The sequence below is a fragment of the Lathyrus oleraceus genome, chromosome 7 (assembly GCF_024323335.1).
Source record: "Lathyrus oleraceus cultivar Zhongwan6 chromosome 7, CAAS_Psat_ZW6_1.0, whole genome shotgun sequence".
Classification (NCBI taxonomy): Eukaryota; Viridiplantae; Streptophyta; class Magnoliopsida; order Fabales; family Fabaceae; genus Lathyrus; species Lathyrus oleraceus.
The window spans coordinates 92433211-92550292 of record NC_066585.1 but is presented as its reverse complement, the minus strand read 5'-3'; the positions used below and the strand labels follow the sequence as shown (position 1 = coordinate 92550292).

Below are 117082 nucleotides of genomic sequence, written 5' to 3'. Positions count from 1 at the left end.
TTGTCACAATAAATTAATGAACCGTCATACTAGGTTGCATTTTTAAGACATTTTGTGATAATGTATAAAATTATGCAAGATAAATAATTAACCACAATGTCTCTCTGATAAAACAAATTCTCCTTCCGTCTCATAAAAAATATCTTATTTGCATTTTTATCTAACTTAAAATAATTGTCTCTTTACAATTTTAATATAATACTTATTATTATTTTTCCACTACTTTATTCATATTTATTAACTTTCACTTTATTCAACTATTCTATTAACTATAATTAATAATTATATTCTAATAAATAATATTAATTTTATCATCAAAATCAAATCATCTAATCATTTTCTTAAAAACAACGCATTGATCAAATAAAATATTTTTTATGAGACAGAGAGAGTATGACACAATGCATTTAGTCGAAACATAGTTGAATAGAAAATTATATAAATGAAACATAGACAAAAGAGAAGAAGATTTTAGAATACGAAAATCTGGAGTGAAGATAATAAAATGAGAAAACCTCTATTTATAAGTGAAATTTTGACTCAATGAAATAAAAAGTGGGAAAGTTGAATGAATATGACTCATAAAAAATAGAGTTTAGGATTGAGTGGATATGACTTATAATACTTATAAAACTTGGAGAGCAAAACGCAAATATGAAAACGTAGAAGGCAAGACAAAATCAACACTTAAAGTTATGTAAGGAACAACACACTAATAATTAAATGAATTAATGCTATCTCGGTCCATAAATATAAGAGTCTCTAAACTAAATTTCAGAAATTAAAAAAAAGTTGGTTGAAGTATTAATTTTTTGTTGATTATTTATATAAATTTATCATTGAGAGAGGATTATTTAATGTTGGTTTAAAAGTATTTAATGTATATTGCAAAACAAATATTATATTTTTAAATAATTTTGGTCTCTCTTTACTATTTGATTAAACATGATGATGTGTAATATTTTTTATTACAATTGTGTTATTTAAAATAACATGTCATTAATACTTAATAAATTATAAAATATAAAATAAAAATTTAAAACAAAAAAAAATTAATTCACCTTCTACACTCATTTATCTTCTCAATTTCTTTCTTGTTCAAGATTCTTATTCTTTTTTATCAATCTTCTTCTATCTCTTTCTTCTTTAATCTAATCTTTCCTTTTCTATTATTATTATTATTATTTAATTTTTTCAAATCTATTTATTCCAAAAGTAAAATCAGTTTTTTTCCCAAATCCTTAATTTTCAAATTCAATTTACAAATCAAAAACATCAAATATGATTAAAAACATTTTCTTCTTGATCATATAACAAAGACATTGAGGCTTGAGTTTTGGGTGGATATTTCGGTTTTGAGTGATGGTACAAATTCCATGTGTTTGTTTTCATTACCGAATTTGGATTTCCATTACAGAATCATGGTTGGGATTTTGAGAAAATGAAAATTAATGATTTTTTTTCTTCAGAAAGAAGACTTGTATCTGAATTTGAGTTTCATAAATATTTACTTCATTAGCGTTAAAAAATTTGGCGGCGAGAATCAGAGAGAAAGTGGAAAGGAAGAGTCCGTAGAGGTTTCGCTGGAGATTATGGATCAACTCCTGCACTCTTGAGTTTAACACATACCAAAGGCCTTTTAAAATCAAAACTTTTGCCTTCTATGTGTCGACACATAAGTCCATTAGGTCGACACATAATATGTTAAGGTCAACTCATGCACTTTTGAGGTCGACACATACTAAACACTTTTTTAAAAATTAAAGTTGTTGCCTTCTATAAATCGACACACAAGACTTTTGGGGTCAACGCACACTGCTTTAATTTTTCCAAACTTGTAACTTTGCTGCAAAATGTGTTTTTCTGATCTCTCTCTCATACACACATACACACAACATAAACGCACACACATACACAAACACACACACACAACATAAAAATTAAGAATATGCAGATTTTCTCATCATTGTCAACCTTTTTCTATGCATACATACAACAATTACACATAATCATTTTTGTTGGCTGCCATCTAGAATTAAGTTTGATAAGGTCCAATTTAGGATTGGTGTAATCAAATTGGGTTGAGTACTCTTTGGGGGTTTCCATGATAAAACCAGCTAGGGTTTCTATTATAAGGGTGATTTGGGTTTTATTTTTGCACAAGTCTTTTCAATTTGGATTCAAAAGAGTGAAAGATTTGGAGAAAGAAGTTTTTGTCAAAGGAGTAGCGGTAACCGGAAGATCAATTGAAAGACTTGGGACAAGATTTTTCAATTTGGATTCAACCGAGTGAAAGCTCTGAAGAAAGGAGTTTATGTCAAAGGAGTAGCGGTATCAGAGGATCAATTGGAAATATTAGGTTATTTGACCTTGCTTAAGGTAAAGGGAAGAGAAGAAGATAAAATCAACATCAAACTTAGGGTTTTGGGACTTGGATTTATATTTCCCTCTTGTATACCATATTTACGAAGGTTAATTCAATATCTCAATTCTATTTGGAGCCGGGGGACAGACATATCATAGTGAGGACAATTGGGGAACTACCTAAACAAATTCTCTCTATATATATATATCTCCCCCCCCCCCCTACACACACGCACCACACTCACACACACACACACTCTTTAAAATTTGATAATACATTTAGTGTGCAATTTCATATATAAGTTATTATGTTTGTGTTGAAGTATTTCAAACTGTTTTGTAAGATAATTGCAATCTAAACAATTGCAATTGGTTTTTCATATCATAAACACAAAGGAAAATTAATTTGGTGTTTATTGTACACCAAGTGTTTGATAAATTATCTTAGTCAATTTTGTTTCCTATTTAATTGAAAATTGATTACAAAGTGTTAATTTTTCAAACGTTATTTTGGAAAATATATTGATTTGTTTTATCATCATTGTTATACGTTTTGTTACTGTTTATACGCATATCTGATTTTTTTCGATAATGATTCGAGATATAAGAGTGTCGATCCGGAATTGCTTTTGCATGTCATAGTAAATAATTTTTAAAATAAATTTTTAATTTAAGAAAAATTTATTTGCGATATATTCAACCCCCTCTAGATCGTTGTCCTCGTCTAACAAGTCGTATCACAAGCACCCGTTTATATTGTGCTTTAAAATTGCTTATTATATTATGGTTTTCGAACCTAAAATGACGTATAATAAAGGGCCTGCTTTCAATGATGGAAACTATGGTTATTAGAAGGATTGTATACGCGTCCATATCAATTTTATGGAAAGAAATGTATGGAACGCCATCCAAAATGGTTCTTTTGAAATTACTATGACCAATTGTTGATTGCGGTAAAGCAGCAAACAAAAGTAAGTATTTTGATTTTTATCGTCTCCACGGGGATTAGTTTGATATCAATGTCATTCAACGGTGTCTATGATTTTAAGCTTATGTTTGTAAAATTTGAATTTAAAACTATGCTATGTAAAACGAATGAATAAATAAATAAAGCTTAGGAGATATCTAAGAGCTTTACAAGATTGAATTTTATCTACCATACGAACATGTAATTTACCAAACAGTTATGCACAATCTAAATATTCATTAATATTATCATATCGCTCACAATAAAGTTCATGTCTGAAGCTTTCGTCGAGAGTTCTACCGTATTATTTAATCGACGATCTCTCAGCCTATCAAACAATACAAAACATTAAGACTATATACTCATGTGAATGTTAAACCTAAATCTATGTCTAGAGTTTATCATCTAACAAATGATTATCTTAGATCTAAATTCTAAGAGTGTTTCTCAATAACGGTTCAAATCAATAGATAAATGAGTAAACAAGGATAACATCGATATAGATTCGTGAATAGATTATACATAATGCCATGATTAATAAAAATACATACTATAAAAGTGAACTTACATACAATCCCAACAAGAAAGAGATTATAAGGAGAAGAATGAAGATGAACAAACATCCACTGTGATCTCCCAACGATTGATGTGAACACAACTCCCGATCTTCAAGAAGCAATCCTTAATGTTGTTTATAAGTTACTTTAACTCTCTTAACTACATAAATTGGTGTTGATGGAATTAGGACTAAAATTTACCAAAACCAGCACCTAAAAATCTGATTTGGTCCTATTTGTACAGTTAATCATTGAAATCGCAAAATAGTCCAAAAAATGCCAAGTTTTTATATATCAATTATAGCTCAATTTAGTACTTATGACCAATCTAGATGTTGTTGTTATACCTGAATCAGAAGCACAATAGAACATTGATAATGAGAAAAAATGGTAATGAGATTGGAAAGCAAGAAATATTCTAATATCTGCTTTAGGGGTTTGTTGTAAAATATTTTACTGATATATTAAAAAGTGATTCTTACATGTTACATCTACATGCTTTAAATAAGAGAGAATAGAAAACCTAATGGGCTTTGACTAATGGGCCTCATTACTAATAGAAATAATTACTATTTACAATCTAATATTTACAACACTCCCCTTCAAGCTGGTGAATGGATATCTATCATTCCCAGCTTGCAAGTAAGTTGCCTGAATCTTTCTGTTGGTAAGCCTTTTTTTAACACATCTGCCAGCTGATGCCCGGAAGGAACGTAAGATGTAGTTATCAGTCCACTATCCAACTTCTCTTTGATAAAATGTCGGTCAATCTCAATGTGTTTAGTCCTGTCATGCTGAACAGGATTATGAGCAATACTAATAGCCGATTTATTGTCACAAAACAATGTCATAGGACCTTCACATTGTATCTTCAAGTCTTATAGAATTTGTTTCATCCACAATAGCTCACAAATTCCTAGTGCCATAGCTCTAAATTCTGCCTCGGCGCTTGATCGAGCAACTACACTTTGCTTCTTACTCTTCCAAGCTACAAGGTTACCACACAGAAAAGTACAATAGCCTGACGTAGATCTTATGTCACTCACTGATCCGGCATAATCCGCATCAGTGTAAGTCTCCATAGTTAGATTTCCACCTCTTTTAAACAAAAGTCCTCTCCCTGGAGTTGCTTTAAGATATTGTAGAATGCGGTCTACAGCCTGCAAATGTCTCACCCTCGGATCATGCATGAATTGGCTCACCACACTGACTGCATATGCCAAATCTGGTCTAGTGTGTGCCAAGTAAATCAATTTTCCCACTAATCTCTGATATTGACCCTTGTCAACTTTGTCACTTTCCTCCTCAAAGCTTATCCTGTGATTTTGTTCAATGGGAACACTTGCAGGTTTGCATCCAAGTTTGCCAGTTTCCTGCAAAAGATCAAGCACATACTTCCTTTGAGAAATAAAGATGCCTTGCTTTGAGTAGGCTACCTCAATTCCCAAGAAATACTTGAGTTGCCCAAGGTCTTTCATCTCAAACTCTGCTGATAATTTCTCTTTGAGGAAATGTCTCTCAATCAAATCATCTCCTGTAACAATAATATCATCAACATAAACAAGAAGTACAGTCAGTTTTCCTCCTTGTGAATGTTTAAAAAATAAAGTATGGTCTCCTTGACTTTGCTTATAGCCCAAACACATCATTGCCTTTGTGAATCTTCCAAACCATGCCCGAGGGGACTGCTTTAGTCCATATAAGGCTTTCTTCAATTTACACACCTTGTTAGCTCCATTTGTTATGCCAACACCTGGTGGAATCTCCATATACACTTCTTCCTCTAAGTCTCCATGCAAGAACGCATTTTTAACATCAAACTGTTGCAATTCCCATCCACATGAAGCAGCAAGAGATAGTAAAATTCGAACAATATTCATCTTTTCCACTGGGGAAAATGTCTCCTCATAATCAATACCATACGTCTGAGTATAACCTTTTGCCACTAGTCTTGCTTTGTACCGATCAAGTGTACCATCAGATTTGTACTTTACAGTATAGATCCATCTGCATCCAACTGGACTTTTGTCTCTTTTCCTTTCAATAATCTCCCAAGTACCATTTTTTCAAGTGCTCTCATTTCCTCATCCATGGCTTGAACCCAATTTCTATTTTGCAATACTTCTTCAACAAATGATGGGATTTTCACAGAATCAACAGCTGCAATAAAACTTTGATATTGTGTGGAAAGATGTTTAGTGGAGACATATTGAGAGATAGGGTGTCGATATAGGGAGGGACAAGATCTTTTATCCTTCCTTAAAGCAATGGGTAAATCAACTGGATTAGTGTCACAAGTATCAGAAATGGCACAATCATCACTAGAGGAATCATTTTCAGCAATTACCTCCGGTTCAGGCGATTGAATTTGTTTCTGGAGAAGGTCAGGTTTACTTCTTCTATGATACACTAGAGTTGGTGCTGGAGGTGCTGATTCCTGTAAAACAGAAGGCCTTGAAGGACCAGGAATACTTACTGGCTCAGATTCAGGTGTTGAACTAGGACTCAAACTCAAACTACGTGACAACTCGGGTTCAAGAGAGGGAACACTGATAGGTGTTCTAGGGAGGCTAGGACCAAGGATCAGAAACTCGGACTCAGACTTAGACTTTGACTCTAAGTCACTTATGTTCTCCCCCTGAGACTGAGAACGAGTGAAATATGACACATTTTCATGAAAGGTGACATCTTTGGAGACAAAGAATTTTCGACTCGGAGGATGATAACATTTGTACCCTCTTTTGTTGGGTGCATAACCCAGAAAGATACATCTGACAGCACGGGGATCCAATTTGTTGCGATATTGTTTGTGAACACGAACAAAAGCAACACAACCAAAAATGCGAGACTCAAGAGTGTGTAAGATAGGAACAAATGGAAAACGTGAAAGCATAAATTGGGCAGGACTTTTATTACCTAACACTCGAGATGGGACCCGGTTAATCAGATAGGCAGCAGTAAGAATTGCCTCACCCCAATAAGAGGTAGGAACAGACATTTGAAAAAGGAGAGATCTAGCAACTTCAAGTAAATGACGATTTTTTCTTTCTGCGACACCGTTTTGTTGTGGGGTGTCAACACATGTGAATTCATGGAGAATGCCATGTTTACTAGTGAAGTTGGAAAAGGTATGATTGACATATTCTTTACCATTGTCAGAACGAATTCTTTTTATGCCTTTCCCAAATTGCGTTTGTACCATATTATAAAATTGGATAAATATTTGTGGTACTTCGGATTTAGTATTCATCAAGAAAATCCAAGTTACCCGAGTACAATCATCAATAAATGAGACAAACCATTTTGCACCAAAAATATTATAGGTAGGGGTAGGTCCCCAAACATCAGAATGAATCAAATCAAAAGGTTCATCACTTTTATTAAAACTGGAAGGAAAAGATACACGATTGTGTTTTGCTAACTGACAAACATCACACTTAAAAGACTCAACAGAATGGTGTAAGAACAACGACGGAAACATAAACTTAATTATATAAAATGGAGGATGACCGAGACGCTTGTGCTGAAGCCAAATTTGTGAGGCTGAAGAGGAAGACTGAGACTGGAAACAGGAGGACAACACCTTTGGATGGTCATCAGAGAAGTAGTATAACCCTTCCTTTTCCTTAGCAATTCCAATCGTCTGCCCCGTGGTAAGGTCCTGAAAAACACAATGGGACATAGAAAAAATTACTTTACAATTCAGATCACGGGTAAGCTTATGGATGGAAATTAAATTATGGGAAAGTGTGGGAACATGAAGCACAAATTGCAACTGGAATGGAGGTTGCAAGTCAATATTTCCAGTGCCAACAACACAAGCATGAGAGCCATCAACAACAGTGATATAAGGAGAACTCGAAGGTGTGGTATAAGAGCATAATAATGTGGAATCAAATGTCATATGATTAGTAACACCAGAGTCAAGAATCCACGCATTCTTAGGAATATTACCACAAACAGTAAGAGATCGGGAACACAAACTCTTACCAGTAATCGCAGCCATTGAAAGGACAATTGAGAGAAAACAAACCAAGAAACAGGATGGGTTAGGGTTTCAAAGACGAGTGAACAAAAAACAAGAAGCACGATGTGCTACAACACAAAACAACAATGACCCAAACACCCAAAAACAACAACAAACTGCAAACTGCAGTAAAAAAAAACTCCGCTACAAGGCGGCTAGGGTTTAGGCGGAAGCGAATCCCCCAAAATCGGGAGCTCTTGATACCATGTTGTAAAATATTTTACTGATATATTAAAAAGTGATTCTTACATGTTACATCTACATGCTTTAAATAAGAGAGAATAGAAAACCTAATGGGCTTTGACTAATGGGCCTCATTACTAATAGAAATAATTACTATTTACAATCTAATATTTACAACAAGGTTGATGAATATTATCGTGTTTCTCATTGTACAAGCACTAAAGTTATGTGGGACTCGTTGTAAGTGGCCCATGAGGGCACAAATGAAGTCAACCAAATTATAATCAATACTTCGAACCAAGAGTTTGAATTATTTCATATGAATCATGGTGAAACCATTGTTGACATGCAAAAGAGGTTCACTCATCTTGTAAACCGTTTGAATGAACTTGGTAAACTCGTGTCGAATGAAATTTCTACTACAAAATTTTAAGATGTCTTAATAGGGAATGACAACCTAATTGGTCACTGTGATCAAGGAAGGTAACAACCTATTGACATTAGATACTACTACTTTGTTTATTAAGCTTAAAGAACATTATCAAGAGCTCATTTCCTTTGATAAGCATGAGAAGAAAATTAAGAAGGATAAGAACAAAGAAAATGAGGTAGACAAGAAGTCAATTGCTCTAGTGGCTTCTCGTTCTAAGTCCTATATTATAGAGCAAGATGATAATGGAACTAGTGATGAAGAGTTTTCAAATGATGAAGAAATTGAGCTATTTGTTAGAAGGTACCATAAGTATATTAAGAAGAGTGGAATAAAGCATTCCGACAAGTATATCACCAACTATAGAAGGTAATCCAATACCTCAAAGCAAGATGAGAGTAAGAAGGAAAAATCTAAAGGTTCATGCTATAATTATGAAGAGAGGATCATTACAAGTTGAATTGTCCATTGCTTAAGAAGGATAAAGGAAAGGGTCAACAAGAGAAGTCTAACAAGCCTATAAGAGCATACATCGCATGGGACAGTTATAGTGAATTCTCTAAGGCATGTAGCTCAAGTGAAAATGATGAAATGGAAAACCTTTGCTTCATGACCAAGCACAAGAAGAAGAATATAAGTAATTCTGAATATGAACCTACTGATAAAATGTCTTATTTTGAGTTACAAATTACTTTTGAAAATCTACATAGTGAAGCCATAGATGCTTTTAAAAGGTTGGGTTCAAATAAAATAATATTTTCATACTTAAAAGTCAAAGTTTTAGAAACTGAAAAATAAATGGAAGCTCTTAAGAAAACTACGTTAGATGTTCCAAAAGTTAATGTTAAGGATGAGAAGTCTTCTTGGTTTGGTTGTGAAACTTATCACATTTAGAAAAAGAAGCTATTACTCTAAAAGCCAAACTGACTAAGGATTTATAACCAAAAGTTACCTTCTCTATCAATCCAACAAAATTTACAAGATCTTTAAACGTACCATACAAAAAGTACAAATTTCTTGAAAGGGAATCTAATAGCGAAAGTCACTCTCATCATCACTTGACTTGTAATTATTGTTACAAGAAAGGTCACACCATTGCTAAATGCAAATTTACGAGATACTTGGTTCTTAAAGGTGTATTTAAATGGTTTCCTAAGTGTAACAATGTTTCTACTCAATCTCAAGGATACAATGAAAATTGAGTATCTAGCACTCTTGTTTAATATTGTAGGTTAAATGTCTTGGCTCCATGGAGAAAATGTGGTTTCTCGACACTGAATGCTCAAGGCATATGATGGGTGACACTTCCCTATTCATTGACTTCACGGAGATAAATAGTAAGGGTGTTATACTTGGTAAAGATAGTGTATAAATTACTTACTGTTGAAGAGTGTGTGCATGTCACTTTTGACGAATCCTATTCGAGAAATATTGGGAAAGGTATTTCTTTTCATGATACACGTGTATCTTCAGAAGACATACTCAAAGACACCAAAGAAGAAATTGATCAACCTGAAATGGTGAAACTTGAGAAGGAGGAAGATGATAATCCTGAAAAAGAGAAGGAAGAGAGTGAAGGAAAATTGCGATCCAAAATGCAATAGAAATTTAAAAAATTCCTTTAATGATCCTTACGAATAAGCATGATCAGCGATAAAAATTGTTACCTCTTGTGGTGATTGAAACCTTTGATGCAGATCTAAGGAGTGATCACGAGTGTTGAATGGTGACAACGCCTTTACTCAGTCCATACAAACGGATTCCTTCAGTCTCAGTGTTATCTGCTACGAATGAAGGCTTTGAGTGATAGAGAGATACAGAGAGAAACGAAATTTTTCATCAAGAAAAATGCTTTTGCACAAGGGTTCTATTTATAGAACCACTTGTGTAGGTGATCGGTCACCATTTGCACTTAGTTTTCATCATCCATCCAGCATGAATCTTCAAGAATCGGTAACACTTTGTTCTTTCTTTTAGTTGATTTCTTAAGTTTTATCTCATTTCATAATTTCCTTCTTATTTTATGTTTTATTAGTGGTTCATCTCTTTTTATCGCATTTTATGCGTTTCCGTGGTAGTTCTATTTGGTTTCCAGGTCCAGCAATAAGCCTGAAAGTTACGTAAGGGAAGAACGGGAGTAAAAAATGGTTTGCAAAGAGAAATATGCGCAAAACAGGTGCCTGACACGGGTGTTTGTGTCAGATGACACGGTCCGTGTCAGCTTATGCAGAAGGTGGAAAACTTGAAGTTAAAAATAGGGTGTTGACACGGGTGCCCGTGTCAGCCTGTGTAGAAGTTGAAAGCAAGAAAGCAGAAAATAGGGGGCTGACACGGGTGCCCGTATCAACTGACACGTCCCGTGTCAGCAAAGTCTGAATGAAAAAAGTTAATAGGGAGCCAACACGGGCGCCCGTGTCAGCTGACACGACCCGTGTTGGCCAATTCGCTCATTTTGCTGATTTTTATCTTTCAAGTCTCGTTGTAATTATGGAGAGCAGTCTTGGTATTTCACGATGTTTTTGGATGATTTGGAACTATATAGTCTACTATTGGTGAAGAGAAAAGGGACTTTTGGGGAAGGGTATGAAGAATAGACAGAAAAGAGAAGAGAGTTTTCAAGGGGTTGGGAGAAGAAGAGATTTTCAAGATCGGAAGAGATTGAAGATCAACCTTCATCACCAAAGAATTGTAATGTCTCTATTTTGTAGTTTGCTTTCTTTGAATACTATGAGAAGCTAAACCCCCTAATGCTAGGGGTGTGTCCCTGAGTTGCTAATGTATGAACAATATTTCTATGCTTTTATGATCATCAACGTTGTTCTTTATTCAAATTATTATACAAAGTTCTTAATGCCTTTTTTATCTGACAAATAGAATTTTGATCTATGGTTAGGGTTAGGTCGGACAAACCACCTTATCGCTTTTTGTATAATAATACTTCAGTATAATCGCTTAGGAATAAGGATCAAACCGTAGTAGCCGTAAGTTCTTGTTACAATTGCGTATTTCTTAACGTCATTTTGAATAGTTAAGGAATTAGGATGGAAAATGACTGTTAATGATTTTCGGCTAAGGAATTAGAGAAAACAATTCTTGAGAATCAGCGTTGAATGTTGCAATGTAGATATTATATAATATGGAAATAGTGTAGTACAAAGTAATTCATACATCTTGCCCTATCATGCTTTCTTATATCGATTAAAAGATTTTTATACGCTTTGTGTAATTTTTTCTCGTAATTATCATTTCGAAAACAATCAACAAACCCCCTTTGATCTTTTGTTCAATGGAATTATTGTAAAGGTTTGTACTTAATACGCAGTCCTCGAGGTCGATACTCGGGATAACTCCCATTTTATTACTACGTCGGTGCAAATAGTACACTTGCTATTTTACCGATCAAGTTTTTGGCGCCGTTGTTGGGGACTGCCAAAGTATAAGTTGAATAATAATTCAATTGAATTTTTTTTGCTCTGCAACCAAAATTTTATTTCTCTGTACTATTGTTTCGTTTTATAAATTCTAATAATTGTCTAATCTTTGTATGCGAGGTAAGGCCTCAGTTGAATTTCTTTTTGACGCAGGACCAGAAAGATTATTGTGTGCAAGACGCTGAAAAGCTAGACTGGAACTATCAGAAGCGACCCTCATTATTTCTGAGTCTGAACAAGAAGAAGTTGTTTCAGTTCATTCGGAAGACTCCGACATCGTATCTGAAACGATGGCTGAAGCTCCACCTCCCGTGGAAAGACTTCTGGGTGATTATGGAGGTGCAAATGCTCTGACTGGAAGATTAACAATAGTAAACCAACCAGTGAATGTTGATCATTTTCAGCTACACCCTTCAACGATTCGTCAACTCGAAAGGAGACCATTCTCTGGAAAAATCAATGAAGATGCCAACAAGCATTTACAAAGATTTCTGACCATGACGACTTCGTTAAAAATTGAGGGACACTCAGAAGAAGCTAAAAAGTTGGTGATGTTTCCGTTTACATTATCGGAAGATGCCGAAGAGTGGTTTTACTCTTTACCCGTGGGAAGCATTACAGCTTGGCAACAAATGGAGACAACATTGTTGAATGAGTACTTCCCTACTTCTATTTATATCCGTAAGAGATATGACATAGTTAATTTCAAACAGAAATAAGGAGAGTCAATAGGAGACGCTTACAAGAGGTTCAAGCGATTGTTGGTTGCATGTCCTACTCATAACATGGATGCAACTCAACAGATGCAAAATTTTGTGAATGGCCTTAGAATGAAAACTAAGCAACTCATATACATAGCTGCCGGTGGCTCAATAAATTTTACAACAGCCACTGGAATAAAGAAAATCATCGAAGGCGTTGCAGCAAATGAGCATCTAGAGCTCTATGACCGCAGTGTAAGTCAACTTGAAGGTATCATTGATCTCAAGCTAGCAACTCAAGTTGTGAAAATGGAAGATCAAATAACAGCTGAAGTAGAGCGAAGACTCAAGAAAATGGCTCTTGACACTCAAACGGTGGCACAAGTTCAACCGGATCAACCAATTCAAACGCTTAGTTGTGAAATTTGTGAGGGACCTCACTTCGCCATGCATTGTGTGGCAACTGCACAACAGGTAGAAGAGATTAATTTTCTGAAGCAGGACAACCCTTACTCAAATACATATAATCCTGGATGGAAAATTAATCCAAATTTCTCCTGGAAGGACTAGCAAGGAAATGTTCAGAAGCAAGCGCCCAATCAATATCAAAGCCAACCACAACAACAGTATCGACCACAACAACAACAACCATACCAGCAGCAGTTTCAACAACCCCAACAACAATTTCAACAACAGGTACCAAGAAAAGCGGGTTGGGAAATTGCCATTGAAAAAATGGCGGCTCAAAGTTCCCAATTTCAAGAGGAGACTAGAAGTAATCTAAGAAACACGGGTGCTTCGGTAAAGAATCTGGAAATGCAAATGAGTCAGATTGCTCAACAACTCGCGGGTTCTCAAGCACCGGGTGCATTACCGAGTGCTACAATTACAAATCCAAGAGAGCATAATAATGTGAGTGTTGTAACCACAAGGAGTGGTAAATCGAAAGAAGTCCCTGAGAAAGATGACAAAGAAGAAGACCAATTGCTTGAAGTTGAGTTGGAAATAAAAGAAAATGAGGTTGTGAGTGAAGAGGTGGTGGTGCCTAAACTGGTGGTTAAAGAGAAAGTTAGTGAACCAAAGTTGGTTGTCAAACTCCCTTTCCCCACAAGAAATAAGAAGAAAGTGTAACATGAGAAGAACTTCGAGAAATTCTTAGAGATGTTCAAAAAGCTTGAGATCAACATTCCGTTCTTGGAGGCACTTGAACAAATGCCCTCTTATGCCAAATTTATGAAGGATATTATTTCAAAGAAGAGGAGCATCGATACCGACCCTATTGTACTAACCGAAACTTGTAGTGCAATTTTGCAAGGTATGAAGATTCCGGTGAAGAAGAAAGATCGAGGCTCGGTAACTATCCCTTGCACTATTGGGGATAAATCTTACATAAATGCCCTTATAGACTTGGGGGCAAGTGTGAGTCTCATGTCGTTATCCATTTACAAGAGGTTGGGGATCGGAAAAATGCAAGATACCAGAATGACACTTCAATTTGTTGACACCTCTCTTTCCGTTTATTGATGATTTGACATTTTTTTCTTTTGAACTTATGGAATTTCTTTTTTTTTTATTATTATTATTCCCTGTTTCTTTCATTTTTAACTAGTTCTTTTTGAAAAATAGATAGAAAAACGAAAAATATTTCAAAATCCAGGACAAGTAAGGAAAAGAAAAAAGATTTTCCTATTCTTCACGTCCAGGATTACGTCCCGGATCATTAGATACTCTATGAAGAGACCCTATGGAGTAGTGGAAGATGTTCTTGTGAAGATTGATAAGTTTGTGTTTCTGGTGGACTTTGTCATCTTAGAAATGTCGGAAGATGAAGAGATACCGCTCATTCTTTATAGACCATTTTTGGAGACAAGAAGATGTTTGATAGATATAGAAGAAGGCACCATGACTCTAAAAGTTTACGATGAAAAGTTAAAAATTGATGTGCAAAACACCATGACATACAAAGATGATGTGGCCACCAGTCAACACATAGAGGTGATTGATCAAGTGGTTCTGCAAGAAAATCCTTTAGGTGAACCAAAATCGCCCTTGGAGAGAGTTCTAAGTCTATCAATTTCTAAAGACACTCAAGAAGTTGATGAAAAGGAGAGGGAAGTGTTAGCTATGATGGAAACACAACCACCCTTTAAAGGATCCCAATCACTCCGGTGGGAAAACTTGAGGGAACCTCAGTTGGAGGAAAAGAAAGATAAGACCAAGAAAGTAGCTGAACTGAAACAACTATCTAAAAATCTCAAGTATGTTTTTCTAGATTCTGAAAGGAGATGCCCGACTATTATAAGCTCTAGTTTAGAAGGTTCCTAAGAAGACAAGCTCGTCAAGGTTCTAAAGAAGCATAAAAGTGCAATGGGATGGGCAATAGAAGACTTGAAGGGGATTAGTCCGACGGTATGTATGCATAAAATTCTCATGGAGGATGGTCACAAACCAGTGGTGCAACCCCAAAGAAGACTAAATCTCGCAATGAAGGAAGTGGTTAGGAAAGAGGTTGTTAAACTATTAGACGCAGGGTTAATTTATCCCATATCCGATAGCTCTTGGGTAAGTCCTGCTCATGTGTGTCGCTCCCCGGATTTCCCGAATCCAAGTACAAACGCGAAAAAGAGTGGCGCGGAAGAAAGAATAGAGTCGCCAGCTGTGTACTTTTATCCCAAGAGGAGGGAAAGGTAGTACTGCATAACCAAGAGGGAACGGATAAAACAAAGTCTTGAACCAAAGAAAACTGAGTAAGGGGGCCAGTTACGTGAAGGGAAGGTTATCGCACCCCTTCACGTCTGTGGTACTCCACAGGATCCACACTTGCTATTTATGTCTAAAGTGTGTGTATAAAAAGTCCTATATGCGATGTGAAAGAGAGAAAATCAAAGTAGGGAAAAGAAAGAGTTATTGCTTGCACAGGCCTTACCCTTCTGCATACGTATCTCAAGAAGGATTGAGAATCAGAGCACCGTAGCTCGGCTAAACTATTTTTGTTTGTTTTGTGTTTTTTAGATGAACGACGTTACTACGCAATCTACCGGATGCTCGACCTTTGGAGACTTACTCACCTGTAGTAGAAGGAGTTAACGTGTTCTTAAGAAAATAAAATCAAAGAGTTTGTTTATGTTTTAGGAATGCTCATGCTAAAAAGGAAGTCCTAGACGAAGGAACCGTGCTACCTTAATTGACATGCAAACGAGAGACTATATGAAGCCTAGCAATCCTATGAGGAGACGATCACACCACACAAAAACATATAGCATAAAGTAAACACTCCAACAAGGGGGCTCAAACATACATGGGTAGGGCTTTAGTCAAGAGGGGTCATATCAACCTCGACAAACAAGCCATGGAAAGGTAATCAATTGGACGCTTAACCACTGACATTGAACGTCAGGGTGAGCAGATCAAAAGGGTAATAAGGATAAAACCTCATAGCTCTTAACTCTGGACAGGGTGAGCTCATGACAGAGCGTGGGGATTCTGAAAGATGGAACCCTCTCCACCGACTGATCGGACAAAAGATCTTGGGCTTTTGTTCTGAAGCATCGACACGTAGTGTGAGCATAAAGAACGACACACTGAATAATGGGGGATTGACTACTAATCCCTTTTATCCGTCAATTGCCACTTCATGGAGGTCTTTAGCACTGGTGCCTCTTCTTGGAGGTCTTTGGGCACAAAAGTAAACACACAAAAACATTGCCTCCTATCGAGGTCTTCCAGCTAAGAAAGCGGTAAAATGCGGGAAAGATGTAAAAGGGATCAAGATATCTACCACACGGATAAAGATCTGAAGTAACAACAACTAAAGAAATAAGAAACCCGGAGATCTCTCAGGCTAGCACCATCAAAGAAAGCAAGTCAACAAAGCAATCAGAATAAATATCCAAATGGTATCCCACAAATAAAGTGGAATACCAAGCAAGCTATCTCTTCAAGAGTCATGTGAGCCCTCACAAAAACTCAACAAACAAGTTAGAATAACAAGATGGGGCGTAATCAAGAGTTGCACCAAACAAAAGAATCATAACAACAACAGTGTCAGGTGAACAGCGCACGGATGCAATAGAAAACATGTCACAACAAACACAAAACAGATTAGAGAGCAAACAGAAAAACCGACTACTGTCATGATCGCTACTGCTTCGCTTAGCGAAGACTTAGCGAAGCTTCGCTACAGATTCGCCTAGCGAGGTGCTAGCGAATGCCTACGGGTTCTGGGTTCTTTCTTGATAATAGTCCGATTTCAGAAAACCCTAAATCCTATGGTACCCATTTCGGAAATTAAGTGATTAAACATGCTAAGAATCGTTCTAAACATACATGCAAACCTAAAAACCCAATCTCCCAAATTCACCCATAATGTCTCATACTTCAGAAATTTCAAATTAAAAGCATAAAGTAATGGAAATAGGGCAAACCTGATTGGAGAGATCGATTGATATTGAAATGTAACGGTTGGGTTTGCAAAACAATGTTAGGGTTTGTGTGAGATGGAAGTGAAAAGTGTGAGAGTCAGAGTGAAAAGTGTGTGAGTCAGAGTGAAAGTGTTTTTCAGTGTGTATGGAGGCTGCTCGAATTAGGGTTTTGTTCCAATGAATTTTTAGAATTTATACTCTGATATTTGTGGCTTGGTGGGCTCAAATGAAGGAAATCCAAGTCCATGATTTTTTGGTATATCAGTAAGCTCGCTAGGCGAGTGGAGTAGCGAAAGGTTCGCTAGGCGAGCACTCAGCGAGGTTTCAGCGAACACTCCCAGACTTGGGTAAAAACATAGCTAGCACTTACTCGCTAGGCGAGCGTCCGGCGAACAGGTAGCGACCGATTCCAGTAGAAACATCATCAAGGTTCGCTGGAGCGAAAGAGGAAGTGTGGGCTTCGCCTAGCGAAGGATTGCTCGCCTAGCGAGCATGACAGTTCAGGAAGTTTCTTCTGGATGAACATTTTGAATGATGAATAGACCCCATTTGAACATGTTGGAAGTATCTCAAGTCATCCCCTAGCCATTTGACCCTTAGTTGACCAACAATTGACTTTTGACTTCACAGTTGAATTTTGAACTGTACTGAGCCCATTAAGCTTGATCCTTTAAAGAAAACCTCTAGTTGATGCACAATCTCCCTTGTGTGGACTGGTCATTCAGATAGAACCCACAAAGTGACTTGGATGATATCTAAGCTTCTTCGAAGATAAACTCTTGGAGCTAATTCTGATTGGCATGATGAAATGCAATATGAAATGTTAAATGACCTAAACTGAATGCATGAGTGAGGATGGAAAATTTGATGTGCTACAGCTGCCCCTATTCAATCAACTGTGAACCTGAACGGATGAAAGCAGCGGCTATCAGACTTTCAAGGTAAACAGGGATTGAATACCAAAAGAACCGGAGAATTTTCACTCTGTAGGTGACAAATCAAAGAAAGCGAGGCCATTTACCGATGGCGACTTCAAAACAAATTTGATATTTACCAATATCAAAGAAAGCGCGGCCATTTACCGATGGCGGCTTCAAAACAAATTTGATATTTACCGATATCAAGGAAAGCGAGGCCATTTACCGATGGCGGCTTCAAAACAAAATTTGATATTTACCGATATCAAAGAAAGCGTGGCCATTTACCGATGGCGGCTTCAAAACAGATTTGATATTTACCGATATCAAGGAAAGCGCTACACGACCAGACATTTACCGATGATTGGGAGGGAACTCGATGTTTACCGACATCGAACAATGATGTTTACAAGCAAGACCAGACATTTACCGATGACTGGGAATGAACTCGATGTTTACCGACATCGAACAAAGATGTTTATGAACGAAACAAGACCAGACATTTACCGATGACTGGGAAGGAACTCGATGTTTACCGACATCGAACAAAGATGTTTACAGGTGAAACAAGACCATACATTTACCGATGACTGGGAAGGAACTCGATGTTTACCGACACCAAGGAAAGAATACATTTATGAAACGAGACCATTTACTGATGGCGAAAATGAAATACTCGGTATTTACGGATAGCGAAAACATACAGTTGTTTAAACGACAAAACCATGCACCGATGGTTAACAAGCGGCTAATGTTTACCGACATCGAACAATGATGTTTACAAGCGCTACATGACCAGACATTTACCGATGACTGGGAAGGAACTCGACGTTTATCGACATCGAACAAAGATATTCACAAGTGAAACAAGACCAGACATTTACCGATGACTGGGAAGGAACTCGATGTTTACCGACATCGAACAAAGATGTTTATAAGTGAAACAAGACCAGACATTTACCGATGACTAGGAAGGAACTCGATGTTTACCGATATCGAACAAAGATGTTTACAGGTGAAACAAGACCAGACATTTATCGATGACTGGGAAGGAACTCGATGTTTACCGACATCGAACAAAGATGTTTATAAGTGAAACACGACCATACATTTACCGATGACTGGGAAGGAACTCGATGTTTACCGACATCGAACAAAGATGTTTATAAGTGAAACAAGACCAGACATTTACCGATGACTGGGAAGGAACTCAATATTTACCGACATCGAACAAAGATGTTTGTAAGTGAAACAAGACCATACATTTACCGATGACTGGGAAGGAACTCGATGTTTACCGACATCGAACAAAGATGTTTGTAAGTGAAACAAGACCAGACATTTACCGATGACTGGGAAGGAACTCGATGTTTACCGACATCGAACAAAGATGTTTATAAGTGAAACAAGACCAGACATTTACCGATGACTGGGAAGGAACTCGACGTTTACCGACATCGAACAAAGACGTTTACAGACACCAAGGAGAGAAAACATTTATGAAACGAGACCATTTACTGATGGCGAAAATGAAATACTCGGTATTTATGGATAACGAAAACACACAGTTGTTTTAAACGACAAAACCATTTACCGATGGCTAACAAGCGGCTGATGTTTACCGACATCGAACAATGATGTTTACCAACACCAAAAAAGGAAAGGACACACACGGGTGTTGACAGAACGATTTTTTTTGTAGACATCATGAGAGACATGCCATTTACTGATGGCCAACGATTGGAATTCGACATTTACCGACATCGAAAGATGATGTTCGCCGACATCAAAGAAAAGCACAGACATTTACGGGGATCAACACGACACTTACCGGTATCGCAAGGATGATATTTACGTATATGTAAAAATAAGGCAGACACTTACTGGTGACAAACTCGGAAGAGAATCAAGCTTTCCTTTCACGGGCTGGTGAGAAAATAAATCTCACTGGGATTATCGATTCTGAATGTTGCCAAGAGCAATTGCTGCAAATGTGCTACACTGATGTTGAAAAATGATCCATCTCTTCCGGAGATATGATCCAATCTGGTTTAATACATGTATGCATATGTTTGAGTTTTCTATGGCGTAATGCTCCATACTGAATGGAAATGCTACGCGATTTGAGAATGCGAATGCAAATGATGATTACTACATGCAAGATGCAAAGGGAGGAAAACTCCTGATGAGAAAGCAAATGATCATTTTACTGAGCACACAATTTCTGATTCGATCCTCCAACTTTGTGGGGACACACAACAATTCTATTGAGGATACTTACTGATCTGACATTCTCAGAACGGTAGAGAAACCAACTCAACTGGGGAGTCACTTGTTAGGAAAACACCAACCTCTCGACCATGATGGGGAAACAAATTCTGAACTTGACTCAGACGACCCAACTTCTTACACAACTGGACAGTGTTGAAACAACAGGGTCTTCCTTCGAACAAACTTTGGCTCATCTGCTTTAGCCATCAATCAAAGATAGTAACCTGCAAAACGGCAAGACATACATGCCCCAGGGGATCGTATGGACAAAATATACTCAAGTGTGCTCAACATTCAAAATGATTTTCAGGTGTTTTATCTTTCCACATGTCATTGTCTAGCCTTCATGTTTTTAGATGCAATGTTTATCAAAAATTCGGACGTTTTTTTGCAAACAAAACAGTAGAAATAAAAAAAGAGAGCAAATCGACTGAATAACGACTTTTATTGATTGAAAATGGCCTATAAAGGCAAATACATCAGGAAGCAATTCCTAGGAAGAGGTAATTGCGCCAAAAGAGAAAATAAACTATCCTATTGGCAATGTGAACACGACATTCCACTATTTTCCAATTCTGTTATGACTCATAGATCTTCACTTTCCCCCAAATTCTTTGCTTTCTGAGAAGAGTGATTGGACCGATCATATCCTTCAAGATGGTAGACACTGAAACGCGATGAAGTACAGATGACTCAGACTGTAGTCTTCGCTTTAATCCCTCTTTTGCCTGGACCGTCTTTTCAGGTTTTCAATCCACCGGGATACCCGTATTTGCCTAAGCCGCCTTTGCAGGTTCTCAACTTACCGGATGTACATATTATTTTTCTTCTTTATCCCTAACTTTTGCCTGAACCTTTTTTTTTTCTTGGTTCGCCGGGATGCCCTTTTTTGCCTGGACTTTCTTTTTTTTGTCCAGCGGGTCAGTTTATGCGAAGTATTTTTTGACTACATCTGAATTCACGGGAGACGGAAAATCTTCACCATCCATAGTTGTAAGCATCAAGACTCCACCAGAAAAGACCTTTTTAACAACATATGGACCTTCATAATTCGGAGTCCACTTGCCCCTGTTATCTGTACCGGGAGGAAGGATCCTCTTCAAAACTGAGTCACCTATCTGATAGCTTCGAGGACGCACTTTCTGATCAAAGGCCTTTTTCGTCCTTCTCTGATATAGTTGTCCATGGTGTAGCGGTGTATTCGTCACTTTATGATTTATTGATTAAATCAAAAGCAAAGCATACAAAGAATCGAGTCGCCACCGCACTTTTATTTATCCAAAGGAATGGCTAAAAAGCGAACAAAAGCCTAAGAAATTTTACACATAGAAAACTAATGAAAAGATCAGAGATCTGGGTAAGGGGTTAATTACGCAATGGGAAGGTGTTAGGCACCCAAAACGTCCTAGGTACTCCTAGGGAACCTCTTTTCACAACTTGTTGTAGGAAATGTTATTTGTTTATGAAATATTTATTGTGCAAACATGATTGAAGGGATGGGAAAAGAATATACAAGTTATTATTTTTGTGTTTGAACGGATGAGCCCGTTGCCTACGTACCTTTCCATGGAAGGTAAGGATTAAAACGCCGTAGTTCGGCTAAAAGATTTCCAAAAGTAAATGAATTGATTTTAAAACAAAAGCCCTAAGGTTTTTCGTTATCCACAGGAGAAAACTCAACCTTATACAAACAACAAGTCCACCATGTGAGAAAAGCTTCAACTTGCTAGTGAGGGGTTAACCCTATAATAAGCAAGGAAGTCTTACAATTCAATCACTAAGGACAAAAGGTGAGATTAACATCAACCAACTAGGATAAATCAAACCTATGGCTAATGTATGAAAACTTATCAAGAATGGACAAAGCCACAAAACAATTGAGTGAGTGAAATTAACCAATTAGAATTATTCACAAAAGTGGTCAAGATATGATTAGAATTCAATTCAAAAGAAGTATTATGAAAATGAAGTTTGAAAAATCAAAGGCTTGAGGCCTAGGTTTCTAATTTGAAATCATGTCAAAATGTTTGCACAATAGTTTTCAAGTTTGGGTTAACATGCAAATGGAGGTTTAAAGAAACACAAAGGTGGGAGGGTGAGGAAGTAAAACTTCTTAGATGTTCACCTCTTGAGATCATATGTAGATGATTCAAGTGATTCCTTTGGAATAGGCAAAAATGCAAATAACAGATGGACAAAGTAAATGGATACCGGATGCCAATCAATGGACTTATTCCAATCTCACAAAACAAAACAAGGATACCAGATGCCAATCAATGGACTTATACCAATCTCCTAAAACAAAAATGGATACCAGATGCCAATCAATGGACTTACACCAATCTCCTAAAACAAAGAGAAACATGGATACCAAATGCCAATCAATGGACTTATACCAATCTCACAAAACAAAATGAAACATGGATACCAGATGCCAATCAATGGACTTATACTAGTCTCACAAAGAATGATCATAGGAAACAAATGCCAATAGTTGGACTTACAATTGACTCCTCACAATAAACAAATAACAAATGCAATAAGCAAGAGGAAACAAGTTGCCAATAAATGGTCTTACACTCGACTCCAAGGAAAGGAATGCCAATGAATGGTCTTAGTTCCAAATCCCACCAGATCATAGGAAACAAATGCCAATAGCTGGACTTACAATTGACTCCTCAATGGACAAACAAAGATGTCACAAAGAAATGAACAATGATCATGGAATGATATACAAGTAATGATGATAAATGCACAAAGGCACACATAAGCAAATATGCACAGAGGAATCAAGTAAGCAAACAAACAAGTCAATTAGCACACACTATATACAATCAATTAGGCTCAAGCAAGGTTAGGCTTTACAGCCAACTGGAATGGGGTATTTTGTGCTCTTAACCCTAACATTGAGAGTTAGGGTGAAGCAGATGAAATGGAGATGAGGGGTATGCCTCATAGCTCTTATCCCTGGTCAGGGAGAGCTTTAAACAATGGAAAGTGTGGGAGTTCAGAAAGTTGGAACTCTTCTCCACAAATGATTGACTCTATAAGATTTTGGGTTATTATTCACCATGCATCAACACATGGTGTGAGCAAGGTGAATGATACACTGAATAGCAGGAGATAGATTACACATCTCTTTTATCTGCCAATTGCCTCATAAGAGGACTTTTCCTGCTTGGCACAAAATTAAACAATCACAAGCATTGTCTCTTAAGGAGGGCTTCAGACAGGTGCCTACCAATAACAGTAGGTCTTTCAGACTACATGAATATTAGAGATTAACCTAAGTGGTTAAGCAACCAAGCAAAAGCAAAGTTCAAATGAACTTAAAGCAACTTAGGTACCTGTGGAAACAATCTAAACAAATCAGTACAATACTCAGACAATCAGATAACAGTCAATAAGCAACAAACAATCCCAATGTACAAAATGTGTAAGCCAAAAGGCAAACTCAAATGAGTTAGCATCAACCTACAAAACATACAAGTGTTAGTAATCAAAAGCAAATATCAATATTCACATGATGAAGCATCATCAACTATGGAATTTGGATGCTTAAACCTGAAATCAAAGCTCAAATGTAAGCAACAAACCACTAGGTCAAAGCCTAGGGTCAAAGATAGAGAAAAAATTTAAAACAGAAGCTGAAATTTAACACAAAGCAACTTCAACCACATATTGACACATTCCAAAAGGTCTCACATCAAAATCATTCACCAAAAGCATTTCATGATCAAATGAAGTTCAAGGCAAATTCAAAGCTCATATGTGATCAACATGAATGAAAAATTCAAATCAAAACAGAAATGATTCAAATAAATTTGGAAAAATTCAAGCATATTCAAGACATCTAAAACATCCATCACACAAAAAATCAGAAGCATTGGACATCATTTAGCATGGAAATCACATTGTACAAGTTGAACAAGCAAAGGTGTGACACAAATTGTCACACCAAGTTAGCACAAGCATAAAACAGCAATGGAGCATAGGAAAAATACCAAACGAAAACCAAAATGTCAAGAAATGTGTCTAGTTTCATCATGCAAAATTTCAAAGCCATTGGATAAGAAACAAGCATTTCACAAAGAGATAAGCAAGGCAAGGTCAAAATAAGACATATGATCAATCATTCTAGCACCAAATAAAATCCAGCCAAGCACAACTTTGGAAATTATGATAAAAAAAAGTAGACAAACCAAGGAGAATTGTGCAAAAAAATGGAGATCAAATGATGCATTTTTCTATTTTATATAATTTTTGGAAGTTGAAGAAAAAATTAAAAATCAAAATGGACATAGCATTGGAAAATAGGAGGGAAAATGTAAAAATGAGATAACATTTGAAAAAAGCTCGCTCGGCAGGAATCGATCCATTGCCATATTCAAATATGCACGCTCCAATCAAAACGACACCGTTTTGATTTAAACCCTAGCGCGCCCAAAAAATCGTAGCTAATCTGAAGTTTCGTAGCAAAATCAAGGCAAATTCGCAGCAAACCTGGAAACGCAAGAACTTCAAAGGTTGAAGATGAAGATCATGATGATCTTCATCTGGATTTTCCAGATTTTTCAAAATATGTCCAGAAATCACAAACAAGCACAGCATTCGAATCATCATCATATGTACATTCAAGATCAACAACCAAAACACGCAAAATCATCAAAACAAACTCGGATCGAAGAAAAATATTTCAACATGTCAAATGTTCAAGCATCCATATCTAACTCAAAACAGCACCAAATCACACGATTCAAAGCTCAGATTCATCAGGACAACAAGATCTATAACAACATAGCAATGGATTTTGAAAATAAGAGATTCGAATTGTGACCTCTTGAAGAGCAGAAGTTGGAATCGCGCGCTACAAGCTCATCCAATGCTCCAAATCTCCTTCACAATGCTTATGGAGTTGATTGATGATGAATTTGAAGCTCCAGCATACACGAATCCAGCTCAATTTGCAAAATCCATGGAACCTTCAAGCTTTGAGTATGAGCAAATATGGCACGGTTTTATCCAATTCCACGTCCAAACCTTCTCAACAATGCTTCAGGAGTATGAATCAACCAACAGGAAAGGTTCTTGTGTGAAGAAGTTGGAAAAAATTTGAGAGAAAAGTTTTGAAAATTTTCTGAATCTAGATCTGAAATTGTAGTTAATGATGAAAACAGTTGGGATTAACCTTATATAGGTCTTGCTAATGATGCTCAAATCATGTTTAGGCCAAATGCAAATGAGATTAGCATGTTATGGAGTGTATGTGCAAAATGGATTTTCACCCCCATGCATGGAATGCATGTGTGAACAGTACACGAATCTAATCCATTTTCCCTTAAAATCAATTTTTGAAACCAATGGTAATGGCAAAAAGTTCAAATAATGGTTCATTTTTGAATTTTGTAATTTCCCTCCAAAAAAACCATGGATTAACAAATGATCATGTGATGACAATTCATGTAATATGATGCATGATTTGGAAATTAGAGGTCAAGAGGAGAATATTGCAAAAAGAACCACTCATTTTGGAGCTTTGGTTGAAAAGTTATGCTCATTTGAAGTCCCATGCATACTTTGCCATGATTGGATCATATCTCCTTAACCACACCTCATATGCTCATGATCTTGGACATTTTGGAAATGGGAGAGAAAGATCTACAACTTTCATGTTCAACAAAAGTTCATTTGAATCCTTCTTGATGATGTAATATTGAGTTGAAGTTGGTCCAAAATCTTTCTATTTTTGGAAAGTTCAAATTACAGGTCACTTGCTATTTTTGGAAATTTTTGACTGGACCTCAAATTCTTCAATGTGAGTGTTTGAAATGTCAAATGAGACTTGTTTGAACATGAATGAAGTATTTCTAATCACTTCCCACCTCCAAATTCACAGTTGACTTTGCAGTTGACTTTCTAGGTCTTCAGATGACTTGAGAATGTTCTGATGAGATTCAAGCCTCTACCACTTGGGATTTTGCTTTAAAATGACATCATAGCTCATATGAACTCTTGTGAATGATTGTGGGGTCCAAATCTCAAGCATGACCACCATCTATTGCTCAATGAATTCCTTTGATTGCCTTGACCTGTTAATGCTTCATATGCAAGACAAAGGTTAGATGACATATTTTTGTATTTTTTGGTTAGTGATAAAAGGAAACACAATGATATACAAATGCAAGGATGCTTAGTGATCAAGAATCACTCTCAAAAAGATAACCCACCCACAGGGAAGGAAGCAAGGTGCCCAATGATCCTTGAGGCAATGCAATGATATGATATGATGCCATGAGGGATCTTAGGGACAAAATTGGGGTCTTACACATGGCACACAGCTGCTAATCGCTTTTCCTCAATTAAATTTAACTCATCAAACCTGGCTTGAACCCACTCAGCCTCGTCAAGTTTTACATCCATCATCACCCTCAAAGAAGGGATTTCAACTTCTACTAGCAAGACTGCCTCCATGCCATACACAAGTGAAAACGGAGTTGCCCCGGTTGACGTACGCACTGAGGTACGATACCCATGCAAAGCGAAAGGCAACATCTCATGCCAATCCATGTACGTCACAACCATCTTTTGCACAATCTTCTTAATGTTCTTGTTTGCCGCCTCTACAGCACCATTCATCTTTGGTCTGTAAGGAGAAGAATTGTGGTGTTCGATCTTAAAGTCTTTGCAAAGCTCTTTCATCATCTTGTTATTGAGATTCGAACCATTATCAGTGATGATTCTCTCAGGAACCCCATAACGACAGATGATTTCTTTCTTAATGAATCGAGCAACCACTTATCTGGTAACATTGGCATAGGAAGCTGCTTCCACCCACTTGGTAAAGTAATCAATCGCGACTAGGATGAAGCGATGTCCATTAGAAGCAGTAGGTTCGATCTTTCCAATCATATTGATGCCCCACATAGCGAATGGCCAAGGAGAATTCATAATATTCAGAGAGTTTGGTGGTACATGCACTTTATCTGCATAGATCTGACATTTGTGGCACTTCCGAGCGTATTTGAAACAATTAGATTCCATGGTTATCCAGTAATAACCGGCTCTTAACAACTTCTTGGCCATTGCATGACCACCAACATGGGTACCGAAAGATCCCTCGTGTACTTCCTGCATTAACATGTCTGCTTCGTGTCTAACCACGCATCTGAGCAGAACCATGTCAAAGTTCCTCTTGTACAACACATCATCCTTGTTCAAGTAAAAACTTCCAACTAGCCTTCTCAGTGTCTTCTTGTCATTCTTTGACGCTCCTTTAAGATACTCTTGGCTTTTGAGGAAATTCTTAATATCATAAAACCACGGCTTCTCATCAATAACAGACTCGGCTGCAAACACATATGCAGGCCTCTCGAGTCGATTCACAACGACGTGTGGCACATGATTCTGCCAATGAACTTTAATCATGGAAGACAATGCGGCTAAGGCATCAACCATTTGATTTTCATCTCGGGGTACATGATACAACTTTACTGTCTTGAAGAAAGTCAGGATCCTTCTGGTGTAATCTCTATAAGGAATCAAATGCGGCTGATGAGTATTCCAGTCTTCATTGTTGGTTACTTCAAAAGTCAATCTGGCGGAAAAAGGTATGTGTGCACCTTTAGGATTAATGAGTACTGCCCCAACACCATTTCCATTCACATTTACCGCCCTATCAAACATCAGTGTCCACTTGTCATCGGGATCCGGTCCTTCCTCGACAAGAGGCTCTTCACAGTCTTTCATCTTTAAGTACATGATATCTTCATCGGGGAATTCAAACATCATCGGCTGATAGTCATCAATTGGTTGCTCGGCAAGGTAATCAGACAGAATACTACCCTTGATGGCCTTTTGCAACGTGTACTGGATATCATACTCTGTCAAAATCATCTGCCAACGAGCCACTCGTCCGGTAAGAGCCGGCTTTTCAAGGATATACTTTACTGGGTCCATCTTAGAAATCAACAAGGTAGTATGGTTCAACATATACTGTCTCAGTCGGCGAGCAGCCCATGCCAAAGCGCAACAAGTTTTCTCGAGCAGCGAATATCTTGTTTCACAGTGGTAAACTTTTTGCTAAGGTAGTATATTGCATGCTCTTTTCGACCAGACTCGTCATGCTGTCCCAATACACACCCCATCGAATTCTCTGTTACTGAAAGGTACATTATCAGAGGCCTCCCAGGAACTGGAGGTATAAGAATTGGAGGTTTCTACAAATATTCTTTTATCTTATCAAAAGCTTTTTGACAATTATTATTCCACCTGATTGCTTGATCTTTTCTTAGCAATTTAAATATCGGTTCGCACGTAGCTGTTAGGTGAGATATGAACCGTGCAATGTAGTTCAGCCTCCCTTAAAAACCACGAACCTGCTTTTCCGTTCTTGGTTCAGGCATTTCTTGAATAGCTTTTACTTTCGCTGGATCAACCTCAATCCCTTTCTTACTGACAATGAAACCTAACAACTTTCCAGATCTCACTCCAAATGTACACTTGTTTGGATTCAGCCTCAGTTTGAACTTTCTCAATCTTTCAAACAACTTTTGCAAGTTTACCAAGTGCTCCTCTTCTGTCTGAGACTTCACAATCATGTCATCCACGTACACTTCGATTTCTTTGTGCATCATGTCATGAAAGAGAGTCGTCATAGCTCTTTGGTAGGTAGCACCGGCGTTCTTCAACCCAAATGGCATTACCTTATAACAGAACATGCCCCAAGGTGTAATGAATGTCGTCTTCTCCATGTCTTCTGGCGCCATCTTGATCTGATTATAGCCAGAAAATCCATCCATGAAAGAGAAAACCGAGGACTGAGCAGTGTTATTGACCAATACATCAATGTGAGGTAATGGGAAGTCATCTTTCGGACTGGCTCTGTTTAAATCTCGGTAATCGACACACATCCTGACTTTACCATCCTTCTTCGGCACGGGTACGATGTTGGCCACCCAAGGGGGATAATTGGTAACTGCTAGAAAGCCTGCATCCAACTGTTTCTGAACCTCCTCTTTGATCTTAACAGCCATATCAGGACTAGTTCTGCGAAGCTTCTGCTTTACTGAAGGACAGTCTTCTCTGAGAGGTAGCATGTGCACCACAATATCTGTATCCAAACCAGGCATATCTTGATACGACCATGCGAATACATCCACATATTCTTGCAGCATTTCAATCAGCCCTCTCTTGACTTTTTCCTCTAAAGCAACCCCTATCTTGATCTCTTTCTTTGCGTCCTTAGTACCAAGGTTAATGACTTCCAACTCTTCCTGATGAGGTTGAATGACCCTTTCCTCTTGTTTCAATAGTCTGGCCAATTCTTTGGGGAGTTCACAATCTTCTTCACTCTCCTCTTCAGCTTGGTAAATGGGATTATCAAAGTCATACTGAGCCATAACAGAACTGTTTTTAATGGAATCCGCAAGATCAATTCTACACGAACGATGTTTCATGCTTTATTTTAGAAAAGAGTTCAAGAAAGTCACAAAAAAAACATTGCCATTTTTATTGTTTTGAAAATGAAAGTAATAAAAACAGAAAGACAGTGAACACAAATTTGATTGCAAAACGTCCTTTATTGATGATAATCATTGAAAATTCAAAACATGATGTGGCCCTACAATGAACCACTACGCCTTGGGCAGAGCGTAGGGCTTTCATGCAAAATGAAAAACAGAAGAAAATTACTATGTTTGAAGAGTAACTTGGACTATTTCTTCAGCAATCCAGTTGTTGATCTTCTCCCCTGGAGCACACGGGCGCACCCAATTATCCATATCACAATCATTGTCACCATCTTCATTGTCTGTTGCAAAGATGTCCCCGTTATTCATCAATCCAGCACTAGTGAAAGTACACGGCCCTTTCTGATTCTGGACACCCTGCTCTGATGATTGAAAAGGCTGATAACCAATGCCAAACATGTCTTCTTTTACGGGCACATCAATCACCTTGCCCCAGCCTTCCGCGTTACCTAAATGAATGACCTCCAGAGCTTGTTTATAGGACACAATCAAGGTACCTGGTTTCTTCTGTTCAACAAAAGCCACCTTCTCGATACTGACAGTCTCAAAAGCTTGACATAGAGTTTCATGAATTTCGCCATCCATCTCCACATATTTGAAGGAGGATAAATGTCTCACAAAGATGTCCTCTTCGCCACACACGGTCACAACCTGATCGTCCCACACATATTTTAGCTTTTGGTGGAGAGTCGAAGAAACTGCTCCGGCTCCATGTATCCAGGGACGCCCCAACAGACAACTATATGCTGGTTGAATATCCATCACATAGAAGACAATATTAAACACTTCCGGCCCGATCTTCACAGGCAACGTGACTTCACCAAAAACTGATCGCTTGGATCCATCAAAAGCACGGACAACAAGATCACTTAGTGTGAGAACAACCCCTTCGGTATCAAGCTTACTCAGAGCCTTTTTGGGCAACACATTCAAAGAAGAACCGGTATCAACCAAAACATGCGACAAAACCGCGCCTTTGCACTCCATCGTGATATTCAGAGCTCTATTGTGATTGCGACCCTCAGGTGTCAAGTCTAGATTCGTGAATCCCAAACCATGTCTCGTGTTAACATTTGCAATAACACCTTCAAGCTGGTTAACAAAAATCTCTTGAGGCACATAAGCCATATTCAACATTTTCAACAGGGCGTTACGATGTGCCTCGGAACACATCAACAGAGAGAGAATAGAGATTTTTGACGGTGTCTGGTTCAACTGATCCACGATCTTGTAATCACTCTTCTTGATAATTCTCATAAATTCCTCCACATCCTCCTCAAAAGAACTCTCGGGCACTTCCTTTCGCACTGGTTCTTCTTCAACTGCAACTTGTTTTCCTTTTGTTTTAGCAAGAGCCTCAGCATTGTTATCCTTCGGAACCTGTGGTGCAAACAAACGACCACTTCTCGTAAATCCTCCGGGTCCTCCCACATTACCTGCAGCCGAACCAACTGTTACTGGAGTCTTATTTGACGAACCAATCGTCACTGGAGTATGATTTACTGATCTGGTCTGATTCTCTGGTCTTCTATTTTTGCAAAAAGCATTATCATATTGCCACGGAATTGCTCTACTATTCTCAACAAGTCTTCCACTAGAAGCAGCAATGGTGGTAGGAGTACCGATAGTTACTGGAGCATTAATAATCACGGGAACACCAACAGTCACCAGAGCAGATATGGTCACGGGCGCAGCTACGGTCACAGGAGTACCAATAGTCACAGGCGCACTAATAGTTCTTGGAGCACGTACAGGACCTTCTGACGGTGTAAAGTAAATGGTAACAGTCGATACCTCTTCACGGTCTTTCACTACTCGATCAAACTGTAAACAACCTTCATCCATCAATTCCTGAATACCTTCTTTCAATTTCACACAGCCGTTTTTATGATTACCACAATCTGAACAATTCTCGTCACATCCCGGGAATACTCCCCCTCTAAGCAGACGTTCCTTCACTACAAACAACAAAGTCTGAACATCATTAACATCGACTACCAAGTTCAAATTTTCCCCATCTTCCACACTATTTACTCTGGGGCCTCCATGCTGAGGCATAGGATTATTCACCACATTTGGAGTAGGAGCAAAGTTAATCGTCTTGGCATCAATCAAGTCTTGAACTTTATGGTGAAAAGCCCGACAATTCTCGATGTGGTGCCCTGGCGCACCAGAATGAAAATCACAACGGACATTGGCATCATAACCAGCGGGAATCCTTGTTAATGGAGCCATAGTGCGAAGTTCAACAAACTTTAACCTGAGCAGTTCAGGGAGTAATTCAGCATAAGTCACTGGCAACGGATCAAAATGACGATCTGACATTCTTTGTCTTGGTTGGAATTGGCGTTGCTGTTGTTGTTGTGGTTGTCCTCTTTGTTGTTGTTGAGGTTGGGTTGCTGGAATAGTCACGGCAACAACTTGACGGTATTGTTGTCCTCTGTTTCCATTTCTCTGATTATGTATAGCATTTGTCTCACCCTCTCTCCTTCTGGGTGCCCCTGAAAATGGTTTCTTAGCACTTGAAGAACTTGAAGAACCAGGGTCTTGGATTTTTCCCGCTTTGATAAGACTTTTAGTTCTTTCTCCACAAATCACAACATCCGAAAAACTACCAAATTGGCAACTTCCCATACGATCCATGAATACACCTTGCAGGGTTCCAATGAACATATCAGTCAATTCTCTCTCCAACATTGGAGGTTGTACTCTCGCAGCTAGTTCACGCCACCTTTAGGCGTATTCCTTGAAACTCTCACCAGTCTTTTGAAACAAACTCTGCAACTGGGTTCTGCTCGGAGCCATGTCCATGTTATGCTTGTACTGCCTCAGAAAGGCTTCACCTAACTCTCTCCAGCTTCAGACAGATTCTTTTTTCAAGTCCATGTACCAATCCAAAGAGGCTCCAGACAAGCTGTCTTGGAAAAAGTACATCCACATTTTTTCATCATCAGTATAAGCGGATATCTTCCGGTAGTAAGCTTGCACATGAGTTCGGGGACAAGAAGTGCCATTGTACTTGTCGAAATATGGAGCTTTGAACTTGTACGGGATCCTCAAACCATCAACTAAACCCATATTAGAAACATCAAAACCCAAAGAATTCTGGCACTCCATGGCGTGAATTTTTTCAGCAAGGGCATCGACCTTTCTATCTCTCTCTTCCGCCTTTCCAAATTCACCATCATCACTGGGAATAGTGAACATATCTTCTTACTTGTCAACCAAATGAGAAGGATGGTGAACTGGAGCACGTGCCGCTCAAGCATTAGCAGCCTCTATAATGATGGGCTGTCCATTGATTCTAATACCATGCAATTCGTCACCATTAGCATAGTGGTTGACAGGGTTGGTAGCAGCAGTGTCATCGACAGGGGTCCCTTCTGGTGGATTCTGACCGACAGGGGGAATCACAGTTTCTTGTCTATGGACCAAGGCTCGGAGTTCCTCTTTCCCTTGCATTACCCCTTGCATCATACTCATGAATTGGGTCATGTTGGTCCTCATCTTTGCTAGCTCTGCTTGAAATTGGTCCATGGTCTTCTGTTGATTCTGCCTTGTTGCGTAACGGTGCGGGCGATACTCAGCAATTCTGCCTGAAACAAGGACAAGAATGAGAAGTCCTCTTCAAGAACACCTGTAATGATGCAAGAATGATATGTGTATGATGCGTATGCTATGTTTTATCATGGATAAACCTGAAAAATGATATGCATATGCGGGTTAACTTTTTTTTTATGCATTTTTTTTGAAAATAAACATGTTATGATGCAAAATGATGAAACAATGGCTGGTTGGTTGTGTATCACGAGGCACAGGATCAGAACTTCAGCATGAATTCAGAACCGGGAACCATAGAATACAGTCATCAACTTAGAACCCATACTTCAGAACCAAAGGTCACCGACAAGAACCAAACAAAAGTCACTAACAGAACAAGTCACCAACAGAACAAGTCACCATCAGTACCTGTAAATGATTCATTCCCGCCCCACTCACGGGTGTAATCTAGGCCAGGGTAAGGTCAAGAGAAACACAGGATAAATAATCCTTTCAAGAATATCATCATATGCACACCAGGTGTATGCAACGATAATACCCCATCAGAATCTAAACTGCTCGTGATACCATGTTCCGCTAAGTGGCGCCATACCACTCGCTTCCCATGAATCACTCTATTCCTAGGTGTCCTAAAGTTCATTCATAGCCTGTGTACTAGGCCTTTTACCTCTTGTGACTCCCACCCAACAGCGAAACAGATACACAGCCAACACAGTATGCATGAAACAGTAAAGCGCACATAGGATGCAATGCAAGCAGATAAGTATGCAAAGCAATAAATAAATAACACACAATAGACAATAAACAAACAAATGCTAGGAAAGGCCCACTAGGGAAAATAAATCCCCAGCAGAGTCGCCAGCTGTCGCTCCCCGGATTTCCCGAATCCAAGTACAAACGCGAAAAAGAGTGGCGCGGAAGAAAGAATAGAGTCGCCAGTTGTGTACTTTTATCCCAAGAGGAGGGAAAGGTAGTACTGCATAATCAAGAGGGAACGGATAAAACAAAGTCTCGAACCAAAGAAAACTGAGTAAGGGGCCGGTTACGTGAAGGGAAGGTTATCGCACCCCTTCACGTATGTGGTACTCCACAGGATCCACGCTTGCTATTTATGTCTAAAGTATGTGTATAAAAAGTCCTATATGCGATGCGAAAGAGAGAAAATCAAAGTAGGGAAAAGAAAGAGTTATTGCTCGCACAGGCCCTATCCTGCTGCATACGTATCTCAAGAAGGATTGAGAATCAGAGCACCGTAGCTCGGCTAAACTATTTTTGTTTGTTTTGTGTTTTTTAGATGAACGACGTTACTACGCAATCTAACGGATGCTCGACCTTTGGATACTTACTCACCTGTAGTAGAAGGAGTTAACGTGTTCTTAAGAAAAGAAAATCAAAGAGTTTGTTTGTGTTTTAGGAATGCTCATGCAAAAAAGGAAGTCCTAGACGAAGGAACCGTGCTACCTTAATTGACATGCAAACGAGAGACTATACGAAGCCTAACAATCCTATGGGGAGACGATCACACCACACAAAAACATATAGCATAAAGTAAACACTCCAACAAGGGGGCTCAAACATATGGGTAGAGCTTTAGTCAAGAGGGGTCATATCAACCTCGACAAACAAGCCATGGAAAGGTAATCAAATGGGCTCTTAACCACTGACATTGAACGTCAGGGTGAGCAGATCAAAAGGGTAATGAGGATAAAACCTCATAGCTCTTAACTCTGGATAGGGTGAGCTCATGATAGAGCGTGGGGATTCTGAAAGATGAAACCCTCTCCACCGACTGACCGGACAAAAGATCTTGGGATTTTGTTCTGAAGCATCGACACGTAGTGCGAGCATAAAGAACGACACACTGAATAACAGGGGATTGACTACTAATCCCTTTTATCCGTCAATTGCCTCTTCATGGAGGTCTTTAGCACTGGTGCCTCTTCTTGGAGGTCTTTGGGCACAAAAGTAAACACACAAAACATTGCCTCCTATCGAGGTCTTCCAGCTAAGAAAGCGGTAAAATGCGGGAAAGATGTAAAAGGGATCAAGAGATCTACCACACGGATAAAGATCCGAAGTAACAGCAACTAAAGAAATAAGAAACCCGGAGATCTCTCAGGCTAGCACCATCAAAGAAAGCAAGTCAGCAAAGCAATTAGAATAAATATCCAAATGGTATCCCACAAATAAAGTGGAATACCAAGCAAGCTATCTCTTCAAGAGTCATGTGAGCCCTCACAAAAACTCAACAAACAAGTTAGAATAACAAGATGGGGTGTAATCAAGAGTTGCACCAAACAGAAGAATCATAGCAACAACAATGTCAGGTGAACAGCGCACGGATGCAATAGAAAACATGTCACAACAAACACAAAACAGATTAGAGAGCAAACAGAAAAACCGACTACTGTCATGATCGCTACTGCTTCGCTTAGAGAAGACTTAGCGAAGCTTCGCTACAGATTCGCCTAGCGAGGTGCTAGTGAATGCCTACGGGTTCTGGGTTCTTCCTTGATAACAGTCCGATTTCAGAAAACCCTAAATCCTATGGTACCCATTTCAGAAATTAAGTGATTAAACATGCTAAGAATCGTTCTAAACATACATGCAAACCTAAAAACCCAATCTCCCAAATTCACCCATAATGTCTCATACTTCAGAAATTTCAAATTAAAAGCATAAAGTAATGGAAATAGGGCAAACCTGATTGGAGAGATTGATTGATATTGAAATGTAACGGTTGGGTTTGCAAAACAATGTTAGGGTTTGTGTGAGATGGAAGTGAAAAGTGTGAGAGTCAGAGTGAAAAGTGTGTGAGTCAGAGTGAAAGTGTTTTTCAGTGTGTATGGAGGTTGCTCGAATTAGGGTTTTATTCCAATGAATTTTTAGAATTTATACTCTGATATTTATGGCTTGGTGGGCTCAAATGAAGGAAATCCAAGTCCATGATTTTTTGGTATATCAGTAAGCTCGCTAGGCGAGTGGAGTAGCGAAGGGTTCGCTAGGCGAGCACTCAGCGAGGTTTCAGCGAACACTCCCAGACTTGGGTAAAAACATAGCTAGCACTTACTCGCTAGGCGAGCGTCCGGCGAACAGGTAGCGAGCCATTCCAGTAGCAACATCATCAAGGTTCGCTGGAGCGAATGAGGAAGCGTGGGCTTCGCCTAGTGAAGGATTGCTCGCCTAACGAGCATGACAGTTCAGGAAGTTTCTTCTGGATGAACGTTTTTAATGATGAATAGACCCCATTTGAACATGTTGGAAGTATCTCAAGTCATCCCCTAGACATTTGACCCTCAGTTGACCAACAGTTGACTTTTGACTTCATAGTTGAATTTTGAACTATACTGAGCCCATTAAGCTTGATCCTTTAAAGAAAACCTCTAGTTGATGCATAATCTCCCTTGTGTGGACTGGTCATTCAGATAGAACCCACAAAGTGACTTGGATGATATCCAAGCTTCTTGGAAGATAAACTCTTGGAGCTAATTCTGATTGGCATGATGAAATGCAATATGAAATGTTAAATAACCTAAAATGAATGCATGAATGAGGAGGGCAAATTTGAGGTGCTACAATGTGGTTCCAAAGAAAGGAGGGACTGCCGTGATAAAGAATGAGAAAAATGAGTTGCTCCCTACAAGGACAGTCACAGGGTGGCGTGTTTGCATCGATTACATAAGGTTGAACTTGGCGACAAGAAAGGATCACTTTCCTTTACCATTCATCGATCAGATGTTGAAAAGGTTGGTTGGTCATGACTACTATTGTTTCCTTGATGGCTACTATGGGTATAATCAGATAGCGGTTGCACCAGAAGATCAAGAGAAGATAGCTTTTACATGCCCCTATGGTATTTTTGCTTATAGAAGAATGCCATTTGGGTTATGTAATGCGTCGACTACATTTCAAAGATGCATGACTTCCATTTTTGCTGACATGCTTGAAAAGCATATGGAGGTCTTCATGGATGACTTCTCGGTATTTGGTTTCTCTTTTGATAATTGTTTGACTAACCTTTCCCTTGTCTTAGAAAGATGCCAACAGACCAATTTGATTCTCAACTGGGAGAAGTGCCACTTCATGGTGCGAGAAGGCATAGTCTTGGGTCACAAAATTTCCCACAAGGGAATAGAAGTGGACCAAGCCAAGATCGAGGTAATAGCAAAGTTGCCCCCTCCAATAAACGAAAAAGGTATAAGAAGTTTCTTAGGGCATGCGGGTTTCTACCACAGGTTTATAAGAGACTTTTCTAAGATAGCTAAACCTTCAACTACCCTTTTGGTTAAGGACAAGGCTTTTATTTTTGATAAAGAGTGTGTCGTTGCATTTGAAACTATAAAAAATAAATTTGTGACGACACCAATTGTCATTGCCCCAGATTGGTCTCTACCATTTGAGATCATGTGTGATGCGAGTGACATTGCAGTGAGAGCAGTTCTTGGGCAACATAGAGATAAATTGTTGCATGTCATATATTATTCTAGTCATGTTTTGAACCCTGCACAGATGAACTATGTGACTACCGAGAAAGAGTTGCTAGCGGTGGTCTATGCCTTTGATAAATTCAGGTAATATCTGTTGGGTTCTAGAGTAATTGTTTATATTGACCATGCTGCCTTGAAGTATTTATTTGCTAAGTAGGACTCTAAGCCAAGACTATTGAGATGGATCTTACTCCTCCAAGAGTTTGATGTGGAAATTCGTGACAATAGAGGGTGTGAAAATACTGTGGCCGATCACCTCTCTTAGATGTCCCCTATAGCCAAGAATGAGGAAAAGCGTCCAATAAAGGATGAGTTTGCTAACGAACATATCCTTGTTGTTACTAGAATGCCATGGTTCGGAGACTACGCGAACTATCTAGTAGGTGGGGTGATCCCTAGAGATTTTGACTCTAACAAAAAGAAAAGTTTGTGGATGATTATAGGTTTTACTTGTGGGATGACCCATTATTGTACAAGAAAGGAGTAGACGGGTTGGTTAGAAGATGTGTTCCCAAAGAAGAACAGAGAGATGTCTTGAAAGCATGCCATGACTCTGACTATGGTGGACACTTTAGTGGTGATAGAACCACAACCAAAGTCCTCCAGTCGGGCTTATACTGGCCCACACTCTTCAAAGACGCTCAGCAATTAATCAAAGAATGTGATAAGTGTCAAAGGATGGGTAACATCTCAAAAAGAAATCAGATGCCACAGAACCCCATGTTGGAAGTTGAACTCTTTGATGTTTGGGGTATCGACTTTATGGGACCATTTCCACCTTCATTTGGAAAGAACTATATTTTGGTGGCGGTGGATTATGTATCCAAGTGGGTAGAAGCAGTTGCTCTACCAACGAATGATGCAAAAGTGGTAGTCAAGTTTCTAAAGGAGAACATATTTGTCAGGTTTGGAGTGCCAAGAGCTCTAATAAGTGACGAGGGAACTCATTTCTTAAATCACCTAATGGAGAAGCTACTCTTGAAGTAAAATGTAAAACATCGTATAGCCACTCCGTACCATCCGCAAACAAGTGGTCAAGTTGAAGTGTCGAATAGGCAGCTGAAACAAATTCTTGAGAAGACGGTTAACTCATCTCGCAAAGGTTGGGCAAGTAAGCTTAATGATGCGCTTTGGGCATACTGAACTGCTTTCAAAACACCGATTGGTATGTCTCCTTATCAATTGGTATATGGTAAGGCCTGTCACTTACCCTTAGAACTTGAACACAAAGCTTTGTGGGCTTCAAAATTCCTTAATTTGGATCTTTCGAAAGCGGGAGAGTCCCGAATTCTTCAACTCCATGAGTTAGAAGAATTTAGGAATCGAGCATATGAAAATGCCAAAATTTACAAAAATCAAACAAAAAAATGGAATGATAGAAGGATCCAAAAGAAGGAATTTTTGGAAGGACAAATGGTGTTATTGTTTAATTCAAGGATGAAGTTGTTCTCGGGAAAGCTGAGATCAAAATGGTCGGGACCGTTTATGGTACACAAGGTATATCCCCATGGAGCAATTGAAATAAAAAATCAAGTCAATGGGGACATTTTTAAAGTGAATGGCCAAAGGTTAAAACCTTACAATGTGGAGCAAGAAGTTTGTCAAATTGATGTTGTTCATCTTGTCTGATAAGATGAACAACCGTCGAGCAAGGCAACGTTAAACGAAGCGCTACGTGGGAGGTAACCCACACTTTTGTGTCTAATTATTTTCTTTGTTTTGTTGTGTGTTATTGACTTGTAGGTTTGAACAATGTTTGCTAAAGGAGCCAAAAGTTCATGTGCAAAAAGTCTATGGAAAATCGGAAGAAGAAGCCCGGTGACGAAGCTTGAAACGAAAAATGAAAGAAAAAGAAAAACAGGGACCTGACACGGCCGCCCGTGTCAGCTGACACGGCCCGTGTCAGGTAGAGAGTGGAGAAGAAAAAAGGTTTCCAAGGGTCTGACACGGTCGCCCGTGTCAGCCCCTACTGAAGCAAAATTTTGAAAAAAAAAAGGGAAGAGCGCTGACACGATCGCCCGTGTCAGCAAGCGCGTTTTCAAATTTTTGATTTTTGTTTACCGTTTTGACATGGGGCCCACCTTCAATTACACCCACTAATTATCTTTTATCCTTCACTCACACCTCATACACCCTTTTTCTTACCTATTCTCTCACCTTCATCTCTCTTCCTCTCAAGAAAACCTAAGAGCCTCCATTAAAGCTTCACAAAAAGCTTCAATCTTTTCCCTCAAAACTCCATCAAATCTCCAACCACCTTCACAAAAGCTTCTCCATTTTCCATCCTCTACCTTCCTACGGTGGTATTTTTCCCTAATCTTTATTTTCAATTTCAAGTTTTAGGTAATAGCATGTCTCGCCGAGTAGACAGAAGCACGAACGTGGCGGAATCATCCCGGCCACGTCAAAGGGCAAGAAAGACTCTGAATGAGCACAATATTGTGTTTGAAGACTTAAAGCACCTAAAGATGAAATACCCACTGACAGGAACTTATACAAAGATGAAAATGGTAAGTATGTTGACTTCTAAAGGTATAAAGCTATCGTTAGAAAGTTCCATTTCATGTGAGTGAATCCTCTGTCTCTTATGAGGTATTATCGTTTTACTTATCTCTTTATGTGTAAATTTTTATTTCACGTGTTACTTATATGTATCTTATATGAAATTGAATATTTATGTTCCAAAATGTGTGATACATTTGATAATTGATACATTTCATGCATGTTCACTTCCAAAAATTCCATTGTTGCACCATGTGTTTTTCATTCTATATGTTTATAGTGACTTCATGTTATTATTTCATCATCATATGTGTTTCATGCTATTATTTATTCACTTTAGAAGTATTTTTTAAGCTATTGATGTTTGAGCATGTCATTTATAGACCTTTTCATGAAAAATGACATTTTTGTTTGAATTTCATGTTAATCTATGGTTCTACAGTATTCAATTTAACGTCATTCTAATGATATGTAAGTTCATGTTATCATTGATCAAATTATCTTTGTAATGCCTATGAGTATTATATATGTTTTTGTAAGTTTTACATGATACTTCTCATGTTTTCTGGATTTGTACTTTTTGATGTTGTCAAATAGGGAGAAGCTCATACAATATCAAAGTATATAAGGTTGCATATATTCAGGGGGACTATGATCAAGACTTCAAATACTTCGTACATTTTGCCATCATAAAAAAAGGGGAGTATGTGAGTGCACTGTCCTCTTAGAAATGTTTTGAATAATGTCAATACTAAGAGACTTAGTATTTGTGTACATTGGACCTCATCCTCTATGTTTATATGTGCATTTTCATATTAAGATACTTAAAATCATGTTAGAAATAAGTTTACAAGTCAAAAATCTGGTTTTATGTAAAAAAGGTTATGGGTCTACTTATGCACTCTTAAGGTTGACTCCCACACTCTTGAGATCGACTCCTGCACTCTTGAGGTCGACGCATATTAAAAGTTTTTTTAAAATAAAAAATGTTGACTTCTATGTGTCCATACATAAGGATCTTATGTAGATACATAACCTATGTGGATTGACACATGATCTCTTGGGGTTAACACATACAACTTTGATTTTTCAAACTTGTAATTTTGCTAAAAAACCAATTAGGTCTTTCCCTCCATGATTAAAGGTGATTTGGTTTTTTTTTGCACAAGTCTTTGAAGTTTGGATTCATTCGAGTGAAAGCTTTGAAGAAATAAGTTTATGTCAAAGGAGTAATGGTAACCGGAGGATCAATTGAAAGACTTGGGACAATATTTTGCAATTTGGATTCAGCCGAGTGAAAGCTTTTAAGCAAGAAGTTTTTGCCAATGGAGTAGCGGTAACTGGAGGATCAATTGGAAACCTTGAGTCACTTGAACTTACTTAAGATCAAGGAAAGAGAAGAAGATATAATCAACATAAAACTTAGGATTTAGGTGTTTGGATTGTTATTTCTCTCTTGTATACTACATTTGAAAAGTTTAATTTTATATCGCAATTCTATTTGAATTTGGTGGCAGACGTACCCTTAGTGAGGAAAATTGAGGAACTGCCTAAACAAATCCTTATGCTCTCTCTCTCTCTCTCTCTCTCTCTCTCTCTCTCTCTCTCTCTCTATATATATATATATATATATATATATATATATATATATATATATATATATATATATATATATATATATATAATTTGATAATACATTTAGTGTGCAATTTCATATTGTTTTTTATATCATTAACATAAATGCAAATCAGTTTGGTATTTATTGCACACCAAGTGTTTGATAAATTGTATTAGAAATTTTTTAATTCCTATTTGATTGGAAATTGACTATAAAGTGTTAATTGTTCCAACTTTATTTTGTAAAATATATTGATTTATTTTCTCATCATTGTTATACATTTTGTTACGGATTATACGCATATCCGGTTCTTCTGATAACAGTTCAGGATAGACGAGTGTCGATCCATAATTGTTTTCGCTTGCCATAGTAAATAATTTTCAAAAAAAAAAACTAAAGAAAAATTTAATTGCGATCTATTCACCTCCCTCTAAAACGTTACCCTTGTCTAACATTTTCATTCACCGCTAAAAAACAGAATTTCATACATATCACAGTGCGTGAATTTAACATCAATGACATCTAAACATCAATTCAATCATCATAAGATCAGAATTTTTCAAAAATAGATCTAGACCTCAATTTTTCTCCTAAATCATGTTAGATAAAAATCCAGAATTCAATTTACACGTAAGAGCAACATATTTTGCATCAAATAATATCAATCTAACATATATCACATCAAATATTAATTATTTCTTCATCAATTCATCATATAACATATGAACATTAACAGTCCAATTATTAGCACAAATTTACACGAGTTTCACATCAACAATAATGAAATCAACATCAACAATATACAATCAGAATCTATCATTACCATAATCATTGAGATTTTGCCCAAACCTCGCATGATTCAAGCAAAACATCAAAACAGAGTAAAAGGGCAAAGAGATCCCCATTATCCCTAAGCTTAAACACCCGATATGAAATAATCTCCCTATCTTACCTTGATTAAACTGAAACCTTCAAGTTTTTAGTATTAGAAGTTCACATTCTTGAGAATTTCTCTTCTTAGGATTGCATGAACTCTTCTCTTTTTTCTCTACTGACATGCTCTCTAAACTCCCCCATCCTTAAATAGAAAAATATGTATTATTTTTATTTTACTAATTCTTAATAATTTCCTTTATTTTGATAAATCTCATTATTTATACTATAATTTCTAAATAATTACAATTCTCTTTTTTCTCTACTGACATGCTCTCTAAACTTCCCCCATCCTTAAATAGAAAAATATGTATTGTTTTTGTTTTACTAATTCTTAATAATTTCCTTTATTTTAATAAATCTCATTACTTATACTATAATTTCTAAATAATTACAATCCTTCCTATTTTCTATTATTATTATATTAAAACTCTAAATAATAACACAAAAAATCACAAAGCATACAAAAAATTCCAAATAAAAATTAATGAAATTTTTATAGTGTTACAACTCTCTCCCACTTAAAAAAAATTCATCCTCAAAACTTTACCTGAAAAAACAACTCTGGATAAGACTCATTCATCTTACTCTCTAGCTCCCAAGTCACACTATCATTTACGGATCCTTCCTACATAACTTTCACCAAAGGGATTTATTTACCCCTTAAGTGTTTTACCTTTCGATCCTCAATCCGCATAGGCGATATCTCATAAGTCAGGTTATCTCTTATTTGCACGTCATCCGACTGAATCACATGAGACTGGTCGAGGACATACTTACAAAGTCAAGATACATGAAAAACACTATGAAGGTTTGAGAGATATGGTGGTAATGCAACTTAATAGGCAACTTCACAAACTCTTTCAAGAACCAATAAAACGAGAAGTAAGCTTTTGAGACTTAAATGCCCAACCAATCCCATTCACTGGAGTGACTCTCAAGAATACACAGTCTCCTTCCTTAAATTCAAGGGCTTTTTTCATTTATCACGATAACTCTTTTGCCTCCTTTGTGATGTCTTCATTTTTTCTTGAATCATCTTAATTTTCTCGGGAGTCTGTTGGACTATTTCAGGTCCGAGTACAACTCCCTTATCAAATTCGAACCAACACGAGGGTGTTCAACACCTTCTTCCATACAAGGCTTCAAAAGGTTCCATTCCGATACTAGAATGGAAACTGTTGTTATAAGTAAACTTAATCAGCGGTAAATAACTATCCCAACTGCCTCTTTGCTCTAGGAAATAAGCCCTCAATAGTTCTTTATGTCTGTCCTTCGGTCTATGAATGGTAAGAAAAAATCAACTTTAGCTTGGTTCCTATGGCTGCTTGCGAACTTTCACAAAACCTTGGCGTGAATCTTGAATCCTATTTGAGACGATGCTAGAGGTTATTCCATGCAACTTCACTATCTCGCCAATGTAGATCTCAACTCGCTTCAGCAATGAGTAAGTGACCTTTATTGGAATAAAATGATCTTACTTAGTCAACCTGACAAATATAACCCATATAAAATCACTTACTTTAATGGTCTTGAGAAAATCCACTACAAAATCCATGGAAACACTATCCCACTTCCACTCAGGAATACTTAAAGGTTTGTATCAATCTAGACAGGTTTTGGTCTTTGATCTCCGACTTCTGATAGATCAAACAAGAGTACACAAATTTTCTAAAGATCTTCTAAAGATCTTGACACATCTTCGTGGCTCCCAGATGAATATTCAAACTACTCCCGTGACCTTCTTCTAGAATTCTCTTTTTAAGCTCTGACGAATCTGACACACAAACATCATCTCAAAACTTAATGATCTCATTCTCTTCTACATTGAAATCCATTCATTTTCCTTGGTTAATCAGTGTCAATTGATCCATCAATATCAAATCCAGCTTATGATATTCTTTAACTTTTGTTAGTACATTGTTAGTTAACTTCAACATACCCATCTTCACACTTCCTGGCGTGATCTCATGTTAGTTGTAATTTTAAGTGTCGGGTTTTTGTTATCGTATCCACAGGGATTGTAAGATATCATCGCCGTTCGATGGTTGTATTAATCTTAGCTTAAGTAACACAGGGGGTTTTGGTTTTAATCACGTTATCTTGCATAAAAAGGTAATACAATGCGGTAAAAGTTTGATTTGAATATTTGAGAAATATTGCCAAAGTTAGGGTTCAACGATCACTTTGCATGTATTTGTTCGGTCAACAATCTTATAAACTCCTTTAGATGATAAATTATTTCACAAAGTCCTCCCAATGTGTTTCTCTCGAACACACATTGTGAGTTTTCCCATTTTGATCGATTGTTTATCTCTAACACAACCTATCAAAATGACAACTTTTTGGTTCAACCTTATGGTGAACAAAATCATTCATTACTATCTCTAGCTAACAAACAAGATTGGATGAAAACCTAGGTTAAGAGTTGGTAAATATCTCTCGATCATAAACCAACACAAAGAGTTTTGAATAAGAACAAAGTTTTCATCATATATTCACCATTAAAGAGTTTACACATGAAGATCCTTACATTTACACACAAAGCTAATGATCATCTACATCTAACCTTGACAAATGGAGGACTTAGCTACTCATTTTCATGGTAGCTTGGTCGGCAAGTTTCGGAAGAAGGTTAATCAACATCCGAGTCGAATAATCGAGATTGGATGGGAATCCACCTTCTTTTTGTAAAAGATGGTTAAGAGATGAAGAGAAATGAAATTTAGGGCACAAAAGCTTCTAAGAACAATGCTGTAAAAATATCTAGAAAAAGTGCAAAAGTATGGAAAACTAGGTATGGCTCCAAAAAGTGGCATTTGCTACTTATAGAGCTGTACTGGGCTGTCATGCTCGCTGGGCGAGCAGAATGGCTCGCCTAGCGAGGGTCTAATTGAGGCACATGAGGCACCTGCGCCCAGAGAAACAGCCTATCTCAGACTGTCATGTTCGCCTAGCGAACAAAACCTTCGCCTAGCGAAGGGCACGCTTCAACCCTCGCTCCAGCGAGGTTGAGAGGTTTGGCTACTGGAATCCTCGCTGGGATCTCGCTGATGGCTCGCCTAGCGAGTGAGTGCTGGCTGCGCTTTTCACCAAGTCTGGACGCATTCGCTGCAACGTTCGCTGGAAGCTCGCCTAGCGAGTCCTTCGCTACAGCTCTCGCCTAGCGAGCAAGCTGATGAATGCATCTTCTCTTTGGTTCCTTTGCCAACTTTCTTGTGTCTTCATTTTCAATTATTTCATGCCTTCTTCCTGCACAATAACACACAAATCAAAGGTACCAAGATCGTTTATCAATGTATTGCATTTCATCTAAAACAAAGGTGGTTTTGACAATTTAGCAAGGAAATGGAGTGAAAGATACCCATATTTGATAGCTCAAATAAGTACTTTTGGGTATCTAACAACTCTCCCCAACTAGATTCTTGCTTGTCCTCAAGCAAAGTATGCCTCTTGAAGGACAAGAGGATTTGCTTTAAGAAAATGGTTTCTCCGAAGTTGGATAAAACGGCTCAAACACAAGCGAATCAGCATATACAAGTTTCCAACGGTTTGAATAAAATAATACACAAGAACTAAAACTTAATAGCTATGCGAAATATTTATCTATCTACAACAATATTATTCTGAATGAATCACCCTATCTCTCCTCTTCGAATAAGGAATGAAGAATTTACGCGTTTGCAACCGCGGGAATAATCTCACTCTCTAACAAATAATGAAGAAATCAATTCGATTCATACAATGTCTAACAATTATAAATGGTAATGTGGAAGCACGAAGATCACTAAGGGCTTTTCGGTTGAAGCTTGGTCAGGTTAACAAACAAGGGTCATTTCTAAGGCCATTGAAAACGAAATTGCCGATGCAAAAGAGACATTCACTGTACACATATTCACACATCTCGACTTCGTTCCATTTGTTTCTTATTTGAAACCTTCACAACTCTTATTTCACAACTCAATTTTTATTTTTCACTATTTTTCTTCCAAGCAAGCATTCATTTTCATTCTTTCTATTTTTGTTCTTTTCTTTCACATCATATTTACAAAACAGATGTTTCTTTTCTATATTTTTATTTTCCATACTTGCTCGGTTTTTCATTTTTTTTTCCAAGAGTTGTGGTACTTACCGATTCTCCCCAACTTATTTCTTACTCACCCTAAGTGAATGCTCTTAACTTTTTACGGCAAAAGAACAATAATCAAGATTTTCCGGGTTATAAAAAAAAGATTTTTGAAATCTCGTTTTATTTCAAGCTGAGATTCAACTGTTTAAGCTCAAAGGGGTTAACGAATACTCTCTCTGCTCACAGGTAAGTTGTTTTTGGATGTAGTTGTGCTCGATAGAAAACAAGTGCCTTGATCATTTCTAATTGCTTCCACATATTCACAATAATAAAAGACAAAGCATGAATCAAATGAATCAACAAAACTTATTAGAATCCAGCATTTAAGTGTACAATGGAGGTTTCCTCACAATTTGTGGTTTTAAGTTCTAGATGAAACATTCATTCAATTATGTTGCAAAAAGACAATATTCAATTTACCAAAAAGAGTAAAGTTCTTAATGCATTCTAAAATTCTAGCCGGAGGTAACCATGTACCTTAGCCTTATTCACTTGTTTATTCTTATCATTGCCATCCAAGCACGGATGCACATTCATTGGGTACTTCTTTGAGGAGCAACCAATCTAGAGGGTTTGCCACTCAATCAACCAAAAATTTATTAAAACAACAAAATTTAAAACAGAAATAATAATATAAACTTCAAAATTTAAATTTGTTCGTGGGGGACAAAACACCCCAAAAGTACAAAACCAAAGTCAAAATACAGAATCCGAAAATACAATAGAAATAAACATAAAAACTGAAAAATACAATAACTTAACCCTCCAAGGGCTTAGAATCCTCCTCGCTACCGGCTTCAGAACCGGTAGCCTCATCATCACCATCATCATCATCAGCTGCAGCACCCAAAGACGCACCAGCGCCCGCCCCCTCACTATACACAGGCCTGTCCACAGGCCAGTTGGCGTTAAGCAGAAACTGCTCACGCGTCATCAAGGCATGAGCACCACTTTCCTGCAGCTGTAACCGCTGCATAGAGTCGTGCATATCTATCATGGCACGCTGGGTTGCCGCCATCCATTCAAAACTGTAATCGCACACAGCTTGCAGGTAGGGATCTGGTCCAGGAGTAGAAGTACCAGGACCATCAGAAGCCCGGGTACTCTCTGCAGCTGCACTGCCTCTGGCATTCTTGGCCCTGCAATGTTTGGCCACGTACCGGTCATCGATAGGTGGCGGGATCCTGACTTGACCCCTTGAGGGTAGTCTCACCCTCGCTTGCAAGCACAAGCTCATAATCAAGCAGGGGAAAGCTAGGGGACAATTCACACGAGCCCCCGACTTTAGCCCGCTTTCGATCACGGACTTAAGCTCATTAGCGATGATCCTCGCCACATCGATCTGGACGTTGGAGAGGATACTGTGAACCAAATGTGCCACTGGGATCGGCACTGTAGAAGTGTGGGACTTTGGTTGGATGTTTGTCAGCACCATCAGCAGAATCAGTTGAGCCAAGGGAGTCATGTCCTCCCTATGATACCTCATGGGAACCCCAGATGGGTTCAACTCAACAGATTTCCCTCTTAATAGCAGGGCGACAGAAATGGCTTCAACATCCCGGTGAAGCCGTAAATCAGTGTGGTATGTATCTCTCTCCTCAGCTCCCAGCTGGAGCGGCTCACCAAGGACTCGGTTAATGGCATCCCTATCAAATGCAACTGGACGGCCGACCACTCTAGATATCCAAGTAAAGGGCTCGTCGTCATCAGGCAGTGCGTTTGCATAAAACTCACGCACCGTTGCTATGTCATAATGCTCAAGTGGGGAAATTAACCGATCCCACTTCATAATGTCTATCAACCCGGCAAATGCTCTGCTTGTGCCTTGGGGGTTGATGAGGAATCGCTTCTCCGGAAGAATTTTTCGTTTCCCTAAAGCAATGTACCTGGCGGTCTGCTTCGGGCCGACAAACTTATCGGTATCAAACTGGATAGGTACAGACCGGGAAGTGTTTCCTCCCTTCCTCTTCTTTGAATTTCCAGTCCTTGATTCCATCTGCAAAATATAAAAGGAAACAACACACACCAAACAGATTAGACAGCAAAACCAAAATTTAAAGAACTGTCATGCTCGCTGCTGCTTCGCCTAGCGAAGTGGCAGCGAATGCTCGCCTCTGGTTCGCCTAGCGAGTTGCTAGCGAACCTTACGGGTTTTTGGGTTCTGCAGCATTTTCAGAGAATCTTTCCCAAAACCCACATTCTAATGGTTTCAATTTCAGAACCTAATGATTTATCAATTAAACGAACGTTCTATGCTATTGGGGATTACACATTTACATGCAAAACCTAAAATCCCCAATTGCAAAAACCTAAAATCCCACATGCAAACCTAAAGTTTCCCATACCACAACTCATCCTAATTGACATCCCAATCGGAAATAACAGAGTTCAAACATACAGAAAATGTAGTAGGGCAAACCTTAGTTACACGGATTGATTGAAATGTGAAGTGGAGTAGGGTTTGCAATCTTCCAAATAGGGATAGAGTGTTAGTGAGAGAGATGAAAATGAGAGAGTGTGGAGAGTGCTCGGTTAAAATTTTCCTCAGCAGAGTTGAAAAATAGAAAAGTTGTGTTTGGGCCAAAATGAGTGCCCTGCTGAGATTTTTAATAAGTGCTGTCATGCAGCGCTCGCTGCTGCTTCGCCTAGCGAGCAGCTAGCGAATCAGCTCGCTACTGCCTCGCGTAGCGAGCAGCAAGCGAGCATGACAGCAATTGCCTTTTCAAAGGCAGCAGTTCAGGTTCATTCAGCAAGGTGCTAGCACTTCGAATCCCATCACAACATACAGAAAAAGCAGTAAATACTTACAATGTTGGGGTGCCTCCCAACAAGCGCTTGTTTAACGTCGGCTAAGCTCGACGGTGTGATGCTCACAGAGGAGCATCCAACGGAATTGCACAGCTCTCGCGATCCACATGACCGCCGAGATAAACTTTCAATCGTTGGCCATTCACGGTCCAACTATCTTTCTTGTCCATGTCTTCAATGACAATAGCCCCGTACTCCTTCACCTCTTTCACCCGAAATGGCCCGGACCATTTTGATTTCAACTTCCCGGGAAACAATTTCAACCTGGAGTTGAACAATAGGACCAACTGTCCGGGCGCAAATTCTTTGCTTCGGAGCTTCTTGTCGTGGTACTTTTTTGCCTTTTCTTTGTACAACCAACTTGAGTGATATGCGGCATTGCGCATCTCTTCCAACTCAAGTAGTTGCACCTTCCTTTTGTCACCGGCCAACTCATTTTCAAAATTTAAATATTTGAGGGCCCACAAGGCTTTGTGCTCCAATTCAATCGGCAAATGGCAAGTTTTACCAAACACCAATTGAAAGGGAGTTAGGCCAATTGGAGCTTTAAAGGCGGTACGGTATGCCCATAACGCCTCATCCAATTTTTGGGACCACTCCTTTTTTGAATTAGACACAGTTTTTTCGAGAATTCTCTTAATTTCTCGATTAGAGACCTCGGCTTGCCCATTCGCCTGTGGGTGATACGGAGTTGTCACCCTATGTGATACACCGTAATGTTTTAAAATGCTTTCCAACGGTGCATTACAAAAGTGTGACCCTCCGTCACTTATCAACACTCGGGGGGTTCCGAAACGGGAAAATATGTTTTTCTTCAAAAAAATTATCACCGTTTTCGCGTCTGCCCGAGGTGAGGCAATCGCCTCAACCCACTTAGAAACGTAGTCAACTGCGACAAGCATATACTCGTTCCCATAAGAGGGCGAGAATGGTCCTACAAAATCGATGCCCCAACAATCAAATACTTCGACTTCTTGTATATTTTGTAGAGGCATCTCATCTCTCTTACCGATCCCACCGCTTCTCTGGCAACTATCACAACTTTGCGCATGGGTGTGTGCGTCTTTGAAAATGGTCGGCCAATAAAATCCCGATTGGAGGATTTTAGTGGCCGTTCTCACCCCATTATAGTGTCCGCCGTAAGGCGAGTTGTGACAATGCCAAAGGATGCTCTGCGCTTCATCGCCAGTGACGCATCTCCTTAATAGGTTATCACTACCCAACTTAAACAAGTACGGGTCATCCCAAACATAATACTTGGCATCCGAAAGAAACTTCCTTTTTTGGTTCGAAGTTAGGTCGGGAGGCACAAAACCACTAGCCTTGTGGTTCGCAAAGTCTGCAAACCACGGCCTAACTTGAACTTTAAACAGTTTTGCATCATGAAATTCTTCCCGGATTTCCTTCTCAGACGCTGTAACCTCCACATTCACTAAGCGAGATAAATGATCCGCCACCAAATTTTCCGACCCCTTCTTGTCTTTGATTTCCACATCAAATTCTTGTAACAAGAGGATCCAACGGATGAGCCTTTGCTTCGAATCCGGTTTGGTTAGCAGATATTTAATCGCCGCGTGGTCGGTATACACTACGACTTTAGACCCTATAAGATAAGACCTAAACTTTTCTAGCGCATACACTATTGCAAGTAGTTCTTTTTCCGTAGTGGCATAGTTTATTTGAGCCTCGTTAAGAACCTTACTTGCATAATGTATCGCATGAAATTTTTTATCTTTTCTTTGGCCAAGTACCGCTCCAACTGCGTAGTCGCTCGCATCACACATTAGTTCAAAATTTTCATTCCAATTGGGAGCGACTATTATTGGAGCGGTAACCAATTTTTCTTTTAAAGTCTCAAAAGCTTGCAAACAATCATCGGTTAAGAGAAATACCTGGTCCTTAGCGAGCAAATTGCTCAAAGGCTTAGCCACCTTTGAGAAGTCCTTGATAAAGCGCCGATAGAACCCGGCGTGCCCCAAAAAGCTACGGATGCCCTTCACATTCACCGGAGGAGGTAATTTTTCTATCACTTCAACCTTAGCTCTATCCACTTCAAGCCCCCTTCTAGAGACTTTGTGGCCTAGCACGATCCCCTCGGTCACCATGAAGTGACACTTCTCCCAATTAAGCACCAATTGGTCTTCACACATCTTTCCAACACCGTTTTCAAGTTTGCCAAGCATAGACTAAAAGACCCACCAAATACCGAGAAGTCATCCATGAAGACTTCCATTGTTTTCTCTATCAGATCGGCAAAAATGGCTTGCACACATCGTTGGAAAGTCGTCGGTGCATTGCACAGCCCAAAGGGCATTTTTCGGTATGCGAACACTCCAAACGGGCACGTGAAAGCCGTCTTCTCATGATCGGCCGGGTCAACCGCAATTTGGTTGTACCCGGAGTAGCTGTCCAAAAAACAATAGTATTGTTGGCCCGAGAGTCTTTCGAGCATTTGATCCATGAATGGGAGTGGAAAATGGTCCTTTCGAGTCGCGGTATTCAACCGCCTATAATCAATACACATTCTCCACCCCGTTGCAACTTTAGTAGGGATCAATTCATCCTTGTCATTTCGGATTACGGTAATTCCACCCTTCTTCGGAACCACGTGCACAGGACTAACCCACGGACTATCCGAGATCGGGTAAATCATCCCCGCATCTAACAGCTTTACAACTTCCTTTCGAACAACCTCCTTCATGGTAGGATTTAAGCGGCGTTGTGGTTGAGCTACCGGCTTGAAATCCTCTTCCATCAAAATCTTGTGCATACAATAGGAGGGACTAATTCCTTTTAGATCGGAAAGAGTCCAACCCATGGCTTCTTGATTTGTTTTTAGCACGGTGATCAGACGGGCTTCTTCTTCATTTGTCAAAAGGTTGCTTATGATGACCGGCTTTGCCTCGGTCTCATCTAGGAATACATATTTCAAAGTAGAGGGTAGTATTTTCAATTCAATAGGCGCTTTTTCGTCAATAACCTCCTTCTTCAAGTCTTCTTCCTCTACTTCCCACGGTTGTAGGTCGTCTAAACTATCAAGTTCCTTTAAGCATTCCTCAAGAGCTAGCTCTTCTTCAACGGTGAAAACCTCCAATGAGTCGTCAAGAGCTAACTCCATAGGAGATATCTCATGAATATGCTTTGAAACTTCCAAAATAGCGTCTTCGGTCACATTGATGCGAAAGCTATCATTTCTATCTTTTGAGTGCTTCATTGCTTCGAATAGATCGAATGTTACTTCCTCATTTTGGACTCTGACCTTCATTAAACTGTCATCAACATTTATCATCATTCACGCGGTCTTCATGAATGGTCGGCCCAAGATGAGCGGAGCATCATCATCTTCCTCCATATCAATAACAATAAAATCGACCGGGAAAAAGAATTTGTCGACTTTAACCAAAACATCTTGGGCTACCCCATGAGGATGGGTTGTCGACTTATCCGCCAATTGCAACGTCATTCAGGTGGACTTAATTTCGATGTTGCCAAGCCTCTTTATAATAGACAAAGGTATAAGATTAATGCTCGACCCCAAGTCAATTAGTCCCTTCCCGACATAGATATCTCCAATTTTAACTGGCAAAGTAACTCTTCCCGGATCAACCTCTTTTTTTGGAAGCGTCCTTTGAATAATGGCACTATAGCTCGCATCAAGGATGATGGTCTCCGGTTCCGTATACCTCCGCTTTTTTGTAAGTATGTCCTTCATGAACTTGGCATACTTGGGCATTTGCTCCAAGGCTTCGACAAACGGAATGTTTATTTGTAATTGTTTAAAAATATCCATGAACCGGGCGTAATGCCATTCATTCTCTCTTTTGGACGGGGCATGAGGATAAGGTAGGTTTTGGATTGGAGTAGTGCTCACTACCTCCTTTCCCTTTGCAACTCTAGCACTCCTCCATCTAGGCTTTTTCACTTCCTCCCCCCTTACTTCATCAATCGTATTTTTCTCAATCTCCACACTTTTTTTCTTTTCAACTTCACCATTCTTTTCGTTATTTTCAACTTCTTCCTCCTTACTCCACTCCCCCACTTCACCATCAACATTTTCCTCCAATATTTCCTCCTCATTTTCTTTCTTTTTCTCTCTTTGTTCACTCTCAACTCTTTTGTTATTCTCACTCATCAACTCCTTCCCACTTCTCGTTGTGACCGCCTTACAATGCTCCTTAGGATTTGTTTGCGTATTTGCCGAAAAGGAAGGACCGGTTTGTTGTTCCGCGAGTTGCTTAGCAAGTTGCCCAACTTGAGTCTCGAGATTTTTTATGGCCGCGTCGTTGCTTTTTTGATTTGCCATTGACATTTGCATGAATTGCGTCAATGTGTCGTCCAACTTAGAAGTTACGACCGGCGGTTGTTGAGGTATATAAGGATTTTGGGGAGGGTTTTGACGGCTAGAAGAACCACCTCCATAACCTTGGTTATGGTAATAGTTACTCCTAGGTTGGAACCCTTGGTTCCCTTGGTAATGTTGTTGTTGATTTTGAGGGTGCGGTTGATAAGGTTGTTGTTGTTGTTGTCTCGGTTGGTAGTCCCTTTGGTTTGCCATGTAGTTTACATCTTCGAATTCCGGAGGTGGACAGAATCCGGTATCATGCTCACCTTTACAAAGCTCACAATAAGCTATTTGTTTAGCTTTAGACGGTTCTCTCAACTCTTTAATTTGTTGCGTTATGAGTTCCACTTGTTGTGAGATGAGCTTGTTTTGGGCAAGGATGGCATCGTTCGTCCCTAGCTCAAGCACTCCCGGCTTCTTCAAAGAGTTGCCTCGACTTTGACTCTGAAGATCATTTAGAGCCATTCGATTTATAATGTTTATAGCTTCTTCGGCACTTTTTGACAATAAAGAGCCACCCGAGGTAGCATCCAACAACGTCTTGCAATTTGGTTGAAGTCCATTTTTGAAGATATGGATTTGAGTCAATTCATCAAATCCATGCCCTTTACATTTCCTAAGCATGGACTTGAATCTTTCCCACGCTTCATTTAAGGATTCATTGATTCCTTGTGCAAACACCGAGATGGCCGTCTTTGATTCCATGAACCGGTTATGGGAGAAGAATCTTTCGATAAACTTTTCTTCTAACACGTTCCAGTCTGTCATTACGGCTGGTGTTTGGTCTAAGTACCAATCTTTTGCTTTGCCGAGCAAAGCGTGGGGAAATAATCTTCTGAACAACGGGAGCTCCTGAGCCTGATCCACTCCGGTCGCCAATGCTATCTCATAAAATTTTGTGAGAAAAGCAAAGGGATCTTCATGGTCCATTCCGGTGAATGGACTTCCATATAATAAATTGAGAGTTCCCGTTTTCATCTCAGCTTGCCTTCCCGTGTGGTTGGAAAACTGAGCGGTGTTTCTTGGACTGTTTATGCATGGAGTAGAAATAGGTGGTGGTGGTGGCTCCATGTTAGGTATGAATGGTGGTGGATTTGTGGTAGAAGAACTTTCTCCTTGCTCTTGACGTTGTCTAGCCTGTTGCCTCCTACGTCTCGTTTTGCTATTGTTCCTCCTTGCGGTTCTTTCGATCTCGGGATCAAAAAGAAGTTCGTCCACAGGGATTTGCCCTCGCATAAAACGTAAGCTGCACACTAAACCAAACAGATTACAAGCACAAGTCAAAAATTCGAAAGCTAAAAATTAAGCAACCATTGCGATGCTCGCAATATCAATTTACAATCCCCGGCAACGGCGCCATTTTGTTAGTTGTAATTTTAAGTATCGGGTTTTTGTTATTGTATCCACAGGGATTGTAAGATATCACCGTTGTTCGATGGTTGTATTAATCTTAGCTTAAGTAACACAGGGGGTTTTGGTTTTAATCACGTTATCTTGCATAAAAAGGTAATACAATGCGGTAAAAGTTTGATTTGAATATTTGAGAAATATTGCCAAAGTTAGGGTTCAACGATCACTTTGCATGTATTTGTTCGGTCAACAATCTTATAAACTCCTTTAGATGATAAATTATTTCACAAAGTCCTCCCAATGTGTTTCTCTCGAACACACATTGTGAGTTTTCCCATTTTGATCGATTGTTTATCTCTAACACAACCTATCAAAATGACAAATTTTTGGTTCAACCTTATGGTGAACAAAATCATTCATTACTATCTCTAGCTAACAAACAAGATTGGATGAAAACCTAGGTTAAGAGTTGGTAAACATCTCTCGATCATAAACCAACACAAAGAGTTTTGAATAAGAACAAAGTTTTCATCATATATTCACCATTAAAGAGTTTACACATGAAGATCCTTATATTTACACACAAAGCTAATGATCATCTACATCTAACCTTGACAAATGGAGGACTTAGCTACTCATTTTCATGGTAGCTTGGTCGGCAAGTTTCGGAAGAAGGTTGATCAACATCCGAGTTGAATAATCGAGATTGGATGGGAATCCACCTTCTTTTTGTAAAAGATGGTTAAGAGATGAAGAGAAATGAAATTTAGGGCACAAAAGCTTCTAAGAACAATGCTGTAAAAATATCTAGAAAAAGTGCAAAAGTATGGAAAACTAGGTATGGCTCCAAAAAGTGGCACTTGCTACTTATAGAGCTGTACTGGGTTGTCATGCTCTCTAGGCAAGCAGAATGGCTCGCCTAGCGAGGGTCTAATTGAGGCACATGAGGCACCTGCGCCCAGAGAAACAGCCTATCTCAGACTGTCATGTTCGCCTAGCGAACAAAACCTTCGCCTAGCGAAGGGCACGCTTCAACCCTCGCTCCAGCGAGGTTGAGAGGTTTGGCTACTGGAATCCTCGCTGGGATCTCGCTGATGGCTCGCCTAGCGAGTGAGTGCTGGCTGCGCTTTTCACCAAGTCTGGACGCGTTCGCTGCAACGTTCGCTGGAAGCTCGCCTAGCGAGTCCTTCGCTACAGCTCTCGCCTAGCGAGCAAGCTGATGAATGCATCTTCTCTTTGGTTCCTTTGCCAACTTTCTTGTGTCTTCATTTTCAATTATTTCATGCCTTCTTCCTGCACAATAACACACAAATCAAAGGTACCAAGATCGTTTATCAATGTATTGCATTTCATCTAAAACAAAGGTGGTTTTGACAATTTAGCAAGGAAATGGAGTGAAAGATACCCATATTTGATAGCTCAAATAAGTACTTTTGGGTATCTAACACCTCACACACCAAGCTTAGATCTTTGAACTGCTTCAACAATTCCATCTCTTTAACCATTAGTGTTAACATATGCAAGGACTTCATACTCAACGTATCAGTTACCACGATAGCTTTTCTTGGGTGATAATTCAACTCGAAGTCATAATCCTTCAAAAATTCAAGCCACCTTCTTTGTCTCCTATTCATCCCATTTTGATTAAACAGATACTTCACACTCTTATGATCACAAAAAACTTCAAATTTTGACCCCTAAAGATAATGCCTCCAAACGTTTAGCACGAAAACCACCGTTGCTAACTCTAAATCATGGGTAGGATAATCCCTCTCATGAATCTTGAATTGTCTTTAAGCATAGGCTACAACTTGACCATTATGCATAAAAGTACACCACTTAATCCCATCTTAGATGTATCATAATATACCATAAAAGATTCGACCGGGTCTGACAAAATCAAGACTAGGGCCAATGTAAACTTCCTTTTGAGCTCTTGAAAACTTTCTTTGTACTTGAAATCCCGGGCATACTCTTGTCATTTCCAGGTTAACTGGGTCAAAGAAATTCCAACTTCAAAAATCCTTCGATGAACCTTCTATAGTAACTGGCCAAACTTAGGAAACTTCTGATCTCGGTAACTGACTTAGGTGTTTCCCACTGCAATACCAGATCATCTCCTATACAACCACAAGAGGTCATATGCCCAAGGAAACTTACCTATCTTATCCAAAACTCACACTTGAACAACTTGGCATAGAACTTCTTATCCTACAAGGTCTTCACCACAACTCTTATGTGTCTTGCATGCTTTTCGTCTAATTGAGAGTATACAAAAATATCATCTATAAACACCGCGACAAACTGATCCAATTAAGGGTGAAAAAGCCTTTTCATATACTCCATAAATACTCCTGGTTCATTAGAGACACCGAAAGGCATAACCGAATACTCTTAATGACCATATCAGATTTTGAATGCAATCTTAGGTATATCCTATGTATTCATCATAGTCTGATGGTAACATGACCTCAGATCAATCTTACTAAACACACAAGCTTCTACTAATTGATCCATGAGATCGTCAATCCATGGAAGAGGATTCCAGTTCTTAATATTTACCTTATTCAACTATGATAATCCACACACAATCTCATGCTTCCATCTTTCTTCTTAACCAATAATATTGACGCTCTCCAAGGCGATACACTAGGTTTGAAGAACTTCTTCTCTAACAGATCTTCTAGCTACTTCTTCAACTCGCTCAACTCTGATGCAGACATTTTATACGGTGTCATGGATATAGGTCTAATATCAGGTACTAAATCTATTGCAAATACGACTTCCAAATCAGGAGGCAAATCACCAATATTATCGGGGGGAAAATTAGCCCCTAATTTCTAGGTAATTACAACTCTTCATATTTTATATTATTATTATATTTTATACTATTAAATTCTTATTTTATTTTATTAAAACTCTAAATAATAACACAATAAATCACAAATCACACTAAAAATTCCAAATAAAAATCTAATAAAATTTCAAGGGTGTTACAAAGAGGACCAACTCATTGGCGCACTCAAAATAAACTCCAGAAGTAGACACCACCTCATTGGTGAGCTCTAAAACCTCTTTCTCACAATCCTTTCCACGAAGGAGAGCAACATCTTGGGGTTTTTGCAGGGTTTCCTTCTCATCAGAAATTTCATTGGCCTCGGTTTTTCCATTTTCCATTTTCTCTTCCCATTTTTACTTGTCATTCTAGAGACGGTAGCAACCTCTGGCTCTTATTAAAAGCATCCATTTGCTCCTGGAGCTTTGACTCCGACTCTTTCTCAACTTTGTAGAGCTTTTCCTAGTCAACCTTCTACAACATGATTGCCCTCAACAACAGACTATCCTTCTTATTCATAATGACTGACGTCACTTTAGAATGAAGGGTCTGGTAATCAGAAGAGAAATCTTTCGAGAAATGGGGGTGAGACATCTCTAATCAAAGGGTGTCGAAATTAACATCGCTCCTCGTTATCAAATCCTACAAAATACATAATTGAGAAAAAGGTTACTAAATAATTTAAATCTCTTGTGACTCAACTCATGAACATTAAATCCACCTTACAAGATGACACCCAAGCACATTCTTCAAATAAACTATATGACTCAAAGGTAAAATTCCAATAGAAATAATTGGAGCTTAATCTCCATTTGACATAATAACTGGTGACAAAGAAATATTTTCTTTACCGTTGACAAGAAAATATGGAGAGTAAATATCGTGATTTGTTGCACCACTATCAATTATCAACTTGGGTGCGAACAAACCTGAAGAAAGATTAATATTATTTGTCAAAAGAGTAATTGACTGAGACGTTACACTGTCTGAATAACAAAAAAAATTGGTGTAATTGTAATTCAGTTAATCCATTCATAATGGGTTCAACATGTGTTGTTGGGACCTCTCTAACATTATTTTCTAAAGATTAATTGTTGTCGTTGGGCTTGGAATGATAGTTTTTAGTTGTAGCATACTTGAAATGTCCATGTGGATAATCGTGTAATTTCTAACATGTCTCTTTTATATGATGATCTATGTCACATTGGGAACAACCCAATAGTTTGTGATGATTGAAGTTAAGATGAGAAGATAGACCAAATTTGTATCAAACAATAAGGGCTATTGCTTCCTCTTATTTAACAACCATGGAAGAAGCTTAAATAGTTTATCTTCTTGTACCAAATTTTGTTTATTTTCTTCTTGAATGATGGAAGAATAAGCTTGTGAAATATCAGGATGTGAAACATCATGTAAAGGATTCATAAAAAGAAGTTGACCATATACAAAAATATAAGATTCATCAAACCTTATGAGAAATTGCATCAACTTGCGTCTTTTGTTCTTTACTCCACATGTGCAAACTGAATCATTGTAGGATCCTAACTCATCCCACATTTTTTTAACTTTGTAAAGTAGGCAAAAACAATAAGTTGATGAGTAAGACAAACAATCTCTTACTCGATCTAGAAAATGCATGGTTCACTGCTTTGAATGAAGCGATTTTGAAGATCTTTCCAAACTTCATGAGAAATATTGTAAAAAAAATAATATTGTGTGCAATATCAAGGGTTAATGAATTAAGAATCCATGACAATATCATATCATTACATTTTTCCATGACGCGTAGTCTTCTAGTCTAGTTTTGGCAGATGATGCTTATGGGTTCCATGAACAAAGCCAAATTTAGATTAACCTTTAACGAAATGATAGTGGCTCGACGCCAAGTTGAATAATTGTCGCAATTGAGAGGTTTTGAATCAAGAAACATAAAGACAATATATACACAAATACATATTCTTTAATTTGATGATTATATAACTCAACTTTCTACTCATATAATTAAGCTATTATAATATAAGAGTTTATATATTTACAATAAGAATCATGAGATACAATTAGCTTTTATAACAAAAAATTTCAATCCGACCTTAAACGGAGAAAATTCCAACCTAACCTAAACAACTTGACCCGACACTTACTTATTAAGCTTCAAAGTAAATAATTTTAAATATTCAGTAAAAAAAAATGTTTTTGATGTTAAATTGTAATAATTTTTTTATATTTCCTTCTTCTAAAATTTTGACATACAAAATTGTGTCTATTAATATCTTTTATAAATATGAGATCTTGTACTTATTTTATTGTTTTTTAATACATTCAAATTTTTTTTTTTTGAGGAGGGCTAAAACTCTTCTTTAAGCAGCTTGGACTTAGCTGATCTGCTGCGTAAGTTGTCAATTTAGAGGGTAAAAGCATGAGAGAGGAATACACGGGGAAAAGTAGAATCCGTGCGCTATCGTTTAAGCCAATCCTAACCGTTGGATCCACACTCACGCGGATCGCTCCGAAAACAAAAACTCGCTCTATTTCTCCCTCTAAAATTTCAGTTGAATTCAATTCAAACACCTCTATAAAACCCTTTTTCCACACCGAATCAAAAAGCATCGGAATTAAATCACTTTTATTAATATCAGCTCAAAACAAATCTTTTAGAAGTTTCTCTCAATGGCTCGTACAAAGCAAACTGCCCGCAAGTCCACCGGCGGCAAGGCTCCCCGGAAGCAGTTAGCAACAAAGGCTGCTAGAAAATCAGCTCCGGCAACCGGCGGAGTGAAGAAGCCACACAGATTCAGGCCAGGAACAGTTGCCTTAAGAGAGATCCGTAAGTACCAAAAGAGCACCGAGCTTCTGATCCGAAAACTTCCTTTCCAGCGTCTTGTTCGTGAAATCGCTCAGGATTTCAAGACGGATCTGAGGTTTCAGAGCAGCGCTGTTTCGGCTCTTCAGGAAGCTGCTGAGGCGTACTTGGTTGGACTGTTTGAAGACACAAACCTGTGCGCTATTCATGCCAAGAGAGTCACCATCATGCCTAAGGATATTCAGCTGGCAAGAAGAATCAGAGGAGAGAGAGCTTAATTTGTTTCTAATCCAATTTCATTCCAAATGTTATTTTCTCAACCCTAGAATGAAATAGCTTCTACTAGTTTCTACTTGTGAATCTCAAACTCTAGATGTAGGACTATTTGAATGTTAATCAATGATGTTTCTATTATCATTAGTAATTTGCCTATTTATATTTAAGAGATTTCTTTAAAAAAATCTTCAATGGAATTCATACGAATCACACTAATAACTATCTTACTAGAAGTTCTCTCATTGACAAATAATTCTGCAAACGGTTCCATATATTCCATTTATTATTTTGAAACACATTAGAGAAACCAAAACAATCAAAGACAGGACACTTAAAAAAATGATGTGAAACCTGTTCATTAGAAACCGTTTCCCCAACACATTGACGATAATTTTGAAAGTATCGATTAAGCCGTGCTTTTGCCCAAGACAAATTAACCATTATCTTATTTACAGATATCAGAGTAGCGGAAAAATCCAATATTAATTAATTGGAGATACACACATATTAGAATGTTCTGAAGAAACAATTATAAACAAATTGAGCATCTTGCTCCATAGTTGTATTCTATGAAGTCTTAAGATTTCTTTTTGAGTTAAGGTACACTAAGCACAAAATGTATAAACTAGTCACCAGTGTAAATCAGAGTAAAAGAAGACATTGAAGATTACAATGCACCATAGCTAGAATTAAAAGTTAAGACATTAAAGATTACAATGCAACTCTTCTAACTACAGGAATAAGAATATCCAGCAAATGTTTATCACAAAAGAAAAGACTATTGTTCTTATTTACTAGGTCACACAGTATTTCCAAATTAACCTTCCATCCACCAAGCAATATACAATAGGGTCCACAGTACTATAACATTCATTTCCTGTATTTAATTTCAACATCACAATAAAGATAATTTCACAAAATATCAAATAGAATTTCTAGACCACAATGTACAGAGCACTTTGTTTACTTTTGAGCTCCAACCATAGTGATTCTGGAAGCATTTTGTTTACTCTTGTGTATTTCGAAATCGGACTAATAAATGTAAAGAGCACCTCATGCAAAGACATGAAGTTAGACGCCTGAAGATCTAAAACCCGAATAGATCAACAATATCTGATCATAGATGGCGTGCCTGAGCACATATCACAAATTCACTAAGAAAAAAAGAAGGAAAAAAATTTGAGAATAACAAAGATCTTGAAAGAAGTTTACATTTTTAATAAGTTACTACCTCTATTTTTTATTATATGTCACTTTGGAAAAATATTTTGCACCATAATATTAATGATTTTATAATATCAATGAATCATTAATGTTATTTTTTCTATTATACTCTTAAATATTTATTATTCTCTTTCATTTCAATTATGTCAATTTGTCTTTCCAACATCATTAATGAATGACAATTTTGTAAAATCCTTTATAATTTATCTTTTTCATACCATAATTATTACCTTTCTTAATACGTGTGAAAAATAAAAAACGACTTATAATAAAAAACAAACCGAAGTAGTAAAGACATTGAAAAAAATCGCTCAAACTCCACAAACTCTGAAAATTCCGAAGTATGGTAAGAGAATTTTACAAATTGATGTCAATAATCATTATTGGAGAGCTCTCTTAATAGAAGACATTGATGGAAAAAAATATTATTATGGTCTTGTTAGTGGTCAATTCAAAGAAGCCGGAAAATATTATCACACCACTTATAAGGAATCCCCTGCAGTAAGTTGGGTATCCAAAAGATTGACTTCCACTTGAGAGGCTATCAGTTTAAAGTCCATATGGATAATTTTTCTTTTCCTAAAATCTTTTAATTTAAACCTAAAATGCCTCAAGATCCTCAAACTCTTTGACTCAAAGATTGTTGGTTTTTCAGATATGATTTTTACCGTAAAACATATCAAAGAACTCAAAATATGATCCATAGTTTGCTTTCCGAAGCTATGAAACTCATCCAGATCATTACTACTAAGCCCACATTTCCTTTGAGGAAATTTTACTTCATACCCCTACGTTTAGACTCATACCCCAATAATTTTTTAAAAATACCAATTTTATCCTTAACTGATTTTAACCAATTTACCATTTCATTTTTATCATTCAGTTGACACTTCCGAAAATTACACATTCCACCCTCGTACCGGAACTCCTGAAAAAAGACTTCTGGTATGTATTTTTTTAAAACCGAAAGACTTTGACAAAGACATCCGGAACATTGCAAACAGTAAACCGGAAGACTTATTGAAAGAGTTCCGGTTCTTTTAAAAAAAACATTCTGGAACACTTATTGAAAGAGTTCCGGTTAACAAAGTGACACATACCGAAACTCTTTGTTGAAGTCTTCCGGTATTATTTTTGTGTATTCCAGAACTCTTCTTTGAAGACTTCCTGTTTGCATTTTTTTTGACATTTTTTTATTGTGCAGGAATGGAAAATCTTCCCCAAATATGTGTAGATACTTCTGATGCGTTTTTAACGACGAAAATATTTGGTACACGAGAAGAGGTGATCAGATGGATTAAAGAGGTTGGAATCGATAGTGGAACCCAAAGTAACAAATTAATATTTGGTTGTGATAAATATGGGAAACACAAGGATACTGATAGTGGAACCCAAAGTGCGTCCAAGAAATGTGGATGCCCATTTAAAATCAGGTCGACTTTGGCGAAAGATGGGTCTGGTTGGAAGATTGATATAAAATGTGAGTTCCACAATCATGGTTTACATGATAGATTAGAAGGTCATTCCTTTGTTGGTAGGTTGACCACAGATGAGAAACAGCATGTCGCTGATTTGACAAAGAGACATGTACCACCTAGACACATATTGCTTTCCTTGCAAGACCGAGATCCAGAGAATGTCACTCGGATTAGGCAAGTATACAAGCATAAGAGTGTGATACAAAAAGAGATAAGAGGTCCTAAAAGTGAGATACAACATTTGTTTAAGCTTATTGAGGATGCATACTATGTGTATTGGAGTAAAAAAAGGATGACTCGGAAGTTGTGAGAGAGATATTTTGGGCCCATCCTGATTCAATTAAGTTGTTGAATATTTTTTCTATTGTGTTAGTTATGGATATCACCTACAAGACAAACAAATATAGACAACCTTTGTTTGAAATTGTTGGCATGACATCAACCGAGTTGACTTTTGATGTTGCATTTGCGTATATGGAGTCTGAGCATACAATTTTTTTTATGGGTATTGGAGAAACTTAAAGAATTGTTTGTGAAGAAATATTTGTGTCCACAAGTGATTTTGACAGATAGAGATCTTGCTTTGATGAAAGCAATTGAAATTGTGTTTCGCAGGTCGATTAATTTGCTATGTAGATTTCACATTAACAAAAATGTTGGTGCAAAATGCAAACAACATGTGGTGAATGACCTGCAAAAGACGATAAACACATTATGGATGGGAGTTGTTTGGGCTAGTGATGAGGTTGAGTATGGTCAACAGTTGCATCAACTTGAGCAAACATGTGTTGATTATAGTGAATTTATTAATTATGTGAAAGACACATGGTTGACTCCACATAGACATAGATTTGTTGGAGCATGGACTAATCTAGTGCTACATTTGGGTAACACGATGACTAATCGATACGTGTTATAATTTTTTCTATGTATTTTTTTTATATGTGATATTTTTAATATTTTCAAAATGTTATCGTTATATGTGATATTTTTTCTATGTGTTATTTTCAATATTTTTAGGGTTGAATCTGCTTATTGGAAGTTAAAGCAGATGTAGGAAATAGTATAGATGACATGGTCAAATATTGGGAAGCTATGAATAACAACTTGAGGTTACAACTGGGTAACATTAGAGCTTCTTTTCAAAAAAAATTACGAAGTTGAGCACGCGCACATAAATCCATTTTATGGTAATTTGCGTGGTTCAGTGTCTCGAGCTGCTTTGAGACGTATTGCTGAAGAGTTATTGAGAGTTGATTATGTTGGAACCAACAGGAAAATATGTGGTTGTACTCTTAACAACATCTTATGGGTTACCTTGTGCTTGTGAGTTAGGAAGATATGCACTATGTGGTATACCGATACCCATAGATGTTGTTCATGTTCATTGGAGGAAACTAACTATGGACGTTGAGTTAGAGGTAGGTGCAGATGATGGACCAGAGGTGGATATGACTTGTGCAATAAATGAATTGTGGAAACGGTTTAGGTCATTAGATGTTATTGGGAAAAGGGCATTAAAGAGTAGGGTATGTGAACTTGCATACCCCACAATGACTCCATTGTGTCCACCACCCGAGAAATTAAAAACCAAAGGAGGAGTGAAGAAGAAAGGGAAAAAACCAACAGAATATGATGTTTATAGGGACCCTCCGTATCATGAGTATGTTGATAAGGCATCTCAATCTTCACAAAGACAATCTCAACCATCACAGACTTCGAAGAAGTTAAAATTATCAAAGAAGCAACCACAATCACAGAAACATTTCACTCTTCAATTTCCTAATCATATTAGGTCATACATTGAAGATGTAGTTAATGTTTAATCAGATGGTAATTGTGGATTTAGAGTCATTGCATCATTGCATGGATATGGTGAGGATGGTTGGTCAATGGTTCGCAGAGACTTGGGGTTGGAAATAATAGACAAGGATAAGTCAACTTTGTATGATAAGTTATTTTGTAATCGGTTGTCAGAAGTGAGAGAATCTTTGATGATATAATCCTTTGGTTCACAGCCACCAGAAAAATGATTGACTCTACCAGATATGGGTTACTTGATAGCGAATCGCTATAATGTTGTACTTGTCTATTTAGGAGATCCGTGCAAGACTTTCTTTCCTATGACAAGTTCACATTCACCAAATGTCTCCATTTATTGCATTGGTTTTGTTAACCAAAATCATTGGGTTCATGTACGTATTTGATTTTATATGACTTAATGTTTTAATTATTTCACTTTATTAAATATATGTTTTAATTATTGTCATCAGGTTAACATGAAAGATGGGTTTCCGTTGCCACCGATCACATTAGATTGGAAGAAGTTTCGTTGTGAAGAAGCAACGTCTTGGATGTTAGGATTTGCAGGACGTCTACAACATTGACAATTACTTACGCCTATATTAGCATGAATATGTAATCAAAACATGAATATGTAATCAAAACATGAATATTATATTATGTCTATTATATCCAATTCTAAAACTTAATACATAAATCAATGTGAACGAGAAATATGCAAAGCTTCAAATAAATTAGCAAACTGTGGATCTTCCTCTTCGGCATTAACCTATCTCAGATAACGATGAATCAATGTAGATACACGAGCCCAATTAGGATCAGATGGTCCTGCATCATAAACAAGAACTGGTACCTCTCTTGGTTCGTCACGATGGGGAGGGACCAAACGTGGATGTGAAACACAATAATACCACTCTAGATAACCATCTTCTATATCAGATGGAGTGGTGGTCAGGATAGTTGGACGGATCACATCAATAACGCTCTGATGGTAACCAATCCAATCAACATTAATATCAGTCGTCATCATACAATCAAGAGGTGGGGATGGAACATACTGCTTGTACCCGAACTGACGTAAACATCTGTCAGGCAAGTATGAAACAACTCTGTCACCCCACTTCAAATACCCCCTGTAAAGACATAACTCATCAAACTGACGTCATCCTCTATGATCCTCAAATGGACGCCATATGACGTCGACAGGTGTCAGCTCGTCCAAAATAGGTCATAAATCATCCACCTTCAGGACTCCTTGCCTATAGGACCATCTCATCGCTCGAGGAAAACCACAATTATCAGTTGGTTTCCATTTCTCTCCTTTTTTCCAATAGTTTGAAAGTACTCGTGAATCCAGCACTATTACAAAATAAAAACATAATAAACAAAATAAATTAAGTTAGCATACTTTATAAAATGAATCCAACACTTAATAAACAAAATTAAATTATATACCTGTAGTAGAGTAAGATATCCACCGATCTGCTTACAACTGAACATGGACGCACCTGTATAGGGTAACTAGTGCAGCTGCTCCTCAACTATATCTCAAACATCTATCTAAGTCGGTAAACAACAGGAGATATCGTGCCTCGACAAGTGTAAAGGTCTTGTCGGCAAAAATTATGGAACCCACAAACATTAACAAATATTCTCTAGTCGCATATGCCCAACTAGAAGCAGCTCTATGATGTATGAATAAATCTTATAACCACTCCAATTTATAATAAGAACCCCTGCAACTACGAACATGTGATTGTGCCTCACCATGTGACACTCCTAAGTAGTCAACAACAAGTTCAACAGCAACCTCTTCAGTGACATCCTGAGGACTCCAGAAGACACCCCTGATGGGCAAGTGAAGCAGACATGAGACATCATCCAAAGTAATGCTCATTTCACCAAACGATATGTGAAATGAAGATGTCTCTAGATGCCATCTTTCCGCAAATGCAGATACCAGATTTGTGTCTATCTTGTTCAAACTAGTTCTCTAAAGTGAAGATAACTCAGACCTAGATACCCAACTCTCCACCTGTTATGGAAGAGCTAGTGGAACCCTCAATGTCAGCTTTAGTCCGTGTCCAGCAACCTTTAACTATTTCTTCGGACATCTTTCCTAAAAACAATTAAAACACATATTTTAAAACACAATATAAAATATTCAAATATTAGTCAATTTCAAATATATGTCGTTTATTTACCTCACCAAACCATAAATGATGAGCAACATGATGCTCGTACTTTACCAAAAGAGACGTATCGTACGACCCTCCTAGATATCCAGTCGGCTCTGCTGTAGATGAAGATGTGCCCCAACATAAATTATGGTCTGGAATCCTACCATATGCATCTCGTCTTCGAACCACTATAAAAAAAATTATAATAAAATAATTTTAAAATAAATAAATAAATAAATAAAAATGCACCGGAACACTTCTTAAAAAAGTTCCGGTGTGGAAAAAAAATTGGTTGACTACCGGAATACTTCTTAAAAGAGTTCTGGTTTAGTTCATACAAATCGGAAGTCTTTAAGAAAGAGTTTTGGTATATACTCTTACAAACCGGAAGACTTTCTTAAAGAGTTCCGATTAAATGTCCCAAAACTGCAGCGAGTTGAAAGTCTTTGAAGAAGTGTTCCGGTATATGTTTTGTGAACCAGAAGACTTACTCTCAGTGTTCCGGTTTACAAGGGCAAAAATGCTCTTCCGGAAGTCTTCAGGCGCAAATGAAAAAAAAATTCATTTCTGAAAAACATACCCTATTTATATAAGGGTATTTTGGTCCAAAAAAATTAATTATGGGGGTATGGGTACAATTGTAGGGGTTCGAGGTAAAACTTTCTTCCTTTGATCCTTATGATCAAACCTCTACCAGCCCATGCATTTACAACTAAGAATCTCTCTTATAGGATACATCTGTCCTCCTTACCATCCCAACTCAAAGAATATGTAAAAAATAATCTTTTTTATTTTATGACTAAGATTATAAAAAAGAAACGCCCAAATCATACCTATTCCTTCCCTAACACACATTTTCTTCTATCATTCATAATAAACCCGAATTTTAAATTTATAAAAAACCATTTAAGATATTTTTGGTGTGCAACCAGTTTATATATTATGATTGTCCTTGTCCCAAATGAAGCCATGTATAAATAATCACATAATGAATCCAATGAACCACAAGTCTTTAATTCAGACTACTCTCAAATGGTGTTCTCCATTGAAATGATGGAGAAATCAATTAAAATCAGACCTTGACAAAGTCAAGGAAAGAAGATTATCCCTAGAAGTTGTTGGCATACTCAAAACCGTTTTCTTCCAACACATGCCATATCAGATAGATCTTGTAACTAAGCTCCTCATTTGTAGAATTTACGTTGATCTATAAAAACTATTGATGATTATCCTCTAAGTTTAAAAGTGGAAAAAAATAATTAATTAATTATATCAACTTCAACAATCTCCATGATCAAGAAAAAATTAAAGTTGATACGTACAAGTTAGGAAAAGATTAGGATACAAGAATTTGGAGAAAGCTCGGGTCAAACCCCTCGGCAGAAACAAGATTCTTCAATGAAAACTAAACCATCGGAAGGACACGTGGAAGAAACTCGAAGGAAAATGCTACATGTCACTTGACAGTATGAGTCATCTCCTTATCCGAATTACTTTTTAGAATAATACTTATCTGATCAAAATCTGTCTCTGAATCATGAGCCCATCTTTAAAGACTGATTTTGACAAATATCCATTAAATGTCATTAGCGAGTTTTATGAATAATTGTCAGGTTGTCACAAGCTTATTTTTATGAATAGTAGTGTTTTATTTTCTTGAGTAAAAGTACTACAATAATGTATCACTATAGTCAAAAGTATGCTGGTCATTTGTAAAAGGCATTCTAATAAGACTTATTATGGCATGTTTGTAAATAATGTGATTAATGTATTTTGTATACCTCCTTAGCTATAAAAGGGGATGTCTTGTATCATATTAAGATAAGAGAAAACGAAATAAAACTTGCGTGCTTAAATAAAAACATGTTACGAAAATATTTTTTTTGTTGAAAATTTTAGTTATTATGTTCCTACCATAAGGTTTTAATAGAGATGCAATTATGCTCTATATTTGTCTAAAAACTAAAGATTCTGTGTATCATAAAACATGTAACCACCTATCCATGTTATGGTCCTCACTATTTAATTTTAATTATGTGCTTGAAATTTTATTATGACTATGGATGATTGTTTGTTGTCTCACTTGATGACATAGTTAAGACTGATTTTATAGTATATGAGGTCCCACTATTATATAATGTTAATTTTAATTATGTGCTTGAGAATATGTGCTTGAGACTTTATTATGACTATGAATGGTTGTTTGTTGTCTCACTTGAGGATATAATTAAGGATGGTTTGATATGAGGCTTCAAGACGAAACTTACTACTTTCTACTTTCTGCAAATTCAATCATGACCAAACTAGCAAATAAAGACAGGACTGAAGGTTGTGAAAAAGAGACTTGTATCAACACAAATTATAATTATGTTAGACTCGTTTAATTACATTTATACACAAAAATTGGGAAAACATCATTAACAATAGTTAGAAAAGACTACTTTAAAAAAATTTAGATGATTATTATTTGCTTGCTTAAAAATGTTTATTCGTTTGTAAAAATTGAGATAATCACTATGCTTTTTTTTTTATACTTCTCCAATCTCCACTATGCACGTTTTGTTTTGTTTAATATGATTCGTTTGACTTGACTAGTTTTAGTACGAAATCAACTTATTTGGGATGTTAGTTACTAGGACCCAAATGGATACAGAATCTGTTTTTCAACTCCCTTCCAAGCACCACAACTATGTATCCTATCCATTTGACGAAAGCTCACTAGAGAAGAGTACATCTACTACTAAAAGACAGGTATGTTTGGGTTAATGATATAGGACAAAATAAAGTTGAAGGAAAATGGAGAATCATCAATTTTTTAAAATCTAATTAACAAGTTACATTTCATAACACTCAACTTCACCCTATACCACCAACCCAAATAAACCTTTAAAGTGAACTAAGTTATGAAACCCCGGTGCAGCTTAAGCTAAATTTGTTGCCATACCATTGAAATACAATATTTTAGCTGCAAATATATGAAGGCTTAAAAATCAGAGATGCAGTTACAATGTACATACACCATAAATGAAAATAGAAAGGCCAATATTTTACTAGCATTAAACAGCCCACAGTAACAAGTTCTGCAGGAAAAAGTTAGGATATGATACATGTGCATGCACAGAGAAGATGCAATTCAATGCTGCAATGAAGAACAAGAGAGCTTGTTTGCAGAGAACACTACAATGTGGTAAACACAATGAGCATTCTCAGTATGCAATTCCTGTTTTTCTTGTAGCAATTTGGCTTCCTATTTAACAAGGATGGCGACATTCTTCCGCTTTTCTCATCATCCATTTTGTATCATTTGATTGTTATCGTCAAAATTCACCAAACAGATTTCTAAAGTAATTTCATTCTCAGCTAATTAGTATGACTTGCCTGGTTACCCATAGAAGACATCATATTTCACAGACTGATATTGAGTTAAAAAAGGGCCATTAATTTTTTAAATATTTAAAGAAGCTAAGAATAAAATCTTAAACTAAACTCTGTTCAACTCAGTATTATGTTTGTCCAACTGATCTGTCAACTCTTTCTTCCACTCCTGGATCAAATGTTCTTGTTTTTTAATCAGCTCGTTTTTTTCGTTAAGCTCATCTTCCATAAGAGCAATCTCCTGGTTAGACAATACATGCAGTTGAAGTTTAGATAAGAATGTTAGAAGGTCTCGGACTGAAGAAAAACATTATTTCGTAGTGGTCAGCATACCTTTTTGAGCATTTCAGCTTTTGATGGCTTATCCTCTCGCTGCAGACTAATAAAATAAAGTTGAAGTTTCTTGGCGGCCTCCATAAAATCTCTAGCATGGCGATCCACGTCGACTGATAGAAAAAACCCAACCAAACTCCATTAAGATCATTTTTCAAATATATTAAAATTTGAATAGTTTGATTGTTCTACTTCAAATTTCTATGTTTGCTGATAACTACAAACATAACTAGAACAAAAGAGGAATTTCTCTTCTCAATGTGTATTAAGGACCGGGAAATAGGAAGACATTAACCTCACAGCTAATTTTAGTACTATGGCTCTATTTGAAGTCACACCACAAGAGTTATATTTGAACTCAAGGCTAACAAGGTCTAAATAAATGCAAATACAGCTCATCGTCTTCGGCCCTACAATGTATCAAATTAAAAAATCAAAATCATAACACTGAATTTCATTTGAAGATTGTACATCAACACATCCAATTTTCACTCATTTATGTGGTTATATTGTATCATGCCAATAATTATTGATTAAAATATGGTTCACTGATTCTTTATAAATTTACTTAACTACTTCAAAATCATCAATAGTAACCTTTTACCACCCTTCTTTTCTCGCCATTGATGATTGGTGCATTCATAACTGCACATTTAACAATGTGTCAACAACTGAATTCCACAAGGGAGGCAATGTTGTTGCAAGAATGCTCATCTTTAACATAAAAATATATGTTAAGCCACTTTAACAGTTTTACCTAACAACTTAATTATAACATGGTACATCATATTCATCCATTGATCACACAAAAGTTCTCAAGTGAGCAACACACATAGACTAGATAGAAACTGCAATCATGATTCCTCACAAACTGAGGGTATCATCAGATACACCAAATGCATCGCTTTCACAAGTTCCATGCAGCCCATTAAGGAACAACATTTTATATTTATAAATATAAAAGAATATACATGCAAAGGTCATCATCTTTTATTCATACTTTTTTATATAGAGTCTACATATTTATGAAGAAAAATTACAAAAAATGTAAACTAAATCAAAAGGCAAAATGAATATTTTGAGGTCCCATGACTTCTAGCCAGAGTAGTCAACGGCGGCCAATAACACCACTATCCCACTATAGCGGAGCGGAGGCTGGCCGCTATGGGAAGAGTCTTAGCAGTGCATAACACAATAGTGGCCACTATAGGGTAAGTAGCATGTGGCGGGGCGAAGCGGTTCCTGGCCCGAAGCGGTTTCTGCCCCGCTATCCTTTTCCCCTTTGAAAAACTGAAATTACCATTAAATTTATAACATTTTAAGGGTAATTTTGGGTTTTTCAATCAAATTTGAGTTAAGACTCAACCCTAACCTTCCTTTACCAACGTTTCTTCACTTCAGTTGTTCTTGTTCCAAAGAAAAATCATGAGTTCCTCCCTCACCTCTCTCTGCACTTCGTTCTTCCCTCTGCAGTTGTTCCTCCTCTCGGTCACCATCTCCTCCCTCTCCTCCATCATGTCTTTCTTTTCACGTTGGTTTTTTCTTCTTGTCAGTTGCTTTCTTTTTCTTCTCTGTTTCTTTCTTTATATGCTACATCGCTTCTTCCCCCGAGTTTGTGTTTTTCTTTTTCTGCTTTGATCCTCTATTTTTTCCTACCTCTGTTATACTTTTTCTTCCGTGTTTTTAATATTAATCACACTTGTATTCTCAGTTTTAATTTTAGTCACACTTTGTCTTCTCTATTTTTATTTTAATCACACTTTGTCTTCTCTATTTTTATTTTAATTACACTTTGTCTCCTCTATTTTTATTTTAATTACATTGAAGAAAATGAAGAGTTTGAAGATGATAATAGGGTGGGGGATGAAGAGGAATATGTCGAAGAAAAAGACTTGTTTGATGATGAGTTTTCGTTGTAAAGACTTCAATTATGATAATATTTGATTTCTATGATAGTTTGAATTTTAATATTTGGTACTTAAGATTGAATTTTGGGATGTGATGTTTTGATTAAGATTTGTTGATGTTGATCAAGAGTTGTTGATGGTTTTAGAGTGTTTTTTATTAAGTCTCGTGCTTTGGTTTGTGAATATTTTAAGGGTTTTTGAGTTATTTGTTTAATTTTACATTAAATATATGTTTATAATTATTATTCATGTAACTTGTCCCCAAAAATGATCAAATAGAAAACATCCCGCTGTACACTATCCCATAACCCATTTTTGGGGTCAGCCGCTCTGCGCCACCATCTGGGACTGACTACTCTGCTTCTAGCATTTATATCAGTCTCATACAAGATTGTATTCAACTGCACAATTACTCCCTAATTGGCACCATTTAAATCAAAACGCAATTTACATGGAGCCTGTTTGAGACTTGATCATTAGTGGTGTAAATAATTGTTTGACTACTAGTCTGAATCTAATGACACATGGAGCTTTCACTCAAGAATCCTATAATGTATTTTATGTTGGCATTAAGCATTTTCATTCCTTTAAACTTAAAATTAAGTAACAGTGATTATCTTTTGGCTTTGTTATAACAAGTCAAACTATTTACTCACAACTTGTAACAAGTCATCCAATTTTATACATACAAAACATTACAGCCTCGCTTGAAAATATCTTGATTAAATTATTTATGGTTTACATTTCAATTAATATACTTAAAGAAAGTATCAGAAAAACAATATTGACAGAACTACTAAGCTATCATGTAATTTAATTTCTAATACAGGGCATAGAAATCTGAAATTTGAAAGATCTGTAGTTAGTAGTTACTCACTTTGATGAGAAGGATGGGGGGAACGGTCTATGGCTTGAAGCTCTTTGGCTGGCAAACAGGGAAGCAGAGCAGCCTCCAAAGCCATAACACATGAAATCATATCATCCTTTGAGGGAGGAGGAGGAGGTGGAAGAGGAGGAGAAGATGGCAGCTGTTGATCAACTGTGTCAACTACTTGTCGGTCACCCATATTTTCAGACCGCTAAGGGAAAGACGAGATCATCAACATGAAATACAATGAAATGAATACTTGATAATAAGGTTGCATTTTTCATGCCAATAAAAGATTAAATATCCTATCATAGATCAAACAAAACCATAATACCCTAGTATACCAACTTGAATTCACATCTAGCTTAATGTTTTGGCCATAATTTGGAAATGCTTACGTGGAGGATTGAAAGAACTAGATAGGGCTTCTCCAAGGGTTAGGGTTTCAGTTTGTGGATAAACAGTAAATATGCAATCACCAAACTTGTTCGATGTTCACAGGTTCCGGTGTTACTGAAATCGAACAACTAGCCTAGCATTGCACATGCATTTTGTGATGTTTTGAGTAATTGAAGAAAAAATGAAAGAAAAATCAGCGGCTTTGTGAAGAAAGCTAGAAAGATGAAGAGGAACCTGCGCAGCAGACGGTGAGTGGGAAGAGGTGAACGACGACTGGTTCTGAGGCGGCGCAAGGTGAAGAACGGGATTTCTGTTGGCGTTCTCTTCTCTTCTCAGATGAATCAGGGCGTGGGAATGTATGTGAGATTCTCAGTTTTCTTCCCTCAGTTAGATACGAGAATAAGAGGAAACGAATTCCACACGAAGTGTAATTATTAAAGCACACTTACCATTCTATCCTCACTTACGATACCCTTCCTTTTTGAAAAAAAAAAGCATTAATTCACGCATTTGAATGAAGAATTAAATCGGACAGCTCTCATTCAGAGTTGATAATTTTGAAAAAAATAAATTTGTTTTTTTTAAAGTGTTTGATCGAAATCAAACGGTCACTTTTATGTGAATAATATGGAATATTAAATTTGTTTTTTCTGAATTCTTTGATCGAAATCGAAACCAACACATACAAAAGTTATCGAAGTGAAGTGATGTTTAAGTTGATGGACAATGTTGATGAATCGATAGCAAGACATAAGATGAGATTGGTAGTTCGGGGTTTTCTTCAGAGAGCATGTGTCGACTACTCTGAAGTATACATACCATTAGCAAGATTGGAGACTGTTTGACTAGTCGTCGTCTTGACATGCAATCAAGGTTGGTCGACATTTCACTTAGATGTGAAATTAACATTTTTGAATGGTCCTCTAGATGAAGAGGTATATGCCACACAACCTCCTGGGTTTATAATTTAGGAGGAAGTAGGGAAAGTATACAAATTGCACAAAGCGCTTGTGTCTCAAGCAGACACCTAGGGCATGGAACAAGAAGATCGATTCATACTTAGTCGAGTTGTGATTCGTCAAATGCAAATATGAGTATGGTGTCTGTGTTCAGGTTGTGGCACGAGATATAACAATCATCTGCTTATATGTCGATGGTTTATTAGTAACTGGAAGTAGTTTTGAGAAGTTGTCGAAGTTCAAAGAGTTGATGAAGAAGGAATTTCAAATGTCGGATTAGAGAAATTTATCTTATTTCATAGACATGGAATTTCAAATGTAGAAGTAAGGTATGGTGTTACATTAAAGAAAGTATGTCAAAGAGATACTCAGGATATTTCAAAATAATTTGACTATTGCACCTTCACATATCAAACCAAATTCGAAGTTGGAGAAACATGGAGAGGAAGACAAAGTCGATGCAACTTTGTTTAAACAAATTGTCGGATCCATGAGATATGTGCGCAACAGTCAACCTGATATAAGTTTCTCAGTCAGATTAGTGAGAAGATACATGAGTGAACCAAGAGTGTCACACATGAAGGCTGCAAGAAGAATCCTGAGATACTTAGAGTGATCGATAAACTATGAAATTCTATTTCGACGAGACTCTGAAAGTAAAGAAGTTATAGTTACTTGATATTCAGATGTTGATTGGTATGGAGATAAGGAAGATCGAAGAAGCACAACTGGTTATTTCTTTCAAGTGTTTGGCACCCCAATCTCATGGTGCTCGAGAAAGCAACATGTGATGGCATTGTCATCGTATGAGGCTGAATATATAGCAGGATCTTATGTTGTATGTCAAACAATTTGGATCAAATATGTGCTTGAAGAAATGGAGGTCGAAGTGAAGAAACCTCTGGTGCTGCAGATCGCCAACAAGTCATTCATAAATCTTACGAAGAATCTAGTTTTGCATGGAAGGAGTAAGCACATTGAAGATAGATTTCATTTCCTTAGGGAGAAGGTAAATGGAGGTGAACTTGAAGTGAAACATTGCTCAAGTGAAGCACAGTTGACCAATATTTTCACCAAAGGATTGAAGAACGATAGATTTCTGGATTTGAGAAAGAAATTATGAATAGTTCAGATCGACTTGATTAGTGTATGTTGGACAACTTGGATTATAGGGGGGTATGTTGAGATATAAGATATAATCCAAGTTGTGTGTGGCCCAAGCCCGAAATCAATTAAGATTTAGTGTTTGTTACTTAGTTTGTTATAATTTGTTATTTAGTAGTCAAGTAATTTTATATATAAATAAATGCATATATGAATTAGTTTGTAACATATTCATTCTTCAATAATAGAATCCTTATTTTCATATTCTCTTTTTTCTCTCCTCATAAAAGTGTCTCACACATTAACACTTTTTACATTTATAAAGTCATTTATAATTTATGAGATATGAAGTGACCAAAAAATAAAATTTTTGGTTTTGAATACTATTATTTGAATCTAACAGTTTTGTAAAACCGGTTTCGGTCCAATTATCTCATTACACTAGTTTTATCTGACTTATTCGGTTCAAACGGTTTAATAGATGTTTCTATTATCTCTTAATAGAAATTTATATTACTTGACCGAACCGGACTATGCAACGGTTCATCGTTCAATAGGTCCGGTTTTAAAAATATTTGTACAAATATCTTTAAAAAAATGATTTAATACATGACTCAACACCTAATTTTTTAGGTGGCATAAATCAATTTTTTAAAGGATTGATCATGTCTACTTAAAAAGAATTTGAACTAACATTTGAGATATTAAACCAATTATGAGAGTTTTAGTTACTTTTGTAAATAGTAATATGTTTGGTGTCAATTTTGAAAAAATAGATGTAGATAAAACTTTGAGCAACACTTGAGCAATAATAACAAAGATATATGGGCTATGTATATGGAAATAATTGAGCAATACTTTTTACATCATATAAAGATAATCCATTTATATATCTACTCAGTTCTACACTTCTTCATCATTAGTTTCATCAGATACTACTGGTAGTAATTTATAATCTTGTGTTTTGGTGGTAGGAATAGGAATGGACAAGTTACTGCAAGACTCTTTTCCTCCCGGCTTCGAAGATGCATTACCATACCAAATCATTCCCAATATTGCAATGATCATGCCTACTATTACTTGTAGATTGAGACCTTCTTTTCCAAATAGAATGAATCCTAATGTCAGGACAAGAATAGTCTTCATATGGCCAAGGACTTGGAATGATACTGCTGTGAACCTTCCGATGCATATGAACTGACTAAGGTTTGTTCCGACCGCGATTGTGCACGACAGAGCAATGAACAGCTGCAGACAAACATTGATAGATTGTTTTTTTTACGTATTTCAGAGATATATTTGTTAATTAAGCAGCGGAGAGAGAGTGAGACGTACGATGGATGTTAAACCGTAGTTGTATGCATCGACTCGCTTGTTTGTTAACCAATAGTCGAGAAAGGGGCCGACTAGTAGTAAACTTGATGCCTGTATTGGTGCTGTATGGCCTAACAAGTTGAAAGATCCAAGAGAATACTTCTTCTGAAGAAAATGCACATACTGCACAGCATAAAAGTAAAATGTCAGACGAGAAAATTGTTGTTCATGACCAGGGCCGTATTTGAGGGCATGCAATGCGGGTTATCGCACATGGCCCAAAATTTAATACGGTTGGGCCTCATAAACCGTGGCAAAATATGACTCCTGTTTGTTTTGCCACAGTTAAAATATGACTCTGTTTGTTTTGCCACAGTTAAAATATGACTAACCAACACAGGACCTCTAAAAACTTATAACGTCTTGTGAACTAGAATAAGCTATCGAACATATGTTACTTACATATTGTTGTAGTGCAGTGCTCCAAACTGCCACTACAGCGGAAATGAAACCCTTAGCATTGACACTCACATCAGTGACAGTACAAACAGAAACTCCTAGGAGAACAAGAGAAATGCTAAGCTTTGTATCTCTTGAATATCTCACATTGTCCAACACGATTTCAAGAAAACATGACACCGGAATCATACTCAGCTTAGCAATCTGAAATTTTCATCGCACAAAGTTAAAAAACAGAATAAATGGAGATATAAATTTAATCTGTGATGATACTTTTAGAAAAAGTTACCTGATAGAAACCAACAGAGTTCCACATCAAACTAACGTTCATTCCGACAATAGAGAAATTTGCAAACAAGACGTATTTGATAACATCGGACAGAGGAAGATGAGTGTCTTGGATATATCCGTTCCACTTAAGAAAAGTTGTTAGCAAGGTTGTTGTGGCAAAATGCAGACCAGTTAACGTCGTAGCTGCATCGATAACAGTATATGATATGCTATGTCAGAACTAGAAAATCAGAAAATCAGAAAAATTACTCGTAATTATTGTATTTATCAAGAATATGCTATGTCAGAACTCAATTACATCAGAAAAAAACATAGATCATAAAAAAAGTGATGAATTATGAGTATACCAAAAGTGAAACCATGTGTAGCCATGAGTGCTTTGTTGACAAGAATTATTCCTACAGATGTGACTACATTGAACATCCATGATGCAAGATCAACTGCAATCTTCCTCTCACCCTTGGTTGTAGAAGCCATATTGAAAACTGGCTTTCTTACCTACATGTAAAATATGTCATCAGAAGCATCACAAATTCCAACAAAAAACCCAACCCAACCTAATACCAAAAAACCATTTGAAAATACCCAAAAAATAATTAGAGAGAATGATTAAGGTCTTTTCGAGTTTAACTTGATTAACTTCAAAACTCTTGAACAGAGCTTTACTTACCTCAACAGATTAATCATTGCAGTTGCACGAGAATACTTAATTTACATCCAAAGATCATTTTAAAAAACATAACTAAAAATCAAATAACCATGAAATCCTCAACACAACAACAACAATAACTTATTTAAGAAGAAATCATTGAAATCCTGAAAACACAATTCCTAAACTCTTAGTTACCTGATAAAGAGAGAGAGAGAGAGAGGAAGAATATTTGTGTAGTTAGAAGTGAAATTAGGGTGGTTTTTGTAACGTTTTTAGGTTGAGTGATGAAAATGAAATGAAGTGGGGACAAATGAGTGAGTTTGAGTTTCAGGGGGAAAGTAAGTTACGTAGTTGTTAAAAGAGTAAACGGAATGTCATGAAGAACAATTGTCAATTTTTTTCACACCATTAATTGAAACTCTTTATCATATAAATGTGTGTGGTACTCATTTATTTAATCATTATTCTACTAGTATTATGTCAATGCTTCTGATCATTCTTTTTTACCTTTAATTTAACCATTCTTATTATAGGTACACAAATCATGGCGGCTTAGGAATGGATATTTCTATAATTTACACTTTTCTTAACCAAAAAATATAAGATTTTTTTTTTTAAAATAACCATGTTTTTAAAAAAAAAAATACGAAAAAATACAGCTGGCGCCTACGTGTGGGTTTCTTTTGAAAATAAAATTTAATTTTGCAAGATCAATAGTGAAACACGTTACCATTACACCACAGACTCTTCATGTGAATTTGTTTCATCATATATTTAATGAGTCATTGTTCTTAGATCATAAAAGACACTAAATTTTTATTTTAAATTTTAATATCTTAAATATATGAATTATATTCTTCAATATTTATATAATTTGTTTATAATCAATATAAATTGCTATTTTCATTTTAAATTATATGTTACTCCTATTTTGTAAAATATTTTATTTTATATTTTAACCTTAAACATATTGAGCTTAGTGTTTAATGTTGTATTTGTAACAATGTATTTTTAGGTTGGGTTTTTGCCTGTCTATTGAGATGTATTTGTCAATATTTATCAGTTAAATGTATTTGTCAACAAGGAGGTTGAAATGCATTTGTCATGAAATGTGTCTGTCAATATTGTTAGGTTTTAGTGAAATGTATGAGTGAAATGTGTATGTGGCTGTCAATATTGTTATGTATCAGTGAAATGTGTTTGTCTATTGTTGTGTATTTGTCAATATTTATCATTGAAATGTATTTGTCATTATGGTATTAGTGAAATGTTATTTTTATTTCCCACGAACATATCAGAACAAATGCACTTTAAATTTGGAAGAGTGAAATGTAGTTATCATAATTTGAAACTGTGTGACATAACCATAACATTCCTTATCATTCCAATAATAAGCCATAACCATAACAAAAGTTGCATTTTAAGTGATAAAAAAAGTTACATTATAAGTCATAATAATAGTTACATTATAAGCCATACCAAAAGTGACATTATAAGCCATAATTCATAAACTACAAAATAGACATCGTAGGTCATATGTTACATCAGCACAAAACCAACAAAAGTGACATTATAAGCCTTAAGTCATAAAACTACAAAATAGGCATTGTAAGTCATATGTTACAGCAGCAGAAAACCAACAAAAGTGGCATTATAAGCCATAAATCATAAACTACAAAATATGGCAAAAATGGCATAACTAGTACACATCAAAGATTAACATAACTATTAGGGTTGACTCATAACATATTTTAATCCTTGTTGTGACCATCCTTATGGCACCGACTGCATTTGATACCAAATTTTGCTCGTTTGAGTTGTGACTCATTTCTCACTTGTTCTTCAGTCTCCTTGTTCATTTTCTTCTTGGGTCTACCATGTTTCCTTTTTATGTGTGGTGGTTGTAGATCGACAACATTTGTTTTTGTCCATAGAGATTCCCCATTAACTGAATAAATCACGGGTGCATAGCAAGCCTCATAGCACTCCTTTTTGTACAATCGGGCACAAACTCGTCAACTTTTAACTGTTAATCTTTTATGCATGAAATTGCATAACAACATGATATCCCTGTCAGCATCCATCTTCTACATGAACATTCATGCTTTGAAAGGTTAACAACAAACTTTTCTCCATTGAATGATATATGTCTAACCTCATAGTCAAATTCACATGCACGTCTGTTACAAAAGCAGAAAATAATTATCAACCAGTATGGACCAATGCTAATTTAAGTCATATGTTAATGTCTCAATAATGATGAATCTTCATTACCTAACAATCTAATTATTTGTTCTTTATGAATCCTTTTCCAGCTTCTTTTTTACATTTGGTAGCATGTTACCATCATATTTGGCAATCTTACGTTTGTTGGACTCCCACCTTTGCATCAGGTATACTTTTATATCTTCAATTATAGTCACAATAGACTTGCTCTTGTAGCTACAAATACTGAGTTGGATGTCTTTGACATGTTGTTCACCAAAGTATCACATCTTGGACTAGTTTTAAACCTTGATTTGCTCCATAACCTTGGTAGAGTCTTCCAAAGGTGCTTGAATGCCTCTTCATTGATACTTTTCATTTCACGCGTTATTTTTTCCCAAGCATTTGAATGTGTAACAGTAAAAGTCTTCCATATCAATTCCTTTAGTTTAACATTTGGAAACTTCTTTCTGAAATTGTTATATAAGTGCCTAACACATATCAAATATCCACATATTGCATACCACAAGTATCCAAATATCACATATAAAATGTGACTTAACAAGAATGAGTACTTAACACAAAATATTTGGTCAACCTCCAGTAGCAACTCGTCAAGTGCAGGAAATAAACCATGCATTACAGTCATGAATATGTAAGTCTAAAACTAATTCATATATAAACAATAATTAAAACAGACCAGTCATACACACCTTTTGTTGATCACTTATAAATGTATAAGTATAGCATAATCTGACACCTCTCAAATCAGATGTCAACAACTTCAAAAACCAACTTCATGAATCTTTGGTTTCTCCCTCAACTACATTAAATGCTATTGACAATATTTGGTCATTTGGATCCCTTCCAATGGCTGTAAATATTTTTCCATCATAATAGCCCTTTAAAAAACACTCATACAATCCTATGATAGATCTACACTTGAAGAAACTATTTTTGCAAGCTTTGAAGCATATATAAATCCTTTGGAAATGTGGATTCAAAGGCCTCTTAGGATTCTCACTACCTCATTCTCCACCTTGAAATGATTGACTTGTAATTTTCATAGTTGACCCAGGGCTTGCCATTAACAGCTATGACCATAATCATGTATTCTGGTATATTTATCCCCTAAATGAACCATCAACAATGTCAACAACAAGTGACTTTGCTCTGTATGCTAGTGTCTTATTGATCCCTATATTCCACTTTTGTTTTGTTTTCTTCATTATATCAGTCAACTTCAAATTAGGATTCTCTCTTACATTAGTTTGAACCTTTTGGTCCAACCATTTGAAATTAAGTAATCTAACCTTATAATCCCTACTTCATGTGTGCTTGTCCATAATTTTTCTCAACTGCCAAATGGCTTCATCTAGTAATTTGGCACAGTATGACTCTCATGGACAATCTTTCTTACATATGACTTTCATCCTCTGATTATCATTTTTCTTAAATTTCAGGTTTCTACCTGAATGAATAACATATGTTCTAACTGCCTCTTTAAAGTCTTCCTTGGTAGCAAAATAAGCCCATAATTTTCACTTGTAATCCTCCATTCTTTTTGGAAGCTTAAATGTTTGAAAATCATCTTTTACAACCTCTTCATCTTCACCATCATACTCTTGGAGTAACTCATTACTATCATATTCCTCAATGTCACTCAAACCTCTAAACTTTTCCTTTGGAACCTCACCTTCATTCACATCATCCATTGAACCACTACCTTCAACTGCTTCATCCACATCCCTTTGTTTCCTTGGTCTACCAACCTTGGCTTTCCTCTTCCCTTTTTCCTTTTCCTTTTCCCTTCCCCTTTCCTTTACCTTTATCCTTCCCCTTTTATTTTCCGTTTCCTTTGCCATTCCCCTCCAATGTAATATCCATTATTGCATCCTCGGACAAAGTGGCCCCCTCAAAATTAACATCTTGACATGAATCTTTTTCGTCAATGCCTTCAATGGTCACATCCACATCAACATCGTCACATGAAGATTCTTGGTCAACTACATCTATATCTTCTACACCAGTGATCCCTCTTTCATCAAACTTGTCACATAGATTATTCAAATCTTCAAAAGTATCAAAATCATCAAAAGTTCCTTTTACACCATTATTCAAATCATCCAAGATGTCACCTTCCAAATTGTCTTCTTTTACACCATTGGGTCCTATATTATTTTCTAGGGACAGTATTGACTCTTCTCCATAAACTGGATGCATGATATATAAATGTGCATTCCCATTAATCAGTGCTATCAATTCCATTTTATGTGTTCTTGCATCATCTTTCAACAAAACTAACTCATTAATATCCATTGCATCATAATACCATTAACTCTCCACTTTTGAGTACCCTAAATCCTTTAAACCACCTAGAACCTCAAAATAACTTCAGAAATCAGGGTCAACTTGTCAAACCTTCTCTAACCGCTTGTAACATAATCCGTTAAACTCAACAAACATGCCCTCATGATGGATAACACACTCAAACCGATCACTCATGACCTAATCACACCAAATAATGCAGAAATGAGTCTTTAAAGAAAGAGAAAACTAAGGATTCGCTTTTTAATAAAGTAAACGCATAAACGTACCTTAGACTGGAAATGAATGAACAAGTATTCGTTTTCTTAGCTCAAATCTCCAACTATCGTCGTCTTCGTCGCTCCAAATCTTCTCTTTCGCAACTAGGGTTTAGACAATGGGAGAGTAGAATGACCTAGGGTTCGAAGCTGAACAATTGAAATAGAGAAATCTGCTTTTGTTGGTAGGTGAAGAGTTCAAACATTGTGTTTCTATCTTTGGAAAGGATATCACTTATTTTAAACTAAAATATGTTTATTAATAATTTCAAAAACTAAAATATTATGTCATGTCAGTGTTTCTAATTTGCCATGTAGGCTTTACTAATGTTTTTCCAATAAAATTTAACAGAAGAGACTTATAAGGCTAACAAAGGTATTTTATGGAACTGGAGGGTAATGTTTTTGAAATAAGGGACTAAATAGAAATAATAAATTAAATTAAAGGATTAAAAGATGAATTAAGCCTAATTTTAAAATACTGATATGACTTGACAAATTTAAATATTTTGATTAAATGTTAATGTGATATTGTTTTATAGTGATAATACACTATCTTTAAACTCTTTTTTTATCACATTATAATTATTATAAAATTACATAGTTTTTAAAAAATAATGGTGAAATATTTATTGTAATAATAGATAGAGAAAATTATATGGGCTAATTGAGTTAAATAGATTTAAATTATTGAAATACGTCAGATGAATTATAGGTATAAATTATTGGTATAAGATTCAATCTCTATATGTAATATTTATTTTATTTTTTATAAGAGTTTTATTTACTTTATTTACAAATACATATATTAATGTAAACAAGTTTTAATATTTATAAAATAATAATTTTATGTCTCGTTAAGGCAGTTCGATTAATAATTGTGTTGGCTATTTCACACAAAAAAATTTAATAATTTTTATAATTAAAAAATAGATTGAAAAAAATATATGTAAGACAAATTTAAAATTTTAATAATATAAATTATATTATTATCCATTCACCTAAGTACTTCATCTAGTCCCAAAATTCTTTTAAACTTTTTTATCTTAAATATAAATATATTTAATATCTTTATTTCAAAAATATCATTATATTAATTATTTAATATTGTTAATGAATAATAATTTAATTAAAAATAAATTAATAATTATGTTATTTCTTTTAGGTGATACATATTATAAGAGATAAAAGATAAGGTTAATTTTTTAGTTTAAAAAAGTGTATGATGCTGATTTATTCTTGTGTGATTTTAGGTGGATAGCTACTCCATTTTTAGCCTCTCTCATTTTTAGAATGACAGGATCGTTTCTTCTTAATTTAATCATTTGTCTTTGAAAGAGAAATCGAAAAATAGTTTTCAATCAATTAAAATTGAATACTTCTTTCTCCTTTTTTGGTATGGGTTGATCTGTACCGTAAAACTGTAAAGGGCAAGATTATTTATCATTTTATTTCGTGTGCTATTTTTTTCCTGTCCATGACATGAGAGGTGTTTATTAGCGAGAAGAATTCTTCTGTCCATTCTTCACTTTTGTCCTTGAATCAAAGTGAGTTTTCTGATCATTGAAAACTAAGTTTCGGAGAAGACGGAAAAGGAGTTGTAATGTATCAATCATGTAAACATCAAGGTTTTTTATTTCATTTTAAAATATAAAATAACATTAGGTAGACAATAAGTTGAAGTTGATTTCAAACCATTGGGGAGTTAATGGAGAATGACTTGTGTATACAATAAGTTGAAGTTGATTTTTACTTTATATGTAGAAGACATAAATTTAAGAGTGTATTGGTGCTTACTCAGAAAGGAAAATTACTTAACCCACTGGTTTTAGAGAAAGGATACTCTAAGGATTTGGAATTCAACCATAATGAAGCAAAGTAATTTTAAATTTTTACTGTAATAATAAAAAAAATACTCACATTCAAAAAATAATCTTTGAGCATGTACCAGAAGAGCAACAAGTTGGTATGATTCCACATCCTAACTTAATATTGTTGGAGCATCATCTTTATGCAACTACTTACTCATTTTACTCGAACACCATAGCAGAAGTATTGAAAATTGAAAATCCCATCACAAATATAAACCAAACTCTCATGTTTAACGAATATGGTCATTGGTACTTGGAAAACTCTGATGATAATACTTTGTTCTTCTTAATAAATGGATGCTTCGTGCCACTAGCTAGTCAATAAGTTTATCATAAACAGACATAAACAGGTTTTGAGAGCTGTCAAACTGTTCTTATGCACCTCACAATATATCTTGGTACCATCTTAAACTAATTATGAAACTTGAACAAAATTACAGGATGAGAATAAATTTGGCATTCAGTTCCATCCATAAAAGAGTGTGAATTCTTGATACGCAGTTCAAATTTGAATTTCATTCTATCACAAACTTCTACAACAGAACTAAATAGCATGTTCAACAGACTCTGCAAATAGAGACTATATGATGATGATCATCTCCGCACCGGTGGTACACCCCTACCAGGTGGAGCTCCACGGCCAGCAGCTTGAGCCTACACAAACAACATTTATAGTTATACCACACTAGTAACACTGATACGTCCTTCAACCATTTAGGTTTTAGGTGTTAAACAGATACTTTGAAGTTCACAATGAAACCCAAAACCAAATATGTAAAACAAATGTGCAACAAAGATGTGATTCTTTTATATCTATCTCACAGTCCATAATGCCAAAACCTAAAAGTCGAGAGAAAAGTGGAAAGTCTACACACAAAAAATCAAAAACATATTAAGGAAACATTTGCGTCGCAGGTAAATAGAAAAGATGCACAACCCATGTTATATTATGTAGACATTTCATAACCAAGCAAAATTTTGCTTGACCAAAAAAAAAAAACGAGAAAAAATATAACAAGACAAAATAGAGCTAACTTGTCTGCTTTGTTAATCAAAAGATTATGGATTGGAAAAAAAATCCTATTAGTATGGTCCAGGTGATTTTAAGAGACTATTCATATATATAAATATCTTTCTTCCTAGCATGGTATGCAAATAAGATTTAACCAAAAAGATTTCACAAATCAAAAGATGTAAACTTTGCTTGGAGTTTCTATTCTACTTCTAATAGTGATCTAAATTAAAAACCATTTTTAATTATTAACTCCAAATCAATATTGTCCTTTCTGCCACATTATTGAATACATTAGGATATGTGTTCAAGAGATGCCATCATGCTCAGGTGGAGTAACGCACAATGTAAATTACTTGTTAGCACCGTGATGCATTGGTACTAAATACATTTACAAGAGAAATAAATACATTTTTTAATATTTTAAAACTCTTCATTCATAATAGTCATGGTCCATTACTCTAAGTATAGCGAGACATTGAACAAGCAATTTTTAAAGGCGGGAAGAGTATTGATAAACTAGGAACAAAAAGAGAAGGTAAAAATACCTTAGCTCGCATTGCAACTGCTCTGCCTCTACCAACACCAAGTGATGCACCCTTGCCCTTCACGATATTAAAACAAAGCATTAAAATAAAAACACTGTGGAATAAATATAGAGTAATTGATCACTTTTAAATAAGAAGGTACCTTGATTCTTGCATCCAAACGCTTAAACATAGGAGCATTCTTCAACATGTCCGGTATGACCATAAACCTGCCACATCAGTGTCACTTAAGAGGACTGCCCTTACAGAAAAAGCAATATAGAATACAACCTTACTAGTAATAAGAAAGTATATTGTTATAGCTAATGACCAACATATGGTTGTATTTTACAACCGTCTTTATAATATAGAGTTATAAAGACGTTCCGTGACATCTGATTCATACCTGACTTTGCTACCTCGAATAAAGACATGCTCAAGTTGTGATGTTTTCCCATCCTGGTAAGAATTAGCCAATATTAGAAACTATTGCGGATACACTGAATTTTAATGAACACACTTGAAATAGAGATACTAAACACAACATCCCAAAATTATAAGTTTTTCCATAATATATCCAGAATCACTATAACCTGCTAAATAGATAGAGAAACATGGGCTTCAAAATCAATGTTAACATTTGGGCATACATACAACTAGAGTAACAAAGGCCTTTTTCCACCAAGTGAAACCCAGCTACATTGGTCAACCAAAACAATGTCTAATTCTTAACTATTAATCATATCTAAAAAATAAACCATACAACCCAAATCTCTCAATAGTTTAACTTTGTGTTTACTTTGATTTCCATCAAAAACCATTACAAAATCCTAAACTTAATATATTTTCTTCACTAAATTAGTGGTGCTTTAAGACAAATCAATGCCCAAACTATCCAAAATGAGAATTCACCATTTTTGAAAAATAGGAAATATCCCTACTTTTTTCTCAAATGATATCATACCATACCTAATCTTATCTTCTATGACAACATACAAATCATTGTATTCATCCCTACGAAACCGATCTTCAAGGAAATTCAAAATCAATTAGATCCTATGCAATTTAGGACAAGAATCCTCTACCTTTTGGATAGGAAACTCACCTACCTTTCTTTCTATCTCTCTCATCTTTTCTCTCCATTTTCCCTCCATATTTTCCACACACACTCTCCTATTTAAGCCTAAACCTACCCAGAGGTAGAGAATTCAAATCCAACTTGAAAGCAGCTGCACCACCTTGTAATTATAATCCTAAGGCCACTTTATCAACTACACAATTTGTTTCTATAATGCCTTTATCAAAACTAAGCAGTTACACCACTATCTTTTCCTTCTAATGAAAGCCCTAAGTATTCAAACTCAAACATCCCTGTAATTTTATGACAAAATTTATCAACCCCTAAAAATAGGGTTTTCAGTAAAATGACACATTTTTCGGAACGGATAGAACCTTACGAGCCCAAACTTTTATCATTTCCTCAAACCTAGTAAGTTGACCTAAAATACAACATAAACCCAAACCAGCCGCCGCATCTGAAACTGTTCCGGGATATGCCGGCCACGAATTCAACTACTCACATCTTCGAGAAATTGCTCAAAATATACGAATGAATGAAAAGTGATGAAGTGAAATGCGTACCTTAGCAGTGTAAGTGATGCTTTCGAGTTGACAGTTCCAGTTGTCTTCGCACTCGATCATGTTACCTCTATAGAGTTCGCCGCTCTTGAGCTCCACCGTGACGACGTGACCGGAGGCTTCATGGAGTAGCTTTACCGGTATACCCAAACTTCTGCTCATCTTTTCGCTTTTTTCTTGAAACGCTAAAACCCTAATCCGCGATTTCTTTCGGCTCGAATAGACAATTTTTTGTATCAATTTAAAATGTGAGTTTTGAACAGAAAAAAAAAACTTCCAACCTCTATTTATATTGTACCTTGGCTAACTACACCTCTGCTTCCTAGTTACACCCCTTTTATACAAAGTAGCGTTTAGAAACTCTCGTGCCCGTTATCCAATTTTTTAAATATACATACATCAAAATATAAATATAATTTTTATTTGATTTTAATTTATATAATTATATATATATATATATATATATATATATATATATATATATATATATATATATATATATATATATATATATATATATATATATATATATATGATAGAAATTATTATTAAAATAGAAGTTACATTTTTTTTTTGAAACATTGCAAAAACTAACTTTGTTATTTATGTATATTTAAAAACTTAAATTTTTATTAATATTTTATTTTTAATTAAATAAGTTGTATATATTTTAAAAGGGAAATTGAGAATGAAAATAATTCGCTCCAAAATTACCTATCCCCTTATATATAGATATAGATTTTATTTTTTTAATTAAATAAATTGTATATATTTTAAAGGGTAACTTGAGAATGAAAATAGGTCAGTCCAAAGTCACATATCCCCTTTATATATAGTTATAGATATATATCGTTATAGATAATAAATTTTATTTATCCACGGGGTATATTTTTAAAATATTTAAAAATCACAATGAGTTAAATAATTATGCGCTTTTAAAAATATGTAAATATATTAATAAAAAATCATATGTAAATATAAAAGTGATTGTTTTTACTATTTTTTTTTAATATTCATATTTTTCATGTTAATGGAAATGCCTCTTATAATCTTAAATTCAAAAAATAAATTTAATTTAATTAACAATTATTTTTATTAATGTGATATAAGTGTGAATTAGAAGTCTCACATTATTTAGAAAAGTAAAGGTTTAACATTTTATAAGTGAGAGACACGTAAATGTAATGTCTTAATATTTTTTTATGAATGTGTGGGTGGTGTGTCTCTCACTTTGTGTTGATCTTGACCCAACTTGAATGATCTTCCTTATGATTTATCAGTGGTCTCAGAGTCTATGGTTCGAATAAGAGACTGACTTCTACTATCGAAAGTTTTTCTAACAAAGTAGTGGTCAAACAACATGTTTTGTTCACCACTATGAATAAGTCATACAATCTTATTTGGTTAAGTGTTTTTATATCACTTTCGTGGGCGAGGTAAAAAAGTGTACGATGGAAAGTGTGATAATTTTCCCCTTGGTTGAACATCTAACTGAGAAGAAAATTTTTACTGATCAATAGCTCAATTTCAAATAACAATGTTTTTATTTTCTTGAAAATACTTTATGTTTTCTCACGGTTGTTAAATTACCTGAGGTGAAATATATATATTATTTTGGGATGGTTATATCGCCCCTAGTCAACCACTATGAGGGAACACTAACCCTTCCAAAATATTCTTAGTACACGAGAATTCTTCTTATGACACTAACAAAGATCTCAACTGCAAAAACATCCAACGGTTATCCGCAATTCACTCATAACAAATGGGATTAATGAGGGACACTTCAACGGGTCTCTCGCTTATAAGCCAGCACTTTCGTTAGCATAAATGGTCGCTGAAGCAAAATGTTACATAAAAGGATAGGAAAGCAACACCGAAAAGAAGGCGCAAGATGTCAAAGAGCATGTTCTCAATATGGAAGGTTTATACCACCAGTGGAAGAGTACATGTCCAATTAAAGACAATAATGCGTTCAAGAGAGTAGGTAAGATTGTGGAGAGCTTCACGTCTCTCAACATTCATTGTGAACATATTTGGTATGAGGTTTTTCACCTGTACAACATTTATATGCCTCTAGCTCCAGAGGTAGATGTAATGGGTCTTGAACCATGTATGGTGCAAGTTTCATATGGTCAAATGACACCACACTAAGGATTTTACCAACTCAATAAAGAGATCGAGAGGTTGATCCAAGAGGGACACCTCAAGAAGTATATCAAGGGTGGTTCCTCCCGCGGACCAGACAAATCCAACTCTCACGGGAGAGACAAAACAGTGAGTCTCGGACCTAGCAAAGCAAAACAAACATCCCAATGCTAAGGAAGCAAAGTTATACACCACATGCTCAACATTATAGCAGGAGGATTCATTGGGAGAAGAGAGAATAGCTTCGCCCATATAAGGTACGCCCGCCAAATTCTGAATATATAAGACCTCTCCAATATTAAAGGAGAAGGAGAGACAAAGGTGCTAGAAGTCACGGTCGCCTTCTTTGAGAAAGACGTAGTCGGTATCCACCCTCATAATTATGACCTCATGGTTATCATGTTGGAACAAGATTGTTCTCATCCCTTAGGTTTTGATGATAACAAAGTACTTAAATAACAAATGGGTATAATAACATGTGTTCAAGTGTACAGGATCACAAGAGTTTAATTCATTCTAAATTAATCTTGATTGAAAGCATGCGTGGAGAAGTAATATAATTCTGATTGGTCAGAATCTGATAACTCTGAATGTGTTTATCATACTCTGAAGGTTTAGACTCTGATCATGTATTTCAGTCTCTAGTGACAGCTCAGACTCTGATAGGCTTAAGGAGCCTATGATTCGTACACGGTACTAAAGTTGACCAGTCTTGTCAAAGCGCCATATTTCTGGACAGAGTCAACTAGGGTTTCGTTTTACAAAGCTCAAGGAATGGTAATGTGACCTATTCATCCTGTTCTACCTTTTGGTAGATACCTAGTACTTTGGAAGGTGTTGTGAATAATGTAATTATTCAATGGACAATGCTTCTAACCATATGCATTCTCTAACGTCTCTCTTGGAATACTTCTTCACTAAGTTTGCTCTTATATTCAAACCCCCCAATGACTCATCTCTACCCCTATAATAGAAGTTGTAGATTTGAAGGAAGTTGTACAATAACAACACAATACTATCTTGAGCATGCCTATGAGCTTTCATTTATAATTGTTATTGCATAAGATCTTAAGATTTCTTATCTTTGTATATCTTATAAATCTTAAGAGGTTAAGAACCTTTGTGGTTATTGCACAACTATTATACTTTTGATTGTGTATCTAAGTATAATGGTTATCATATATACTAAACTGTTTGTTTAAAGTAGAGGAAGTCTCTTACCTGCGTGCTTGAGTAGTGAAGTCTCATGTCTGTGTACTTGAGCAATGAAGTCTCTTTCTACGGTAATTAAGCAGAAGTCTCTTGCAAGGTTGCTTGAGCAAAAGTCTCTTTCTAGGTTGATTGAGCAAGTGAAGTCGCTTGAAATTGTGCTTGAGCAAAGTGTAATTTGTTTACTATAGTGAAAAGCTTTTGTTGAGGCAAGGGGACAAGACTACTCTAAGTTAAGGAGAGGAACCAAGTTAATCTTTGTGTGTTGTTTGCTTTTACTTTTGATCATAATTATTTCCACTAATATTATAATTTTTTAATATCAGACTCTGAATGCGACTCAGATTCTGAAGTTGCATTATCAGAAGCGAAACGATTTTTTGGCATAGTCAATTCACCCCCCCCCCCCCCCCCCGTTCATGTATATTTTTCTCACCTTCAGTTGGCATCAGAGCATAGTCTGTACTATAACACTTAACAGTTATGCATGAAATATCTTAAGAAAAATACTCTTTCCATCATGGTTGATAGTTATGAAGTGACTAGCCCTATTGGAGGTTCGCCTTGTGGTAATAACAACCATGATCAAAGTATATCTAGTCAAAACAACTATACTGCTAGACCACAAACATTCAGTGGTGATTCTACTGAATTTAAATGGTGGAAGAGCAAGATGTACACTCACATCATTGGTTTTTATGGTGAGTTATAGGATATCTTGGAAGATGGCATTGACTTTCAAGTCAACGGTGTTAGAATGGTTTCGGACAGAAAGTGTCTCACTCTGGATCAAAACTTTTTTATAAAAACATCATAGAGTGAAAGGCATTCTTGTTGATTCCTTGCCTCGTTATGTTCAAACCCTCGACGACTCTTTTTCTACCTCTATAAAAGGAAGCTGGAGAATTTAAGGATGGTGTACAACAACATTGCAATATTATCTTGAACATAACTCTGAGCTTTCATTTGTAACTATTTTTGCATAAGATCTTAAAATTTATTATCTTTGTATATCTTAGAAATCTTAAGAGGTTAATAACATTTGTGGTTGTTGCAGAACTACTATACTTATGATTGTGTATCTAAGTATAATGGTTATCATATCTACTAGATTGTTTGTTTAAACTAGTGGTAGTTTCTTGCCTACGTGCTTGAGTAGTGAAGTCTTTTGTCTCTATACTTAAGCAGTAAAGTCTCTTTCTAGGTTGATTGAACAAAAGTATCTTGCAAAATTGCTTGACTATAAGTCTCTTTCTAGGTTGATTGAGAAAGTGAAGTCTCTTGTAAGTGTGCTTGAGCAAAGTGTAATTTGTTAATTATAGTGAAAAACTCTTATTGAGGTAACAGGAATGGACTACTCTCAATTGAGGAGAGGAGCAAGGATAATATTTGTGTGTTGCTTGCTTTTACTTCTGATCATAATTATTTTTGCTACTATTACTATTTCTGATATCAGACTCTAAACGTGTTTAGATTCTGAAGTTGCATTATCAAAAGCGGAAAAAAATATTGGCATACACAATTCAATCCCCCCCCCCCCCTTATTGTGTATTTTTATCACCTTCACATTGTTGTACCCCAAAATTTTCCCTCCAGTTTTTTCATCTTTCCATCCAACCACTTGACTTGGGGATTCGTTGCATACATTAACAATTCACTCATATGCATCATTCATTCCATTAGTGGATCACCATATATTCAAAAGTCTTGGCTTGTGGAGCTAGGGTTTGTATGTGGAATCATTTCAAAAGTATGACTTGGATTTTCATCAAAGCATATGGGTTGTAAAACCTTAATTTCTTGATGATGGAAATATGAAATCAACAAGGTGTTATCTAAGCAATCTTCAAGGGTCTTCAAAACCCTAATTCTTGGTGATATGATGATGGATCTCTTGGAGCTTCTCTAGGCTTTGTCTTGGCCATCAAAACCCTAGTGGGGACTCATACATGGGAAAAATTGTTGATGAAGCATCTGTTGGGATTCAAAAGGCTTGATTGGGGAAGTAGGCCTCACCAAAACCGTAATCAAGGAAGGAATGATATTGATAGACTTTGTGGCTTGACTTTCCATTTGGTAACATCCAAAACCCCAATTTCATCCACCTTTCACCCATTGATTGATTGGTGTCCACCTTTATCCTTGTCCTTTTGTCTTGGCTCAAGCCTTGGTTCCATAGCTTCCATGTTTGGCTCCATCCATGTCATTTCATCTGATCACCTTAAGTACTTATTCCACTCTTGGTTTGGTTTGGTCATTGGTCTTGTGTCCAATCAATCTTGGTCTTAATATCTTGTTTGTTTTGTCCATGGATTGTTGGTGCATTGATGGCCTTGTATATCCAAACGATCAAAGCCTATTGTATTACAATCCAATTGGAGGTTATGTCTATTGATTCATGGATGGTGTGTCATTCAAACCTTAGCCTTGTTTCACCAAGTCATAGCTAGGTTCATAAACCATGTTAACGTGCTCATTCCATTTACAAGCCTAAGTCATGTTCATAGTCCATTTCAATCTACTTCAAGTCATATGCATACAATGGTCTATATTCAATTTCATCAATTCATTGCAAGTATCAAGATTCAATTCCATGTAAACATCAAATTCAAATCATGTTCGTATAAATTCTCTACAAAGTATCAATTTTATTCAAGGTGTCAATTCCATTTAAAATATCGATTCCATCATTACAATACACCACAAATGTTCATACATGAAAAATTACACACAAAAAAGGATATGCTGACCAATTGTTGACTTTGGCCAACTGTTGACTTTATGGTCAACTTTGACCAAAGTCAACTCCACCCTTTTTTTTCTATCCTAAAAAACTCAACCCCTTTGTCAATCTCCTAAAAGTTGATCCTTGACCGTTCGGTTTGCCCTTTGTACATGAATGCTCAAAAAGTCACTTGGTTACATGCTTTGTTCAGACAACCACCCACTTCATGTGCATGAGACCTATGAGAATTTGAACAAACTTGCAAATGAACATCAATGACAAGCTGTTACCAAACCTATCAAATGAATAAGCCAAGCATGTTGTGAAAACTACAAACTAATGAACCATTTCAGCTGATTATAAACTGCATACCTGCCATGCCAAACCATAGCAGTGCAACTGAACCAAGTGGCTGCAATAGATGTAAGTAAATGACCTACAGAGAACTCCATATCAATTCATTTCCTTGTTGTACCATGGGCCCAACCAATCCTGCAATTCAAATACAATTCAGTTCAGCTCATGTTAAAATGCAATATGCAACCTGCTGTAAAGCCATATCAATCCATACTTCATGGCCAATCTAAGTCCAAGAATCCCTTGTAATGAAGCCTTGCAATAAGACCAAACATCACCAATACACAAGCATCATCATGTAACAGCATAACAAACCATGCCCATTCAGGTAACATTAAAACTCCAACTGTGATTGTAGCCTTATTGATAACATGGATTTGCCCATTCAGCACATTCACCAAAGAGGAATTCATCATCTTGCTCTGCAATGGATGGAAGCTCATGACCTGTTCTCTAGCAGTAACAATAGTTTAGCAATGCCAAGTCTGCTAAGCAATATCCATCAACAGGATTAGCATACACACATCACACCCAACATAAATGATGCATACAAGCCATTCTGGATTATGTCATGAACATTGCACTGCCATGAAGAGTATTCATTGCCCTGCAATGACATAACCATAACCAATACCTGCAACCACCTGCAATATGTCTGTAACATTCAACCAGCCATGTAATACTGCAGCAAAATCAGCAAGGCATGGAGACCAACATCCTCATGACATTCATGCAATGCATCACGGTCCACAAGTTGGCATAACAAGGGGATTGATCCTGCATCAAGCAAATAGCAAGGACAATGTAGTAGGGTTATGAGCACATCCTGCAAGACATTCAAAACACTGCCAACAATTTGCATCAGGCTAAGCCACACAAATGAGTATTGCTACATCATTCAACATACATCAGTTCCCATTCATAACTCAGCAAGCTACCACAATCAAATGAATTTAGAGCAGGTGTGTGCAATTATTGGAAGGTACATTTGAAATCTTCGTGTTTTCCCATTTCTCCATCACCAACATGTAGGACATGATGAGAGGGTTCAAAGCCCTCATCCTTGGGGCTTTGAATCGTTAAGGTTAGAGTTTAATTTGAGACTTTCATGTTAGGGTTCTTGGAGTGAGCAACTCTAGATAGGTTTATAGAACTCCAATTTCTTGAAATTGACTGAAGCATCGAATAGAGTGTGATAAAGTGAATATTTGTAGTAGCTCCAGATGATGTTTTGGTGGCCACTGCCGCCAGGAGCGACGTCCGGTGTGGTGGCCCATGGCGTGTCCAACGAGACACTTTAAAGGGAAAGTATGTTTGACTCCTTTTCAAATGTTTTTGGACCTGTTTTTTGTGGGCCTAATTTGGCTAGATCCAGTAAACCCCCTATTTTCACTTCCCACTCCCTGGAAAAGATTCATTCCGTGTGGGCTTTGTGACTAGGCTCACGTGTGAATTCCCGATACACCCTGCCTTCCTTGCTGCACCCTCAGGGCCAAAACAATTTGTGGTTTGGGCTTGGCAGGAGTCCCATTGCGCCAGGTTTCATCTTTACACCTCCAGTTTGGGTTTAATACCCCTTGGCCCAATTTTGATTTTCTTTTGCATTTTTTAACACAATTGTTTTTATTTTTCTTTTTTAGATATTAAAATGAGGTAATTAGGTTTTAATATAGTTTAGGAATTAATTGAACTATGTGTGGTTTTAATTGGTTTTTAATATAATTTTAACTTGATTTAGAATTAGAATTAATTAGGAATAATTAGACTTTAGTTGGTTGTTAAAACTTAGTTAATTTCTAAAAAATTAGGTTAAAATCAAGCTTTAGGACTTAATCAATTGTTGGCTTTGGTTAGACTTTAATTAGAATTTTAATTTGTGCTTGAAATTGGATATTAACATGAAATGACCAGTTTACCCCTTAGGGGTTATCTTGATATTTTCACCATACATTGTATATTCCCTTAGGACTTTTAACATAGAATTTTAATCAAGTTTTTGACTAACATAACATGCTACCTTAGGACTTTTAACATAGAATTTTAATCAAGTTTTTGACTAACATAACATGCTACCTTAGGACTTTTAACATAGATTTTTAATCAAGTTTTTGACTAACATAACATGCTCCCTTATGACTTTTAACATAGAATTTTTAATCAACTTGGATTAACCAACACATGATCCCTTAGAACAGTTCGGTTATTTTCTAACCATTAGATTAGATTTTAACCTAGTTCTCAAAATAAAATAAAATCTCTGATTCGAATTGATCAAAAGCAATTTTGATCAATTAAATCCTTTGAACTTGTATAATCTCACAGTCTAATTTGAGTGACCAAAAGACCCTTGATCACTTAATAAGACTTTTCTTCCAAGCTGTGGAGCTCGAAGCCTCAAGTCAGATTCTCAATCAAGGCATCCTCAGTCATACCAAGCAGTGGATAATACAAGCAGTCAAAGGTGGCATCTTCAAAATCTTTTCGAATCAAGGTTAGAATTATGTGGCATGAGCCTTAAGTAATAAAGAAGGAATGAGACTGGAGAATTCATACCCCCATTCTGAATATCTTTGGGTATGGTACAAATGACCCAACACTCATTGCATTCACCTCTGTTCATAGACTTTAGCACAATTCTAATCCTACGATTGGCAAGTTTCTTCCGCTTCACAAAGTAATGCAACAAACAAGGACTACATCAACAACTTATCAATCATGAATCGAGTTGTACGACACGAACCTTAAGAAATGGAAAAGGAATAAGACTGAGAATTCCTACCCCCATTCTGAATATCTTTGGGTATAGGACGAATGACCTAACGCTCATCGTATTTACCTCTATTCATAGACTTTAGTGCAATTCACATTGAATGATTGATAAGGTCTTCATCAACACAAGAACAACAAAGATTCTCCTCTTTCCTTTTGAAAGTTAAGATGAGAATTACATGTCACGAGCCTTAAGTAGTAAAGAAGGAATGAGACTGGAGAATTCCTACACCCATTCTGGATATCTTTGGGTATGGGACGAATGACCCATCGCTCATCGTATCCACCTTTAATCATAGACTTTAGTGTGATTCTTATCAAATAACTATCAAGTATATTCATTCTAATCATTTCAATTTAAGCATTCAATCATCTTCTTTTGCCTCAATCATCTTGCTTTCAGCCCTAGTGGGTTGAACTACGAAAGCTCTGATTTCCTTATTGTACTATAAGGATACGTAGGTAGGAGAATCCTGATTCTTCACGAGCTACCCTATTTATTGAATTCATTCTCCATTCACGTAATCAATACCATTTTTTTGAGATCAATCATAATTCTTCTTGGACTACTTATTTACCCTTTTAGGACGATTAGCGACAGTCCACCTCATCAATCGTGAGTTGTTTGGGACTACGCCTAACACTTAATTCAGTCTTTCTTTTTTGGCTTTACCCTGTAGTGGAGGTCTTGCTAACCCACACACTGGTAAATGCCTACCTTTCTCTTTGATTCAGAGTCTATCTCCTTCTTGGATCCAAGATATTATTCTTATTTGATCTCGAACTGTTTGTTCCTCATCTAGTGATACATTATTCCTTGTACTACAGTACTACAATCATTCCTTGAATTGGTGTTTGTTTCGTGAGTCCCTGTTGCTTAGATAGATCTCTCTCTCTTTGTTCCATGGCAGTTCACCTATGAAATTGGGTTTATCTTGTGAGTCCCCGTTGCTTGGACAAATACCTTTTGTTACCATTCTGTTGGTATAAGTTATACTTTTCATCATTGAATATATCTCTCCCTATTCTCGTGGTTCCACGAACTACGATTACTCTGACTTTCTCATTGCACGATGAGAATACGTATGCACGAGGATGCAAATCCTTGGCGAGCATACTTCTAATTATTCCTCCTTTCTCCTTAGGGCATCACTCATATCTTTCACAATCCAGTATTTATATTTGATAGTAAATCGTTCATCCAGTGACATATTCTTCCTTTGACATCGAAATACAACTTTCTTTGGATATCCATATACACCCTTTTGGGACGCCTAATGAAAAGTTTGCATTTCTACCTAGAGTTGTTTGGGACTATGCCCAAACACTTAATTCTTTCTTTTTTGGCTAATCACCTTATAGTGATAGTCATTCTAGTCCACGTATCGGTTAAAGTTATTTCCCTCTATGATACAAATCTCATTTCTCTTATGGATGCCAATACACTTTCACCTCTCAGTTTCAAATAATACTTCTTCAGACACTTATTTCCAAATATTCAATTTTGTGAATTTGGTTACTTCATTCCATTAATTTCCATGATGCACTCATATTCTACCTTCATTCACTCCATGTGATATACCAGTAACCTTTAAGCCAAATACACCACCTCTTTGTGCTTCTTCTTGTGTCACCTTGTGAACCAAGAGATGTTTCGGACTGTGCCCAAACACCTATTTCTTCTTTTTATCGGTATTACCATATAGCGGCAGTCTTGTTAGCCTGGGTACTGGTAATAGCCACCTTACTCTTGGGTCCATCTTTTCACCCTTGTTGGAGTTCAAAACACTAATCCTTTAGTTCAGACCATACCTTGATCGCACTTCTTTTCATCTCCCACCACTAGTTCTTTGAACTACGGAGCTCTGAATTCCTCATTGCACTATGGGGATACGTAGGTATGAGGGCCCCAATCCTCACCGAGCACTTTATCTATTTCTTTTCCTTTTCTCATCCTTTTGCGAGTAATCTTTAGATATAACACATATTCAAGCGAGAACAATCAAAACGGTTCCCATGGAGTACCATGAATGTTTGGAGTACTAATACCTTCACCTTGCATAACCGACTTCCTCACCCAACATATCTCTTTCCCCCGGGTTTTATCGATGTTTTCCCTTTCCTTAGGGAATAAATAAAGTTTGATGGAGACTCTATTGTATGTTCGAGTGTGTGATACGTTCGGGTATATTTCAGCTAGCTTCACACATTACCATCAGATGTGATGAATAAGAGATCAAATGAGTCCTTGTAGACCAAGGAAGTTATTCAGACATTCTATATTGGGATGCATTTGTGTTGGTGAGAATATGGATACAAAGAGGTCTATGGGGTGAATATACCTTTTTATCCCTTTAGACAATCTCAAAAATATTTTAGGTCTCATAAACGAAATCAGAGATTTTAAGAAGCGCTGAAGCAAAACACAAAAACACCAGAAGCGCTGAAGCAAAACACAAAAACACATTATATATATTTTAATGCTGACTTTTTGTATATATCTACACTTTTGATTTAATATGGGTATACCTTTTGGTTGGTATGTTTAATACATATATGTTTTCTTTCGGTTTTAAGTTTATATATATATATATATATATATATATATATATATATATATATATATATATATATATATATATATATATAATTATATAGTTATATAGTTATATATTGTCTTAATATTTGTTTTTTATTTTACTTCCATTTTAATTCTGTAGCAATGCAGATTTATTGTCGATAACGAATGTGTGTTTTGTGTTAAATTTCTATTTTTTGATTATTTTGAGTTGATGTAAAAATAAAATAATAAAAATAGTTGTAATATTGATGTAATAATAATATGCTTGGTTGATGTTTGGTTCATTATTGCATTGCAATTTAAGAGCTTAAATTCAATTTAGCTTTCGAACATCGCTTGGACGCATAAATATTTTGCTCGGTTTCTTATAGAGTGATTCTTATATGAATCCACTCTAAGTTAGCTTAGAGCTAAATTCCATTTGTTTTCAATTTCAATTGATTTTCATTCTTGTGGCTTACTCTTGGGTCTTCTTACAATGAACTATTTTCTCTTTGCATGCTCGCGGTTACTTGTCTGCATTTCAATTACCCTCAAATCACTTCAAGACATTTTCATAATTAAAATTACAAGAAAAAGATTACCTGGGTGAAAGGTCCAGTCGTAGTCGTGAATGCTAGGCCCAAGTTGTAAGAGGTTGTAAGTCAAAAGTGTTCGTCTTCCTTTCAAAAAAATTATAAATATTCAAACATCTTTTCTCAATAAAATTGAAAGAAAAAAGATTACCTGGGTGAAAGGTCCAGATGTAGTCCTGAGTATTAGACCCAAATCGTAAGAGCTTACAAGTCATAAATACTCATCTTTCAAGCCCAAAAATATATTCAACCAATCAAACTCTTTTTTTCGCCGTCATGTGGTTGATCAGAAAAACCTTTTTATAAACGAAAGAAATCTTGTCTTAAGGTGATGTAAAGCAATGCTTCGTCCATAATTGTTGAGTTGAGATAAGTGGCGTTTTTCCGAATGTTGATTTGTAAATCCATTCGATATATGGTATACGTCCGCTCCTCATCTATTTTAGGTAAAACAATGTTTTTCGTCGATTAATACAATATAGCTTTCGCTAAAATCGACCAACAAACAAACATTTTTCTACCCAGAACTACGTAAGCCTTGAGTTCTCTATTGCACCCGGAGATACGTAGGAACAAGATTTGTAAATTCTATCAGGCCCATTAATAAAAAACCTAGGTTTAGTCCCCTTCGTTTCAAAATCTAAAAATATCTTATCTTTTCTTTTGATCTTGTTATTATTTCCCTTATAATAACTTGAGAAGCCTAACATTCCCAGCTAACACTGGCACGCACAACTAACCTAATGGTTCCCTTTGAGGACAACAGACGTGAGGGGTGTTAATACCTTCCCCTTGCGTAATCGACTCCCGAACCCTAATTTGGTTATGATGACCATAATCATTGTCGTTCTTTCTTGGGTTTTATCGATATTTCCCCTTTCCTTTTTATGAATAAATAAAGTTCGGTGGCGACTCTGTTTAGTCCATCATATGAGCGTGCGAGTGCGCTTCGCTTAAGTTGTGTTCTCATTTTTCGAGGTGCGACAGATTAAATACAAAAATATCTGAAAACGTGACATACTGGGAATGAATGAATATGATATGAAGTGATTGGTATTTGTGAGGAGCTGTTTATTGGATAACAAATGGTCTTTGATATGAAGTCATCTGTCGGAGATTGAATATGGTATTTTGTGAGGGAATATAGGTCAGATGTATGATTGTTATGTCATGATATGTATGATATGCATGCTATATTTCAAAGAGCTTTTCCAGCCTTGGTCCTTTAGACATTCCTGCATGATCCAAGAGATCCATTGCATTTGCAAAGGTAAACCACAAGGATATCTTTGTAACTTGAGATCTTCTGCAAAAGGCAAGCATGACTTCGTTGAGGAATAAGGTCCTTCATGCACAAAGCAATGAGAACACTATGGTGATTGAAAGGATTTTCTAATATAAAAGGTAGAGGAGTCTTGCAAAGTGCAAGGGAATATATAACCTTTTCTCGTGCAAAAGGCACGAGAAAACTCAATGACAGAAGGTCAAGGAGAAAAGGTGAGGGGGGATAATGACTTCGTTGGGGATAAGTTTCTCACACAAGAGGTAATGAGAACTTTCTTAATGAAAATCCGGTTAACAACATCTTAACAAAAGGTTAATAAAGGAAAATAGGGTTAGATAAATGTTTTCTCAATATAAAAGGTAATGAGAATCCATATCAATGACTGGGAATATTTGAAATTCAAAAAGACGATGAAAATCCCTAGCAACGGCTGAGAAGATTTGAAATTTAATTTCTCATGTAAAAGACAATGAAAATACCTAGCAACGGATGGGAAAATTTGAGAATTGTGATTAAAATCCTGAGCAACGATTGAGGAGGTTTGAAATTTAATGATGATAATCCCTAGCAACGGCTGGGATGATTTGAAATTTGTGATGACAATCCCTAGCAACGGCTGGGAAGGTTTGAAATTTGATGACAATCCCTAGCAACGACTGGGAAGGTTTAAATTTTAATGACAGTCCCTAACAACAACTTGGAAGGTTTGAAATTTGTGATGCCAATCCTTAGCAAGGGCTGGGAAGGTTTGAATTTTAATGATAATCCTTAGTAACGACTGAGAAGGTTTGAAATTTGCGATGAAAATCCCTAGCAACGGCAAAAAATAGTTGAAATTTGCTGATAATCCCTAGCAACGGCTGGAAAAGTTTGGAATGCAAAAGATGACGAAAATCCCTAACAAGGGTTGGGAAGGTTTGAATTTTAATGACAATCCCTAGCAACGGTTGGGAAGATTTGAAATTTGCGATGACAATCCCTAGCAACGGTTGGGAAAGTTTGAAATGCAAAAGATGATGAAAATCCCTAGCAACAGTTGGGAAGATTTGAAATTTGTTGATAATCCATAGCAATGGCTGGGAAGGTTTGAATTTTAATGATAATCCTTAGCAACGGCTGGGAGGGTTTGAATTTTAATGACAATCTCTAGCAATGGTTGGGAAGGTTTGAAATTTGCGATGACAATCCCTAATAACGGCTGGGAAAGTTTGAAATGCAAAAGATGATGAAGATTCCTAGCAATGGCTGGGAAGATTTGAAATTTGTGATGACAATCCCTAGCAACGGCTAGGAAATTTTGGAATGCAAAAGATGGTGAATATCCCTAGTAGCGGCTAGGAAGATTTGAAATGCAAAAGATGATGAAAATCCCTAGCAAGGGTCGGGAAGATTTGAAATTGGCGTGTGAAAATGGTGTGGTAATCCTTCATACAAAAGGTAATAAAACCCTTCATTGTGTAAAAGGCAGAGAGGATACTTACAAAAGGTAAGTGGAAGGGAGATGATAACCCTCGTGCAAAAGGCATAGGGAATCTCCTTGGCAAAAGGAAAAGGGAGCTTGCAAAAGGCAAGTGCGAAGAAGACTTCCCATGTAAAAGGTATAGCGGGAACTTGCAAAAAAGCAAGTGCAAAGAAAGTTGTTGATCTTCATACCAGAGGCAGGGGGAACTTTGCAGTAGGTACGAAAACCTCATTATATCCCTCAGGCACAACGACAGGGATGAAGTTTTTGAAATATCGCTACCACTCGGGACTTGCCAGACCTATGTCAGGTTTTTCAAAACAAACGATAAGAGAATAGGTCAATCGTCCAATCTCTCATTTTTGCGCTTAATATGCGAAGTTTTGACAAAGGTAACTTATCTCGTGAAAAATGTAGCGAAGAGACTTGCAAAAGGCAAATGGGTAACTTACAAAAGGTAAGCGAACGGAAATACTTCCTATGCAAAAGGAAATGGGAACTTCCCATGCAAAAGGCGGGGGAAACTTGCAAAAGGAAAGACAAACTACCAGGAGGTAGGAAAAAGTATTATGAGGGAAACCTGCTGGGGGTGTTCATGAGGAACCTCACGCTTTTGAGAATGTCTTGAATCCAGTTTATGCTAAGCATATTTTCTCTATCTCAAGGGGTATGCTAAATGATTTAAGGATGAAATGTCATGTAATGACGATGTATGCAAAGGTCGAGGTATGCTCATATTTTTGGGTGTGTCAAGTGGGATTTAGAAGATGTCAAGCAAGTGTGGGCTTCATTATTCTTGTTGGGGAATGACCTCATGTTATGATAAATGCATTATATGCATGAGTGAAGCGACATGGTTAAGGCATAATGATTGATGCAATGGTTTTGGACCGTTCAACAAGTGCCCCTTAGGTGGGTCAAGTATGGTTGAAACTGGGAGATATTTTGCTTGGTTACGAGGTTTATTGTTGACAGGTTATGGAATAACGTGTTTAACATGACTTCCCGAAATTCTCTTTGAACTTGGCTGACGTATTGAGCCTGGTCTGGATCTTATGATGCCCCATGCTTGATCCGAGCAAGAAAATTGAAGGTATGGAAAACAAAGCTTCATCTTTATGGCCAGTCTTGCCTTAGTTTGTTAGGTATCTGCATGGATTACCCCGGTTACAAACTATGAATCAAGCCATGTGATAGAGTGATCTCGATCTGATCTTCCCCAGTGTCTTGGGTCTGCCTGTCCCTGATTATCCATCTCTTGGAGCACTTTGACTTTCTCGTGCTTTTGAGGTGGTATGCCTCAATACGAGCCTTGAAGGGATTTTCCCCTGACTGGTTTATCTTTGAGGGAATGCCCCTGGCTAATTATTTTTTGGAGATATTTGCCTAATCTTGACGTGATTGTCCCAAACTGACTAGATCTTGAAGTGGCCTGCTCAATGGAGTTCTCCAATGTCTTGCCCCCTTTGTGAGATCAATCTGAAAGGATGGCATTTGCTTATCGGAGTCCTCAAGCAATTTACCCCTTCGAGTGACCAAAACTTCTCATGTTCATTGTGAAACGCTCTTGATGTCAATGCTCATTCACAAGTAAAACTATTTATTTTGAAGATGATAATGTTAATGTTAATGTTAATGTTAATGTTATGTTTATGTCACATTTAAAATCAAAGTTTGTTTACTGAAAAGATGACATATAGTGAATGGATCACTAGTTACGAATGCCATACTGATACTAGCAAAACAATTAAGAGTCAATTTAGACACAAATTCTAATGCAACATGCTTTCAAAATAGACCTTGCTTCAATTAGGTCTTTTGAGTGTTGTAACATGGCATGGTTAATGGTTCGATAAACAAATGATTTATGGCTCAAAATTTTATTTAATCCGCCTATTCTCCTTGATATTCTCCAGTCATATGTTCAACTAATTTGACACAGACGTTAACCTTTTAAAAGGATTTAGAACGATGGGGGTGACAATAAAGGAACCCACGGGGTTTCAGGAGTGACAACCACTTACCTTTCTGTGTTTTTTTTGAAGCCACATGACTTTGTTCTTGTTGAGGATTTTTGTTTTTGATTCCTCTCTCGCTTTTTTGTTTTTAACTTCCCTAATTTTTCCCGAGACTGATTTTTTTAGTTTACAGTCCACCGGGATGCCCTAATTTTTGCATAAGCCACTTGTTTTCAAGTTTCTACTTAGCGGGTTTTTTAGAGAGTTTTTTGGTGGAACAAATCGTGTGAGACTTGTTCATTTAATTTGAAAGGGTTGTGGATGTCTCACTTGTTTTGTTGGTGAGGGACACCTATTGGGTTTGTGATTCCGACCTCTCGTGAGGGAAAATATGTGATTGATCTTTAGACAAGACACTCCCTATTTTATGGTTGATCCTCAGATAGAACACTCCCTATATCTCCTTTTTAAAAAATTGAACGCGTGGTCATATTAGCTGAAGACTACCCTGCTGTAGTGGGGTTTTCGTTACTTTTAGATCCAAAAAGTTTGAATGTATACCTCTGAATTGAAGCACTTCAAGCCACGAATCCTTCAAGATCCTTGCTCCTCTTTGATCTATGGATGCAGTGGAAGTGAAAGGCTAAGGAATTAGGCTTTGAAACTCAGCTAATGATGCTGAATTTCAAGCTCGAAAGTGAGAACAAAATTTGAACAATTCCTTTGGTATGGCTATGGTTTCAATGATGCAGCAATTCAGATCTCCAAAAGGTTACCAAATGAATGAGAGGGAACCTCTATTTATAGCTGAAAGTATCAGATCACACGCTTCTTTCATGTGTATGGCAAATTGAACTTTGATGTGCATGGGCCTGTACAGGCGCGTGGAACGCCCAATGATGGCTGCAAAAACTTGCTAAGTTCACATGGAAAGGATTTTGGACGTGTACATGAAATGGAATCAGCTTGCATACCAAGTTATAACATGAAATATCCAAAGTGCACCTAAATGAAGATAATTTCGAAACTCACGAATGGTAGATCCAAATGAGTAATGTGAGTAATGGTTGGAAAGCCCTTGGAATAAGGAACAAAAGTCATGTTGGGAAAAAATTCATTTGGCATTTGAAAATTGATGAAACTTGGCTGTGAAAATCCAAGTACAAAACATATTCAAAACACTTTGAAAAATTTCACCAAAAGCAAGCTTAATCAAACCGCTTTGTTTTTATGATTCAAGCATCAAATGAAAAAACCTCCAACATCAAAGTTGTAGATCTTTTCAAGATGATCAATTTAGACTCAAAGTTTGCATCATTTGAATTTTCTATGACATAGTTATGGGCATTTGAAGTTGGGTACTTTTTCAAATTCAATGAATTAGGTCCAAGATGACCTATAATGTATTGTATTATCACATGTATTTCTTTTATGATTATTGAAATTTTGGTATCAGATATGATATGTCGAAGGTAATGTCACGACACTAATATCTGAGATAGGTAAACAGGATAAAGATAAAGAATTGTAATGCAAGAGACACAAGCAATTGTTAACCCAGTTCGGTCCAACTCACCTACATCTGGGGGCTACCAAGCTAGGAAGGAAATTCACTAAAATAGAACCAGTTCAAAGACTCTCCGTACACTTCAACAAGTTACAGTCTTTCTCACCTAATCTCTACCCGTGCAATTTCTACCTAAGCACTCTTAGATATGAGAACCCACTCACTTCCCTACAATCACACCTGGGATCTTAAACAAAAATCCCTTGAGAAAAGAAAACACTTTTCAATAACACACTCTTGATTTTACTTCACAGTTTAATCACGAAGACACACTTTTGACCTTGCTTAACAACTTTGATCAAGAAGACACACACTTGATCTTGCTTAACAGCTTTGATCAAGTAGACACACACTCTTGCTTAACAACTTTAGAGTGACAAATTACAACACAAATCAGACCAATTCAATCATCTATGGATGACTTGAATGGCTTACAAGTCTCACGACTAAACAAGACACAAACCATAACTCTCTCTCAATATTTCACTCAGTATTGGTTGTGTGTTAAAAAAGGTTTTCCAAGTCCCTTTTTATAGAAGCTTTCAGTTGGGCTTGGACATCTTGAAAACCCTAAATCTATTTTCCAATCAAATCTTCTCATGACAGCTGGTTAGATCTCTTTGGAAAATAAGTAAATCAGGTTGTAATCCATGATTGAATGCGCCTGTAAATCAGATCTTCAATCATACATAGATTGCCATTAATTGTGCGATCACAAAACACCAGACATCCATACTGAATGTTCTGTGTACAGGATGTCATGACATCGGGTCTGACATTCTAGAAAAATCTTGCATAATTCCATAATTCCATTATTAACTTCCAGCAGGTACAACCATATCAGATGCCATGACATTGTGTATGACATTCTGAAACAATCCTGCATAATTATATTCTTGAACTCCAGCAGGTACATATCATCAGATGCCATGTCATTATGACATTCTGAAATAATCCTTCATGATCATGTTCTTGAACTCCAGCAGGTACATAAGATATCTCATGTTAAGACATCACACATAACATCTTGTGAACACTCTTTGTTTTACCAAAATTGCTGCCAACACTTAGAACCAACAAACTCCCCCTTTGGCAAATTTTGGCTAAAACATATATTTGTCATTTTTGTTCACAAGAGAAACTATCAGCAGTTAAACAACATAACAGTAGTTTAATCAGTAGTAGAAGCAAATACAATTACTAGTTATAGCTACTAGTAATACACACATGCACAAGGGTACTTCTCCTCCCCTTAAATTTGTGCAACACAAACAGAATTACTAGTTATGGATGCAACTAATAAGACACACAAATGCACAAGGGTACTTCTTCTCCCCCTAAATCTGTGCATCACAAACATCTCCTTTGATAATAACAGCACCTGTAACCACAACACCTATAACAAACAGAATGTCATTCTGACATCTGCTTCAACATTACCACCTGTGCACCACCACATCAGACATCCCCTTTGACATCTGTAAACAGAACAACATTCGGTTTAACAATAGCTGTCCATCTGTCCAGCCACATACATCTCCTCACAGCTCCAGCTCCACATAAACCCTTCTCCCCCTTTTTAGTCAAAATTGACCAAAGGTGACCAATTAGACAAAATAAATGTCAATTAGCCTAGCAGAGAATGTCAGATCAGATGTTATAACATTAAAAATGTTAAAACATAATTGTTCAGGAGATACAAACCATCATCATACACAACTGTGATAGCTGAGATAATGAACAAATCCAAGGAACTCATTAAGAGCCCAAAATATTACAAACAGACATCAATGAGGACTGCCACAAATTACACATTCAAAAAAAACTTCAGCTTCCAAGACATCAGGGGGAACAACTTCCATAACATCAGCCACACATTGCAAAACCCAGAAATATCCTCTGGGATATTAACCACACACTCCTTTGCTTGCTATAGGTTCTCATGAATACAGATCCCCAACTTTCCTCTTAACCATTCAAATTGATTGGCATCCAAAGCTTTAGTGAAAATGTCAGCTAATTGCTTTTCAGTAGTAACATGCTCCAGTGCTATGATCTTTTCTTCCACAAGTTCTCTAATGAAGTGATGCCGAATATCAATGTGCTTTGTCCTACTATGCTGAATAGGATTTTTGGAGATATTTTTAGCACTTAGGTTATCACAGTATAATGTCCTGACTTCTTGAGTGACATTGTATTCATACAATATTTGTTTCATCCAGACCAGTTGAGAACAGCTACTTCCAGCTGCTATGTATTCAGCTTCAGCAGTGGATAGAGATACACAGTTCTGTTTCTTGCTAAACCATGATATCAGATTATTACCTAAGAAGAAACATCCTCCTAATGTGCTTTTCCTATCATCAACACTCCCATCCCAGTCAGCATCACAATACCCAGTCAGCATAGATCCAGATCCATGAGTATATAACATCCCATAGTCATTGGTGCCATTGACATATTTCAATATTCTCTTCACTTGGTTTATGTGACTGACTTTTGGTTCAGCTTGATATCTAGCACAAACACCAACAGCAAATGCAATGTCAGGTCTGCTTGCTGTGAGATATAGCAGACTTCCTATCATGCTTCTGTATAGACTCTGATCTACCCTTACACCATTTTCGTCTTTGGAGATTTTCACATGTGTAGGAGCAGGTGTCCTTTTATGGCTTACATTCTCCATGCCAAACTTCTTCACAATGTTCTTGGCATACTTGCTTTGAGATAGGAAAATAGAGTCTTCCATTTGTTTGACTTGTAGCCCAAGAAAGTAGGTCAGTTCTCCAACAAGGCTCATCTCAAACTCAGATTGCATTTGTCTAACAAAGTGTTCAACCATCTATTCTAACATCCCACCAAATACAATGTCATCTACATATATTTGTGCCACCATGAGCTTCCCTCATTCATTCTTCACAAACAGAGTTTTATCAATACCTCCCTTTCTGTATCCATTGTCAGTGAGGAACACTGTGAGTCTCTCATACCAAGCCCTGGGAGCTTGCTTCAACCCATAGAGGGCTTTCTTCAATTTGTACACATGTTGTGGAAGATTTGGATCTATGAATCCTTTAGGCTGTTCAACATACACTTCTTCATTTAGGTAACCATTCAAGAAGGCACTTTTTACATCCATTTGGAACAGTTTGAATTTCAAAATACACGCCACTCCAAGCAATAATCTAATGGACTCAAGGCGAGCTACAGGTGCAAAAGTTTCATCAAAGTCCACCCCTTCAACTTGATTATATCCTTGAGCTACTAATCTTGCTTTGTTCTTAGTAACAACTCCTTGTTCGTCAGATTTATTCTTATATACCCACTTTGTACCTATGATATTTACTCCTTCAGGTCTAGGAACCAGTTCCCATACTTCATTCCTTTTGAATTGACCTAACTCTTCCTGCATGGCATTGATCCAGAACTCATCAGTCAAGGCTTCCTTGACATTCATAGGTTCAATCTTTGATACAAAGCAGCCATGTGAGATCACTTCCCTTGATCTAGTAGTGACTCCTTTAGTTGGATCTCCTATGATAAGATCGTTGGGACGGTCCTTCTGAATTCTGATAGAGGGTCCCTTGTTGATTTTGTCATCTTCAGGTTCAGCTTGAGTAGGTTCACTTTCCTTATTTTTGTCTAAGAAGTCAGTAGGGGAATCATTCAGAGATGTCTCGACATCGTCTGTGACATCAGTCTGTTGGTCATCAACCACAACATTAATGGATTCCATCAATACATTAGTTTTGGAATTAAAGACCCTGTAAGCTCTGCTGTTTGTAGAATAGCCCAGAAATATTCCCTCATCACTTTTGGGATCCATCTTCCTTCTTTGCTCACGATCAACCAAGATATAGCATTTACTACCAAATACATGGAAGTATTTGACTGTAGGTTTTCTTCCTTTCCAAACTTCATATAGGGTAGTGGGAGTCCATTTCTTCAATGTCACTCTGTTGTGAACATAGCAGGTTATGTTCATGGCTTCAGCCCAAAAATGGTAGGCAACTTCTTAGCATGAATCATAGCTCTGGCTGATTCTTGAAGAGTTCTATTTTTTCTTTCTACCACACCATTTTGCTGGGGAGTAATGGGAGATGAGAACTCGTGATGAATTCCTTCTGAAGAGCAGAATTTAGCAAATTTGCTGTTCTTAAATTCCTTCCCATGATCACTTCTAATTTTGATGACAGGGCTTTCCTTTTCTCTTTGTAGTTTTAGACAAAGCTCCTTGAAGACTTCAAACACATCAGATTTTTCTCTTATGAAATTGATCCAGGTGTATCTGGAGAAATCATCCACCACCACATATGCATACTTCTTCCCACCAAGGCTTTCTACTTGCATGGGTCCCATCAAGTCCATATGAAGGAGTTCCAAAAATTTGGTAGTAGTGTCATGTTTGAGCTTCTGGTGTGACATCCTTGTCTGTTTTCCAATCTGACATTCTCCACAAATTTTTCCCTCATCAATCTTTAAGTTGGGAATTCCTCTAACAGCTTCAACAAATATGATCCTCTTCATACCTTTAAGATGCAGGTGGCCCAATCTTTGATGCCATATCTTCACTTCTTCCTCTTTGGCTAAGGTACACATTAAAGAGTAGCCAGTTTCTTAAGAACTCCACATGTAGCAGTTGTCTTTAGACCTAACTCCTTTCATGATCACTTCATTTTTCTTGTTAGTAATCAAACATTCAGTTCTAGTGAAGTTTACACTCAGACCTTGACCACACAGTTGACTGATGCTTATTAGATTAGAAGTTAATCCCTTAACAAGCAGGACATTGTCAAGGTCATGAACTCCAGGGCAATCCAGCTTACCCATTCCCCTGATTTCACCCTTTTCTCCATCACCAAAGGTAACATAACTCATGGCATGAGGATGAAGGTTAATTAGCAGATTTTTGTTTCCAGTCATGTGTCTAGAATAACCACTGTCAAAATACCAATCTTCTTTGGCTGAAACTCTGAAGGAAGTGTGAGCTATTAGACTTATAACATTTGTCTTAGGAACCCATTGCTTTTGGTTGACAGGCCTGTGAGGTTTGGGTCTTGATTGATATTGGGTATGATCAGAGCTAGGATAACCATACATCTTATAGCAGAAGGGCTTCAGGTGGCCAAATTTTCCACAGTAATGGCATTTCCATCTTTGATTCTTCCCTTTCTGCTGTCTTCCCTTCTGATGTTGTGACATGTGATGTAACATCTCAGGTTTGTCTTTAACATAGTTGTACTTAGGTTTGGATTTTGGTTTGCTGGGTATAAAATGATGACCAATCAGAAGGAGAAACAATCATTACCAAACAATGGTAAATGAAAGATGACTCGCTAGAGACAAATTGCCGGATAAAAGCAATCATCCAAGAGATTTATCACCGGTTACTAGGTGGTATACTAAAAAATGAAGGAATATTAATACCGAATACTGGGTAAAGATAACCAACAAAGAGGGGATTACATCTACCGGTTACTGGGTAGAAAACCACAGAAATAGGACTTACAACTACCGGTTACTGGGTAGAAGGCCACAAAGTTCGTTGGGGAAAAGATGAACAACTACTGGTTATTGAGCAATTGAACAACTAAACCACAGGGAATTGCAGGGGATAACAAGAAAGGAGTCAGTCTAGGAACAAACTAGAAAGACACAGTCAAACAAGACTCAATCCGATGAGGATATAACTCAGGGGAGTAATTCCCATCCCGATACACACTTGGGGAGGAAACTGAAACAATAATCATCCACGAGGACATAACTCGGTGGGGAATAAAGGAGGAAAGATAAACACTTTCTGCCTATGGGGCTGACTCTATATGGAGAGATCAGACACAAACACCTGCTTGGGGAAGAATATTTCACCAATAGCAGGAGATATCAAGCAAAGGTATATGGCAAAGAATGCATCATGAATATCTGAATGCTATGGTTTTGCATGTATATGCATGGTTTGTGTATGATTAATGTTGACAAACAAACATATCTAACACAAACAGGTCCAAGAACCATGGACAAACACTCGACAAACGTCTCAACAAGAAGGGCAAAGCCTATTGGAGAACTCAGTTTGGGAACAACCCGAGCAAGATGAAAATAAATCATCGGGGATATCAAACCCTATTCCAAAGCTACACTCACTAAGGATACAAAGAAGATGTATTCAGGAGCAGCGAAATAAGATAATCAAACAGAGAACTCAACTCTGATGAGGATCATCTCTGGGACAAGAGTAAACACGGGAAGACTTTAACCATAACTGGAAATAAGCAAAGCCAAAGCTTCCAACTGCAGGAGATAACATTCTGCCCAGGAGAAATCCTCCAGGAGAAAACAATCTTGACATAAGGAAGACGCAGAAAATCTGCCGGGGAGTTTCCATGATATGATGCACAAAGAGATTGAGGTGTATGTTGATGATATGATTGCAAAGTCGAAAACGGAAGTTGAACAAGTGTTCTACATGTTCAACTTCCTTTTCGACTTTGCAATCATATCATCAACATACACCTCGATCTCTTTATGCATCATATCATGAAACAAGGTAGTCATAGCACGTTGATATGTGGCTCTGGCGTTCTTCAAACCGAAGGGCGTCACTCAATAACAGAATGTTCCCTAAGGTGTGATGAATGTTGTCTTCTCCATATCCTCGGGTGCCATTTTAATCTGATAATATCCGAAAAATCCGTCCATAAATGAAAAGACATTGAATTTAGCCGTATTGTCTACCAACATATCAATGTGTGGTAGAGGAAAATCATCTTTTGGACTAGCTTTATTCAAGTCACGGTAATCCACACACATTCGGACTTTTCCGTCTTTCTTAGGCACAGGCACAATATTGGCCATCCATTGAGGATATGTAGAAGTCACTAGAAACCCCACATCAATTTGCTTATGAACCTCTTCTTTAATCTTCACTGCCATATCAGGATGAGTTCTTCTGAGCTTCTGCTTCACAGGCACACACTCGGGCTTCAATGGCAATAAATATTGTACGATATCAGTATCTAGACCAGGCATGTCTTCATACGACAAGGAAAAGACATCGACATATTTTTGTAGCAACTCAATCAACCCCTTCTTAACAAACTCTTCAAGGAGTGCCCCAATCTTCACTTCACGAATGCAGTCTTCAGACCCCAAGTTGACTGTTTCTAGATTCTCAAGATGTGGCTGAATGATCTTCTCCTCATGCTCAAGAAGACGGGTAATCTCATCAAGAATATCTTCAACATCATCTTCTTCTGTCTCAAATATAGGGAACTCGAAGTTGGGAGATGGTGTTGGATCATTATGTTCAATGGGTTTGATTAACCTGCATAATGATTTTGAGTATAAAAGAGATTTTAGAATTCAAACAAGGCAAATCATTATGCAGATGAAAAGATTGATTTTATTCTCTTTTTTTAGGGTTTTATGGTGATCACCAATTTCATGCAAAAAGCAAAAAGGAAAAATAAAATTTGAGAAAACAAACATTTAACATGCGATTATTGAATGAATATCATTGTATTAATCAATTATGCCAACAATGTCTTCTCTTCTCCTTTTGGCATGGGAGAAGGGTTTTTAAACAAAATGAACACATTACGTTGACTTGTGGATAAATGTTGGAACATCAACAACGACCCAATTATTGCAGATTCCTCCAGGTATGACAAAGTTGCTAAGGTCTTCCTCTTCATCTTCTTCAACGATGGCAGCAACTTCCTGTTCTTCAACAGTGTGGATGAAACCTCCACTTTGGAACATCCCAAGATCATTTTAAACACCAGAAGAGTACCCTATACCATCCTGGGATTTGTTATCTTCCAACTTGATCATTTTCCCCAAACCAGTAGTTTCACCATGCTCAATGGCCAACTTCGCATCATTATAGGAGACAAATGAAGAAAATCCTTTCCTAGAAGGCTCAGCAATAGATAAGGCTTGGAACGGAGTCCCAACGTCATCCTCATCATCAATATAGGAGAAAGAAGATAAATGGCTGACCAAGAGAGCCTAACTGCTGCAAGTATGTGAAGAAATGCCACAAGTGTCAGATTTATTCGGATAAGATTCATGTTCCCCCGACACTTCTGAATGTTATTTCCTCACCATGGCGTTTCTCCATGTGGGGAATTGACATGATTGGTATGATTGAACCTAAGGCGTCGAATGGTCACCCTTTTATTCTCGTAGCTATTGATTACTTCACCAAGTGGGTTGAAGCGGCATCGTATGCAAGTGTGACCAGGCAGGTGGTAGTGAAGTTTATCAAGAACCAGCTCATATGCTGATATGGTGTGCCAGACAAGATCATTACTAATAATGGATCTAACTTGAACAATAAGATGATAAAAGTGTTGTGTAGCAAATTCAAGATTGCACATCATAATTCTTCTCCCTATAGGCCCAAGATGAATGGGGTTGGTGAAGCTGCTAACAAGAACATCAAGAAAATTATTCAAAAGATGGTTGTTACGTACAAATATTGGCATGAGATGCTGCCATTTGCTTTGTATGGCTATCATATATCTGTCTGCACTTCAACAGGGGCAACCCCTTTCTCGCTTGTATATGGCATGGAGGTTGTGCTCCTTGTAGAGGTCGAGATCCCATCAATGAGAGTCTTGATGGAAGCCAAGTTGACTGAGGCTGGATGGGTTCAGAGTCGTTATGACCAACTGAATTTGATTGAAGAGAAGAGATTAACTGCCATGTGCCATGGTCAGTTATATCAACACAGGATGAAGAAAGCCTTTTGATAAGAAGGTTAAGCCTCGTGTGTTCCGAGAAGGTGATCTCGTGCTCAATAAAGTCTTGTCTTTCGCGC

General features: G+C 36.8%; 5 protein-coding genes across 8 annotated transcripts; 2 read left to right on the top strand and 3 right to left on the bottom strand.

Annotated features, from left to right (window-relative positions):
• Window positions 1-13395: 13395 nt before the first annotated feature.
• LOC127102202 (uncharacterized) lies at window positions 13396-14184 on the top strand. The gene is made up of 2 exons (XM_051039603.1): window positions 13396-13728; window positions 13900-14184. Exons 1-2 carry the CDS (start codon window positions 13396-13398, stop codon window positions 14182-14184), a joined length of 618 nt encoding a protein of 205 aa, XP_050895560.1.
• Window positions 14185-60956: 46772 nt separating this feature from the next.
• On the top strand, window positions 60957-61582 carry LOC127103982 (histone H3.2). The gene has a single exon (XM_051041210.1). It carries the CDS (start codon window positions 61030-61032, stop codon window positions 61438-61440), a length of 411 nt encoding a protein of 136 aa, XP_050897167.1. The 5' UTR covers window positions 60957-61029; the 3' UTR covers window positions 61441-61582.
• A 9566-nt stretch (window positions 61583-71148) lies between these two features.
• Window positions 71149-75555, bottom strand: LOC127103980 (mediator of RNA polymerase II transcription subunit 28). 3 transcript variants are annotated; one of them, XM_051041205.1, is made up of 5 exons: window positions 75240-75449; window positions 75005-75138; window positions 74616-74817; window positions 71832-71944; window positions 71149-71739 (listed from the first exon to the last, which is right to left on the bottom strand). In XM_051041205.1, the coding sequence occupies exons 3-5, from the start codon at window positions 74803-74805 to the stop codon at window positions 71605-71607; spliced, it is 438 nt and encodes a 145-aa protein (XP_050897162.1). In that variant the 5' UTR covers window positions 74806-74817; window positions 75005-75138; window positions 75240-75449; the 3' UTR covers window positions 71149-71604. The 3 variants fall into 3 exon arrangements, with proteins under 3 accessions (XP_050897162.1, XP_050897163.1, XP_050897164.1); XM_051041207.1 differs by lacking the exons at window positions 71149-71739; window positions 75005-75138 and adding exons at window positions 72127-72241; window positions 72429-72476 and having other exon boundaries at window positions 71831-71944; window positions 75240-75470; XM_051041206.1 differs by lacking the exon at window positions 75005-75138 and having other exon boundaries at window positions 75240-75555.
• A 2322-nt stretch (window positions 75556-77877) lies between these two features.
• On the bottom strand, window positions 77878-80146 carry LOC127103979 (UDP-rhamnose/UDP-galactose transporter 4). Of its 2 annotated transcripts, none has more exons than XM_051041203.1 (6): window positions 79980-80146; window positions 79480-79630; window positions 79131-79315; window positions 78845-79045; window positions 78404-78565; window positions 77878-78316 (listed from the first exon to the last, which is right to left on the bottom strand). In XM_051041203.1, exons 2-6 carry the CDS (start codon window positions 79607-79609, stop codon window positions 77972-77974), a joined length of 1023 nt encoding a protein of 340 aa, XP_050897160.1. In that variant the 5' UTR covers window positions 79610-79630; window positions 79980-80146; the 3' UTR covers window positions 77878-77971. The 2 variants fall into 2 exon arrangements, with proteins under 2 accessions (XP_050897160.1, XP_050897161.1); XM_051041204.1 differs by lacking the exon at window positions 79980-80146 and adding an exon at window positions 79803-79966.
• A 6563-nt stretch (window positions 80147-86709) lies between these two features.
• On the bottom strand, window positions 86710-89926 carry LOC127101212 (small nuclear ribonucleoprotein SmD3b). The gene is made up of 5 exons (XM_051038561.1): window positions 89626-89926; window positions 88391-88443; window positions 88148-88214; window positions 88006-88062; window positions 86710-87099 (listed from the first exon to the last, which is right to left on the bottom strand). Exons 1-5 carry the CDS (start codon window positions 89782-89784, stop codon window positions 87040-87042), a joined length of 396 nt encoding a protein of 131 aa, XP_050894518.1. The 5' UTR covers window positions 89785-89926; the 3' UTR covers window positions 86710-87039.
• Between the last annotated feature and the right edge of the window lie 27156 nt (window positions 89927-117082).

What these genes read in the sequence shown, in the direction of transcription:
- LOC127103982 (XM_051041210.1), top strand. Translation starts at nt 61,030, where the DNA reads ATGGCTCGTACAAAGCAAACTGCCCGCAAGTCCACCGGCGGCAAGGCT.
- LOC127103980 (XM_051041206.1), bottom strand. Translation starts at nt 74,805, where the DNA reads ATGGGTGACCGACAAGTAGTTGACACAGTTGATCAACAGCTGCCATCT. An exon ending in CCCCCATCCTTCTCATCAAA is followed by an intron (nt 71,945 to 74,615) that starts GTGAGTAACTAC and finishes TTTTTCTATCAG; the next exon opens with TCGACGTGGATCGCCATGCT. An exon ending in AAGCTGAAATGCTCAAAAAG is followed by an intron (nt 71,740 to 71,831) that starts GTATGCTGACCA and finishes TTGTCTAACCAG; the next exon opens with GAGATTGCTCTTATGGAAGA.
- LOC127103979 (XM_051041203.1), bottom strand. Translation starts at nt 79,609, where the DNA reads ATGGCTTCTACAACCAAGGGTGAGAGGAAGATTGCAGTTGATCTTGCA. An exon ending in ACTCTGTTGGTTTCTATCAG is followed by an intron (nt 79,046 to 79,130) that starts GTAACTTTTTCT and finishes TGAAAATTTCAG; the next exon opens with ATTGCTAAGCTGAGTATGAT. An exon ending in ACTACGGTTTAACATCCATC is followed by an intron (nt 78,317 to 78,403) that starts GTACGTCTCACT and finishes GTTTGTCTGCAG; the next exon opens with CTGTTCATTGCTCTGTCGTG.
- LOC127101212 (XM_051038561.1), bottom strand. Translation starts at nt 89,784, where the DNA reads ATGAGCAGAAGTTTGGGTATACCGGTAAAGCTACTCCATGAAGCCTCC. An exon ending in ATTCGAGGTAGCAAAGTCAG is followed by an intron (nt 88,215 to 88,390) that starts GTATGAATCAGA and finishes CTGATGTGGCAG; the next exon opens with GTTTATGGTCATACCGGACA. An exon ending in GTTTGGATGCAAGAATCAAG is followed by an intron (nt 88,063 to 88,147) that starts GTACCTTCTTAT and finishes AATATCGTGAAG; the next exon opens with GGCAAGGGTGCATCACTTGG.
- LOC127102202 (XM_051039603.1), top strand. Translation starts at nt 13,396, where the DNA reads ATGGCGGCTCAAAGTTCCCAATTTCAAGAGGAGACTAGAAGTAATCTA. An exon ending in AACTGGTGGTTAAAGAGAAA is followed by an intron (nt 13,729 to 13,899) that starts GTTAGTGAACCA and finishes AAATTTATGAAG; the next exon opens with GATATTATTTCAAAGAAGAG.